The 144,179-nt window shown below is 45.9% G+C and overlaps 2 protein-coding genes, 1 long non-coding RNA gene and 1 gene segment (V, D, J or C); 2 read left to right on the top strand and 2 right to left on the bottom strand.

The window, feature by feature from the left end:
- Window positions 1-25,353: 25,353 nt before the first annotated feature.
- LOC120992154 (free fatty acid receptor 2-like) lies at window positions 25,354-91,277 on the top strand. Of its 2 annotated transcripts, XM_040420941.1 has the most exons (3): window positions 25,354-25,452; window positions 45,443-45,504; window positions 89,852-91,277. In XM_040420941.1, exon 3 carries the CDS (start codon window positions 89,868-89,870, stop codon window positions 90,837-90,839), a length of 972 nt encoding a protein of 323 aa, XP_040276875.1. In that variant the 5' UTR covers window positions 25,354-25,452; window positions 45,443-45,504; window positions 89,852-89,867; the 3' UTR covers window positions 90,840-91,277. The 2 variants fall into 2 exon arrangements, with proteins under 2 accessions (XP_040276875.1, XP_040276867.1); XM_040420933.1 differs by lacking the exons at window positions 25,354-25,452; window positions 45,443-45,504 and adding an exon at window positions 83,547-83,596.
- A 3,274-nt stretch (window positions 91,278-94,551) lies between these two features.
- LOC120986793 lies at window positions 94,552-95,380 on the bottom strand. The gene is made up of 3 exons (XR_005775794.1): window positions 94,937-95,380; window positions 94,712-94,798; window positions 94,552-94,586 (listed from the first exon to the last, which is right to left on the bottom strand). It is a non-coding gene; the product is annotated as an uncharacterized LOC120986793 (long non-coding RNA).
- Window positions 95,381-97,293: 1,913 nt separating this feature from the next.
- Window positions 97,294-98,942, bottom strand: LOC120994331. The segment is given in 3 exon segments: window positions 97,294-97,316; window positions 97,431-97,766; window positions 98,882-98,942. Coding segments are annotated over 3 exon segments (420 nt in total).
- Window positions 98,943-111,170: 12,228 nt separating this feature from the next.
- USF2 (upstream transcription factor 2, c-fos interacting) lies at window positions 111,171-128,841 on the top strand. 3 transcript variants are annotated; one of them, XM_040420914.1, is made up of 10 exons: window positions 111,171-111,654; window positions 119,630-119,676; window positions 120,989-121,104; window positions 121,276-121,395; window positions 122,840-122,993; window positions 123,283-123,370; window positions 124,573-124,631; window positions 125,142-125,236; window positions 125,971-126,117; window positions 126,864-128,841. In XM_040420914.1, the coding sequence occupies exons 1-10, from the start codon at window positions 111,611-111,613 to the stop codon at window positions 126,951-126,953; spliced, it is 960 nt and encodes a 319-aa protein (XP_040276848.1). In that variant the 5' UTR covers window positions 111,171-111,610; the 3' UTR covers window positions 126,954-128,841. The 3 variants fall into 3 exon arrangements, with proteins under 3 accessions (XP_040276848.1, XP_040276857.1, XP_040276839.1); XM_040420923.1 differs by having other exon boundaries at window positions 111,172-111,654; window positions 125,986-126,117; XM_040420905.1 differs by having other exon boundaries at window positions 111,178-111,654; window positions 125,142-125,251; window positions 125,986-126,117.
- Window positions 128,842-144,179: the final 15,338 nt, after the last annotated feature.

The raw sequence follows: 144,179 nt of genomic DNA, 5'->3' as shown, positions 1-144,179 counted from the left end.
AACTACCAGCGAACGCAGCAACACAGCTCCAGAAGGTCAGAATAGATGTCCAGGCAGGAAGCTCTATCTCTGGCAACCAGAGAAGTGTGAGAGGGGAATATAAGGAGGTCTGGGAGTGCTGGACAAGGAACAGCTGAGGAGAAGGAGCTACGGATCCCTGAGTGAGCCAAAAGGGTTTGCAAAGCAAACTCAGAAAGCTACCATAAGGAAAACAGCCCTATCTTAAATAGAGCGTGCAGCCAACCGCTGCGACTTCCTGACCCCGGGTATAAGGGAGTCAGGCGTGGTCCTCGACACCCTCGTGACACTGTGTACATACATTACTTATCCTGTACTGATCCTGAGTTACATCCTGTATTATACTCCAGAGCTGCACTCACTATTCTGCTGGTGGAGTTACTGTGTACATACATTACATTACTTATCCATTACTGATCCTGAGTTACATCCTGTATTATACTCCAGAGCTGCACTCACTATTCTGCTGGTACAGTCACTGTGTACATACATTACATTACTTATCCATTACTGATCCTGAGTTACATCCTGTATTATACTCCAGAGCTGCACTCACTATTCTGCTGGTACAGTCACTGTGTACATACATTACTTATCCTGTACTGATCCTGAGTTACATCCTGTATTATACTCCAGAGCTGCACTCAGTATTCTGCTGGTACAGTCACTGTGTACATTACATTACATTACTTATCCATTACTGATCCTGAGTTACATCCTGTATTATACTCCAGAGCTGCACTCACTATTCTGCTGGTACAGTCACTGTGTACATTACATTACTTATCCTGTACTGATCCTGAGTTACATCCTGTATTATACTCCAGAGCTGCACTCACTATTCTGCTGGTGCAGTCACTGTGTACATACATTACATTACTTATCCATTACTGATCCTGAGTTACATCCTGTATTATACTCCAGAGCTGCACTCACTATTCTGCTGGTGGAGTCACTGTGTACATACATTACATTACTTATCCATTACTGATCCTGAGTTACATCCTGTATTATACTCCAGAGCTGCACTCACTATTCTGCTGGTGCAGTCACTGTGTACATACATTACTTATCCATTACTGATCCTGAGTTACATCCTGTATTATACTCCAGAGCTGCACTCACTATTCTGCTGGTGCAGTCACTGTGCACATACAGTAACATGAAAAACAAGATGTGGAAAAATGCTGTACCCCAAAGTAGAATAAAAGAAAGCTGCAGCCTGCCCAATACAAAAGTCATCAGACATCTCTGTAGTCAGAATATATATAGATGGAAAGAATTTTTTTTTAGAATATATATTTTCAAAAGTATACGTAATACCAGCTACATACATGTGGTATCGCTGTAATTGTAACATCTCAAAAAAGCAAAGTTAATATTTTTCCAGCTTCCTGTCGGGGGGTAATAATTAAATTAAGAATTATTAATTATGGTCATAAAAATAATTAACCATAAAAAAAAAATTATGAAATTTGTCATAAATTCTCAAAATCATGACCTGGTGAATTGTAGACAACCTCATTGATACAATTCACATCTGAGTCCGACTATTTCCTCAGATAAATAGGTTCTTTTTGACGTGAGATGATGTTAATGATAAAATGTAGTTCTGCATTATACAATAATACACAGGTATTATACAAATATGCAGATTTATTGGTTACAAGTTAATAAACATATATCAGTAAATAAACACAATGATACATGCAAATGAATATATATAGCGTTAATATAAAGCATTACAAGCTTAACAATACATGTGAGTGGAAATAACTGGTCACATTATAACCAAGCTATTATTAGGTTAGGATATCAAAGTAGGAACATAAGTTATATACATTACTTCTGTTCAGAGAAAACCTCATGATGTCAGGATGGGCATGTCTAATCCTAGACATCAATATAGAATGCTAAATACATTCCACCCCCCCTTCCCCCCCTAACCAACTACACATCACATGACTTCAAGATGGGCAAATCCATTCAAGGATATAACTTAGAAGAGACAACTGTATCCTTCCGCCCCATCCTGGACTATTTTCACATATATAACTTTGGTAAGACTATTAAGATAAATAACAGGGATCTAGGATCTTAAATGGAAAGGACTTGAAATAAGTCTTTCCTGTGGGAATCCATCACTTAGCTTGGCGAAGAATGTTCTATATATATATATATATATATAAAAGCAATCTTTTAATGCTTTGCTAGATTATGAGTCTAGATTCTTCTGCAGGTAGAATGAAGCCTCACAATATCCTAAGAATACATCTCAATATGGAGATGATCAATTAATTAATTTATTTATTTATTTGCCAATCTAGATGGTATAATTTCACCCACACTATCAAATTAGTCTTAATAAAATAAAATATCATTTTCTGTGTCTCTTACCAAGTCCTAGTAGGAATCTCACTTCTGCTCCTAGGAAAGCTGGGTGGTCCATCATAGCGCATCTCACCATGGCTTTCATCTTGATAGACCCCTCTAGAGAGCTCACCTTCTCTTCTCTCTTTTCTCTTTTCCTCTCTCTGTGTATGGTTTATGATCACAAACCTATCAGTTAGACACACCTTCCTAGTTTGGAACTTTCCAATCATTGTCGGATGGGCGTGACCATTGATAAAAATGTGACATCATAACCTTACCCAGAATGTACTTTTGCTACTGTTGTATTGTCACCTACTGATACCTAGGTGCTGTATAAGCTATTTGCATCATAGTATAAAGGGTTAACTTATGTAAGTTTGAATAAAATTTATTTTATACATTTGACCTTAGAAGCTTTAATTCAAAGCTATAGGGATTAATTCTGACACTTGTAGCAATTAGAGACAGACCTCTAGGCGTCTCTCTGAATGTTTCTCACACTGTTGATTTATGGACCATGATGACACCAAAGATGTGATTAATTGTTACAAAACACACATCTTTACAGACACTCTTTTAGAGACGAATATTCTCCTAATGAGAAATATATATAATATACTGGATACATGTCTTCATAACATATAACAATATAATATAAAGTAATATATATACAGTACAGACCAAAAGTTTGGACACACCTTCTCATTCAAAGAGTTTTCATTATTTTTATGACTATGAAAATTGTAGATTCACACTGAAGGCATCAAAACTATGAATTACCACATGTGCAATTATATACATAACAAACAAGTGTGAAACAACTGAAAATATGTCATATTCTAGGTTCTTCAAAGTAGCCATCTTTTGTTTTGATTACTGCTTTGCACACTCTTGGCATTCTCTTGATGAGCTTCAAGAGGTAGTCCCCTGAAATGGTCTTCACTTCACAGGTGTGCCCTGTCAGGTTTAATAAGTGGGATTTCTTGCCTTATAAATGGGGTTAGGACCATCAGTTGCGTTGAGGAGAAGTCAGGTGGATACACAGCTGATAGTCCTACTGAATAGACTGTTAGAATTTGTATTATGGCAAGAAAAAAGCAGCTAAGTAAAGAAAAACGAGTGGCCATCATTACTTTAAGAAATGAAGGTCAGTCAGTCAGCCGAAAAATTGGGAAAACTTTGAAAGTAAGGGCTATTTGACCATGAAGGAGAGTGATGGGGTGCTGCGCCAGATGACCTGGCCTCCACAGTCACCGGACGTGAACCCAATCGAGATGGTTTGGGGTGAGCTGGACCGCAGAGTGAAGGCAAAAGGGCCAACAAAGGCTAAGCATCTCTGGGAACTCCTTCAAGACTGTTGGAAGAGCATTTCAGGGAACTACCTCTTGAAGCTCATCAAGAGAATGCCAAGAGTGTGCAAAGCAGTAATCAAAGCAAAAGGTGGCTACTTTGAAGAACCTAGAATATGACATATTTTCAGTTGTTTCACACTTGTTTGTTATGTATATAATTCCACATGTGTTAATTCATAGTTTTGATGCCTTCATAGTCATGAAAATAAAGAAAACTCTTTGAATGAGAAGGTGTGTCCAAACTTTTGGTCTGTACTGTATGTCCTACTGATTGTCTTATGCTAAGGACTAACTAAGGCTCATTAAATGAATACATGAATATTATATATTTTGCTTCATTAATAAATGCCTAATTGTATAGGTAATTATCACCAGCTGCATAGAGCTTATCTTTATCTCCCGTCATAAATTTTAAAGTAGACAAGGAGGCCTCTTCTCTGACTGGTACATTCATGAGAAGAATAACACTGAAGTGTAGAAACCTTTTTACACAGAAACCTTTGTGCGACCTTACTTTGGCCTACTCAAGACATACAAAATTATAAATATAGTCGAGCATGGCTCTTAAAGGCAATGAACATTCATCTTGACTAGAATAATTGGATATCAATGCATATACCTATGAAAAGGCACAACATTCCCACCACATTGCATGCAATACTTCATGGCACCAATACGACAACAAGCCCTGATGTGAACAAAAAATATTTAAAAAGTTATGACTCTTAGAAGACAGGAAGAAAAAAACTAAAACATGTCTGCCGAGGGAAGGGGTTAACAGCTTAGCAGTGCTAATGGGGAGCAGCTGCTTCATACATGGGTGGACTGCACAGAGGATGGAGAAAGGGGGGTCACCCAGAAACCAGCCAGACACTGAACCAGCAGGGAATACACACAACACGAGGACATTCACCTTCCTCTCTCCATGCTGACTGCATGTAAAGTTCCAGACTATCAGGTACACAGCGCAGAGATGACCAGGGTCTCTGACTAGTGACATCACTGCACCCACATGTGTGATGTCATTTGCAGACCCTACAACAGCTGAGCACCACTTTAGACCACAAGTAAGAAAAAATACCCCATTCAATACCACAGACCACCAGGGCTGTAAGTATTACCACTTCACAAACCAAGACCCCCAGTGATCTAGCTATTACCACTTCACCAACCTAGACCCCCAGGGATATAGCTATTAACCACTTCACCAACCTAGACCCCCAGGGATATAGCTATAAACCACTTCACAAACCAAGACCCCCAGTGATCTAGCTATTAACCACTTCACCAACCTAGACCCCCAGGGATCTAGCTATTAACCACTTCACCAACCTAGACCCCCAGGGATATAGCTATTAACCACTTCACCAACCTAGACCCCCAGTGATCTAGCTAATACCACTTCACAAACCAAGACCCCCAGTGATCTAGCTATTAACCACTTCACCAACCTAGACCCCCCAGTAATATAGCTATTACCACTTCACAAACCAATACCCCCAGGGATATAGCTATTAACCACTTCACCAACATAGACCCCCAGGGATATAGCTATTAACCACTTCACCAACATAGACCCCCAGAGATATAGCTATTAACCACTTCACCAACATAGACCCCCAGTGATATAGCTATTAACCACTTCACCAACATAGACCCCCCAGAGATATAGCTATTAACCACTTCACCAACCTAGACCCCCAGGGATATAGCTATTACCACTTCACCAACCTAGACCCCCAGTGATATAGCTATTAACCACTTCACAAACCAAGACCCCCAGTGATATAGCTATTAACCACTTCACCAACCTAGACCCCCAGTGATATAGCTATTAACCACTTCACCAACCTAGACCCCCAGAGATATAGCTATTAACCACTTCACCAACCTAGACCCCCAGGGATATAGCTATTAACCACTTCACCAACCTAGACCCCCAGTGATATAGCTATTAACCACTTCACCAACCTAGACCCCCAGGTATATAGCTATTAACCACTTCACCAACCTAGACCCCCCAGTAATATAGCTATTAACCACTTCACCAACCTAGACCCCCAGGGATATAGCTATTAACCAATTCACCAACCTAGACCCCCAGAGATATAGCTATTAACCACTTCACCAACCTAGACCCCCAGGGATATAGCTATTACCACTTCACCAACCTAGACCCCCAGGGATATAGCTATTAACCACTTCACCAACCTAGACCCCCAGGGATATAGCTATTACCACTTCACCAACCTAGACCGCCAGTGATATAGCTATTAACCACTTCACCAACCTAGACCCCCAGGGATATAGCTATTACCACTTCACCAACCTAGACCCCCAGTGATATAGCTATTACCACTTCACGAACCTAGACCCCCCCAGTAATATAGCTATTAACCACTTCACCAACCTAGACCCCCAGGGATATAGCTATTACCACTTCACCAACCTAGACCCCCAGGGATATAGCTATTAACCACTTCACCAACCTAGACCCCCAGTGATATAGCTATTAACTACTTCACCAACCTAGACCCCCAGGGATATAGCTATTACCACTTCACCAACCTAGACCCCCAGGGATATAGCTATTAACCACTTCACCAACCTAGACCCCCAGGGATATAGCTATTACCACTTCACCAACCTAGACCCCCAGGGATATAGCTATTAACCACTTCACCAACCTAGACCCCCAGGGATATAGCTATTACCACTTCACCAACCTAGACCGCCAGTGATATAGCTATTAACCACTTCACCAACCTAGACCCCCAGGGATATAGCTATTACCACTTCACCAACCTAGACCCCCAGTGATATAGCTATAACCACTTCACGAACCTAGACTCCCCCAGTAATATAGCTATTAACCACTTCACCAACCTAGACCCCCAGGGATATAGCTATTACCACTTCACCAACCTAGACCCCCAGGGATATAGCTATTAACCACTTCACCAACCTAGACCCCCAGGGATATAGCTATTACCACTTCACCAACCTAGACCGCCAGTGATATAGCTATTAACCACTTCACCAACCTAGACCCCCAGGGATATAGCTATTACCACTTCACCAACCTAGACCCCCAGTGATATATCTATTACCACTTCACGAACCTAGACCCCCCCAGTAATATAGCTATTAACCACTTCACCAACCTAGACCCCCAGGGATATAGCTATTACCACTTCACCAACCTAGACCCCCAGGGATATAGCTATTAACCACTTCACCAACCTAGACCCCCAGGGATATAGCTATTACCACTTCACCAACCTAGACCCCCAGTGATATAGCTATTACCACTTCACGAACCTAGACCCCCAGGGATATAGCTATTACCACTTCACGAACCTAGACCCCCCAGTAATATAGCTATTAACCACTTCACCAACCTAGACCCCCAGAGATATAGCTATTAACCACTTCACCAACCTTTACAATCAGGGATGTATCTAGAGATGAGCGAATCGAATCCCACGAAGTGGAATTTGATCTGAATTTCAGGATAAATCTGATTCGCCTAGAAGCCAAATTTCCTTGTGTTTTGTGTCAGCGAATCGATTTAACCTGAAATAGTATAAAAAACAAAAACATTCATGGCAGCTCCCCGTCATTGCACCCGCTACTTACAAAACAATGAGACTAAGCAATTCGTCACGAAACAATTTTTTGGTGAAATTCGTCGAATCAGCCGAGTTGAACTTTCAAGAAATTCGCTCATCTCCAGATGTAACCATTAATCCTCTCACCGTACCACACTACTAGTAGTGATAAAATTAACCCATTCCCTACCATAGACCACCAGAGAAGTCAACTTTAACCACTTCACAACTCTAGACTACCAAAGATGTAACCATTAACCCCCGCAACACATTACACCACAAGAAAAAATTAAATTAACCAATTCCATACCATAAAGCAGCCGAGAAGTAGCCATTAAGCACATAGTATATCTCTAGCAATAATAAAATTAACCCATTTTGTAATGTAGACCAACAGGAATGCAGCCATTAACCACTTCACAACCCTAGACTACCAGGGAAATTTGCATTTACCCATTACTGCTCTTGACCACCAGGAATGGAGCCATTAATCCTTTCATTACATTACAACTCCTTAGACCACAACACATTTTAAATTGAAGCCCTAAATGACACTAGACCACCAGAATTATTATCATTAACCTCTACACTGCCACAGGCCACCAGAACCATTCGATATGAATCTTTAACGACCTTTAGTATAAGATATGAAGCTCAGCAGTAGGCTGTATCAAAGTAGGCAGTATGGCCACCCTGATGAATTGTGGACCTACCCCGAGCTCATGGAGGAGAGCATCATTTTGCACATGGGTAGTAGATTCAGCACATGTGTGGCTCCTACATTAATCCTGATGGGATCCTAAAGAATCCCTAATGGAGAATTACAACAGGAATTGTTATTGTTTCCAGCTAGAGTTCCACTTCAACAAATTTGGGATGTCAGGGGGTCAGAGCTTACAGAACAGACGATTGGCTCTTGAGAGGTGTCTGTGGCTCCCCGGTCTAGAATGATGGAAGGAACATATTAAGGATATTACTGGTCTTACATGGGGCAACAAGCTTGATGGCTACAAAGTCTATCAGTGAGGGCATAGTACAACAGTGAAGATAGGTGTAGTAGTTATTGGTCTTCACCCACCTCTTCTGAGCATCGACACTCCCAGCATGTCCAGATTGTTATTGTAGGGCATCAGTGAACATTACATGGAGGCAGGGCCGTTTGAAGGAATTTGGGGGCCCCAAGCAAAATAGACATGGAGGCCCCCCCCCCCCCCCCTCCACACCTTACGCACGCAAAGCCTACAGGAACCACAGTATAGCCATACAGTTTAAGTTCACCCACACTTTATATAAAATAAAAAAGGAGGTTTACAGTGCAAATACTGCTGTTGCATTTAATGTGCATGAAATTTGAACAGTGCCATCCACAGATCTCCCCCCTAAACAGTGAAATCCACAGATCTCCCCCCCTAAACAGTGCCATCCACAGATCTCCCCCTAAACAGTGCCATCCACAGATCTCCCCCCTTTAGTGCCATCCACAGATCCCCCTCCCCTAAACAGTGCCATGATGGCACTGTTTAGGGGAGGGGGGGGGGTCTGTGGATGGCACTGTTTAGGGGGGAGATCTGTGGATGGCACTGTTTAGGGGGGAGATCTGTGTGGATGGCACTGTTTAGGGGAGGGGGGATCTGTGGATGGCACTGTAGGGGGATCTGTGGATGGCACTGCCATCCACAGATCCCCCTAAACAGTGCCATCCACAGATCCCCCCTAAACAGTGCCATCCACAGATCCCCCTAAACAGTGCCATCCACAGATCCCCCCCTCCCCTAAACAGTGCCATCCACAGATCCCCCTCCCCTAAACAGTGCCATGATGGCACTGTTTAGGGGAGGGGGGGGGGTCTGTGGATGGCACTGTTTAGGGGGAGATCTGTGGATGGCACTGTTTAGGGGGAGATCTGTGGATGGCACTGTTTAGGGGAGGGGGGATCTGTGGATGGCACTGTAGGGGGATCTGTGGATGGCACTGCCATCCACAGATCCCCCCTAAACAGTGCCATCCACAGATCCCCCCTCCCCTAAACAGTGCCATGATCATCATGATGGCACTGTTTAGGGGAGGGGGGATCTGTGGATGGCACTGTAGGGGGATCTGTGGATGGCGCTGTTTAGGGGGGAGATCTGTGTGGATGGCACTGTTTAGGGGAGGGGGGATCTGTGGATGGCACTGTAGGGGGATCTGTGGATGGCACTGCCATCCACAGATCCCCCTACAGTGCCATCCACAGATCCCCCTCCCCGACGCTCACAGCACAGTATATTAATAAACGAATCAGTAACTACTTTAATCATTGCTCAAGTCATTACTGAGCTCTTTACTAGGATTGTTTGGATATCTCTGACTCTTACTTTGTCTTAGCTCCGGTAACAACAGCAGGCAGTGCAGGCGGCGCTCACTCACTGACGTCACGCGCCTGCGCCGCCTAGTGGGAGGAGCAGGCGCGTGACGTCAGTGACAGTGAGTGAGCGCCGCCCCCAGCACTGCCTGCTATTACCGGAGTCCGACTCCGGAGCTAAGACAAAGTAAGAGATATCCGAAATAATCCAAGTAAACAGCTCACTCAGCAATGCCAATGAGCAATGATTAAAGTTAAAGTAGTCGGGGCCCTGTATATTCTAACCCCCAGGCAAGCGTCCCTGTCACCATGGGAACGCTTGGGGGTTAGAATATACCATCGGATTTGAGTTTTTTACGATCTCACTGAGCTCGAAAAACTCAGATCCGATGGTATATTCTAACCAGGCAAGCGTCCCCGTCACCATGGGAACGCCTGGAGGTTAGAATATTTTATACCATTGGATCTTCTGAGTTACTCTGCTTGGCCAGCTCGGGGCCCCAACCAGCTCGGGGCCCCAAGCAATTGTTTGTTTTGCCTGTCTGTTAGCGACGGGCCTGCATGGAGGGGGATATAGTAGGACAAAACTACAACTTCCAATATTTCTAGGATGTTATGGGTTATCCCAGGACACGACTCATCTCTCCTCCAGGCAAAGCATAGAAGCTTCTCCCTGGGTTGTTCACCACATTTTTCTCTCCACTTAGCCGAGCTCCGTGTTCCTGCCCTGATCACATTATGATGACATCATCACAGATCCATGTAATATGATGATCACAGGTCGGCACTGCTGTTTGAAGTCGCGGTGCACGAGTCTATGGGATGGCGTCCCAATGTAAAATTAGTAGAAAGTGCCGGTCGTTTCTACTAATCATCACAGATCCTTCACCTGCTAAGCTCTGTAGTCCTGCCCTGATCACATGATGACATCATCACAGATCCTTCACCTGCTAAGCTCTGTAGTCCTGCCCTGATCACATGATGACATCATCACAGATCCTTCACCTGCTAAGCTCTGTAGTCCTGCCCTGATCACATGATGACATCATCACAGATCCTTCACCTGCTAAGCTCTGTAGTCCTGCCCTGATCACATGATGACATCATCACAGATCCTTCACCTGCTAAGCTCTGTAGTCCTGCCCTGATCACATGATGACATCATCACAGATCCTTCACCTGCTAAGCTCTGTAGTCCTGCCCTGATCACATGATGACATCATCACAGATCCTTCACCTGCTAAGCTCTGTAGTCCTGCCCTGATCACATGATGACATCATCACAGGTCCTTCACCTGCTAAGCTCTGTAGTCCTGCCCTGATCACATGATGACATCATCACAGATCTTTCACCTGCTAAGCTCTGTAGTCCTGCCCTGATCACATTATGATGACATCATCACAGGTCCTTCACCTGCTAAGCTCTGTAGTCCTGCCCTGATCACATGATGACATCATCAGACATCTCCACTGTGCCTGCGCCGATGACGTCATAGTGCTCCGAGGAACAGGCGCAGTGGAGATGTCTGTGCAGAAAGCGGTCAGACATTCACTGCGCATGCGCCGAATACAGACGCGGACGGCGCATGCGCGAGAATCCGTCCGCTGGCTCACAGGGAGGATCGCATTCCGGAGGAGATGGGCGGGCTGGAGGGACGCGCCGGGCGGCGGCATTTTGTGAAGATAGACCGAGCCTCTAGGTGCTAATGACACCCCCATAGCACCTAGAGGCTCATTAGCATATCTATATAAGTTCGTTTTTTAGCGAAACGGCTGCACAAAAAGCTATTATATTAGGATTGTTTGGTAGAGCAGACACTAGCGGATCGCTAGTGTCTGAAAGCTAATTATGTGAAAACGAAGTGGTAGAAACCCTTTAATCTTTCCTGGTAAGTTTTATCCTGCAATCCATGTACCAGTTTAGTAGCTCTTCTCTGAACTCTCTCCAAAGTATCAATATCCTTCTGGAGGTATGGTCTCCAGTACTGAGCACAATACTCCAGATGAGGTCTCACTAGTGCTCTGTAGAGCGGCATGAGCGCCCCCCTCTGTCTACTGGTAATGCCTCTCCCTATACACCCAAGCATTCTGCTAGCATCTCCTCTACTCATTATCAGATAGCGTCTACCTTCTCTCCCATTATCACAGATAGCTGACATCTCTAGGACACTGGTGTGCTCTACACATTATCAGACATCTGACTATTTCCTCAATATAGGCAGATGTAGCAGAGCTGAATTTATTACACTCTTTTTTTTTTAAGTCTTGTGATAAATCAAATTGTGAAGACATCATGAGTTGGGCCAAATGGCAAACTCGGCTCTGCTGCATCTGATCACCTCAGGTCTGGGCGCATTGTGCTTCCATCACTACACTGTGTTCCCTGCCATCCTCCTCGCCCTCCTGCCAGGGGGTCAGTGCTCCCATTGGGTTCACAACTCAGTTTGTCAGCAGCTGGCATATCACTGGCAGAGGACTGGAGGGACTTTGTATTTTGTTTTTGTTCTTTTGCCTTGAGACATGAATTCTGGCACTGGTCGTGAGGGGCACTCAGGCTGGCACCATAGTAGGAGATCTGACATGGTTAATGGCTGAACTATTGTTGGCACTGTCTGTAGAGAAACATTTAACTGGCACTGCTTAAAGAGTTCTGGCTGGCACTGTTCACTAGGGCAGCTCTGACTGGCATAATGTATGGGGGCACTCTGGTTGGTAATGTTCATAAGGGGAGCTCTGACTGACACTGATTATAAGGGAATCTTTGTCTGATGCAGATTATTAGGGGAGCTCTGACTAAGTCCCCCTGCACATGAACGTGTGCTTCCCGTTGCCGTATTGTGGACCGCATTTGCGGATCCGCAATACACGGGTGCCGTTCCGTGGGCATTCCGCATCACGGATGCGGACTCATTCACTTGAATGGGTCCGCAAATCCGGAGATGCGGAATGGTGCGGACCAGAAGCACAGAACGGAACCCTACGGAAGCACTACGGAGTTTCATCCCGTACTTCTATTCCGCAAAAAGATAGAACATGTCCTATCTTTTTGCGGAACGGCGGGATCGCGGACCCATTCAAGCAAATGGGTCCGCGATCCGCTGCGGCTGCCCCACGGACTGTGTTCGTGCATTGCGGGCCGCAGCATGACCACGGGGTGCACACGTTCGTGTGCAGGGGGCCTAACACTGATTATAAGAGGAGCTATGGCTTACACTGATTATAGGGAGAGCTCTGACTGGCACTGAATATAAGGGGAGCTCTGGCTGACACTGATTATAAGGGGAGCTCTGACTAGCACTGATTATAAGGGGGGCTCTGGTTGACACTGATTATAAGGGGAGCTCTGACTTGCACTGATTATAAAGGGAGCTCTGACTAAGGCCCCCTGCACATGAACGTGTGCTTCCCGTTGCCGTATTGTGGACCGCATTTGCGGATCCGCAATACACGGGTGCCGTTCCGTGGGCATTCCGCATCACGGATGCGGACTCATTCACTTGAATGGGTCCGCAAATCCGGAGATGCGGAATGGTGCGGACCAGAAGCACAGAACGGAACCCTACGGAAGCACTACGGAGTTTCATCCCGTACTTCTATTCCGCAAAAAGATAGAACATGTCCTATCTTTTTGCGGAACGGCGGGATCGCGGACCCATTCAAGCAAATGGGTCCGCGATCCGCTGCGGCTGCCCCACGGACTGTGTTCGTGCATTGCGGGCCGCAGCATGACCACGGGGTGCACACGTTCGTGTGCAGGGGGCCTAACACTGATTATAAGAGGAGCTATGGCTTACACTGATTATAGGGAGAGCTCTGACTGGCACTGAATATAAGGGGAGCTCTGGCTGACACTGATTATAAGGGGAGCTCTGACTAGCACTGATTATAAGGGGGGCTCTGGTTGACACTGATTATCAGGGGAGCTGTGACTTGCACTGATTATAAGGGGAGCTCTGACTGACACTGATTATAAGGGGAGCTCTGACTGTTACTGATTATAAGGGGGGCTCTGGTTGACACTGATTATAAGGGGAGCTGTGACTAGCACTGATTATAAGGGGGGCTCTGGTTGACACTGATTATAAGGGGAGCTGTGACTTGCACTGATTATAAGGGGAGCTCTGTCTGACACTGATTATAAGGGGAGCTCTGACTGACACTGATTATAAGGGGAGCTCTGGTTGACACTGATTATAAGGGGAGCTGTGACTTGCACTGATTATAAAGGGAGCTCTGACTGTTACTGAATATTAGGGGAGCTCTGACTAAGTCCCCCTGCACATGAACGTGTGCTTCCCGTTGCCGTATTGTGGACCGCAATTGCGGATCCGCAATACACGGGTGCCGTTCCGTGGGCATTCCGCATCACGGATGCGGACCCATTCACTTGAATGGGTCCGCAAATCCGGAGATGCGGAATGGTGCGGACCAGAAGCACAGAACGGAACCCTACGGAAGCACTACGGAGTTTCATCCCGTACTTCTATTCCGCAAAAAGATCGAACATGTCCTATCTTTTTGCGGAACGGCGGGATCGCGGACCCATTCAAGCAAATGGGTCCGCGATCTGCTGCGGCTGCCCCACGGACTGTGTTCGTGCATTGCGGGCCGCAGCATGACCACGGGGTGCACACGTTCGTGTGCAGGGGGCCTAACACTGATTATAAGAGGAGCTGTGGCTTACACTGATTATAGGGAGAGCTCTGACTGGCACTGAATATAAGGGGAGCTCTGACTAGCACTGATTATAAGGGGGGCTCTGGTTGACACTGATTATAAGGGGAGCTGTGACTTGCACTGATTATAAGGGGAGCTCTGTCTGACACTGATTATAAGGGGAGCTCTGACTGACACTGATTATAAGGGGAGCTCTGTATGACACTGATTATAAGGGGAGCTCTTACTGACACTGATTATAAGGTGAGCTCTGTCTGACACTGATTATAAGGGGAGCTCTGTCTGACACTGATTATAAGGGGAGCTCTTACTGACACTGATTATAAGGTGAGCTCTGTCTGACACTGATTATAAGGTGAGCTCTGCCTGACACTGATTATAAGGGGAGCTCTGTCTGACACTGATTATAAGGGGAGCTCTGACTGACACTGATTATAAGGGGAGCTCTGACTGACACTGATTATAAGGTGAGCTCTGTCTGACACTGATTATAAGGTGAGATCTGTCTGACACTGATTATAAGGGGAGCTCTGTCTGGCACTGATTATAAAGGGAGCTTTGACTAACACTGATTATAAGGTGAGCTCTGACTAACACTGATTATAAGGTGAGCTCTGTCTGACACTGATTATAAGGGGAGCTCTGACTGACACTGATTATAAGGGGCGGTCTGTCTGACACTGATCATAAGGGGAGCTCTGTCTGGCACTGATTATAAGGTGAGCTGTGACTTACACTGATTATAAGGGGAGCTGTGACTGACACTGATTATAAGGGGAGCTCTGACTAGCACTGATTATAATGGGAGCTCTGACTACCATTGATTATAAGAAGAGCTCTGACTGGCACTGATTATAAGGGGAGCTCTGCCTGACACTGATTATAAGGGGAGCTGTGTTTTACACTGATTATAAGGGGAGCTGTGACTGGCACTGATTATAAGGGGAACACTGACTGCCACAGATTTTAAGGGGAGCTCTGACTGGCACTAATTATAAGGGGAGCTCTGACTGGCACTGATTATAAGGGGAGCTCTGACTGTTACTGATTATAAGGGGAGCTGTGACTGACACTGATTATAAGGGGAGCTCTGACTGGCGCTGATTATAAGGGGAACACTGACTGCCACTGATTTTAAGGGGAGCTCTGACTGTTACTGATTATAAGGGGAGCTCTGACTGGCACTGATTATAAGGGGAGCTCTGACTGGCACTGATTATAAGGGGAGCTCTGACTGTTACTGATTATAAGGGGAGCTCTGACTGGCACTGGTTATAAGGGGAGCTCTGACTGGCACTGATTATAAGGGGGCTCTGACTGTCACTGATCATAAGGGGAGCTCTGACTGGCACTGATTATAAGGGGAGCTCTGACTGGCACTGATTATAAGGGGAGCTCTGACTGGCACTGATTATAAGGGGAGCTCTGACTGTTACTGATTATAAGGGGAGCTGTGACTGACACTGATTATAAGGGGAGCTCTGACTGGCACTGATTATAAGGGGAACACTGACTGCCACTGATTTTAAGGGAAGCTCTGACTGTTACTGATTATAAGGGGAGCTCTGACTGGCACTGATTATAAGGGGAGCTCTGACTGGCACTGATTATAAGGGGAGCTCTGACTGTTACTGATTATAAGGGGAGCTCTGACTGGCACTGGTTATAAGGGGAGCTCTGACTGGCACTGATTATAAGGGGGCTCTGACTGTCACTGATCATAAGGGGAGCTCTGACTGGCACTGATTATAAGGGGAGCTCTGACTGGCACTGATTATAAGGGGAGCTCTGACTGGCACTGATTATAAGGGGAGCTCTGACTGTTACTGATTATAAGGGGAGCTGTGACTGACACTGATTATAAGGGGAGCTCTGACTGGCACTGATTATAAGGGGAACACTGACTGCCACTGATTTTAAGGGAAGCTCTGACTGTTACTGATTATAAGGGGAGCTCTGACTGGCACTGATTATAAGGGGAGCTCTGACTGGCACTGATTATAAGGGGAGCTCTGACTGTTACTGATTATAAGGGGAGCTCTGACTGGCACTGGTTATAAGGGGAGCTCTGACTGGCACTGATTATAAGGGGGCTCTGACTGTCACTGATCATAAGGGGAGCTCTGACTGGCACTGATTATAAGGGGGCTCTGACTGTCACTGATCATAAGGGGAGCTCTGACTGGCACTGATTATAAGGGGAGCTCTGACTGGCACTGATTATAAGGGGAGCTGTGACTGGCACTGATTATAAGGGGTACACTGACTGCCACTGATTTTAAGGGGAGCTCTGACTGGCACTAATTATAAGGGGAGCTCTGACTGGCACTGATTATAAGGGGAGCTCTGACTGTTACTGATTATAAGGGGAGCTCTGACTGTTACTGATTATAAGGGGAGCTCTGACTGACACTGATTATAAGGGGAGCTCTCTCTGGCACTGATTATAAGGGGAGCTCTGACTGGCACTGATTATAAGGGGAGCTCTGACTGGCACTGATTATAAGGGGAGCTCTGACTGGCACTGATTATAAGGGGAGCTCTGACTGGCACTGATTATAAGGGGAGCTCTGACTGGCACTGATTATAAGGGGAGCTCTGACTGGCACTGATTATAAGGGGAGCTCTGACTGGCACTGATTATAAGGGGAGCTCTGACTGACACTGATTATAAGGGAAGCTCTGACTGTTACTGATTATAAGGGGAGCTCTGACTGGCACTGATTATAAGGGGAGCTCTGACTGTTACTGATTATAAGGGGAGCTCTGACTGACACTGATTATATGGTGAGCTCTGACTGACACTGATTATAAGGGCAGCTCTGTCTGGCACTTATTATAAAGGGAGCTCTGACTAACACTGATTATAAGGGGAGCTGTGACTGGCACTGATTATAAGGGGAGCTCTGGCTGACACTGATTATAAGGGGAGCTGTGACTGGCACTGATTATAAGGGGAGCTCTGACTGACACTGATTATAAGGGGAGCTCTCTCTGGCACTGATTATAAGGGGAGCTCTGACTGGCACTGATTATAAGGGGAGCTCTGACTGGCACTGATTATAAGGGGAGCTCTGACTGGCACTGATTATAAGGGGAGCTCTGACTGGCACTGATTATAAGGGGAGCTCTGACTGGCACTGATTATAAGGGGAGCTCTGACTGGCACTGATTATAAGGGGAGCTCTGACTGGCACTGATTATAAGGGGAGCTCTGACTGACACTGATTATAAGGGAAGCTCTGACTGTTACTGATTATAAGGGGAGCTCTGACTGGCACTGATTATAAGGGGAGCTCTGACTGTTACTGATTATAAGGGGAGCTCTGACTGACACTGATTATATGGTGAGCTCTGACTGACACTGATTATAAGGGCAGCTATGTCTGGCACTTATTATAAAGGGAGCTCTGACTAACACTGATTATAAGGGGAGCTGTGACTGGCACTGATTATAAGGGGAGCTCTGGCTGACACTGATTATAAGGGGAGCTGTGACTGGCACTGATTATAAGGGGAGCTCTGACTGACACTGATTATAAGGGGCGGTCTATCTGACACTGATCATAAGGGGAGCTCTGTCTGGCACTGATTATAAGGGGAGCTCTTCCTGACACTGATTATAAGGTGAGCTGTGACTTACACTGATTATAAGGGGAGCTGTGACTGACACTGATTATAAGGGGAGCTCTGACTAGCACTGATTATAATGGGAGCTCTGACTACCATTGATTATAAGAAGAGCTCTGACTGGCACTGATTATAAGGGGAGCTCTGCCTGACACTGATTATAAGGGGAGCTGTGTTTTACACTGATTATAAGGGGAGCTGTGACTGGCACTGATTATAAGGGGAACATTGACTGCCACTGATTTTAAGGGGAGCTCTGACTGGCACTAATTATAAAGGGAGCTCTGACTGGCACTGATTATAAGGGGAGCTCTGACTGTTACTGATTATAAGGGGAGCTGTGACTGACACTGATTATAAGGGGAGCTGTGACTGACACTGATTATAAGGGGAGCTCTGACTGACACTGATTATAAGGGGAGCTCTGTCTGACACTGATTATAAGGGGAGCTCTGTCTGACACTGATTATAAGGGGAGCTCTGTCTGACACTGATTATAAGGGGAGCTCTTACTGACACTGATTATAAGGTGAGCTCTGTCTGACACTGATTATAAGGTGAGCTCTGTCTGACACTGATTATAAGGGGAGCTCTTACTGACACTGATTATAAGGTGAGCTCTGTCTGACACTGATTATAAGGTGAGCTCTGCCTGACACTGATTATAAGGGGAGCTCTGTCTGACACTGATTATAAGGGGAGCTCTGACTGACACTGATTATAAGGGGAGCTCTGACTGACACTGATTATAAGGTGAGCTCTGTCTGACACTGATTATAAGGTGAGCTCTGTCTGACACTGATTATAAGGGGAGCTCTGTCTGGCACTGATAATAAAGGGAGCTCTTACTAACACTGATTATAAGGTGAGCTCTGACTAACACTGATTATAAGGTGAGCTCTGTCTGACACTGATTATAAGGGGAGCTCTGACTGACACTGATTATAAGGGGCGGTCTGTCTGACACTGATCATAAGGGGAGCTCTGTCTGGCACTGATTATAAGGTGAGCTGTGACTTACACTGATTATAAGGGGAGCTGTGACTGACACTGATTATAAGGGGAGCTCTGACTAGCACTGATTATAATGGGAGCTCTGACTACCATTGATTATAAGAAGAGCTCTGACTGGAACTGATTATAAGGGGAGCTCTGCCTGACACTGATTATAAGGGGAGCTGTGTTTTACACTGATTATAAGTGGAGCTGTGACTGGCACTGATTATAAGGGGAACACTGACTGCCAAAGATTTTAAGGGGAGCTCTGACTGGCACTAATTATAAGGGGAGCTCTGACTGGCACTGATTATAAGGGGAGCTCTGACTGTTACTGATTATAAGGGGAGCTGTGACTGACACTGATTATAAGGGGAGCTCTGACTGGCACTGATTATAAGGGGAACACTGACTGCCACTGATTTTAAGGGGAGCTCTGACTGTTACTGATTATAAGGGGAGCTCTGACTGGCACTGATTATAAGGGGAGCTCTGACTGGCACTGATTATAAGGGGAGCTCTGACTGTTACTGATTATAAGGGGAGCTCTGACTGGCACTGGTTATAAGGGGAGCTCTGACTGGCACTGATTATAAGGGGGCTCTGACTGTCACTGATCATAAGGGGAGCTCTGACTGGCACTGATTATAAGGGGAGCTCTGACTGGCACTGATTATAAGGGGAGCTCTGACTGGCACTGATTATAAGGGGAGCTCTGACTGTTACTGATTATAAGGGGAGCTGTGACTGACACTGATTATAAGGGGAGCTCTGACTGGCACTGATTATAAGGGGAACACTGACTGCCACTGATTTTAAGGGAAGCTCTGACTGTTACTGATTATAAGGGGAGCTCTGACTGGCACTGATTATAAGGGGAGCTCTGACTGGCACTGATTATAAGGGGAGCTCTGACTGTTACTGATTATAAGGGGAGCTCTGACTGGCACTGGTTATAAGGGGAGCTCTGACTGGCACTGATTATAAGGGGGCTCTGACTGGCACTGATCATAAGGGGAGCTCTGACTGGCACTGATTATAAGGGGGCTCTGACTGTCACTGATCATAAGGGGAGCTCTGACTGGCACTGATTATAAGGGGAGCTCTGACTGGCACTGATTATAAGGGGAGCTGTGACTGGCACTGATTATAAGGGGTACACTGACTGCCACTGATTTTAAGGGGAGCTCTGACTAGCACTAATTATAAGGGGTGCTCTGACTGGCACTGATTATAAGGGGAGCTCTGACTGTTACTGATTATAAGGGGAGCTCTGACTGTTACTGATTATAAGGGGAGCTCTGACTGACACTGATTATAAGGGGAGCTCTGACTGACACTGATTATAAGGGGAGCTCTCTCTGGCACTGATTATAAGGGGAGCTCTGACTGGCACTGATTATAAGGGGAACTCTGACTGGCACTGATTATAAGGGGAGCTCTGACTGGCACTGATTATAAGGGGAGCTCTGACTGGCACTGATTATAAGGGGAGCTCTGACTGGCACTGATTATAAGGGGAGCTCTGACTGGCACTGATTATAAGGGGAGCTCTGACTGGCACTGATTATAAGGGGAGCTCTGACTGACACTGATTATAAGGGAAGCTCTGACTGTTACTGATTATAAGGGGAGCTCTGACTGGCACTGATTATAAGGGGAGCTCTGACTGTTACTGATTATAAGGGGAGCTCTGACTGACACTGATTATATGGTGAGCTCTGACTGACACTGATTATAAGGGCAGCTCTGTCTGGCACTTATTATAAAGGGAGCTCTGACTAACACTGATTATAAGGGGAGCTGTGACTGGCACTGATTATAAGGGGAGCTCTGGCTGACACTGATTATAAGGGGAGCTGTGACTGGCACTGATTATAAGGGGAGCTCTGACTGACACTGATTATAAGGGGCGGTCTGTCTGACACTGATCATAAGGGGAGCTCTGTCTGGCACTGATTATAAGGGGAGCTCTTCCTGACACTGATTATAAGGTGAGCTGTGACTTACACTGATTATAAGGGGAGCTGTGACTGACACTGATTATAAGGGGAGCTCTGACTAGCACTGATTATAATGGGAGCTCTGACTACCATTGATTATAAGAAGAGCTCTGACTGGCACTGATTATAAGGGGAGCTCTGCCTGACACTGATTATAAGGGGAGCTGTGTTTTACACTGATTATAAGGGGAGCTGTGACTGGCACTGATTATAAGGGGAACACTGACTGCCACTGATTTTAAGGGGAGCTCTGACTGGCACTAATTATAAAGGGAGCTCTGACTGGCACTGATTATAAGGGGAGCTCTGACTGTTACTGATTATAAGGGGAGCTGTGACTGACACTGATTATAAGGGGAGCTGTGACTGACACTGATTATAAGGGGAGCTCTGACTGACATTGATTATAAGGGGAGCTCTGTCTGACACTGATTATAAGGGGAGCTCTGTCTGACACTGATTATAAGGGGAGCTCTGTCTGACACTGATTATAAGGGGAGCTCTTACTGACACTGATTATAAGGTGAGCTCTGTCTGACACTGATTATAAGGTGAGCTCTGTCTGACACTGATTATAAGGGGAGCTCTTACTGACACTGATTATAAGGTGAGCTCTGTCTGACACTGATTATAAGGTGAGCTCTGGCTGACACTGATTATAAGGGGAGCTCTGTCTGACACTGATTATAAGGGGAGCTCTGACTGACACTGATTATAAGGGGAGCTCTGACTGACACTGATTATAAGGTGAGCTCTGTCTGACACTGATTATAAGGTGAGCTCTGTCTGACACTGATTATAAGGGGAGCTCTGTCTGGCACTGATTATAAAGGGAGCTCTGACTGACACTGATTATAAGGTGAGCTCTGTCTGACACTGATTATAAGGGGAGCTCTGACTGACACTGATTATAAGGGGCGGTCTGTCTGACACTGATCATAAGGGGAGCTCTGTCTGGCACTGATTATAAGGTGAGCTGTGACTTACACTGATTATAAGGGGAGCTGTGACTGACACTGATTATAAGGGGAGCTCTGACTAGCACTGATTATAATGGGAGCTCTGTCTACCATTGATTATAAGGAGAGCTCTGACTGGCACTGATTATAAGGGGAGCTCTGCCTGACACTGATTATAAGGGGAGCTGTGTTTTACACTGATTATAAGGGGAGCTGTGACTGGCACTGATTATAAGGGGAACACTGACTGCCACAGATTTTAAGGGGAGCTCTGACTGGCACTAATTATAAGGGGAGCTCTGACTGGCACTGATTATAAGGGGAGCTCTGACTGTTACTGATTATAAGGGGAGCTGTGACTGACACTGATTATAAGGGGAGCTCTGACTGGCACTGATTATAAGGGGAACACTGACTGCCACAGATTTTAAGGGGAGCTCTGACTGTTACTGATTATAAGGGGAGCTCTGACTGGCACTGATTATAAGGGGAGCTCTGACTGGCACTGATTATAAGGGGAGCTCTGACTGGCACTGGTTATAAGGGGAGCTCTGACTGGCACTGATTATAAGGGGGCTCTGACTGTCACTGATCATAAGGGGAGCTCTGACTGGCACTGATTATAAGGGGAGCTCTGACTGGCACTGATTATAAGGGGAGCTCTGACTGGCACTGATTATAAGGGGAGCTCTGACTTGCACTGATTATAAGGGGAGCTGTGTTTTACACTGATTATAAGGGGAGCTGTGACTGGCACTTATTATAAGGGGTACACTGACTGCCACTGATTTTAAGGGGAGCTCTGACTGGCACTAATTATAAGGGGAGCTCTGACTGGCACTGATTATAAGGGGAGCTCTGACTGTTACTGATTATAAGGGGAGCTCTGACTGTTACTGATTATAAGGGGAGCTCTGACTGACACTGATTATAAGGGGAGCTCTGTCTGGCACTGATTATAAGGGGAGCTCTGACTGGCACTGATTATAAGGGGAGCTCTGACTGGCACTGATTATAAGGGGAGCTCTGACTGGCACTGATTATAAGGGGAGCTCTGACTGGCACTGATTATAAGGGGAGCTCTGACTGGCACTGATTATAAGGGGAGCTCTGACTGGCACTGATTATAAGGGGAGCTCTGACTGACACTGATTATAAGGGGAGCTCTGACTGTTACTGATTATAAGGGGAGCTCTGACTGGAACTGATTATAAGGGGAGCTCTGACTGTTACTGATTATAAGGGGAGCTCTGACTGACACTGATTATAAGGTGAGCTCTGACTGACACTGATTATAAGGGGAGCTCTGTCTGGCACTTATTATAAAGGGAGCTCTGACTAACACTGATTATAAGGTGAGCTCTGTCTGACACTGATTATAAGGGGAGCTCTGGCTGACACTGATTATAAGGGGAGCTGTGACTGGCACTGATTATAAGGGGAGCTCTGACTGACACTGATTATAAGGGGCGGTCTGTCTGACACTGATCATAAGGGGAGCTCTGTCTGGCACTGATTATAAGGGGAGCTCTTCCTGACACTGATTATAAGGGGAGCTCTGACTAGCACTGATTATAATGGGAGCTCTGACTACCATTGATTATAAGAAGAGCTCTGACTGGCACTGATTATAAGGGGAGCTCTGCCTGACACTGATTATAAGGGGAGCTGTGTTTTACACTGATTATAAGGGGAGCTGTGACTGGCACTGATTATAAGGGGAGCTCTGACTGGCACTGATTATAAGGGGAGCTCTGACTGGCACTGATTATAAGGGGAGCTCTGCCTGACACTGATTATAAGGGGAGCTCTGACTGGCACTGATTATAAGGGGAGCTCTGACTGGCACTGATTATAAGGGGAGCTCTGATTGGCACTGATTATAAGGGGAGCTCTGACTGTTACTGATTATAAGGGGAGCTCTGCTGGCACTGATTATAAGGGGAGCTCTGACTGGCACTGATTATAAGGGGAGCTCTGACTGTTACTGATTATAAGGGGAGCTCTGACTGGCACTGATTATAAGGGGAGCTCTGACTGGCACTGATTATAAGGGGAGCTCTGACTGTTACTGATTATAAGGGGAGCTCTGACTGGCACTGATTATAAGGGGATCTCTGACTGGCACTAATTATAAGGGGAGCTCTGACTGGCACTGATTATAAGGGGAGCTCTGACTGGCACTGATTATAAGGGGAGCTCTGACTCCCATTATGTCCCTGGTGGGTCTCCTCTTATTCGATGTAACAGGCAGGGATCATACGTGATCTTTGCTTCCAGAGTGTGGCCCTGACTGATCCTCCGGACGCGTCGTGTGTGATTACCGCCGGGATTATCATCTGTAATTTCACTAAATGATTTGGGATTTTATTTGTTTGATAGATGAGATTGAATGGAGGACATTGGCGGCGGTCCAGTCGCCCGGCGCTATCAGGCGAGATAAGACGGTGTCTCTCCAGATGCTGAATGGGAGACATGACCTGAATTCAGGTCTTCACCGAACAGGAAGCCCCGATACAGAAGTACACCAGAATCAGGCTGCCATTTCCCCTTTAATAATTTGAGATGCACTTCCCCTTTAAATCCAAACTGAGCAAATAGCACTTGCACACGACTGTATGTGTTTTGCGGTCTGCAAATTGCGGATCCGCAAAAAAAAACGGATTACATCCGTATGCCATATGTTTTTTGTTTTTTTTGCGGATCCATTGTAACAATGCCGAAAACGGACAAGAATAGGACATGTTCTATTTTTTTTGTGGGGCTACGGAACGGACGTACTGATATGGACAGCACACGGTGAAATGAATGGGTCCGCATCCTATCCGCAAAAAAAAAAAAAACGGAACGGACACGGAAACAAACAACGTTCGCGTGCATGTAGCCTAAGTCTTATCCAATTTCTTTACTGTGTTTACCTTGGCTGACAACCACTGATTCCTGCCACTACATTGACAAGGACGGTTGTCACCCTATAGCCACCCACCTCCCTTCCTTGTTCTCGCTCCTCTACTGTTGGGTTTGTGTCAGTCTTCACTGCTAATTTAGCATTCCTATTCATGAACCAGGAGGATCAGGATGAACGGTGTTTGTGTGACTTAGCGGCCATAGTTTGATCTGTGTCTGGGAAAGCTGGGTGTGTCCTCCATGGCAGCTCTTCCTTAAGGGTAGATCTAGTTTTGCAGCCATGTGAAGCAGGTAGGAGGGAATAGCAGAGGAGGATAGGAGTTGTAGTTCAGCAGCGTCGGAGGAGGGAGCTCTCCAGGGATTGGTTCCTGAAGTCAGAATCTATTTTGCATTGGTCTCTAGACCCCCAGAGGCCCTGCCCCCATCTCAGAGTGCCAGAGACTCCGCTCCAGGGTGATGAGGATGATGAGGGTAGCTCCCTCTCCCCAGCACACCGCTTGCTGTACTGTCACACTGTATCCAGCAGAGAAGAGCCAGCATCTGCCCAGACAGAGGAGGGAACAGAGGGTCGCACAGCTCCTGCAAGTAAGTTACTGTTATACAGATGCAGCAGAGCTGAGTCTGTCACGGTTGGAAGGGAAATATTGTTTGGATGTAGCAGTGCTGAGTGAATAAGATGTAACCCACTTGTGTCTGCCAGGTGTATGGGACTGAACCTGTCAGGTGTAGCAGTGGTCAGTCTATTAGATGTAGCAGAGCTGAGTCCAAGGTACTAGGGTTGAGGATATCAGATGTAGCGGTGCTGAGTTTGTCAAGGTTGGCAGGGATAAATTGTATAGGTGTAGCAGTGCTGAGTCTATCAGATGTAGCCTACTTGTTCCTGCCAGGTGTATAGGGCTGAACCTGCCAGGTGTAGCTCAGTCTATTAGATGTAGCAGAGCTCAGTCTCCAATGAATTTGTTAGGTCTAGCAGTGCTGAGTCTTTCAGATGTAGCAGAGCTGAGACATTTTCCACTGCTCATGGTGATATTATGATGTGGTTTTACATAGGACTGCAGGTTATCCTCTTGCATTATCAAAATGCACAAACTACACAGACCCAATTAAACTGGTAAACAAACTCAGCCCCACTACATCTACCAATTTAGTATTGCTTACAGAACTAAGTTAATCACTTGCCTCAAAGTGTCATGACGTCACAATGTGCTATTAGTGTTTTTACACAGGACTGCCGGTAAATCTGAAATCAAAGCACTGGGACAGCAATGACAAATGACAAACTTGTTTGTGCTATATCACCAGTATATGTATACGTATAAATCTAGCAGAGCCGGGTTTGACATTTGGCTCAGTGTTCTGGGATATCACAGTTACTGCTTCTTTATTTAAACTAATATTCCGGCCAGCAGTGAGGTCACTGACTTGGCTCTGCTAGATATTTCTCATTATGTCTTCCCTTCCGCCTCCATCCCCCTGTTCCTTCTCCTCTCCCCAGTTTCTTTTCAGCACAGCCTTGTGCCCTATTGATGAATTTGGCACATTGTGCCTGAGGGGAGGGGGGCACAGGGGCGCCGCTCACACAGTGCACCAGTATTAATAATTACCCCCATCTAGTGAAGATTTTTCTATGTGCATTGGCATACCTACCACAGAACCACTGCCCATGGCAGGAGGGAGCCTGACACTGAACTACTTACCCTGCAATCTATGATTGAGTTCAGCACTAGTTGTAAAAATCCATATCTAGCAAGCTCCCCCTAGTGGTGGCTGCAGGCAGCCATAATTATAAGATCAGTCTGTTACACAGGGCTCCCCCTAGTGGTGGCTGCAGGCAGCCATAATTATAAGATCAGTCTGTTACACAGGGCTCCCCCTAGTGGTGGCTGCAGGCAGTCAGAATTATAACATCAGTCTGTTACACAGGGCTCCCCCTAGTGGTGGCTGCAGGCAGTCAGAATTATAACATCAGTCTGTTACACAGGGCTCCCCCCAGTAGTGGCTGCAGGCAGCCAGAATTATAAGATCAGTCTGTTACACAGGGCTCCCCCTAGTGGTGGCTGCAGGCAGCCAGAATTATAAGATCAGTCTGTTACACAGGGCTCCCCCTAGTGGTGGCTGCAGGCAGCCAGAATTATAAGATCAGTCTGTTACACAGGGCTCCCCCTCGTGGTGGCTGCAGGCAGCCAGAATTATAAGATCAGTCTGTTACACAGGGCTCCCCTTAGTAGTGGCTGCAGGCAGCCAGAATTATAAGATCAGTCTGTTACACAGGGCTCCCCCTAGTGGTGGCTGCAGGCAGCCAGAATTATAAGATCAGTCTGTTACACAGGGCTCCCCTTAGTGGTGGCTGCAGGCAGTCAGAATTATAACATCAGTCTGTTAGACAGGGCTCCCCCTAGTAGTGGCTGCAGGCAGCCAGAATTATAAGATCAGTCTGTTACACAGGGCTCCCCCTAGTGGTGGCTGCAGGCAGCCAGAATTATAAGATCAGTCTGTTACACAGGGCTCCCCCTCGTGGTTGCTGCAGGCAGCCAGAATTATAACATCAGTTTGTTACACAGGGCTCCCCCTAGTGGTAGCTGCAGGCAGCAAGGATTATAAGATCAGTCTGTTACACAGGGCTCCCCCTAGTGGTGGCTGCAGGCAGTCAGAATTATAACATCAGTCTGTTATACAGGGCTCCCCCTAGTGGTGGCTGCAGGCAGCCAGGATTATAAGATCAGTCTGTTACACAGGGCTCCCCCTCGTGGTGGCTGCAGGCAGTCAGAATTATAAGATCAGTCTCCTATACAGGGCTCCCCCTAGTGGTGGCTGCAGGCAGCCAGAATTATAAGATCAGTCTGTTACACAGGGCTCCCCCTAGTGGTGGCTGCAGGCAGCCAGAATTATAAGATCAGTTTGTTACACAGGGCTCCCCCTAGTGGTGGCTGCAGGCAGCCAGAATTATAAGATCAGTCTGTTACACAGGGCTCCCCCTAGTGGTGGCTGCAGGCAGCCAGAATTATAAGATCAGTCTGCTATACAGGGCTCCCCCTAGTGGTGGCTACAGGCAGCCAGAATTATAAGATCAGTCTGTTACACAGGGCTCCCCCTAGTGGTAGCTGCAGGCAGCCAGGATTATAAGATCAGTCTGTTACACAGGGCTCCCCCTAGTGGTGGCTGCAGGCAGCCAGAATTATAAGATCAGTCTGTTACACAGGGCTCCCCCTAGTGGTGGCTGCAGGCAGCCAGAATTATAAGATCAGTCTGTTACACAGGGCTCCCCCTAGTGGTGGCTGCAGGCAGCCAGGATTATAAGATCAGTCTGTTACACAGGGCTCCCCCTAGTGGTGGCTGCAGGCAGCCAGAATTATAAGATCAGTCTGGTACACAGGGCTCCCCCTAGTGGTGGCTGCAGGAAGTCAGTATTGTATCATCAGTCTGCAGGCAGTCAGAATTATAAGATCAGTCTGCTATACAGAGCTCCCCCTAGCGGCGGCTGTGGGCAACAAGAATTATAACATCAGTGTACTATACACAGCTCCCCCTAGCGGCGCCTGTGAGCAACAAGAATTATAAGATCAGTCTGTTACACAGAGCTCCCCCTAGTGGTGGCTGCAGGCAGTCCGTATTGTATCATCAGTCTGCTATACAGGGCTCCCCCTAGTGGTGGCTGTGGGCAACAAGAATTATAAGATCTGTCTGTTACACAGAGCTCCCCCTAATGGTGGCTGCAGGCAGTCAGTATTGTATCATCAGTCTGCTATACAGGGCTCCCCCTACTGGTGGCTGCAGGCAGCCAGAATTATAAGATCAGTCTGCTATTCAGGGCTCCCCCTAGTGATGGCTGCAGGCAGACAGAATTATAAGATCAGTCTGTTACACAGGGCTCCACCTAGCGGCGGCTGTGGGCAACAAGAATTATAACATCAGTGTACTATACACAGCTCCCCCTAGCGGCGCCTGTGAGCAACAAGAACTATAAGATCAGTCTGTTACACAGAACTCCCCCTAGTGGTGGCTGCAGGCATTCAGTATTGTATCATCAGTCTGTTACACAGGGCTCCCCCTAGTGGTGGCTGCAGGCAGTCAGTATTGTATCATCAGTCTGCTATACAGGGCTCCCCCTAGTGGTGGCTGTGAGCAACAAGAATTATAAGATCAGTCTGTTACACAGAGCTCCCCCTAGTGGTGGCTGCAGGCAGTCCGTATTGTATCATCATTCTGCTACACAAATGCCATCTGTGTACCTGCACTGATACATTGTAGCAAACTATAAGGAATGCCGAGGGATTGTGCTGCTGATGTATGCAACTCACACTGGATTGTCTAAACTGATACATTGTATAAAATCTCATCTGGGAGACGTTACATAGTAACATTGTTGGAAGGGTTAAATAAAGATATATCGGTGTGACCACCCCATTGAGCGTCTGGCTAACTTGTGCGGCCATTGGTGGATGGAGGTGGGAGTGGCTTGCAGCCCACCACAATATGGGGGTCACACCCCATGCCCACCAACCAAGGGATGGATGAGGATGTGAATTAAGGGAAGGAGAGAGGAGGCATTAGGCTGTGTATGCACAAGAAGGTTCTCATTCACTGACAGCAGGCAGAGATCTTAAAGAGACCTGTCATCAACATTTAACTCTTCAAACAGCAGTCACTGTTCAGACCTAGCTACTCAAATTTTGGGAGGGCAAAAATTTGGACAAGGACAAACTGGGTGTCATGACTGCAGCCTGGCAGAGAGGACGAAGCAGTGGCGCTGGATCGGACGCGATTTTACGTTTTTTATATTTATTTTACCTGCCTCTTTTCAGTTTGCCCCAAAAAATGTGAACTTAACCCCTTTAATTCCTTCCTATCTTGCTTTTAATTTGGGTCTGTCATCAGGAGGGTCTCTCCACCCGCTACCCGCATCCTAGGCTCAAGAATGACATGGCTGGTTGGAAATCCCTCGCCTGCGCACTGACAATATCCAGCGCATGCGCACAGTCTGGACCCTTCCTCCCCTCTTATGCAGGTGTCTGGATGATGAGGGTGAGAAGTGTTGTCAGGATTGGTGGGGGTCCCAGTCTCGGCACCCCCACCCATGAGCTATTCCATAGTGGGATACAGCAAGGTGCAGTACCAAGGACAGCCACTACAGAATGCATGGCGCTGTGGCGGGAGCCAGACCCCACCAATCTGATATGGATGCTGTCCTTTATAGAAAGGTCGTCCATATTAAAAATCCCAGACAACCCCTTTAAGTGAAGTTTCAGTCGCAGAATGGACGATATATAAAACTGCACAGATAACCCAGACAGGGAATAACAAAGTAATGGGGGTGGGGGGGTTGCACATCTAGGGTGGAGTTACCCTTTAAGTCCACATGGATCGCCTGATAATAGGAAGTGCTCTGTGTACAGGACGCTTCTCTCTGTTCTTTCTACACAGATGGCGACATCGATGCCAAGGGGAAGATTTACACTGCGCCAATAATTGCTTCTCCCTGAGAAGTTTGTGTGCAAATGGTGCGTGCCAAAAACAAGTCAGGTCACCGGAAATACTGGGTCCTCCGCCTGCCAGATGAGTGAGCAGAGCTGAGACCGTGCCAGCAGCAGGCCGGAGCCTCTCCAGTGCTTGTGGGTCAGACCAGTGGAGTCGCCGGCTCCTATAGCTTGTAGAGATCAGAATCCAGTAATCATGTCCTCCGAGGCCCGGAGAACATGAGAAAGCAGGAAATAAAAAGAGTCCTCTATCTGATCCTGGGAAAGCTGGGTACAAAAGGATTCACCAGTCAGGAGTCTAAGAAGTCTGGTCGACAACTTCTTGGGGTACAGGATAATGACACTAACACTTGGGGTACAGGATAATGACACTGACACTCGGGGTACAGGATAATGACGCTGACACTCGGGGGACAGGATAATGACACTGACACTTGGGGTACAGGATAATGACACTGACACTCGGGGTACAGGATAATGACACTGACACTCGGGGTACAGGATAATGACACTGACACTTGGGGTACAGGATAATGACACTGACACTTGGGGTACAGGATAATGACACTGACACTCGGGGTACAGGATAATGACACTGACACTCGGGGTACAGGATAATGACACTGACACTCGGGGTACAGGATAATGACACTGACACTCAGGGGACAGAATAATGACACAGACACTCGGGGGACAGGATAATGACACTGACTCTCGGGGGACAGAATAATGACACTGACACTTAGGGTACAGGATAATGACCTGACACTTGGGGTACAGGATAATTACACACTGACACTTGGGGTACAGGATAATGACACTGACACTCGGGGGACAGAATAATGACACAGACACTCGGGGGACAGGATAATGACACTGACTCTCGGGGGACAGAATAATGACACTGACACTTAGGGTACAGGATAATGACACTGACACTTGGGGTACAGGATAATTACACACTGACACTTGGGGTACAGGATAATGACACTGACACTCGGGGGACAGGATAATGACATTAACACTCGGGGTACAGGATAATGACACTGACACTCGGGGTACAGGGTAATGACACTGACACTCGGGGGACAGGATAATGACACTGACACTTGGGGTACGGGATAATGACACTGACACTTGGGGTACAGGATAATGACACTGACACTCGGGGTACAGGATAATGACACTGACACTTGGGGTACAGGATAATGACACTGACACTTGGGGTACAGGATAATGACACTGACACTTGGGGTAAGGGATAATGACACTGACACTTGGGGTACAGGATAATGACACTGACACTGGGGGTACAGGATAATGACACTGACACTTGGGGTACAGGATAATGACACTGACAGACACTGACACTTGGGGTACAGGATAATGACACTGACACTTGGGGTACAGGATAATGACACTGACACTTGGGGTACAGGATAATGACACTACACTTGGGGTACAGGATAATGACACTTGGGGTACAGGATAATGACACTGACACTCGGGGTACAGGATAATGACACTGACACTTGGGGTACAGGATAATGACACTGACACTTGGGGTACAGGATAATGACACTGACACTCGGGGTACAGGATAATGACACTGACACTTGGGGTATAGAATAATGACTGACACTTGGGGTACGGGATAATGACACTGACACTCGGGGTACAGGATAATGACACTGACACTTGGGTACAGGATAATGACACTGACACTTGGGGTACAGGATAATGACACTACACTTGGGGTACAGGATAATGACACTTGGGGTACAGGATAATGACACTGACACTCGGGGTACAGGATAATGACACTGACACTTGGGGTACAGGATAATGACACTGACACTTGGGGTACAGGATAATGACACTGACACTCGGGGGACAGGATAATGACACTGACACTCGGGGTACAGGATAATGACACTGACACTCGGGGGACAGGATAATGACACTAACACTTGGGGTACAGGATAATGACACTGACACTCGGGGGACAGGATAATGACACTGACACTTGGGGTACAGGATAATGACACTGACACTTGGGGTACAGGATAATTACACACTGACACTTGGGGTACAGGATAATGACACTGACACTCGGGGGAACAGGATAATCACACTAACACTTGGGGTACAGGATAATGACACTGACACTCGGGGGACAGGATAATGACACTGACACTCGGGGTACAGGATAATGACACTGACACTCGGGGTACAGGATAATGACACTGACACTTGGGGTAGGGGATAATGACACTGACACTTGGGGTACAGGATAATGACACTGACACTTGGGGTACAGGATAATGACACTGACACTCGGGGTACAGGATAATGACACTGATACTCGGGGTACAGGATAATGACACTGACACTCGGGGTACAGGGTAATGACACTGACACTCGGGGGACAGGATAATGACACTAACACTTGGGGTACAGGATAATGACACTGACACTTTGGGTACAGGATAATGACACTGACACTTGGGGTAGGGGATAATGACACTGACACTCGGGGTACAGGATAATGACACTGACAATTGGGGTACAGGATAATGACACTGACACTTGGGGTACGGGATAATGACACTGACACTTGGGGTACAGGATAATGACACTGACACTGGGGGTACAGGATAATGACACTGACACTTGGGGTACAGGATAATGACACTGACAGACACTGACACTTGGGGTACAGGATAATGACACTGACTCTCGGGGTACAGGATAATGACACTGACTCTCGGGGTACAGGATAATGACACTGACACTGGGGGTACGGGATAATGACACTGACACTTGGGGTACGGGATAATGACACTGACACTCGGGGTACAGGATAATGACACTGACACTGGGGGTACGGGATAATGACACTGACACTTGGGGTACAGGATAATGACACTACACTCGGGGTACAGGATAATGACACTGAAACTTGGGGTACAGGGTAATGACACTGACACTTGGGGTACAGGATAATGACGCTGACACTTGGGGTACAGGATAATGACGCTGACACTCGGGGTACAGGATAATGACACTGACACTTGGGGTACAGGATAATGACACTGACACTTGGGGTACAGGATAATGACACTGACTCTCGGGGTACAGAATAATGACACTGACACTTGGGGTACGGGATAATGACACTGACACTCGGGGTACAGGATAATGACACTGACACTTGGGCTACAGGATAATGACACTGACACTCGGGGTACAGGATGACATATGAAGCCCCCGCCTGCTCCAGTTGCTGTGTTGTTATCAGTGTATCCACTTGTTTTCTGATGAGGATGAGATCGCCCAATCAAGGAGCATTTTTAGGATCTCCAGGGTGCCCTCAGCTGTGTGCCAACAATGAAGCCCCCAGTGCACCTCCATAGTGGTGCCAGTATTACCGCTTGCCTTTAGTAGAAAAAGAACCCCAAAGTAATGTCAGTAGAGCAAAAAAAAAAACATCTTCCGTGCCCCAATAGTATTAATCACCCCTAAAGTGTTCAAAGAAGTAAAACATGTACATAGCGATTCCACCAGCAGAATAGTGAGTGCAGCTCTGGAGGATAATACAGGATGTAACTCAGGATCAGTGACTCCACCAGCAGAATAGTGAGTGCAGCTCTGGAGTATAATACAGGATGTAACTCAGGATCAGTGCAGGATAAGTAATGTAATGTATGTACATAGTGACTGCACCAGCAGAATAGTGAGTGCAGCTCTGGAGTATAATACAGGATGTAACTCAGGATCAGTACAGGATAAGTAATGTAATGTATGTACACAGTGACTGCACCAGCAGAATAGTGAGTGCAGCTCTGGAGTGTAATACAGGATGTAACTCGGGATCAGTACAGGATAAGTAATGTATGTACACAGTGACTGCACCAGCAGAATAGTGAGTGCAGTTTTGGAGTATATTACAGGATGTAACTCAGGATCAGTACAGGATAAGTAATGTCATGTACACAGCGACTGCACCAGCAGAATAGTGAGTGCAGCTCTGGAGTATAATACAGGATGTAACTCAGGATCAGTACAGGATAAGTAATGTAATGTACGTACACAGTGACTGCACCAGCAGAATAGTGAGTGCAGCTCTGGAGTGTAATACAGGATGTAACTCGGGATCAGTACAGGATAAGTAATGTATGTACACAGTGACTGCACCAGCAGAATAGTGAGTGCAGCTCTGGAGTATAATACAGGATGTAACTCAGGATCAGTACAGGATAAGTAATGTATGTACACAGTGACTGCACCAGCAGAATAGTGAGTACAGCTCTGGAGTATAATACAGGATGTAACTCAGGATCAGTACAGGATAAGTAATGTATGTACACAGTGACTGCACCAGCAGAATAGTGAGTGCAGCTCTGCAGTATAATACAGGATGTAACTCAGGATCAGTACAGGAGAAGTAATGTAATGTATGTACACAGTGACTGCACCAGCAGAATAGTGAGTGCAGCTCTGGAGTATAATACAGGATATAACTCAGGATCAGTACAGGAGAAGTAATGTCATGTATGTAAATTATATCTGAGTTGATGTGAAGTCGTCTCTTCTGGCTCCATCTATAATAACCATCATCCGTTATTTGATAATATTATTTAATATGACAGAAATTGTGACTGTAATACAGATGTGATCATTGTACCTCTTGGCGGTTACCTGCCCCGGAGCGCCTCATCTTTCCTCATATCCTGCCCTGTGACACTTTGCTGCAGGGCGTCATCTGCTCAGCGACATCCGATGGTCACTGATCTAATTATAACAATTACCTCTCGGCAGTGATGTCATTAATTAAGGTGCAGCAGAATTATCTGCGGCTCCTTCCACGAACCGTTGTGCATCAGGTCACACGCAGATCCTGTCACACTGAGCGCCACAAAGCAGGATCGGCGATTCAATTAACCTAATATGAATCATCGAGAGCGAAGATGAAATATTTTTCAAGGGCGCTCCCATTCATGTGCTCAAAGTTTATTCTACAAAGTGTCGTCCTGGCCATTTTCTGTGCCTTCTATGGAAATGAATGGAAGATCAATGGATTTACGTTTCTAGACGGCAGCGTGCGCGAGGGCCGTCGTATGGACGCTTCCATGTCTGCCTGTAACACAAGACGTTTGTGGCTACTGGGAGTAATGGTAGACGTGGAGAGGGATGTTATAGGGTTTGAAGGGTGTGTAGACTTTTGCAGTCAGTTATTTTATTGCTACAATGTATCTGAATGGGAGAGAATATAGCGAATTCTTAATTAGACTGCTCTAATCCGTAGACAAAGATGGTTGCAAAAGTTTACACACCCTCACCATTTAATCTCAGTGACACTGCCATCAAGGTTACGGACCTCGTACACAGTCCTCATGATGGATTACGATAATATTCACAAGCCATCCTCACTAATGATCCAGGCCACCACTAATTAGGAGAACTGTTGCTATGGAAACACTAATCATTGATTTTTAATCCTAACGAACCGCCACACGTCGAGTGTCCATAGAGATCACCTTCAAGTGTCCACGTCCTCTGATCCCATAACGAGTGATGGTGACGTCTTCACACTCATCATGTATTTAAAGGGACACTCCAGATCTGCTCTCCCCGAGGATGGGATCTGCCTCTCATTCACTCCCACAAAAATATTTGCATCGACATCCCCCCATTTCATAAATTTGAAGGGTCTGATCCCTGCTTTAATACATAAATATATAACCCTGTGGCTTCATGGGAGTGGGGCCTGACACAACTAGGACATAAAAGACACTATATGGGGCTCAACAAGGCTCCCGAGACCTATGGAGAGTGGGGGAACACCCAAAACTCCAGGGGGAACACCCAAAACTTCATGGGGAACACCCAAAACTCCATGTGGAGCACTCGTGGGGCAACACCCAAAACTCCAGGGGGAACACCCAAAACTCCAGGGGGAACACCCAAAACTTCATGGGGAACACCCAAAACTCCATGTGGAACACTCGTGGGGCAACAGCCAAAACTCCAGGGGGAACACCCAAAACTCCAGGGGGAACACCCAAAACTCCAGGGGGAAGACTCGTGGGGGAGCACCCAATACTCCAGGGGGAAGACCCAAAACTCCAGGGGGAACACCCAAAACTTCATAGGGAACACCCAAAACTTCATGGGGAACACCCAAAACTCCATGTGGAACACTCCAGGGGCAACACCCAAAACTCCAGGGGGAACACCCAAAACTTCATGGGGAACACCCAAAACTTCATGGGGAAAACCCAAAACTCCATGTGGAACACTCGTGGGGCAACACCCAAAACTCCAGGGGGAACACCCAAAACTTCATGGGGAACACCCAAAACTCCATGTGGAACACTCGTGGGGCAACACCCAAAACTCCAGGGGGAACACCCAAAACTCCAGGGGGAACACCTAAAACTTCATGGGGAACACCCAAAACTTCATGGGGAACACCCAAAACTTCATGGGTAACACCCAAAACTCCATGTGGAACACTCGTGGGGCAACACCCAAAACTCCAGGGGGAACACCCAAAACTCCAGGGGGAACACTCATGGGGGAGCACCCAAAATTTCCCACTGTACAGATAGATTTCAATGAATAACATTTTTAATGACATGCAATTATAAAAATATTCAGATCCAGGTGCTGGTTTAAAAAGTACAAAATATTTTTAATGGACAACCCCTTTAATGGAAGCCGGATTTACTAGTCGGTTCAATATAAGCTCCTTAGCTCCCACTAGTGGCAGCTTCAGGCAGCGATTTTTCATCACAGTAGGAAACGAGCGTTTATCAGACGTTAGTGACAGCGCTTATCTTGGTCCTACAGCGGTAAAGCTCAGTGTAATTATCGCTGCCTTCGGCCGGCTCGTTAATCATTACCGATACATCCACGGCCTGATCTTCCTGCTATCTATTAATAGGTAATGTGTCCCGCTCTCACCCGCTCCCGCCCCCTCCCCACTCTCGCCCTCTTCCCCGCTCTCACCACCTTCCTGCTCTCCCATCTACTTTTCCGATCAAATAATCACACTAAACTGGTTTCGCTAATGGGAGAAGGTGGAAAACACTGTCTTTAACGAATTACCGCCCCGAAATCCATCCCCCGTTAACCGTTTCCTTCCCAATGACCAATCGCTTGAAAGTCAGGTCTGAGGCAGCCAGAGCGTCACACAGGTGATACGAGCAATCTGATTGGCTGCTTATCGAGAGGCCACTCCCACCGGGCCATGTGCCTCCGCTTCAGGTAGTCAGAGATTTACACCTCAATGCACTTTACAGGTCTGTGATGTGTCTTCACCTGACAGTGGGGCATGTGGTGGGGAGGGGGGCGAGACAGTCTAGACGTGTAGAAAACAGACAGACAGAGACAGACAGATAGAGAGACAGACAGATAGACAGATAGATAATAGACTGTTATATTAGATATTGACGAAGCTTCTTGCACTGTATATATGAGATCTATCACTGGACGGAGCAGATGATGGGTGTCGGAGGACGGACGGGAAGTCTCCGCAGCTCTCACACCCAAACATAACACATCTACGTATTTTACGAGGAGAATGTGAAAATGAACCAACAAATTGTAACCATAAAATTCTGTGAGGAGGCCGCATATGGAGGGAAAAGTGCGCAATAAAACACTGAAGTGCTCCTTCAAGCATAATCATCCCTATTACACCAAGCACATTGCCTGGTAGGGTTGATCATGCTGATTAAAACGATACTTTAATTTATTTTTGCAGGTTGCAGTTTTCCCGGGGGGCAGGCGCAGCTCTTGGAGCACCTTTATAGCTTTGCACCTTGTGCTCATTACACTAGCCTTTGAATTCAGAGGGGGGAAAAAGCAGTCTGGTTTGAGAGCTTATACAAGCAGACAAACAACGCGAGTTTGTGAGCGTACGGGGGTTTGATATCAAGTGTGTGTTTGTATTAAGTGTGTGACTTTAGATTACGTGAGGGATTATCTGTGAGAGCTACATTATTTGGGTGCATTGCTGAGTGGCTGTGCCTGACTTTATTGTACTCTATACCAAGTCAGAGCAGTGTAGTCTAGTTTATACACTGTGACTTGCTTTTGCTGCCAGGTTTATTGCACAGCAGCTGAGAGTATACTGGGATTAATTGTATTTTTCTCTTCCTTCTCCAGGGTGTTGCACAGGTGAGTAATTAGGGTGTGGCTATCTAATTTGGAGAAGTTAAATAGCCAGTCTTGTGGGCAGCTCAGTCCTTTGAATCCAGAGGGGGAAAAAATCTGTCTGGTTTGAGAGCGGCACTTATACAAGCAGACAAACAACGCGAGTTTGTAAGCGTTCGCGTGTTTGATTTCCAGTGTGTGTTTGTATTCAGTGTGTGACTTTAGATTACGTGACTTAAGATTCAGGGACTTTAGGAGGGGACTACAGTAAGTTACATTCTTATCACTGCACTATATTGTATTTCTCTTTTCTTGCGTAATCCCCATTAAGGGCTCATGCACACGAACGTACTTTCCGTGTCTGTTCTTTTTTATTTTTCTGCAGACCGTATGCGGAACCATTGATTTCAATAGGTCCGGAAAAAAAAGGAAGGTACTCCGCGTGCATTCCGTTTCCGCATGTCCGTATTTCAGTTCTGCAAAAAAATAGAACATGTCCTAGGATAGTACTGTTCTATTAGGGGCCAGTTGTTCCGTTACGCAAAATACGGAATGCACACGGACGTCATCCGTATTTATTGCGGCTCCTTTTTTGCGGACCGCAAAATACATACGGTCGTGTGCATGAGCCCTAAGTATGTGTTCCATTATTGACAGCGCAGTCCAGTGCACATCTTGTCTGGGAAGAGTGCAGGGAGGCTAGCCCTAATCTGACACAAGGTTGGCAGATGAGGGGGATGTCAGTCCAGGGACGGCACTGCCGCAGCCGGACACTTCCTCTGCCAGTCAGGGGAATATCAGCTCCAGAAAGCAGGGGACCAGGAGAGCAGGCCAGACAGGTGCTGGTAGTGGGAGACTCAATTATTAGGGGTACAGATATGGCAATCTGTCACAAAGACCGGGATCGTGGAACAGTGTGCTGTCTTCCTGGCGCTAGAGTTCGACATATCGCGGATCGGGTTGACAGATTACTGGGAGGGGCTGGAGATGATCCAGCGGTCATGGTCCATGTCGGAACCAATGACAAAGTTAGAGGTAGGTGGAGCGTCCTTAAAAATGATTTCAGGGATTTAGGTCAAAAGCTTATGGCAAGGACCTCAAAGGTAGTGTTTTCGGAAATAATGCCTGTACCACGAGCCACACAAGAAGCGGGAGATTAACAAGTGGCTCTAGAACTGGTGTAGGAAGGAGGGGTTTGGGTTCCTGGACAACTGGGCCGACTTCTCTCGTCGGCTACCGGCTCTATCGTAGGGACGGGCTGCACCTCAATGGGGAAGGGGCAGCTGTGTTGGGGGAGAAGATGGCTAGAAGGTTGGAGGAGTGTTTAAACTAGGGACTGGGGGGGAGGGGGGATTACATTATAGGAGGGGAAGATAGTGCAGATAGAGACCGGGGGCAGGTAGTGGGACTGGGGGAGGAATGGAAGGAGGGACTAGAACAGTTCAGAAGGAAAGGTGTAGGGTAAAAAATATACATAAACCTCTCAAATGTATGTATACTAATGCCAGAAGCCTGACTAATAAACCGGGGAACTGGAATTAGTGATGTGTGAGGAGGACTATGACATAGTGGGAATAACTGAGACACGGCTGGATGATAGCTATGACAGTGGGAATAACTGAGACATGGCTGGAGGATAGCTATGACAGTGGGAATAACTGAGACATGGCTGGATGATAGCTATGGCAGTGGGAATAACTGAGACATGGCTGGATGATAGCTATGACAGTGGGAATAACTGAGACATGGCTGGATGATAGCTATGACAGTGGGAATAACTGAGGCATGGCTGGATGATAGCTATGACATAGAGGGAATAACGAGAGAATAACTGAGACATGGCTGGAGGATAGCTATGACAATGGGAATAACTGAGACATGGCTGGATGATAGCTATGACAGTGGGAATAACTGAGACATGGCTGGATGATGGCTATGACAGTGGGAATAACTGAGACATGGCTGGAGGATAGCTATGACAGTGGGAATAACTGAGACATGGCTGGATGATAGCTATGACATAGAGGGAATAACGAGAGAATAACTGAGACATGGCTGGAGGATAGCTATGACAATGGGAATAACTGAGACATGGCTGGATGATAGCTATGACAGTGGGAATAACTGAGACATGGCTGGATGATGGCTATGACAGTGGGAATAACTGAGACATGGCTGGAGAATAGCTATGACAGTGGGAATAACTGAGACATGGCTGGATGATAGCTATGACAGTGGGAATAACTGAGACATGGCTGGATGATAGCTATGACAGTGGGAATAACTGAGGCATAGCTGGATGATAGCTATGACAGTGGGAATAACTGAGACATGGCTGGATGATATCTATGACAGTGGGAATAACTGAGACATGGCTGGATGATAGCTATGACAGTGGGAATAACTGAGACATGGCTGGATGATAGCTATGACACTGGGAATAACTGAGACATGGCTGGAGGATAGCTATGACAGTGGGAATAACTGAGACATGGCTGGAGGATAGCTATGACAGTGGGAATAACTGAGACATGGCTGGATGATAGCTATGACTGGGCAGTTAATGTACAAGGTTACAGTCTGTTTAGAAAGGATCGTCAAAACCGGAGAGGGGTCTGCCTTTATGTAAAGTCCTGTCTAAAGCCCACACTCCGGGAATATATAAGTGAGGGACATGAACATGTGGAGTCCCTGTGGGTAGAGATACATGGAGGCAAAAACAATAATAAATTACTAATAGGAGTTTATTATAAACCACCTAATATACCAGAGTCCACAGAAAATCTACTACTAAACGAGATAGACCAGGCGGCAAATCATAATGAGGTGGTTATTATGGGGGACTTCAACTACCCAGATATAGACTGGGAAACTGAAACTTGTATATCTCATAAAGGAAACAGGTTCTTGGCAATAACCAAAGACAATTATCTCTCCCAACTGGTTCAGGACCCGACTAGAGGGACGGCCATACTGGACTTAGTATTAACCAATAGACCTGACAGAACAACAGACGTGCAGGTCGGGGGACACCTGGGAAATAGTGACCATAAAGTAATAACCTTCCAATTATCATTCAGAAGAGCGTTTCTACAGGGAGGAACAAAAATACCAAATGTAGCCAACTAAGAGAGGCCATAGGCCTAACTAACTGGGACAAAAATAAAAATGCAGCTACAAAATGGGATATTTTTAAAAACATCCTTAACTCTAATTGTGAGAGGTACATACCTTATGGGAATAAAAGGTTATGGAACAAGAAAAAAACAATGTGGATAAATAGAAATGTAAGAAAAGCAATAAATGACAAAAAGAAAGCATATAAATCACTAAAACAGGAGGGTAGCACGGAAGCACTGAAAAACTATAAGGAAAAAAATAGAACATGTAAAAACAAAATAAAAGCAGCCAAACTAGAGACCGAGAGATTAATTGCCAAAGAGAGTAAAACTAACCCTAAAATGTTCTTCAATTATATAAATGGTAAAAAGGATAAATCTGAAGGTGTCGGCCCTCTACAGTGTAATGAGGGGGGAGTCGCAGAGAGCGACGAGGAGAAAGCAAAGCTATTAAATATTTTTTTTCTCCACTGTATTCACTGAGGAAAATAAACTGTCAGATGACATGCAGAATGTAAAAGTAAATTCCCCATTAAAAGTGCCCTGTCTGACCCAGGAAGAAGTACAGCGACGTCTTAAAAAGATTAAAATAGACAAATCGCCAGGACCAGATGGCATACACCCCCGTATCCTAAGAGAATTAATTAATGTCATAACCAAACCCTTATTTCTGATATTTAAGGACCCTATACTGACAGGGAGTGTTCCACAGGATTGGCGCATAGCAAATGTGGTGGCAATATTCAAAAAGGGTCCAAAAACAGAGCCCAGAAACCAGGGGCGTCGTTAGGTCAAAACATTCGGGGCTGGAGCCCCGGATGGTTTGTCCAGTGCCCCGAATGCAGGACCGGTAAGGGGGCCCACAGCGCCGCTTCCTAGCTAATTTATTCACTTCACTTGCCTCTGTGTAATCTCGCACAGGCGCACTGGCAGAGGCATCGTCAAGCAAAGTGCGCATGCGCCATCTTCCAGCGCACCTTGTTCGACGATGCCTCTGCCAGTGCGCTTGTGTGAGATTACACAGAGGCAAGTGAAGTGAATAAATTAGCTAGGAGGCGGCGCTGGGCGGGGAGGGGATCTGTGAATGACATTCATGGGGATCTGTGGATGACATTTATGGGGATCTGTGGTGGATGACACTTATGGGGGATCTGTGGATGACAATTATGGGGGATCTGTGGATGACACTTATGGGGATATGTGGATGACATTTATGGGGGATCTGTGGATGACATTTATGGGGGATCTGTGGATGACCATTATGGGGGATCTGTGGATGACACTTATGGTGGATCTGTGGATGACATTTATGGGGGATCTGTGGATGACATTTATGGGGGATCTGTGGATGACACTTATGGGGATCTGTGGATGACACTGATGGGGATCTGTGGATGACACTGATGGGGATCTGTGGATGACACTGATGGGGATCTGTGGATGGCACTGTTATGGATGATCTGTGGGGTTGCCCAGACGGCTAGGCCCTTCACTGTAGCTATTAACCCCATTCAGCAGTCCCCCATTCACTGAAGGGGGGACTGTCACTGCTGAAAGGGGTTAATAACTACTGTGAAGGGGCCCCCCTGGTGGTGATGAGGGCGTGGCTTCATGGGTTGGGGGCATGGCTTCACGTGGGCTCGTGCCACAGATCTCTTCAGACTCTAGCAACGCCCCTGCCGGAAACTATAGGCCGGTAAGTTTAACATCTGTCGTGGGTAAACTGTTTGAAGGTTTTCTGAGAGATGCTATCTTGAGGTACCTCAATGAAAATAAGCAAATAACGCCATATCAGCATGGCTTCATGAGGGATCGGTCATGTCAAACTAATTTAATCAGTTTCTATGAGGAGGTAAGTTCTAGACTTGACAGCGGCGAATCAATGGATGTCGTATATCTGGACTTCTCCAAAGCATTTGACACTGTACCGCATAAAAGGTTAGTATATAAAATGAGAATGCTCGGACTGGGAGAAAACGTCTGTATGTGGGTTAGTAACTGGCTCAATGATAGAAAACAGAGGGTGGTTATTAACGGTACACACTCAGATTGGGTCACTGTCACTAGTGGGGTACCTCAGGGGTCAGTATTGGGCCCTATTCTCTTCAATATATTTATTAATGATCTTGTAGAAGGCTTGCATAGTAAAATATCAATTTTCGCAGATGACACTAAACTGTGTAAAGTAATTAACACTGAAGAGGACAGTATACTGTACATATATACTACAGAGGACAGTATACTGTATATATACTACAGAGGACAGTATACTGCATATATACTACAGAGGACAGTATACTGCATATATACTACAGAGGACAGTATACTGTATATATACACTACAGAGGACAGTATACTGTATATATACTACAGAGGACAGTATACTGTATATATACACTACATAGGAGAGTATACTGCATATATATGTACTACAGAGGACAGTATACTGTATATATATATATACTACAGAGGACAGTATACTGTGTATATACTACAGAGGACAGTATACTGTATATATACTACAGAGGACAGTATACTGTATATATACTACAGAGGACTGTATACTGTATATATACTACAGAGGACAGTATACTGTATATATACTACAGAGGACAGTATACTGTATATATATACTATAGAGGACAGTATACTGTATATATACTACAGAGGACAGTATACTGTATATATACTACAGAGGACAGTATACTGTATATATACTACAGAGGACAGTATACTGTATATACTACAGAGGACAGTATACTGCACATATACTACAGAGGACAGTACACTACTACAGAGGGATCTGGATAGATTGGAGGCTTGGGCAGATAAGTGGCAGATGAGGTTTAACACTGATAAATGTAAGGTTATGCACATGGGAAGGAATAATGCAAGTCACCCGTACATACTAAATGGTAAAACACTCGGTAACACTGACATGGAAAAGGACCTAGGCATTTTAGTGAACAGAAAACTAAGCTGCAAAAACCAGTGTCAGGCAGCTGCTGCCAAGGCCAATAAGATAATGGGCTGCATCAGAAGGGGCATAGATGACCGTGATGAGAACATATTCCTACCACTTTACAAATCACTAGTCAGACCGCACATGGAGGACTGTGTACAGTTCTGGGCTCCAGTGAACAAGGCAGACATAGCAGAGCTGGAGAGGGTCCAGAGGAGGGCAACTAAAGTAATAACTGGAATGAGGGAACTACAGTACCCTGAAAGATTATCAAAATTAGGGTTATTCACGTTAGAAAAAAGACGACTGAGGGGAGATCTAATTACTATGTATAAATATATTAGGGGTCAGTACAGAGATCTCTCCCATCATCTATTTATCCCCAGGACTGTGACTGTGACGAGGGGACATCCTCTGCGTCTGGAGGAAAGAAGGTTTGTACACAAACATAGAAGAGGATTCTTTACGGTAAGAGCAGTGAGACTATGGAGCTCTCTGCCCGAGGAGGTGGTGATGGTGAGTACAATAAAGGAATTCAGGAGGGGCCTGGATGTATTTCTGGAGTGTAATAATATTACAGGCTATGGCTACTAGAGAGGGGTCGTTGATCCAGGGAGTTATTCTGATTGCCTGATTGGAGTCGGGAAGGAATTTCTTTCCCCATAAGTGGGGAAAATTGGCTTCTACCTCACAGTTTTTTTTTTTGCCTTCCTCTGGATCAACTTGCAGGATAACAGGCCGAACTGGATGGACAAATGTCTTTTTTCGGCCTTATATACTATGTTACTATGTACTATGTAACTATGTTACTCCCCGCTCCCCATTGATTGACAGGGCCTGCTTGTGTCTCTCTTCAGAAATGGAGGTGCCAGTGGCTTCACATACAGTGGAGGAGCACAGCTGCTGCCAGGATGTAAAGGTAAGTACTCTCTCCTCCCGGCACAGTGCTCACCAACCTCTGCATTCCTGGAAGAAGACATTGACACCACTGACTCCATATAAAATATTGAGGCTGGACCAACAATGCCATGGGGACACAAGGAGACATAGATATCAGTCCAGTCAATCAAAAGAGAGTGTAATGAGAACTAGGGGCATAACTGTAGAGGTGCTCCAAGAGCTGCGCCAGCCCCTCTGTGCTCCAACTGCCTGATGTGAAAAAAGATAAAAATCCTCACATCTCAGAAACGCTGTAAAATTCAAAGATAAATAAATTGTTTTAATCAGCATGATCAACCCTAACCCGCTATGTGTACAGAGACATATTGCCCATTGCCTCAGCATGAGAAAGAGCGCACAAAACACACTCAAAACGCGTCAGATTTAAGACAGTATAACTGTCATGTATCTACCTGTAACTACCTCCTTTCTGCAATTTTGTGTGTCATCCAACTAGGGTTGTTTCGAGTATCGAAATTTCGATACCCAATTGATACTTTTGTAACTGCATCTATATACGATACCGGGATTTCCATTTTTTCCGATACTGGTCTAGTATCACAGAACTTGGAGCGAGCTGACAGCAGCACAGGGGAGAAGGAAGCAGTCTCTCCCTGCCCCCTATGCCGCCACTGCCAATGAGGAGATGGGAGGAGGAGGGGCGGGCGCACTGCGCCACCAATGAAAGTTAACTTCTAATACAAATACAGGATGCGGCAGAATCACATAGCCGGCACCCTGCCTCGATGACAGGGTGCTGCGACCAGCCGCAGTTAACCCCTCAGGTACTGTCAGAGGCAGAGTGCCGGCACCGGTGATTCTGCCGGCACCGCCTCCTGTATTAAAGGTTAACTATCATTGGTGGCGCAGTGCACCCTCCTCCCCAGTATTAAAAACATTGGTGGTGCAGTGAGCCCCCCCCAGTATTAAAAACATTGGTGGCACAGTGCGCCCCCCCTCCCCAGTATTAAAATCATTGGTGGCAGTGGCCACAGGGTCCCCTCCCTTCCTCCTCATTGGTGGCAGTGGCAGCTTCAGATCGGAGCCCCAGCAGTGTAATCCTGGGGCTCCGATCGGTTACCATGGCAGCCAGGACGCTACTGAAGCCCTGACTGCCATGGTAATCTCCCTGCTGCTGTGTGTACTATGCACAGGGCAGCAGGGAGAGTGTGAAGTCCTATGCACTGTAATAGAGATCTATTAGGGTGAAAACGACAAGGGATCGAAAGATCCCAAGTTCTAGCCCCTAAGGGGGAAATAGTTATTAAATAAACAGTAAAAAAAAAAAAAAAGTTAAAAACACCAAAATATTAAGTATAAATCACCCCCTTTCCCAATTTTACATATAAAATATATAAACAATAAATAAACATATCACATATCGCCACGTCCAACTCCAAACTATTAAAATTAAAAAATGTCCTATGCAGTGAACGCCAGAACAACAAAAATTAAATAAAAACCGCATTTTTTTGTCACCTTGTCCCCCCAAAAAATAGGATCGGAATGTTCGATTATGAGCCGGACGTTCAATATCATGCGGAATGCACGCGGCTTTTTTTGATGTTTTTTTTTCGCGTGGTATCGAATGGTATCAAGTATCGCAATACTTTTTTATGGTATTAAAACTGAACCAAAATGTTGGTATGGAAACAACCCTACATCTAACACCTTCTATGAGAGCTGTTCTGTTTATATACGCAGTATTAAAGTATTAATATTCCTATACATAGGATCATTATTATGGTAGTTATATTCTTGTACACATGAGGCAGTATTATAGTAGTTATATTCTTGTACATAGGATCATTATTATGGTAGTTATATTCTTGTACACATGAGGCAGTATTATAGTAGTTATATTCTTGTACATAGGAGGCAGTATTATAGTAGTTATATTCTTGTACATAGGAGGCAGTATTATAGTAGTTATATTCTTGTACATAGGAGCAGTATTATAGTAATTATATTCTTGTATATAGGAGCAGTATTATAGTAGTTATATTCTTGTACATAGGGGCAGTATTATAGTAGTTATATTCTTGTACATAGGAGCAGTATTATAGTAGTTATATTCTTGTACATAGGAGCAGTATTATAGTAGTTATATTCTTGTACATAGGAGCAGTATTATAGTAATTATATTCTTGTATATAGGAGCAGTATTATAGTAGTTATATTCTTGTATATAGGAGTAGTATTATAGTAGTTATATTCTTGTACATAGGAGCAGTATTATAGTAGTTATATTCTTGTACATAGGAGCAGTATTATAGTATTTTTATATTCTTGTACATAGGAGGCAGTATTATAGTAGTTATATTTTTGTACATAGGAGGCAGTATTATAGTAGTTATATTATTGTGTATAGGAGCAGTATTATAGTAGTTATATTCTTGTACATAGGAGCAGTATTATAGTAGTTATATTCTTGTACATAGGAGCAGTATTATAGTAGTTATATTCTTGTACATAGGAGGCAATTTTTATTAGTATAAACAAGCAAAAATACAATAATACATTTCAAAATAAGAATGAACAAACAATTATTAAACTGAAATCATACATATCATCAAAATAATAAATTTATAATAACTTTAACTTAAGAGTCCATTGCAAATAAATGGGAGAAAAGATGAATAAATAAACATAATTTCAGGATACATGAACCAAAAATTACTCCAAATATACATTCCTCCATAATTTTTCATTCTCGCCCTTTCTCCTAACTTCTATAGATCTGATCCACCTTAGCTCCGACAGGATGAGGTTTACGGCTTTCTCATGATTGAAGGGCTCACTGTGGATGGACACTCTTGTTCTTGTATGCCAGTGATAGTATTTAACGATAGTAATAATCAGATGCATGGTCCCCCGGTCAATGTCAGCTACCTGTGATGTCACACCATATACAATGTCTGGGTAGGTCAGAGACTGCAGTCTTGGGATTTTTAGCTTGCTGGTTATCTCCTGCCATATCTGTCGCCCTCCCCAGCACTCGGTTATAAAATGTTCCATAGTCTCCTCCTGCTGACAGCCCAAAGGACACATGCGATCTAGAACACTCAGGAACTTTAAATTGCCTCTGACAAAAAGCTTCCCATGGAATGACAGCCAGGCAATGTCAAACAACTTTGCAGGAAGCCTTGGTCCGTTGAGGAACCTAAGACTTTTCTGCAAGGTGGCTGTTGTGCAGTCTCTCAGTGCTGGCTGCAAGTTATAGAAGGCCCTACAGATCCTTATATAGAGATCCTTCCTGGTCTTAGTCTCCAGATACACCTTGTCTATTCCCCATTTCCTCACACACTTTAGACCATATTCCAGGTACTGGGGGAGGAAGCCACGAGTAAACCGCCCCCTCTTGAGACTGCCGCCTCGCACCCAAGACTCTGCAAAAGGCAATATCCAGTCCCTGACACTGTTCACCCACAGGGAGCTGCTGTTTGAGTCCAGGCAACCAAAATTAACTTTCAGAAACATGGAGTCAAAGAACACCCTTGGATTTAACATATCCAGCCCACCCTCTCTCCTCTGTAGGTAGGTGATCCCTCTTTTTATTGGGTTCAACCTGTTCCCCCACAAAAGTTGGAAGAACAGGCTAAAGAGCCTAGCCGAGAAAGGTTCTGGCAAAGGAAAGACAACAGAGACGTACAAGAAGACGGGGACCAGGTAAGTCTTCAACATAGTAACCCTTTCTCTATAGGTCAGCCTCCAGTTCTTCCATCGCTGAACCTTTGCATTTCCGGAATCCAACTTTTCTTCCCAATTTAGTTTGGCATTATCTTCCCTCCCAAATTTGACCCCAAGGATTTTAATATAGGTGGAGGCCTTTGCAAATTGTGGCAGATCAAAGTCTGGATCAGTACTTAAAGTCCAGAGAGCTTGACTCTTCTCAAGGTTGACTAGAGACCCTGAGGCCTCCGAGTAGCTTCTGATGGCTGCAGACAACATCTCCACCTCTCGAGGCTCAGATATCACCACAGTCACATCATCCGCATAGGCAACTACTTTCAAAGGCAAGCAGTGGGGGACCAGCACCCCCTGAAAATCACACTCCTGTAGTGACCTCAGGAACGGGTCCAAGGCAAACACATACAGCAGTGGACTCAAAGGGCAACCCTGTCTCACCCCTGCCTCTACTTCAAAAGTGTCCCCTTGCCAACCATTGATTAGAGGAAAGCTCTTCGCCTCACAATATAAAGTTTTCAGCCAATCTACAAATTGTCCTGGAATACCGTACTTTGACAAAGTGGCCCATAGATACTCGTGATCCACTCTGTCAAAAGCTTTAGCCTGGTCCAGACCTACAACATATCTCCCACACCTCAGAGCTTTACATCTCTCAAACATCTCCCTTATCGAGATGACTGCTCCAGAGATGTTCCGCCCTTTTACTGTGCCAAACTGACAGCCTGCCAACAGTGCCCGGGACAAACAGACTAACCTAGAGAACAGGATTTTTGCCAGAATCTTCCTGTCGACATTCAAGAGGGCAATCGGCCTCCAGTTCTTGATGTCACTAGGCTCCTTACCTTTAGACAGCAGAATTAGCGAGGACACCCTCATGGACGGAGGCATCAGGTGATTTTCTAGACAATTTTTGTACACGTCCACGAGGATTGGGGCCAAGTGGTCTCTGAACTTCTTATAGAATTCTGCTGTTATACCATCTGGACCTGGTGCCTTCTTCAGATGTAACTGATCAATGGCCACTTTAACTTCCTCCACCGTTAATTCTGCTGTCAAAGGAGAAAAGTCCACATCATTAGTATCAGGGCCTGGAGTTGCCTCCAAGAATTGAGTCATCTTCTCTTTATCCAAAACCTTCTTCTGAAATAAGTCAGCATAGTAAGATCTCACCACCCCCAGGATACCCTCCCGAGATTCCTGCAAAACACCCTGGGAGTCAGTGAGACCTGCCACCGATTTATTAGCCACACGTTCCCTGCAATTCTCAAAGGGATCAGGAGCCCCTAAGGTCCCATAATCCCGTTCCAGAACCAGGGAGGTGTACCTGCTGTACTGATACTGCCTTATCTCAGATTTCAGTCGGTCGATCTTTTGTTTTTCATCCCCACCCGCCGAATACAGTGACTCCAATTCTTTCCGCAGCCTGAGATACTGGCCATACTTACTCTTCCCTCTTTTAACTGACAGTCTCTGTAAGAGGGATCTGATCTCCACCTTGACATCCTCCCACCAGTCGGCCACGTTGTTATAAAAGTCCACTCTCTGTAGCTGAACCTGGAAAAGAGAGTGGACACAATCCTGGACATAGACATCATCCAGGAGGCTGGAATTAAGCCTCCATAGCCCTCTACCAATATCAGAGCGTCTAGTGGCTCCCAAGCAAAAAAACAAAGCCAGGTGGTCAGAGTAGGGGACGACCTTCTCACTTATCCCGCTAACAGTCTCTGTGGGGTTCACAAACGCCATGTCGATTCTACTGCTTCTGTCAGCACAAGAATATGTGAAGTTTGGCTTTCTGCCACCCCATGTGAAGACATCACTTAGGCCAGCCTGCGATATTATGTTACTTAAGACTCTGGAGTCTCTGACCACCGCTCTGCCCGAGGACCGGTCACCTGATGACAAAGTGACATTAAAGTCCCCTGCCATTACCCCAGGTATAGAGGTGAAAAGATACTGCTTCACATCATTAAACAGCTGGATTCTCTCAGCCACTGTCTGTGGGCCGTAGATGTTAATAAAGCGGAGCCGTCTACCATGGATGGTCACTTCCAGCACCAGGCACCTTCCCATAGCTACCTCCGTTAACCTGTGCACAGTCACGTCATTGGTGTTAAACAATATGGCCACCCCGGCATAAGGCTCCACAGCCAGCGACCAGCAAGAAGGACCAGACCGCCATTCACTCTCAGCCTCACGTAGATGCCCCAAGGTGTTCAAACGTGTCTCCTGCAGAAAGATGACATCTGCATCCAGGTATCTGAGGTGATCGTATACCGCGTGTCTGGTCCTTCTTACTTTGATGCTGTTCACATTGCTCGAAGCAACTTTTAGAAAAAACCCAGCCATCACAAGACAACAGAGAAAGAGCAGATAAGTGACTCCCATCATCATAGGTCAGGATCAGAGGCTTCCTGCCTACCACCGGTCTCCATATCTGACTCTACAGGGGCTTCTACAGGAGGGGGCTTCTTCTTTGTTGGGGGGTCCCCTGTGTCTGCCTCACACTCATTATCTATTCTCTGTTGCTCTTCCTCATAATCCCCATCAGACTCTGATAACGCCTCATATCTGTTTGATAGGACCATGACGCCTGCACCGGTACTGACTTTTTTCCTGGTGTTTTGGCCCAGGTTATGTTCCTCCTCAGACTTACGGGAAGACTTATCTTTTTTCCTCCTTTTGTTCCTCTTGGCCTCTTCATATACAGAAGGTGATACAGAGGCGGTTGCCTGAGACTGGTCCTGAGTGACCACCTCCATGGTGCCCTGTGTGTTCTCTGAAGGCTGAGGTTCGGGTGTTGTCTCACCTGACCCCTGTTGTACCTCGTGCCTCGTCAGTATGGTCCCTGACATCAAAGCCTCCTCCTCTATAGCGTCTGCGGCCTCCACTAACTCCTCATCTGGAAGCTCCCTGCATACGTTATGCCAGGCATCTGGGCAATCCTTATGTGAGTGGCCTATCTGTCCGCAGAGATTGCATCTAACGTTCTTACACGTGGCACTCAGATGGCCGAGCTCACCACACAGGTTGCACTTGACCACTGTGCACACATTTGCCACATGACCGACCTTGCCACACTTGAAGCACTTTCTAGGTTGCCCAGGATAGAAACAGACGCCCTTCTCTCTACCGATAAAAAAGGAGTTAGGGAGATGTAAGGTGATGTTATTGTGCTGGCGCAGCTTCACCAGCACCTTCCACCCTCCAGTCCAGACACCATCATCGTCCCTGTTCTTAGTGAGGTCGGACACGAGGTCACAGTGCCTCCGGAGCCACACCACAATGTCCTGGGGAGGGACAGATTCATTCCAGAAAATAACATTCACAATAGCAGTGTCTGGCTTGGAAATGGGAATGAAAATGAACTTATTCCAGCCTTCTGTGTCTCTAACCCTGGCAAAGTTTGCCCAGAACCTATCCAGACTAGACATAAGCTTAAAGCTGACATCATAGCCCTGCCTGTCTGGTAGATTTATCACCGCCAGGATGTCCTCTGGAGCAAACCCCATCTGGTGGCACAGGAGTTCCCTCACCACAAATCTCCTATCGGGGAGGTCTTCTTTGGTGCCTCGGTGTTTAAACCTTACCACGTTCCTCCTCTTAAACGCCTGGCCTGTATAGCCTGCACTGGAGGTGAAGGATGGAGCGCCGCGGCTCCAGGCATTTCTGGGAGGATCCTGACGGGGCTCACTACCCTGAGTATTGGGGCGAGTGTCTCCACTAGAGGGGCCTGACGGGGGGGCACTACCCTTAGTATTGGGGTGCGCGTCTGCACTAGAGGGGACAGTCTCATCCGATGTGGGTTGTGTTAAGGGGGGGAAATTACAGACATCATTCTGTACACCTTCCTGACCGCCATCCACCTCTATATCCCACACAGACTGTACAGTATCCCCAGCCCCCAACCCCTCAGGTACAATATCAATGTCCCCGGTCTGTGCCCCAGTAACAGAGCTCTCCTGCGTCTCCGCATCACCCTGACCCATGGATACATGTCCACTGTCCTGCCGTTGGGCTGGCTCTGCTGGGACTTGTGGTGCCACATATCCAGGATGTTGCTCAGGGACAGCTGAAGGTTCTTGCGGCTGCACTTGCCCACCTCCCTTCTGGAAAGAGAAACTTGCAGGCTTCAGTATTGGTTGTGTCACATGCCGGGGCTCATCTGGGGACACGGACCCTGATTGTGCTCTAGAGGAGCGGGATCCAGAGTCACTTTTCTGTCTCTGCTGTGAGAAGCGTTCCTGGTTCCCGTAGGACTCGGCCAGGGGCCCCATCCTCTCCAGGACACAGTCCATCTCCTTCACCACCTGTGCCAGCTCTATGCTCAGTGAGTGCAGCTTGGTATCGTACAATGTGTTACTATCGGGGTGCGCAGTTTTCAGGTTATATACACAGTCTATCTGCATCTGCAGCAGTTGTTTGTGGTGCTTTAACTCCCCCATTCTCCTTACCAGAGCCGGGATCTCCTCCGCCATCTGCAGCTCAGGTGCTCGCGTGGTCTCCTTCACCTGCTGTCCTGGTCGGGGCAGGGGTCCAGGCTGTTTGGATTCACTGGTCTCCTGCAGCTTTGCCTTTCCAGCTTTACTGCTAGTACTTGCAGTTGCATCTGCTGAGGCCTGTTCACACTTTGCAGTGTTTGTAGACATGGCATTCCTGGTTACCTGCAGAGGCATTGCTGCAGATCTGGTGCGGCCTTGGCAGGCCATGCTGGAAGCCACAACTTGCTGTTTCAGGTTTTCTTGCAATGTTTGTTTCTCCAGTGATGTCCGTCTCTGTCTGTGTGCAGGAGAGGGGAGCTGCTCACCTGCTGCACGGCCTGTGCTCATCACCTCTGCACCTTGCTGGCTGGACTTGGGATCCGCTTGCATCTTCACTGCACTCACTCTCTTCTCTTCTTCTTTCTTCAGAACAACAATATTTCCTTCATTCTGCTGCTGACTGGAAACTTTGGGATTAGTATCCACTTTAGAAATGGCTTGGGAGTTTCCTCCCAGTGTAGGCCTGGAAGCCTGGGCCTTGCTGAGGGAAGTTCCCCGCCCGGGCTGGCCACACCCTGGGCTCTGGACAGACATCCACAGGCTCAGGAGAGCTACTCACACACGTCCTCACAGCTAGGAGGCAGTATTATAGTAGTTATATTATTGTATATAGGAGCAGTATTATAGTAGTTATATTCTTGTACATAGGAGCAGTATTATAGTAGTTATATTCTTGTACATAGGAGCGGTATTATAGTAGTTATATTCTTGTACATAGGAGGCAGTATTATAGTAGTTATATTCTTGTACATAGGAGCAGTATTATAGTAGTTATATTCTTGTACATAGGAGGCAGTATTATAGTAGTTATATACTTGTACATAGGAGCAGTATTATAGTAATTATATTCTTGTATATAGGAGCAGTATTATAGTAGTTATATTCTTGTACATAGGGGCAGTATTATAGTAGTTATATTCTTGTACAAAGGAGCAGTATTATAGTAGTTATATTCTTGTACATAGGAGGCAGTATTATAGTAGTTATATTCTTGTACATAGGAGCAGTATTATAGTAGTTATAGTCTTGTACATAGGAGGCAGTATTATAGTAGTTATATTTTTGTATATAGGAGTAGTATTATAGTAGTTATATTCTTGTACATAGAAGGAAGTATTGTAGTAGTTATATTCTTGTACATAGGAGCAGTATTATAGTAGTTATATTCTTGTACATAGGAGCAGGATTATAGTGGTTATATTTTTGTACATAGGAGGCAGTATTATACTATTTTTATATTCTTGTACATAGGAGGCAGTATTATAGTAGTTATATTTTTGTACATAGGAGGCAGTATTATAGTAGTTATATTATTGTATATAGGAGCAGTATTATAGTAGTTATATTCTTGTACATAGGAGCAGTATTATAGTAGTTATATTCTTGTACATAGGAGCAGTATTATAGTAGTTATATTCCTGTACATAGGAGCAGTATTATAGTAGTTATATTCCTGTACATAGGAGCAGTATTATAGTAGTTATATTCTTGTACATAGGAGCGGTATTATAGTAGTTATATTCTTGTACATAGGAGTAGTATTATAGTAGTTATATTCTTGTACATAGGAGCAGTATTATAGTAGTTATATTCTTGTACATAGGAGCAGTATTATAGTAGTTATATTCTTGTACATAGGAGCAGTATTATAGTAGTTATATTCCTGTACATAGGAGCAGTTTTATAGTAGTTATATTCCTGTACATAGGAGCAGTATTATAGTAGTTATATTCTTGTACATAGGAGCAGTATTATAGTAGTTATATTCTTGTACATAGGAGGCAGTATTATAGTAGTTATATTCTTGTACATAGGAGCAGTATTATAGTAATTATATTCTTGTATATAGGAGCAGTATTATAGTAGTTATATTCTTGTACATAGGGGCAGTATTATAGTAGTTATATTCTTGTACATAGGAGCAGTATTACAGTAGTTATATTCTTGTACATAGGAGCAGTATTACAGTAGTTATATTCTTGTACATAGGAGCAGTATTATAGTAGTTATATTCTTGTACATAGGAGCAGTATTATAGTAGTTATATTCCTGTACATAGGAGGCAGTATTATAGTAGTTATATTCTTGTACATAGGAGAAGTATTATAGTAGTTATATTCTTGTACATAGGAGCAGTATTATAGTAGTTATATTCTTGTACATAGGAGCAGTATTATAGTAGTTATATTCTTGTATATAGGAGCAGTATTATAGTAGTTATATTCTTGTACATAGGAGCAGTATTATTGTAGTTATATTCTTGTACATAGGAGCAGTATTATAGTAGTTATATTCTTGTACATAGGAGGCAGTATTATAGTAGTTATATTCTTGTACATAGGAGCAGTATTATAGTAGTTATATTATTGTATATAGGAGCAGTATTATAGTAGTTATATTCTTGTACATAGGAGCAGTATTATTGTAGTTATATTCTTGTACATAGGAGCAGTATTATAGTAGTTATATTCTTGTACATAGGAGGCAGTATTATAGTAGTTATATTCTTGTACATAGGAGCAGTATTATAGTAGTTATATTCTTGTACATAGGAGCAGTATTATAGTAGTTATATTCTTGTACATAGGAGGCAGTATTATAGTAGTTATATTCTTGTACATAGGAGGCAGTATTATAGTAGTTATATTCTTGTACATAGGAGCAGTATTATAGTAGTTATATTCTTGTATATAGGAGCAGTATTATAGTAGTTATATTCTTGTACATAGGAGCAGTATTATAGTAGTTATATTCTTGTATATAGGAGCAGTATTATAGTAGTTATATTCTTGTACATAGGAGCAGTATTATAGTATTTATTTTCTTGTACATAGGAGCAGTATTATAGTATTTATATTCTTGTACATAGGAGCAGTATTATAGTAGTTATATTCTTGTACATAGGAGCAGTATTATAGTAGTTATATTCTTGTATATAGGAGCAGTATTATAGTAGTTATATTCTTGTACATAGGAGGCAGTATTATAGTAGTTATATTCTTGTACATAGGAGCAGTATTACAGTAGTTATATTCTTGTACATAGGAGACAGTATTATAGTAGTTATATTCTTGTACATAGGAGGCAGTATTATAGTAGTTATATTCTTGTACATAGGAGCAGTATTACAGTAGTTATATTCTTGTACATAGGAGCAGTATTATAGTAGTTATATTCTTGTACATAGGAGCAGTATTATAGTAGTTATATTCTTGTACATAGGAGGCAGTATTATAGTAGTTATATTTTTGTACATACAGAAATTGATATAATTTTTCCTTACAGCAGTTGGCCTTTCTTCCATGTTTCGCAAGTTAATATTTCTTCTGTAATAATTCTGCATTTGGTCACATTTCAGGTGCGCACGCTAGGAGTAAATTTCCATTTTTTAAGCCTTTGTTTTCTATCATCCTCAGATTGACATAGCCTTGCCTCTTTAAATTCATATGAGTTTTAGAGGACTGTGAAAACTTGGAATGCTGGCAAGCGTCCTCATTTCTTCCAACTGGCTTTGTAATTTCTCTTCATGTTTAAGTTCTCAGGCCCATTAAAATCCAGGGTTATAGAGATAAGATGTATTCAATGCATCTCTAATATTAAACCATTTGTCTCTGACAAAATATGCTACTAATGTGAACATGTACTCGAAGACCTAATATTGGATGAAATATTTGAATGATTATGGGAAATGCAAACAAAATTCAGCAAAACATGATAAGCGTCCAGTAATTATAATGTTCCGCCCTGGGAAATGTAATAAAGGGACATTCCATGTAAAACAGATGCATCATTATGCCTAGTGCAGGACCTAGGTGGCAAGGACGTTCCCGCAACAGGTGGCAGGTGATCGGTTACACTGGCGACACGTGGTTTGATCTGACAAGTTTTCAGTTTGGATCAAATGACGTCTGTGTTGTTTCTGGTGCTCGCCGCACCTTCTTTCCCCAGGTGCGGCTCTTAGGGTCATTTAACCTTCTCTATTTATAGTTGCTTCTCCCACAATGCTGTGCGGTTTATAGCTTCTGTTTGGACCTTTGGATAGATTGTGGTTGGATCTCGGCTGAGTACCTGGTGCTTCCATTGCTCCTTTGAAGTTAAGTCTTTCCTTTCCCTTTTGTATTTTGTTTGGGTTCTGTGTGTTGCATTTCCCTATTGTTTGTATTAGGTCTGAGGGAGACTCCTGTTCGTCCTTCCTTTTGGAAGAATAGATAGTCTCATCTCTGCCATTAGTACCAGGGTCCTATAGGGCTTAATAGGACTCTAGGTATTCCTGAATATGAACTCGCCTACCTTTGGGGTCTGTTCATACTGGTAGTCTAACAGGATTTTGGTTAGGATTTTCACTAGGAGGTTTCCATTTTCCTTCCCTAGTTCTCAGGCCTGATTCCCTGTTCCCCCCCTTCCCTCCTATGCTCGGTGTGGTGTTTCCCTCCCACACCTAAGCGTGACACAAGAGGGGTGGAGCATGACACAAATGTTCTGTTTCTTTTGTGTAATCTGTGTCATGCTCCACCCCCTCATGCCCTTTAATACCATATATTAGGTTTGCCTGGAGTATTCCTTTAAGAAACATTTCTAAATTCCAAAGTGCAATCTGAATGCTACTTGATATAGTTCAACCATTATTAGTGCTAGTTATCTGCACTAGACAATTTGCAAAAATTTTCAAGGGTCCTCATGACCAATACAAAGCTCTCATGGGGCTCGATTTTCTATCCTTTGGTCACCTGAAGAGCCCCCTCTTCCCTCTGTCAGTTCTTCCTGGCAGATTTTCTCCTTCCCACTCACGAAGAGCTATGATTGCGTCTTTATGCGTCTAGTTTGACACATTGATGCATTTTTGGATACATTGTTTAATGTCAGTGACCAGATGTGTATTTTCCATCAGGGATGTGTCAGTCAATCTGGAGCCTTCACCTTCATTTATAGCAAGGAAGGTTACAAGTAGTGTTGAGAGTATCAAACTTCCTGAAGTGGGATTTGATCCAAATTTCAGGGGAAAAAATCAATTCGCCACAAAGCCGATTTGCTTCATTTTAGCGAAACGATTTTCCCTGAATAGCGGCAAAAAAAAATAATCATACTTACTTCATCCGTTTGAGTGCGAAGAGCCAGCCACCGCGGTACAATGATGAGGGGCAGTGCAATCGTCGATCCCTGTCATTGCATCCGCTACTTACAAAGAAATTCGCTTCGTCACCAAGTAATTTATCACAAAGCAATTTTTTTTGTAAAATTCGGCGAAGTAAATTCAGCAAAGTAAATTCGCTTATCACTAGTTACAAGGTTTTGTATGCTGAACCATAGACAATGTTGGGGATTGTAGTTAAATGAAAGATGAAGCAGCTAACCAGGCTGACCATCAGTATGATCCATTCTACTGCCGCCTATGAAGATTGCAGTAGTATACTGTAAATGATGTCCCCTGTGGGATTGGGGGGGGGGGTCACATACTTTTGGCCATGTACTATCGGTTATGGCTTGGAAGACTTGATGGGTTGGACTCTTGAATATTTTCTCCTCTATATATAAATCATTAAAGGGGTCATGGACAATGGGGGCATATCGCTAGGATATGCCCTCATTGTCTTATAGGCGTGGGCACCTATTTGTAGAACAGGGCCCTGCGCATGCGCAGCCGCCCTCCATTCATTTTCTATGGGGCCAGCGAAAATAGCCGAGCGCTGGCTCAGCTATTTCTGTTGGCTCCATAGAAATTAATGGGAGAGGGGGCCGCGCATGCGCAGTACGCTCCCATTCACTTCTATGGGGAGCCGGCTTGGTGGTGGACGGACCGGAGTCCTCCAGCCACCACCTTGCGGGGCTCCGTTCTCGATATAGGTGGGGTCCCAGTGGTGGGAACCGCACCTATAAGACAATGGGGGCATATCCTAGCGATATGCCCCCATTGTCCATGATGAGACAACCCCTTTAAGGGCTTTAGCTCAGGACCTGGGGAGGGAATGTACAGATCTCAAGTGCCCACAGAAATATGTCATCGCGGTGGACGCTGAACGGTCTCATTTCCTTTCTGAGATGGGGTTTACAGAGAACATTTGTCAGTTTTGGATCCTGTGTTTCTTCTGCGTCATTTATCTCTTTCAGGATCCCATCATGTAAAGCAGAGTCCCCATGTTGCGTAGTATGCAGATGTAGCAGAGCCGAACTACCCATTGCGCTGCTGCTCACCTTGAAAATGCAATGCAATTGATCACACAAATGAAGGCAACCCTGAAAAAGCCTAATACTTCGCACAGCTGAGGGTCTGATACAATGCATCCTGTCTAGTGTTTATACAAATAGGGTAGATGTCATGGCATTAGTAATATGGGCCAATGTATCAGTGCAGGTAAAGTGTATCAGTCTGTACAGGGGCATTGCTTGACAGCAAGCAGAGATCTTGAAAATGATGATGGACTTTTGCATAGTATATTAGTTGAAGAACTTTTATTGTACAATGATTAAGCTTTCTTTGTATAAAAATGGAAACCCCCTTGAAGCAGACGGCTGAGTCTCACCCTGAATGTTATACTGGGCTGCAATGCTTGGCCGTTACTGCAGACGCCGACATATTACACCCCCATCATTCAGACAAGGGGCCCGAGTACAAAGAGCGGAGCAGTGTAGCGGAAAAGATGTGTCCGATGAGAGTAGATCTCTCAATGACTCTCCTGGGACGCCATCATCTTCACACACATCCATTGGGCGGTTCCAGTAAGCTCAGAAGTGACTGGGAAGCATGCGAATGTCGGCAGTGCTATCGTCTGGTGCCCACTTGTTCAGAACTTACTAAAATAGGGTAGAATACAGTGTAATCTAGTACATAGGATAGTATAGAGGTTGTCAGGGGTGTAACTAATAATCATGGGGCCCTACTGGACAGTGAGCACTTTCAGCTGTGAGTTGGGCTAATGCACAGATAAATATCACAGCACATGGATAATGCAGAGATGTGCAATGTAATTATTTACGTTGTACATTGCACTTATATAGCGCTACTATATTCCGCATCGCTTTACAGACATCAGCATCAAGCTGCTCCCAATGGAGCTCACAATCTAATGGGATAATAAACACAGTGATGTCACAGTACAGGATAATAACCACAGTGATGTCACAGTACAGGGATAATAAACACAGTGATGTCACAGTACAGGGATAATAAACACAGTGATGTCACAGTACAGAGATAATAAACACAGTGATGTCACAGTACAGGGATAATAAACACAGTGATGTCACAGTATAGAGATAATAAACACAGTGATGTCACAGTACAGGATAATAAACACAGTGATGTCACAGTACAGGGATAATACACACAGTGATGTCACAGTACAGAGATAATAAACACAGTGATGTCACAGTACAGGGATAATAAACACGGTGATGTCACAGCACAGAGATAATAAACACAGTGATGTCACAGTACAGGGATAATAAACACAGTGATGTCACAGTACAGGGATAATAAACACAGTGATGTCACAGTACAGGATAATAAACACAGTGATGTCACAGTACAGGATAATAAACACAGTGATGTCACAGTACAGGTATAATAAACACAGTGATGTCACAGTACAGGGATAATACACACAGTGATGTCACAGTACAGAGATAATAAACACAGTGATGTCACAGTACAGAGATAATAAACACAGTGACATCACAGTACAGGTATAATACACACAGTGATGTCACAGTACAGAGATAATAAACACAGTGATGTCACAGTACAGAGATAATAACCACAGTGACATCACAGTACAGAGATAATAAACACAGCGATGTCACAGTACAGGTATAATACACACAGTGATGTCACAGTACAGGGATAATAAACACAGTGACGTCACAATACAGAGATAATAAACACAGTGATGTCACAGTACAGAGATAATAAACACAGTGATGTCACAGTACATAGATAATAAACACAGTGATGTCACAGTACAGGGATAATAAACACAGTGATGTCACAGTACAGAGATAATAAACACAGTGATGTCACAGTATAGAGATAATAAACACAGTGATGTCACAGTACAGAGATAATAAACACAGTGATGTCACAGTACAGGGATAATAAACACAGTGATGTCACAGCACAGGGATAATAAACACAGTGATGTCACAGTACAGGGATAATAAACACAGTGATGTCACAGTACAGGATAATAAACATAGTGATGTCATAGTACAGGGATAATAAACACAGTGATGTCACAGTACAGGGATAATAAACATAGTGATGTCACAGTACAGGATAATAAACATAGTGATGTCATAGTACAGGGATAATAAACACAGTGATGTCACAGTACAGAGATAATAAACACAGTGATGTCACAGTACAGAGATAATAAACACAGTGATGTCATAGTACAGAGATAATAAACACAGTGATGTCACAGTACAGAGATAATAAACACAGTGATGTCACAGTACAGGGATAATAAACACAGTGATGTCACAGTACAGAGATAATAAACACAGTGATGTCACAGTAAAGAGATAATAAACACAGTGATGTCACAGTACAGAGATAATAAACACAGTGATGTCACAGCACAGAGATAATAAACACAGTGATGTCACAGCACAGAGATAATAAACACAGTGATGTCACAGTACAGAGATAATAAACACAGCGATGTCACAGTACAGGGATAATAAACACAGTGATGTCACAGTACAGGGATAATAAACACAGTGATGTCACAGTACAGGGATAATACACACAGTGATGTCACAGTACAGGGATAATAAACACAGCGATGTCACAGTACAGGGATAATAAACACAGTGATGTCACAGTACAGAGATAATACACACAGTGATGTCACAGTACAGAGATAATAAACACAGTGATGTCACAGTACAGAGATAGTAAACACAGTGATGTCACAGTACAGGATAATACACACAGTGATGTCACAGTACAGAGATAATAAACACAGTGATGTCACAGTACAGAGATAGTAAACACAGCGATGTCACAGTACAGAGATAGTAAACACAGTGATGTCACAGTACAGGATAATACACACAGTGATGTCACAGTACAGAGATAATACACACAGTGATGTCACAGTACAGAGATAATAAACACAGTGATGTCACAGTACAGAGATAGTAAACACAGTAATGTCACAGTACAGGATAATACACACAGTGATGTCACAGTACAGAGATAGTAAACACAGCGATGTCACAGTACAGGGATAATAAACACAGTGATGTCACAGTACAGAGATAATAAACACAGTGATGTCACAGTACAGGGATAATACACACAGTGATGTCACAGTACAGAGATAATAAACATAGTGATGTCACAGTACAGAGATAATAAACACAGTGATGTCACAGTACAGGGATAATAAACATAGTGATGTCACAGTACAGAGATAATAAACACAGTGATGTCACAGTACAGGGATAATACACACAGTGATGTCACAGTACAGGGATAATAAACATGGTGATGTCACAGTACAGAGATAATACACACAGTGATGTCACAGTACAGGGATAATAAACATAGTGATGTCACAGTACAGAGATAATAAACACAGTGATGTCACAGTACAGGGATAATAAACACAGTGATGTCACAGTACAGGGATAATAAACACAGTGATGTCACAGTACAGAGATAATACACACAGTGATGTCACAGTACAGGGATAATAAACACAGTGATGTCACAGTACAGGGATAATACACACAGTGATGTCACAGTACAGAGATAATAAACACAGTGATGTCACAGTACAGGGATAATAAACATAGTGATGTCACAGTACAGAGATAATAAACACAGTGATGTCACAGTACAGAGATAATACACACAGTGATGTCACAGTACAGGGATAATAAACACAGTGATGTCACAGTACAGGGATAATAAACACAGTGATGTCACAGTACAGGGATAATAAACACAGTGATGTCACAGTACAGGGATAATAAACACAGTGATGTCACAGTACAGGGATAATAAACACAGTGACGTCACAGTACAGAGATAATAAACACAGCGATGTCATAGTACAGAGATAATACACACAGTGATGTCACAGTACAGAGATAATAAACACAGTGATGTCACAGTACAGAGATAATACACACAGTGATGTCACAGTACAGGGATAATAAACACAGTGATGTCACAGTACAGGGATAATAAACACAGTGATGTCACAGTACAGAGATAATAAACACAGCGATGTCACAGTACAGGGATAATAAACACAGTGATGTCACAGTACAGGGATAATAAACACAGTGATGTCACAGTACAGGGATAATAAACACAGTGATGTCACAGTAGAGGGATAATAAACACAGCGATGTCACAGTACAGGATAATACACACAGTGATGTCACAGCACAGGGATAATGTACATAGTAATATTACGGCACAAGGATAATGCACAACAGGGGTAACCATGGGAATTGATAGTAAAATTTAGAATGGGGACACCGATTTCACTACTAACTGATGGGCCCCCTTAGTTGTTGGGCCCCAAGGCAACTGCTATTTCTGCTGCCTTGGTAGTTATGCCTATGGCAGAGGCGCACATAGAAATCATTATGGCCCCATAACAAGAAGTAGTAGCATAGTAATGTCAGTAGTATAGTACAGTATTATTTATTATAATAGTGTAAGTTATAGTATAGCATTGTTGTTTAGTGATAGTATTCCATAGTATTGTATTATTGCGTAGTATAGTAATATTGATAGTATAGTTGTTACATTCAGTGGGTAGGGAACCGCTGTGTCAACTAATCGGATTAATTTTGGGATAAACCTAGGGCGTTATCCTGGCAGTCCCCTGGTATTCACTCTCTAACCCGTCTACAGGGATCTGGTCTTTGCTGCAGAGGAACGATCAGGCTGCTACCACTTGGATTTGTCCCGGTGTGGTTGACAGCTGACCCATAAGTGTCACAGACACCTGTTTATGGCACTGAGGGGACGGGCTAAACACATAGTCAGTAACAGCTGAGCTCACAGCAAGCAGAGTTGGTATGAAAATGTGAAATAGGTCTGAGGTCGAGGCAGGAAGCACAGGGTCACAATGGTTATCAGGCACAGGTCAGGGCCGGAAGTGGAGGGACAATAAGGGAAAACAGGCACAGGTCAGTACAAAGGCTGATAAAAGAAAAGCACACTTTGGCAGGATACTTAGCAAGCTAAAAAAAACTTATTTCTCAGGCAATTGGGGGAAGGTGCCTTAAACCTGCCCATCACCAGCTGGTCAACATTGGGACTCAAACTCTAGTTCTTTCATTGCTAGGGAAGCACATGTCCTACAGGTGCAGGAGAGGCAGACTAGGAGGCAGTTCCGGGCCCTCCTGGAGGAAGGCAGCGGGTGGTGGGTCCAGCCTGTTCTGCCTCCTGCCGCAGGTCGTGGCCCGCTTGTTAGTATTATTGTGTATTAAAGTAATGTTAGTATTGTGTAGTATAATTAAAGTACTATATCACTGTGTTATCTGTGGTGTTACATAGGACTGCAGGTGACATTTACTACATTATCTGTACCCAGAGAGTTATCACTGTGTTATCAGTTACATATAGGGTGGCCACTGGCTTCACCCTAGAAAGCCGGACTGACCCAAACCACACCCACAACGCCCCAAACCACCCCCACAATGATCAAAACCACGCCTCCAAATGGCATGAAGCCACGCCCCGTATCCGTGAAGCCACGCCCCCACAATCGGCTGGAAAAACACGGGGGAGGAGTGGGAAGAACTTTGTGATTGGAAGGTGAGCGGGGCAGCCCGGGGGGCTTCTCTCCCCCTCAGTCAGCCACAGGGAGTCATTTCTGCGGCTCTAGTGACTGACTAGGGGTGAGAGAAGCCTCGGTCAGTTGCTGCAGCTTATGCTCAGACAGCACAGTGCTGCTGTCTGAGACGTGAGCCACTGAAAAGGAGGACATCCCTGCGACCGTCCAGGCACTGCGCCGGAGGGAGGACAGGGAGCCTGAAAACCGGACTGTCCGGCCTAAAACCGGACGTCTGGCCACCCTAGTTACATAGGACTGCAGGTGACATCTACTACATTATCTGTACTCTGACAGTTATTACTGTGTTATCTGTGGTGTTACATAGGACTGTAGGTGACATCTACTACATTATCTGTACTCGGAGTTATCACTGTATAATCTGTGCTGTTACATAGGACTGCAGGTAACCGTTACTGATGTTATCTAGCATGTCCTTGATGCAGTTCTAGACATAATCTAGAACCATCCATTGGGAGGGGGGAAGCTGTAGATGCACAGCCTAAAAGAAACAATGTTGCAGTTTACTGTCTGACAAAGCTAAAACAGACGGTCAGAAGTTCACTGTGTGTGGATTTTCCCTCCAAAACTGTATAGTCCTTTATAAAAGGGACAAAGGAAAAATACCAGCTTCTCAGTGTACAAACTGTAAAGTCCCAAGGTCTTAGTATTAGCAACTGAACAGGATATATTGCAATAAACATATACAATGCAGTTCAACAATATAAAACAGTATCAAGCAAAAATTAGAAAGGATATTCAGTGTCTTAAAATCCTTGAAGAGCTTTATTTGGTAAAATCAGAACATTGGATGCACAGATTAATCCATAAAGGCTTACGCGTTTCAAAAATTTGTTTCGGCATGCTTGATGCAAGCGTTTCCATGAGGTGAGTGGGAACATTTCTCCAAGTGGTGAAGACGGCTGCACGAAGGCCATCTACTGTCTGGAACTGTTGTCCATTTTTGTAAACTTCCCTTGCCATCCATCCCCAAAGGTTCTCAATTGTATTTAGATCAGGGGAACACGCAGGATGGGCCAAAAGAGTGATGTTATTCTCCTGGAAGAAGTCCCTTCTCCTGCGGGCATTGTGTACTGTATCGTTGTCCTGTTCAAAAACCCAGTCGTTACCACACAGACGAGGGCCCTCAGTCATGAGGAATGCTCTCTGCAACATCTGGACATAGCCAGTGGCTGTTTGACGCCACTGCACTTCCTGAAGCTCCATTGTTCCACTGAAGGAAAAAGCCCCCCAGACCATTATGGCGCCCCCTCCACTGTGGTGCGTAGAAAACATCTCAGGTGGGATCTGATTGTCATGCCAGTAACGTTGGAAACCATCAGGACCATCAAGGTTAAAAAACATTTCATCAGAGAATAAAACTTTCTTCCACCTATGAATGTCCCATGTTTGGTGATCTCTTGCAAAGTCCAAACGAGCAGTTCTGTGGCGTTCAAGGAGACAAGGTCTTTGAAGACGTTTTTTGTTTTTGAAGCCCTTCAGTCTCAGATGCCGTCTGATGGTTATGGGGCTGCAGTCAGCACCAGTAAGGCCCTTAATTTGGGTGGAGATTCGTCCAGTGTCTTGACGGACAGCAAATTGGATCCTCCGCCTCAGTGCTGATGAAATTTTTTTGGGTCTTCCACTTGACTTTTTTGTTCCATAACCCTAAGGATCATTTAAGAAATTCCAAATGACTGTCTTACTGCGTCCCACCTCAGCAGCGATGGCGCGCTGTGAGAGACCCGGCTTATGCAGTTCAACGTTCAAAAAGGGAGAGTTTTTTTGCCTTTGCCATCACAATGTGTGACTACCTGACAGAAAATTACAATGAATCCACATCTTTGCACAGATTTGGCCTTTTAACCTCTTCAGGACACAGGGCGTACCAGTACGCCCTGATGTCCTGGTACTTAACCCCTTAAGGACTCAGCCCTATTTCACCTTAAGGACTTGGCCATTTTTTGCAAATCTGACCAGTGTCACTTTAAGTGCTGATAACTTTAAAATGCTTTGACTTACCCAGGCCGTTCTGAGATAGTTTTTTCGTCACATATTGTACTTCATGACACTGCTAAAATTGGGTCAAAAAAGTTAATTTTTTTACATAAAAAAATACCATATTTACCAAAAATTTTGAAAAGTTTGCAAATTTCAAAGTTTCAGTTTCTCTACTTCTGTAATACATAGTAATACCCCCAAAAATTGTGATGACTTTACATTCCCCATATGTCTACTTCATGTTTGTAGCATTTTGGGAATGATATTTTATTTTTTGGGGATGTTACAAGGCTTAGAAGTTTAGAAGCAAATCTTGAAATTTTTCAGAAATTTACAAAAACCCAATTTTTAGGGACCACTACAGGTCTGAAGTCACTTTGCGAGGCTTACATAATAGAAACCGCCCAAAAATGACCCCATTCTATAAACTACACCCCTCAAGGTATTCAAAACTGATTTTACAAACTTCGTTAACCCTTTAGGTGTTGCACAAGAGTTATTGGCAAATGGGGATGAAATTTGAGAATTTCATTTTTTTGCCTAATTTTTCATTTTAACCCATTTTTTCACTAACAAAGCAAGGGTTAACAGCCAAACAAGAATGAATATTTATTGCCCTGACTCTGCCGTTTACAGAAACACCCCATATGTGGCCATAAACTACTGTACGGGCACACAGTAGGGCGTAGAGGGAAAGGTGCGCCGTATGGTTTTTGGAAGCCAGATTTTGCTGGACTGGTTTTTTGACACCATGTCCCATTTGAAGCCCCCCTGATGAACCCCTAGAGTAGAAACTCCATAAAAGTGACCCCATCTAAGAAACTACACCCCTCAAGGTATTTAAAACTGATTTTACAAACTTTGTTAACCCTTTAGGTGTTGCACAAGATTTAATGGAAAATAGAGATACAATTTCAAAATTTCACTTTTTTGGCAGATTTTCCATTTTAATATTTTTTTTCCAATTACAAAGCAAGGGTTAACAGCCAAACAAAACTCATTATTTATGGCCCTGATTCTGTAGTTTACAGAAACACCCCATATGTGGTCGTAAACCGCTGTACGGGCACACGGCAGGGCGCAGAAGGAAAGGAATGCCATACGGTTTTTGGAAGCCAGATTTTGCTGGACTGGTTCATTTACACCATGTCCCATTTGAAGCCCCCCTGATGCACCCCCAGAATAGAAACTCCAAAAAAGTGACCCCATTTTAGAAACTACAGGATAGGGTGGCAGTTTTATTGGTACTAGTTTAGGGTACATATGATTTTTGGTTGCTCTATATTACACTTTTTTGTGCGGCAAGGTAACAAGAAATAGATTTTTTGGCACGTTTTTTTTTTTGTTATTTACAACATTCATCTGACAGGTTAGATCTTGTGGTAATTTTATAGAGCAGGTTGTCACGGATGCAGCGATACCTAATATATATACAATTTTTTTTATTTATGTAAGTTTTACACAATGATTTCATTTTTAAAACAAAAAAATGTTTTAGTGTCTTAATAGTCTAAGAGCCATAGTTTTTTCAGTTTTTGGGCGATTATCTTAAGTAGGGTCTCATTTTTTGTGGGATGAAATGACGGTTTGATTGGCACTATTTTGGGGTGCATATAACTTTTTGATCGCTTGCTATTACACTTTTTGTGACGTAAGATGACAAAAAATGGCTTTTATTTTTTTACGGTGGTCATCTGAGGGGTTAGGGCATGTGATATTTTTATAGAGCCGGTCGATACGGACGCAGCGATACCTAATATGTATACTTTTTTTTATTTATTTAAGTTTTACACAATGATTTCATTTTTGAAACAAAAAAAATCATGTTTTAGTGTTTCCATAGTCTGAGAGCCATAGTTTTTTCAGTTTTTGGGCGATTATCTTGGGTAGGGTATGATTTTTGCGGGATGAGATGACGGTTTGATTGGTACTATTTTGGCGTACATGCAAATTTTTTGATCACTTTTATTACCTTTTTTGGGAAGTAAGGTGGGCAAAATTTCAATTTCCTAATAGTTTTAATATTTTTTTTTTTATGGCGTTCACCGTGCAGGGAAAGTAACATGACAGTTTTATAGATCAGGTCGTTACGGACGCGGCGATACCAAACATGTGTAGGGAATTTTATTTTTTTCATTTTTAATCAGTGATAAATGTGTTTTTTGATTTTTACTTTTTTTTCACTTTTTTTCACTTTTTTTTTGACCCAGACCCACTTGGTTCTTGAAGATCCAGTGGGTCTGATGTCTGTATAATACAGTACAGTACACTATATAGGGTACTGTACTGTATTTTACTTACACTTTGTCTGAACAGATCTCTGCCTTTAGCACAGATCTGTTCAGCACCATGGACAGCAGGATGCCTGAGACTGCGTCCTGTTGCCATGGGAACCTTCCCCGTCTGCTCAGTACTGGTCAAAACTTCGCAGACGGGAAAGGGTAAGGACGGGGCTGTCGGGGGGCTGTCTGGGGGCTCTCTCCCTCTCCATCGGGGGGCTGCAAAGGCACTGCAGCCCCCCGATGGGAGAGGGAAGGAGCTCCCTCTTACTGTTAACTTTTTCCATACAGCGGTCCGTACGGACCGCTGTATGGAAAGGGTTAAACGGCTGACATCGCATCGCCGTTTATACCAGGGTGTCAGCAATGTGCTGACACCCTGGTATACCCACTCTACACCAACGAATTTTCAAGGGGAGGCGGGCGGGGGATCGCGATCCCGCCTCCCGCACCGGCAGCCTCCCGCACCGCCCCCACCGCCCACAACCCCCCACCCCCTGCATCACCCGCCGGCAAAAAATCATGCAGGGTTGCAGGGGGGATGTAAAATCTATGTTTAAGGGACACTAAAGTTTCTGATCCCGATCAGAAACTGCAAAAAGCGCAGCAAACCGCAGGTCTGAATTGACCTGCGGTTTGCGGCGATTGCCGATAGGGGGGGGTCACATGACCCCCCTGGCGTTGTGACAGGATGCCGGCTAAATGATTTCAGCCGCCATCCCGTTCCCATTAACCCCCGCGGCGCCGGAATCTGCATTTAAAGTTAGGACGTACCGGTACGCCCTGCGTCCTTAAGGGGTTATGGACACAGGGCGTACGGGTACGTCCTGTGTATTTCCGGCGGGCGGTGATCGGAACCCGGTGCCTGCTCAAGTCATTGAGCAGGCACCTCAGCAAAATGTTATGGGGGGTCCCGTGACCCCCTCGTGTCGGCGATCGCCGCAAACCGCAGGTATTTCAGACATGCGGTTTGCGGCTTTACCTGCGGTTTGCGACGGGGATCGGCGGTGCCATCTGGTCCCCATACGGCTGTAGGGGGGACCCGATAGCATGGAAGGCAGCGCGATGCCTAAGGAAGGCATCTGCGCTGCCTTCCGGTGACGAGCCTGTGAGATCAAGCCTCCTGGATCTCACAGGCCGGAAGCTGTATGAGTAATACACACTGTATTACTCATACAGACAATGCATTCCAATACAGAAGTATTGGAATGCATTGTAAAGGATTAGACCCCCAAAAGTTCAAGTCCCAAAGTGGTACAAAAAATAAAGTGAAAAAAAAGTTGAAAAAATAAAGTTTTCCCACCCAAAAATTAAAAGTTTCAAGTAAAAATAAACAAAAACGTCATTTTCCCAAAATAAAGTTGAAAAAAATTGGTAATAAATAGGGGGGGAAAAAAAGTATACATATTAGGTATCGCCGCGTCCGTATCGACCGGCTCTATAAACATATCACATGACCTAACCCCTCAGATGAACACCGTAAAAAAAACAAAAAAAAAACTGTGCTAAATAAACCATTTTTTGTCACCTTACATCACAAAAAGTACAACAGCAAGCGATCAAAAAGGCGTTTGCCCACCAAAATAGTATGAATCTAACCGTCGCATCATCCCACAAAAAATGAGCCCCTACCTGAGACAATCGCCCAAAAACTTAAAAAACTATGGCTCAGAATATGGAGACACTCAAACATAATTTTTTTTGTTTTAAAAAAGCTGTTATTGTGTAAAACTTACATAAATAAAGAAAAGTATACATATTAGGTATCGCCGCGTCCGTATCGACCGGCTCTATAAAAATATCACATGGCCTAAACCCTCTGATGAACACCGTAAAAAATAAAAACTGTGTTAAATAAACAATTTTTTGTCACCTTACATCACAAAAAGTGTAATAGCAAGCGATAAAAAAGTCATATGCACCCCAAAATAGTGCCAAGCAAACCGTCACCTCATCCCGCAAAAAATGAGACCCTACCTAAGATAATCGTACAAAAACTGAAAAAACTATGGCTCTCAGACTATGGAGACACTAAAACGTTTTTTTTTGTTTCAAAAATAAAATCATTGTGTAAAACTTACATAAATAAAAAAATTGTATACATATTAGGTATCACCGCGTCCGTGACAACCTGGTCTATAAAAATATCATATGATCTAACCTGTCAGATGAATGTTGTAAATAACAAAAAATAAAAACGTGCCAAAACAGCTATTTCTTGTTACCTTGCCTCACAAAAAGTGTAATATAGAGCAACCAAAAATCATATGTACCCTAAACTAGTACCAACAATACTGCCACCCTATCCCGTAGTTTCTTAGATGGGGTCACTTTTTTGGAGTTTCTACTCTAGGGGTGCATCAGGGGGGCTTCAAATGGGACATGGTGGCAAAAAAAACAGTCCAGCAAAACCTGCCTTCCAAAAAACGTATGGCATTCCTTTCCTTCTGTGCCCTGCCGTGTGCCCGTACAGCGGTTTACGACCACATATCAGGTGTTTCTGTAAACTACAGAATCAGGGCCATAAATATTGAGTTTTGTTTGGCTGTTAACCCTTTCTTTGTTACTGGTAAAAATGGATTAAAATGGAAAATTTGCAAAAAAATTGAAATTCTGAAATTTCATCTCCATTTGCCAATAACTCTTGTGGAACACCTAAAGGGTTAACGCCATTTGTAAAATCTGTTTTGAATACCTTGAGGGGTGTAGTTTCTTAGATGGGGTCACTTTTATGGAGTTTCTACTCTAGGGGTTCATCAGGGGGGCTTCAAATGGGACATGGTGTAAAAAAAAACTGTCCAGCAAAACCTGCCTTCCAAAAACCGTATGGCATTCCTTTCCTTCTGCGCCCTGCCGTGTGCCCGTACAGCGGTTTACAACCACATATGGGATGTTTGTGTTTCAGTGTTGAAAAAGAACGCAGGAAGAATAGATGATGCTTCACTTAGGAGCCTATTCTATGAAGTAATGTCTATTGTTAACAGTCGTCCACTTACAGATGATAATATCAACGATCCAACAAGTTTGGGTCCTTTAACTCCCAACCATCTACTTCACCTTAAGTCTGATTACATACAGCCACCACCTGGCAAGTTCACCAAAGAAGATTTATATGCTAAAAGGAGATGGCGAAGAGTTCAATATCTATCAGATCAGTTTTGGAATAGATGGAGGAAAGAGTGCTTAACTAATCTTATGCTAAGAAGTACATGGCAAACACCCAGAAGAAATGTCCAAGTTGAAGTTCTAGAAGTTCAAAAGGGTGAAGATAGACTAGTGTTGTTACAAATAGGAGACTTGTTACTTGACAAAAAAGGAAAACGTCTCACTACTCCACTCAAGTTGGAACTTCCTATACAGAAGTTAGTTGTTCTACTTGAGAGAGATAAAAGTCACTTGGAAGTTGAAAACCTGATGAAAAATTCCTCAAATTCATGTTCAAGTCCTACCACTTAGAACATAGAATTATAGGTAATTTTAGTCGGAGTGTAGCTGGCCATCTAAGACCTGTCCTAGGTTGCTAATATAGCTTGTGTGTTTGTATAAATAAACCTGCTAATAACCTTAATACAGTTCCTATGTTTGTGTGTTTAAAGACAAAAGCAGAGTTATTTACAGTGACTTCATGTTTGGATGCCATAAAACCGTTATATATTGTGTTCACAGAAGCAGAAAAGATAATATGCCTTTAAGATTCATTATATAATGTAAGGTAAGCTCAATGACACAGCAGAAACAACAGAAGGCATAGAGTTAAACTGTTGTTGCTGGGCAGTCAGCCTCAGACACAGCAAGAGTTTTTACCAATCACAGCCAGCCTCACACACAGCCTGTGTGGGAAATTCCCCTAGCAGGAGGTATTTAAAGCAGTTATATAATGTTCCTACTATTAATATAGTGATTAGAACTGTATACTGAACCAGTTATATGTGTGTTTACTTACAGTTCCACCAATTGCAAACTACTACAAAGTTCACAATTCAAATTCCATATTGCTATCCAAATTGCATACAACCATACCAGATCATACTCAACCAATCTGCAAATAGTTACTGCTAAATGCTTACTGCAAATTGCGACCAAATTCATCAAGTAGAACTATTTGTTAAACCTCAGATATACCTCTCAGAGAGATCATAAAGTGCTTAAATAACTTAAAGTGAGAGTACAGATACTCAAGAGAGATATATATCCATTTTATGTTGAATGACAAGATTGAACAGTTGTACCACCATCTTATGCATACCGCCATTTTGTGATATCTTTTCAACACGTGTTATGTACATGGACTATCAGCTGTGGAGGCGGCAGTGTTATATATGAAGAAAAGTTGAAGTTAATAAAGAAGTTATTTCAAGCATTTGGTGTGCTCTTTAAACCTACTGTTTCCATAGAACGGCGCTAGAGGAATTACAGAGTAGTAGACAGTCTGGTTAGACTAAAAAGTCAAAGATATCAGAATTCTTCTAATGCCACAGCGCTAAAGGCACTTCATAGTGCTGCGCCTGCCACATTGGTGTCATGGCCATCATATTCTTCCTCCTCCACATCCTCCTCCATGGCAGTTTCTCCTTGTGTGTCCCCAACAGATATTGGGCAGACAGGAAAGATGTGTCAGCTGTTCTTCTTCTGCTGTCATTCCCTGCTGCGTCTGTTTTAAGATCTATATGAGGGGGATAACATTGTTTATGCCGGTGTTGTCCCAGCTCACAAAATCTTGGCCTCTTCGAAGGGCTTCAGCACTTGGTAGGCCTCTCGGATGAGCTGCCACTTCCTGCCCTCGAAGAAACACATGCTCCCTGCCATGACAAAATCATTCACAGCTTTCTGCTGATCGTACAGATGCTCGAGCTTGTGCAATGTTGAATTCCAGCGAGTTAAAATGTTGCGGATTAAGTGGTGTAGTGGCAGGCCTTTCTATTGCTGCAAGTCCAGGAAAGCATTCCTTCCTTGCCACATGTCTGAAATGTGAGGACAGTCTCCTCGACATTGCCAGCACCTTGCGCAAGCCAGTGGACTTTTATAAAAAAACATTGCATGACTAGGTTAATTGCGTGCACCATGCAGGGAGTATGTGTTCTTTCAGGGCGGCCAGGATGTTGCGCCCATTGTCGCTGACCTCCTTGCCCAGTTGTAGTCGTGGGGGGGAGGACAGCCAGGGGGATGTTTGCTGCCACCTGTGTGGCTACTCTCGCCCAGCATGGCATGGCAATGCTTGACCTGACACATGTGATAGGAAGAAGGTGGAGGGGACAGCCACACTTTGCCTTGCTCCTGTTGGTAACGATGAGTGTCCATAGAAGAGAAGGTGGAGAAGGCATATAAGTGCCTGGTGTGGGAGCCAAGACCAACACAATCATGGAGCATTCAAAAGGACCTGTCCTTGTTGCTGGGGTGCTGCTTTGCCGCTGCCGCAAAAAACATTGACCCAGTAGGTCGTGGAAGACATGTACTGTCCCTACCCATAAGAGCTGCTCCAGGTGTCCATGGTGGCATGAAACTTGCCGCACAGTGAGAATTGCAAGGAGCAACCCATGTTGTCCGCCACATTAGAGTACAAGGCAGTGTCACGCTCGTGTGTAGGAGGAAAACACCACACCGAGCATAGGAGGTGAAAGGGGATACCGGAATAAGGCCTGGAAACTAGGGAAGGAAGATGGACAACACCTCCTAGAGAAAACCCTAACTCTAGTCCTGACAGACTACCAGTATGAACAGGCCCCAAAGGTAGGCAAGTTCATACACCGGATACCTAGAATCCTATCTCACCTTAAAGGACCCTGGAACTAATGTCAGGACTGAGTCTACCTGTTCTTCCAAAGTGAAGGACGAACTGGAGTCTCCCTCAGGCCTAATGACAAACAACAGGGAAAGGCAAGACACACATATATCAAAACAAAATACAAAAGGGAACGGAAACCCTTATCTTCAATGAAGCTTTGGTAGCACCAGGAACTCAGCCGAGAACCAAACACAAGCTAACCGCAAGTCCAACAGAAGCTATAAACCGCACAGCATAGTGGGAGAAACAACAATAAATAGAGAAGGATAAATGACCACAATATCAATACCTGGGGATAGAAGGTGCGGCAAGCACCAGAAACAACACAGACGTCATTTGATCCAAAAGAAAAACATGTCAGATCAAACCACGTGCTGCCAGTCTCACAGATCTCCTGCCAGCTGTCGCAGTAACGTTCTTATGTCTCGATATGTCCGTGACAGGCAGGAATAGCTTTTTAGAGAAATAATGCCGGCTAAGAATCTTCCAGCGAGGCTGAGCGCACGACATTAGCTTACTAAAGGCAGTAGAGTTTACTCGTTGTGTCGGCAGCAGCTGCACGCCAGCAACTTCGCCAGGTGGGAAATAAACTTGCGCACTAGCGGATTGCTGGGTGTGTAGAGTTGTGTCCTGGCCACGCATTCCATTATCCCCTCCATGACTATCCTGGCATCGTATGTGTGCATATGTAAGGGAGGGTTCACATCACATTTTTGCCTTCCGTTTGATGTACAGTACAGACCAAAAGTTTGGACACACCTTCTCATTCAAAGAGTTTTCTTTATTTTCATGACTATGAAAACATCAAAACTATGAATTAACACCTGTGGAATTATATACATAACAAACAAGTGTGAAACAACTGAAAATATGTCATATTCTAGGTTCTTCAAAGTAGCCACCTTTTGCTTTGATTACTGCTTTGCACACTCTTGGCATTCTCTTGATGAGCTTCAAGAGGTAGGCGCATGGACGGTCACATCCAGGGTCCACATGGAGCTTCTAGGAGTCTGGGAGCGGGCCCTGTTTGTACTTGAAACGATTGGTGGAGCAGCAGTTACCGCTCACTGCTGCTCCACCAATCGGATAACACGGTGCAGCAGCGCAGAGGTAGGAGAATACCTCTCTCCCCTCCCCTCTCCTCTCCTCTTGCTTCATTGCGCAGCGTCACGACGCCCCTTCCCCAGGCAGGGAGAGACGGGAAATATATAAAATAAAATAAATGAAAAAAAATTAAATTATTTGAAATATGGCCCTGCTGGCCACACTCCTGCTACTGCTCCCGGTCCCCTACTGTGCTCGGGCCCCGAAGCTGTCGCTTCCCCGATAGCTACGCCACTGACTACTATGACTTACTACTACTTCTTGCTACTACTACTACTACTACTACTACTTACTACTTTTGACTGGATTGCTGCTGCTGCTACTAGCCACATTCTGGCCCTGGGTCTTTCATTTAGAACCGTAACCCGGACATTTTTGGGCCTAATGTACACAGTCACACAAAGTATGGAACGGTCTGTTTCCTGTAACATAAAGACAGGCACTGAAGGCACTGCTACTGATAATTGACTTTGGAAATGCAGTATCAGCGCCAACAGATTTGGGCCTAATGTCTTCAATGTGCATTCAAATATGCAAATACAGAAAAAAGCTTTCTCTAGTGTAAAACACAGGTTGTCAACCGACTATCAGATTATTCTCCCCCTTTCCTCCCACACCAACACTTGAACTGTCTGGAAATTACCTAACAGAGAATTTGGACTAGTATTTCCCATGCTTACACTCAGAGATTTAAAATGCTACCCTCTGGATTGTAAAATTGTAAAACACATGTTACACACTTGTATTTCAAAAATCTAAAAAAAAATAGATAGATAGATTTGGGTCTAGTATTTAACATTTGTATTCAGAGATTTCAAACTCTACCCACTGTATTGTAAGGCACACGTGTAGCTATAGCTATATTTCACAAAACAAAATAAAAAAACTTGATCTGCCTGGAGATGTACTGACACGGATTTCAGCCTAGTAGTTCACTCAGAGATTTAAAACGATACCCTCTGTATTATAAAACACACATTGCACACTTGTATCCTGTATTGCTATGTTTGGCAAAACAAAAAAACCTTTGACTTGTCTGGAGATGTCCTGACACAGATTTAGGACTAATATTTCACGTTTTCACTCAGTGATGTAAACAGCAACACAATGTATTGGTTTGTGATTTTCCCAAACCAAAAATAAAAAAGAACTGCATGGAGATGCCCTAGCACAGATTTCGAACCAGTATTTCAGGTGTTTTCACAGAGATTTCAAATGATATCTATCCTCTGAATGGAAAAAACACGTGTTGTATAGTTTTTAGCTTATTGTCCCCCCACACTAAATTGTATTTCTGTTAAAAATGGGGGAAAAAAGAAATGTCCTGGCAGTTAGCTGCTTTTGAGGTTTTCTGCAGCAGCTGAAGCTGTGTTATAAGGCCATAATTGCATCTAGAAGACACTATCTGTCTGTCATACTGGGAGCCAATCTTGCAAGTCCTCCCCCCACCTCCTCTCAGGGTCAGGTGAGCTTCCTTCTTCTTCCTCCCTAGTGCTTTTTCCCACCGACATGTGCAGTAAAATGGTGCGGTTTTCTGTTTTACTGGATTCGTCCCAAAACAGACCTGAAAAGTTTTGGATTCGGATTCTGGACAAAATTTTTAAAAGTTTGTTACAAATTAATTTGTTCATCTCTGTTATGTTGTATAGTATAGTACATTGTGTAGTGTAGTGGTAGTAGTAATACAGCATAGTAATATTGGGTAGTATAGTGATGGCAGTAGTTTAGTATAGTACAGGACAGGGTGCTCTCTCTCGTATTTTTGTCTCGTGTGGTGTGTAGAGCGTCCTGGAATTAATGGTGTTTTATAATAGGTAATAATACTATATTGCGGAGGTTAGCAGACACACTCTCCTGTGGTGATGATGGAGCGCTGCCTCCTCCGGGAGCTCTTATCCCGCCGTGATGTTCCTTTTAGAGCCATGACAGCAGAATAATTACCGCACTTAAATCAAATAATCTGAATCTCAGGATGAAGAGCCCATTTCACATAAAATATAATGTTTGCATTAGCCGATGCTTTATAACTCTGGTGACTATCATAACTATTCCTTCCATCACTTGTCTTGTATGAAGGATCCTTACATGACAATCACAGCCGTGCACTCCATTTATTATGGTGTCACCGCCGTGTCTGATGCTATATGAGCCCCATATAGACCCACAAACAGTGGGGAAGATAACTATTTGATACACTGGTGATTTTGCAAGTTTTCCCACCTACAAAGAATGGAGAGGTCTGTAATTTTTATTGTAGGTACACTTCAACTGTGAGAGACAGAGTCTAAGAAAAAATCTGAAAATCGCATTGCATGACTTTTAAATAATTAATTTGCATTTTATTGCATGAAATGAGTATTTGATACAATAGAAAAAGAGAACTTAATATTCGGTACAGAAGCCTTTGTTTGCAATCCCAGAGGTCAGACGTTTCCTGTGGTTCTTCATCGGGTTTGCACACACTGAAGCAGGGTTTTTGGCCCACTCCTCCACACAGATCTTCTCTAGATCTTTCAGGTTTCGGGGCTGTCGTTGGGCTACATTGTGTCTGAGCTCTCTCCAAAAATTTTCGATTGGGTTCAGGTCTGGAGAGTCCAGGACCTTGAAATTCTTCTTACGGAGCCACTCCTTAGTTGCCCTGGCTATGTGTTTGCTGGAAGACCCAGCCACGACCCATCTTCAATGCTGTTACTGAGGGAAGGAGGTTGTTAGCTTAAATCTCACGATACATGGCCCCATCCATCCTCCCTTCAATACGGTGCAATCGTCTGGTCCCCTTTGCTGAAAAGCACCCCCATAGTATGATGTTTCCACCCCCATGCTTCACGGTTGGGACGGTGTTCTTGGGGTTGTACTCATCCTTCTTCTTCCTCCAAACACAGCGAGTGGAGTTAATTCCAAAAAGTTCTATTTTGGTCTCATCTGACCACATGACCTTCTCCCATGCCTCCTCTGGATCATCCAGTCATTGGTGAACTTCAAACGGTCCTGGACATGTTCTGGTGTGAGCAGGGGGACCTTGCGTGCCCTGCAGGATTTTAATCCATGGCGGCATAGTGTGTTATCAACGGTAATCTTTGAGACCGTGGTCCCGGCTCTCTTCAGGTCATTGATCAGGTCCTCCCGTGTAGTTCTGGGCTGATTCCTGACCTTTCTCAGAATCATCCTTACCCCACGAGGCGAGATCTTAGCCCCAGACTATGGAAGAATGACAGTCGTCTTGTGTTTCTTCCATTTTCTAATAATTGCACCAACAGTTGTTGCCTATGCACCAATCTTATATGACATTAACTATAGACATCCCATATACCACAATGCCTCCTTTCTATGCATTCTCTTCATAAATGGTTGCTATAGTAACTTTAAAGGGGTGGAGCCTGAATAGTTACAAATTGCTACAAAGTGGAGACTTTCCTGAAACAGGAAATTCAGTGAAGACAAAGCCTTGGACTGTGCAGGAGTCGGCCTTTAAATGAGACGGCCCATAGATAAAAGGCTTCTCCATGACTTAAATGACTTGTCTGAGTTAACTAAAATTGTGGCATTAAATGCTATAAAAAATAAAATCATCCTATACTGACCTGCTTCTCCACCGCCGTTCTCAGTGCCGCAGCAGATATGTTCCTCCTCCCAGTGTTTGTACATAGTGGTATTGATTGGCTGCAGCGGTGACCCGCTGTTTCCCTCTACATCACCTCTGCAGCCTTATATACAAGTCCTGGGGGGGGGGAGCCCGGAGCTGCAGGCTGAAAATGACAAGGGAGACACATACGAGTATACGATGATTTTTTTACTTTATGGCATTTAGTGGCACATTTATAGTTACCTTGGACAACCCCTTTAAATAGTCCTGGTCTATACTATAGGCTATCAGTGTTTTATTAGTGGGGGTCATTTCTTACGTGGCAGAGCAGCTCCTTTGTACACATGGCCGGTGCTGCAGCTTGTTTCTTTCAGTCACATTCTATTGACTGGAATAAGCTGCAGGACCAGGCACAGGAATCCATAGCAATGAGGGAGCTCCCATAAAGAAAAGTGAGTTGATTTGTAGTGATGGACGAACATCGGCCGGGGCAGTTCGCACAAACGCGATCAAATATTCGCGAACCGCAAGTTCGCGGCGGGCCCCATTCACTTTAATGGCAGGCGAACCTGAAAAACCTTCAGCTCATATTTGCAGCCACCTAATACTTTATAGAAGTGCACAAATAGTCCCACAACATGGACAGTGACATACTGGAGGGGGATCAATGACAAAAATTCCAACAAAAAATATGTATCTTAATCAGGGGACATTTTTATGTGTCTTAAAGGGAAGATCTCTGAAATGTGCCCTGTTGGAGCCTAAGAAAATGTTATTTTAGGCCACGGGAGTACGGGCCTTAAAAATTAGGCATTCACCTGACAGAAAATAAATTCTGATTATGTGGCTCGAGGTACATGCAGTCAAGGGATACAAATTTTACTGTAGGCCACTGGACTACAGGCCCCAAACATTAGCCATTCACCGGACAGAAAAGATCAAGTGATTATGTGGCTGGAGGTAGATTACACGGTCAATGGATATCAATTTTACTGCAGACCAGTACAAATACAGGTCAAATACATATGTTTAAAAGAACTAAAAATATTAAATTAGATTAAAAACATGGCTAACAAAATCACCCCTCTTGAAAAAATACCTAATGATAATAGTTTGAATTCGATAACACGTGGTCGTCACTGGTGTTGAATTCCTCCGAGGCCCCAATAATTATCCATTCACCGTACAGAAAAGATCAAGTGATTATGTGGCTGCAGGTAGATTACATGGTTATTGGATATAAATTTTACCATGCGAGTGGACTACAGGCCCCAAAAATTCTGCATTCGCCGTACAGAAAAGAACAAGTAAGTATGTGGCTGGAGGTAAATTCCACGGTCATTGGATATCAATTTTACAGCATGCCAGTGGACTACAGGCCCTAAAAATTATGCATTCAGCAGAAAGAAAAGAACAAGTAAGTATGTGGCTGGAGGTAGATTACACGGTCATTCGATATCAATTTTACAGCAGGCCAGTGGACTACAGGCCCCAAAAATTATGCATTCAGCAGAAAGAAAAGAACAAGTATGTGGCTCGAGGTAGATAAACACGGTCATTGGATATCAATTTTACAGCAGGCCAGTGGACTACAGGCCCCAAAAATTATACATTCAGCAGAAAGAAAAGAACAAGTAAGTATGTGGCTGGAGGTAGATTACACGGTCATTGGATATCAATTTTACAGCAGGCCAGTGGACTACAGGCCCCAAAAATTAAGCATTCAGTGGACAGAAAAGAACAAGTAAGTATGTGGCTGGAGGTAGATTACACGGTCATTGGATATCAATTTTACTGCAGGCCAGTGTATTACAGGGCCTAAAAATTATGCATTCACCGTACAGAAAAGATCAAGTGATTATGTGGCTGGAGGTATATTAGACGGTCAATGGATATCAAATTTACTGAAGGCCAGTACAAATACAGGTCAAATACATATGTTTAAAAAAACTAAAAATATAAAATTGGATTAAAAACATGGCTAACCCCTCTTGAGAAAAAAACTAATGATAATTGTTAAAACACGTGGTCGTCACAGGTGTTGAATTCCTCCGAGGCCCTAGGCATTCAACGGACAGAAAAGTCCTTTTATGCCTCATTATTTACATAAGAGAGGAACCATTCTTTGTTCTTGGTGTTGTAGGATATGTTTGGGCTGACATGAGGAAATTAAATTAAATGTGGTCGTCACAGGTGTTGAACTCCTCTGAGATCCATGCCTCATTAATTTTTAGAAATGTGAGGTAGTCCACACTGTCGTGAGCTAGGCGAGTGCGCTTATCGGTCACGATCCCCCCTTTCGGACAGGACCCTCGTCGAGGGGCAAGCCAAGAGTTCCATGGCAAATTGTGCCAGCTCTGGCCACAGGTCAAGCCTGCACACCCAGTAGTCCAGGGGTTCCTCGCTTCTCAGAGCGTCCACATCGGCTGTTAACCCAATGTAGTCGGACACCTGTCGGTCTAGGCGTTCCCTGAGGCTGGATCCGGAGGACGGCTGTCGATGGGTTGGCTGCAAGAATGATCTCTTATAATCAAAGTGACCAACACATCTCCAAACCGCCCTCTTCTTGCATACGCTGTTGGATTGGTACTCGCAACTGTTTCTCTGTGAGTAAGAATGCAGCATTTCTCGCAGCAAGGCCTGGAAGTGCTGCAGTCTGACAGCCCTCTGTGAGGCTGGTAACATGTCCGCCATTTTGTGTTTGTACCGGGGGTCTAAGTACGTTGCCACCCAGTACTGGTCCTTGCCCTTTATGCCAGCCGTGGTTCGATCGATGCAGAGCACCACCGAGTACTCTGAACCCCCTCAAGCAGCTCATTGACTGGGATGCTGAGAGTTGGAGCCCCATGACCTAATATTAAAGGGATTTCTTCACTTCAGCAAATGACGTTGATCATGTAGAGAGAGTTAGTACAAGCCACTTACTAATGTATTGGGATTGTCTATATTTGTCTTCTTTGCTGGCTGGATTTGTTTTCCCTCACATTATACACTGCTTATTTCCATTGTTACAACCACCCTGCAATTCAGCAGGGTCTGATTTGAGGTCTTATTGGGGTCTTATTAACATTGGGGGTCTGATTGGGGCTGTGAGTTGAGGTCTGATTAACATTGGGGGTGTGACTGCTGGTCTGACCTGAGGTGTAATGAAAAATTATTTTTTTCTTATTGTCCCCCTCTAAAACCTAGGTGCGTCCTTTAGGTCTCCTTCCTTCCTGCAGAGCGGTGCCCACTTCCAGCCCTGAACCCAGCTGGCCAGAGGACTGGTCCTGAGCCGCTGGAGTCTTCAGAACTGTAAGTATTTACAGGAATTCACTGTAAGCTATATTATATATATTACTTGTTTTATGTGAGTAAGGGTGCTGGGTGGTTGGAGAAGGGGGTGCGGAGATGGAGAAGGGAGGGGTGGATGGAGGGGTTAGTAGTACAGTACTATCTGCACATTGTAAAAAAAAAAAGTAATCTGCAAAATACTATATATTTTTTTTCTCAGAAGTTGTGCTTTTTTAATTTTTAGAATAATACAGACATTTTATTTGATACTTTTGTGCTGATTCATTTTTTTTTTCTATATTAAGGGACCCTATAGTCACCAGAACCACAACAGCTAAACATAGTAGTTCTGGTGACTATTTACATTACTGCCAAGGAACACCTCTAGTGGCCACTCATCAGACAGCCACTCATCAGACGGACAGTCATCAGACAGCCACTCATCAGACAGCCACTCATCAGACGGACACTCATCAGACAGCCACTCATCAGACGGACACTCATCAGGCGGCCACTCATCAGACGGCTACTCATCAGACAGCCACTCATCAGACGGACACTCATCAGACGGACACTCATCAGACAGCCACTCATCAGACGGACACTCATCAGGCGGCCACTCATCAGACGGCTACTCATCAGATGCCCACTCATCAGACGGCCACTCATCAGACGCCCACTCATCAGATGGCCACTCATCAGACGGCTACTCATCAGATGCCCACTCATCAGACGGCCACTCATCAGACGCCCACTCATCAGATGGCCACTCATCAGACGGCCACTAGAGGCGCTTCCTAGTCCAGTGTTGCACAATGTGTAACACTGGCATTCATGCTAAACAATCCTCATAGAAATGCATTGATTCAAAGCATCTCTATGAAGCCGCGCATGCGCAGTAGCCTCCCAATGCTTCCCTATGGGAAAGCAGTGGGTTGGCTATGATATACTCACACACTGCACCTTCCTGTGACTTGCATATTGCTGTAGAGCTTGCGATACTCACACACTGCACTTTTCTATGCATTTTATTGCTGAGGTGATCTGTGATGTACTTGCACATTGCACATGACTGTGAGTTACATTGCTGTGGAGCTCTGCCATACACTGAGTCTGAGATACGCTTGTGTTATGGTGGAGGGTGTGATTTTTATATTTTTTTAAATAGTAAACATTTATTTTGAACATAGTGAAGAGAAATTCTGTACCAAGTGTAGGTGATGTGGGCGGCGCAATATGTGGGTGGGGCTGTGTGTGGGTGTGGCTTGAGGGTGGGCGGGGACACAGGAGCCCCATAATCTCCTATTGCTTGTGGGCCCCATGAGTTGCGCCAGATGAACACGACGACGGCACGGTGGAAGGTGGAGTGGAGGACAAATGGGAGGATAGAGGAGAAGAGGCAGGACGTGGAGTGCCGGGAGTGTGGCTTTGTGGGTTCTGATAGTGTTGCTCCCACTGGGCTCGGTGATGGGAGGCCAGGTGCCTTCTTAAGGCGGTCGTCCCTAGGTGAGTGTTGGGCTTACCGCGACTTATGTGTTGACAGATGGCATCACTATTATCAACAGCTGTCATGTTAAAAAAGCCCACACTGTGGAGCCATGTGCCAGCATCCTGGGAGCGCCAGATGTGACCGTGCATGGTGGATGGCTCGACTCAGATACATTTGCAGTCTGCTTTTTGCCTCCTGTGTCCTGCGAGTTCTGCCTGCTTCTACTCCTTCTCCTCCGTATCTGCTGCTCCGTCTCTCCCTCTGAACTCCCCTCCTTTTCCTCTCTTGTGGACACCCACGTGACGTCCATCGACACGTCATCATCGTCACCTTCACCACCACTGACATTAGAGATCTCGGAGTAGGCAGCAACAGCGGGGACCTCCCTCCTTGGGCTGATCTGGGTACTGTCGTCAGACCGCTGGGTGGCGGCCGTTGATACCGTTGAAGGTCTTGTAATGGATGGGAAAATAATTCCTCTGACTCGAGTGGAGGGGCTATGGCGGTGGTGTCTTTGGGGGTGGACACAGCAGAGAGTGACGAGTGTGCAGATCCAGAAGATGAGGATGAGCCACTCAACCAAGTCTGGTGCGTCCTTTGACATAATCGCACAACCTTCTCCAACTTCCCACTTAGGCTCCGGCCTGGTGCACCTGCCCGACCCCTACTACCCCTGCGGAATGGCTTGCCTCTTCCTCTGCCTGTCATTTTCAAAATGACCCTGTGCCAAAGTCCCTAGAGAAGAGCAGTATTTGTGGAAGCAGGTATATAGCACCCCTGCCTCAATCATTTTTTTTTTTTTTGGGGGGGGGGGGGCAGGTAAATCACACTCATTGCAATTAGTTGTTCCAATAGCGTTTGTCCCTCTATATAGCTGCGGTATCGCAGCAGAACCGCACACAACTGCTGCACAATACAAATGCACTATAATATACTTTCTATGTTAGAAAGTATATTATAAGTATATCACACCCCTCTGTGTATCACACCTATCGATAGCACACCTATACCAGTCCTTAAAAGGACTTTTGTGGCCCTATTAGCTAGCGATTTGTGTCCCTAACAGCCTGTCCTGCTCCACACAGCAACCTCTCCCTACACTGGCAAAAGACTGAATGGAAAATGGCGGCTAGATCAGGTATATTTATAAGGTAGGGGGTACGTCCATGGGCTGAAACGTCTCAATTGGCTGTCCTGTCCCACCTGATGGATGTGTCATGGGTCAAAGTTCTTCACAATGTAAAAGAATATGGCGCGGACATCTCCATATGTTCGGTGAACCGTGAACGAGCAATGTTCACCGCGAAACGACTGCCGGACGAACCGCAAGGCCATCTCTATTGATTTGTAGTCATACGGTCAGTGCAACTGTTATGTTGAACATGACACCTGTCAGAAGGCAGCATGTTATAGAGCAGGAGGAGCTGAGCAGATTGATATAATATATATATATAGTTTTATGTGAGAATATTCAGTAGAGCCTATATTGAGTGAAATTCCTTGACTTTCTTTCGGATGCCAAGGATACAGCAGCTCCCTCCTCCTGCTCCAGGTGTTCAGAGAATCCCGCTCCAAGATGGAAATAATTTAGAAAAGAAAAAGCAGATGGAGGGGCGCTCGTTTCCACTCTCCGGGTGAGCAGGAAATGACTCGTTGCATCAGTCTGTGCCAGCAAACCTAGGTGACGAACAGGTGATTGCCTGCTCACAATGTACACTCACCTAAAGAATTATTAGTGCCCCCATACTAATACGGTGTTGGACCCCCTTTTGCCTTCAGAACTGCCTTAATTCTACGTGGCATTGATTCCACAAGGTGCTGATAGCATTCTTTAGAAATGTTGATCCATATTGATAGGATAGCATCTTGCAGTTGATGGAGAGATTTGAGGGATGCACATCCAGGGCACGAAGCTCCCGTTCCACCACATCCCAAAGATGCTCTATTGGGTTGAGATCTGGTGACTGTGGGGCCATTTTAGTACAGTGAACTCATTGTCACGTTCAAGAAACCAATGTGAAATGATTCGAGCTTTGTGACATGGTGCATTATCCTGCTGGAAGTAGCCATCAGAGGATGGATACATGTTCTCCTTCTGTTTACGCCAAATTCGGACTCTACCATTTGAATGTCTCAACAGAAATCGAGACTCATCAGACCAGGCAACATTTTTCCAGTCTTCAACAGTCCAATTTTGGTGAGCTTGTGCAAATTGTAGCCTCTTTTTCCTATTTGTAGTGGAGATGAGTGGTACCCGGTGGGGTCTACTGCTGTTGTAGCCCATCCGCCTCAAGGTTGTGCGTGTTGTGGCTTCACAAATGCTTTTCTGCATACCTCGGTTGTAACGAGTGGTTATTTCAGTCAACGTTGCTCTTCTATCAGCTTGAATCAGTCGGCCCATTCTCCTCTGACCTCTAGCATCCACAAGGCATTTTTGCCCACAGGACTGCCGCATACTGGATGTTTTTCCCTTTTCACACCATTCTTTGTAAACCCTAGAAATGGTTGTGCGTGAAAATCCCAGTAACTGAGCAGATTGTGAAATACTCAGACCGGCCCGTCTGGCACCAACAACCATGCCACGCTCAAAATTGCTTAAATCACCTTTCTTTCCCATTCTGACATTCAGTTTGGAGTTCAGGAGATTGTCTTGACCAGGAGCTCCCCCCTAAATGCATTGAAGCAACTGCCATGTGATTGGTTGACTAGATAATCGCATTAATGAGAAATAGAACAGGTGTTCCTAATAATTCTTTAGGTGAGTGTAATGTGTGAATGTCACGTATATTATATAGTATTCCTATACCTGAGAGTGGAAACGAGCGCCCCTCAATCTGCTTTTTCTATTCTAAATTATTGACAGCTATGTTTTCATACATAGTCATAGAAGGAAGGCTGTCAATCACTGATTAGCCCCGCCCACTGAACTATAGAACAGTATAAATTTGCCTGAACAATTTCCCATAAAACTCACGGGGGTCATTTGTTAAGACCAGCGTTTTAGATGCCGGTCTTAATAACCCTGTGCACTGGCGGTGGATCCGTTGAAGTTGGGGGCGTGTACCTGCACAGACTCGCTCTACCCAATCAGTGCTGCCATTTTCAGACTGGGCAGGTACACACCCCCAACTGGTTACCGCCCCTCTGTACCCTTACTGCAGACTGCTAACAATCCATTCATACCAAATATCAGAAGATCGCTGCGAGGTTATAGAGCAGCGGCTCAGTGTCCTTTTATACTTATTCCTGTGTTAGTTGTCTGTGTATTAATTTCAATTTAAACTTTGTATATTAATTCCGATTGTAACTATATGGGCCGACAACTTGTGGTGCGTCATTTCCAGTGCGTTCCAGCGTGGAACGCACGCGGAAACCGGAGGTGACATCGCTAGAAGCCTTTTTGGCTTTTTTTTTCTTGTCTATTTAAATACCACCTTTTGTTATTGTATTTATATCTGCTCCTGATGAAGGGGACCCACTATTAGGCCCCGAAACGCGCTAAGCTTCCTCTTCTCCCCTACCCTGGCTTTGGAATAAAATAAAAAGTTCAGGATACACTGTTGAGTGTTTGCTGTCCTATTCTGACATCTCTACAGGCGACGGAGGTGTGGTGTGGGTGTCTTGAGCTTTATCCCACATTACCCTCCTGGGTGAAGTGAGTCATTAACATTTTGGCTTTGATTTTATAATAATATTTGATTTTATATGAATCTATTCTGATTGTAACACATAATTTTCTATATGTGTAAGTATTGCTACTCTATATCTCTATCCTTTGAGATACAAGGAAACAAGTCTATATAGATTACATTATACGGGTCTCTATGATCCACCCCATAGCCTCTATCTGATTATCTCCTAGGGAATTTGGCGCCTCCTCTTTTGGTCTTTTTCAGCATGTTTCACGCACCACTATCCTCATACGGCTCGAAAGCCCAGTTATTGGCTCGCTGGTTGACTACATCTTCTTAGTTTCCTCCTCCACTTGAGACGTTTCCCAGTGAACAGGATCCTGTTTAGGCGAAGGAAGGAAACCATAGCTATTTTGTGCTATGAACAATTACACATTGTGCGCCCCTTGTTTAACCACCTGGTAGGACATAAGGTTGGCCTGACCCTTGGCCAAGATCTTTCTGACCTCTTCCCCAAATAATGCCATGCCACCAACTATAGCCTCTCTCTACATCTTAAAGGGTTCGGCCCATGAACATTTATCACTTATCTACAGGATAAGTGATAAATGTATCACAGTCGCAGTCACCGGGACGCCCATCAGTCAAAAGAACAGGGGCATCCTCTGTGTGAATGGAGAAGAAGTGAACATGTGTGACCACCACTTCATTTAGTTCTAGGCTATCTCCATCAATCCCATTGAGGTGAAGAACATGGCACTCCATTCACATAGGGGCCAAGTAGACTCACGTTCTCATGATTGTTTGAGGTCCCAGCAGTCAGACCCCCCCTCCCCATGATCATACACTTATAGGCTATAAATGTTTGTGGGTTGACTCCATACACATTAGATAATTGTTGGCTGAACTTGCCAATTAAACGTAGGATTGTACAACAATCTAATGGTATGAGGGTTCCTGATTCTTCTCTGCAGCATGCATGTGTACGGGAGGGTATTGACGAATAGCTGTTGGCCGAATGTAAGGTGTGGCCAGCTTTGCAATAAACCATCCCGTCATGGGGACTCATTTGATTTTTTTTTTACCTTCCCTTGTAGAGCATTTCTGTTGCATTTAAACATTATTCATTTGACCTTCTCTCATTTTGCTTTCTAGAGATTATGAAGTCACTATGGCGCCAGCAGCGGAAGACAAATACATGCACTTGGCCATATACATTATAACGATTGTAACGGGCTTTCCTGCCAACCTCCTTGCCCTTCACGCACTGATCCGGAAGCTACGCATCAAAGCCACCCCCAATGCCATTCTGCTCCTCAACCTGACCATATCCGACTTATCCTTCTTGGCTTTTCTCCCTTTCAAAGTTACAGAGGTTGTGCAAGGCCAGTGGTCAATGCCCTCCTTCCTTTGCCCACTCAGTGGCCTCTTCTACTTCAGCACCATCTACTCTAGCACGTTGTTCCTCACCGCGGTCAGTGTGGAGCGGTACCTTGGTGTCGCCTTCCCCCTCAAGTACAAGCTCTACCGCAAGCCAAGCTATGCGGTGGTCATTAGTGTCTTCCTATGGATCTGCTCGTTTGCCCATTGTAGCATTGTCTACATCACGGAATACCACCAAGCTTCCAACGTGAGCAGTAATAAGCTTGTTTGCTATGATAACTTCACCGAGAAGCAGCTGGAGGTTCTGCTGCCATTCCGTCTAGAGCTGGGACTTCTCTTCTTCTGCCTTCCTTTTATTATAACCTGTTTCTGCTATGGAAGCTTCATCAGGATCCTCATATCTTCTCCACACATCCATAAGGACAAGAAGCAGAGAGCCATTGGTCTGGTCCTTACCACTCTCTGTGTTTTTGCCATATGTTTTGCCCCCTACAACATCTCACACTTGGTTGGATTTGTACAGAAGAAGAACTTAAGATGGAGGGAAAAGGCTTTGCTCTTAAGTACGTTCAATGCAAGTCTGGACCCTGTCATCTTCTACTTCTCCTCCACCGCCGTCCAACACTCGTGCAAGTGCTGCTTGGTGAAGCTAAAGATTTGCCATCCCAGTCCAGCTCTACATAGAATAATGGACAAGCAGAGCATCAAGCTGGGTCATCCACAGCTGTCGGACAGCCAGATATACAGTTCGAAGTACTGACCCTGGAATCCTATTTATTCTTGTGTTGTAGACCTGTTGGAGGTAATGTTGTAGTACGGGCATGATGTTTACATTGGGTTTCAATAGGGGTGTCCATACAGGTGGCAGCTGTTCATACTACCACTTCCACTTATTTGCACCTATCCATTGCAGATGTGGAAAGCAGAAAGACCACAGTCCCCCATGAGTTAACATCATGGTGACTATGATGGGAAACTGAGATGAGGTCAACCTGAGATGGATCCCATTGCAGCTACATGCGCTGCCTCATGACCTTGGATTTTGACACAACCCTCATTGATGGTGGCATCTTCTTTCACATCATTGGAGTAATTCAGACTTGCAAAAATTGTGTTCTGTAGTAGACCAAATTCTCAAGGTTATGCAATGATGTCTATGATTGGCTGACCACCATAACCTATGACCAAAGGTCTGACCTCCAATAGATGATGACATGTGTAATAAAGATGCTATTTGTTTCTGTACTTGTTGCATTGTTTTTAGTTAGACAGCCCCTTTCCCTTCTCCTGCAGCCCTCCCCCACCCTCAATCTAGAAGCAGGGAGCTGTATACTTCCGTTTCCCTCAAGATGGCTCCCAACTGTCCTGTCTTTCACAGGACTGGCAACAAAACTGGTCTCATAAGGGTCAGAGCTTATGCAAGTGTGCCCATTTCTGGGAGGCTTTATGGCTGAGGGGTTAAAATGTCCTGTAAATGGGGGTTCAAATGTTGGGAGTTATGCATCTATAATATATAAAAAGTGAGTAAGTTATCTCTCTTCTGGTATTGTTGGTGGTCTGGTCTTTCCTGACCTCTTCTGGTACTGTCAGTGATGTCATCCCGCCTCGCCTATCTATCTCCAACAGTACAGTAGACCTCTTCTGGTACTGTCAGTGATGTCATCCTGCCTATCAGGTCTCCAGCAATACAATTGGCCATGTCATCCCACCTATCCATCTCCAGCAGTACAGTAGACCTATTCTGGTACTGTTGATGACGTCATCCTGCCTATGTAGTCACCAGCAGTACAGTAGACCTCTTCTGGTACTCTTGGTTGTGTTATCCTGCCTATCTAGTCTCCAGCAGTAAAGTAGACCTCTTCTGATACTGTCGATTGTGTCATCCTGCCTATCTAATGTCCAGCAGTACACTAGACTTCTTCTGGTACTGTCAGTGATGTCATCCTGCCTCGCCTATCTATCTCCAACAGTACAGTAGACCTCTTCTAGTACTGTCAGTGATGTCATATTGAGGAGCCTCGTGGAGCAGAATGGTGCCCCAGGCGGTACAGTCGCTCCTCTGTACACTTTTATGTCTTTTTGATCTTTAGTTCTTCAGTACAGCAGATGAAGGAGACAATTATTAGATTACTGACCTAATCCAGAAACATTGGCTTCTTCTTCCGTCTCTTATGGTCTTTTAATGTGACCCCAGCAAGTAATGGAGGTAATTGTCATCGGTGTCGGACGCGGCTCCCAATTTGTAACACCAAGAACAGAGATGGAAAATTAGATTTTGCAGTTGCCATCACAATTCAGTTACCAGGGAGCAGCTGCTGGATTCACGAGGCTCACCGCAAAAATAGGGAACATTTCCACCTAAAATATAATGATCCCCATTTATCACATTTCCTAGAGTCTCCTGCTATTGCCACCCGTATAAATGTCCTGTGCAGCCAGGTATCAATGGGAAAGCTGAGGAAAAACTAAAATCACTGCTATTACTATTCCTACATTCACCCAGCTTTCCCAAAGTCCTGATCTACCTAGCTGTGACATAAAAAATAAAAAAAAATATAGGAAACCATATTATTTGCAATAATACGAGGGCTTACTGCATACATTTATACAGTGGAGTCAATAATAAATCAGTATGCATTATGCTCCGGAGCTCCCTCTAGTGGTGGCTGAAGGATTTCATTATTTACCTCAATGGTGTAAACAAAATATTGACACCTATAAAGACATAAAAGCAAAATTATCGGACCAGGATTTTGGGCCTGAGAAGGGCATTGTGTTCAAGGAGGAGATTCACAGATTTAAATTGAAGAGGGGGGGGGGGGGGGTGAGATGGGGATTCTTTTTAAATTGATCAGTATTGGCTATGACGACAGAACTACCCAAAGTTTCAGTTCCAAACACTTTTAATTGCATGCTCCAATATCCGAGATACTATTATATGGACAAAAGATACTAAGCGAATTATTGGCGGAGATCACATGGCGTCAACCAGCGCTGCGTATAATATTAGTGCCGGGGGCTGCGCGGTTCTGGTCCTGGGTGGAGATGTAAAAGACTGCAAAAGAAAGGCACCCGATAAAGATGCAGCCAAAAGCCAATAATTGGGTATTTGTTTCAGGGTCCATTCACACGTCCGCAAAATGGGTCCGCATCCGTTCCGCAATTTTGCGGAACGGGTGCAGACCCATTCATGTTCAATGGGGCCGGAATGTGCTGTCCGCATCCGCATTTGCCGATCCGCACTTCCGTTTCCGCCAAAAAATAGAACTTGTCTTATTCTTGTCCGCAATTGCAGACAAGATTAGTCATTTTCTATTATAGTGCCGGCGATGTGCGGTCCGCAATTTGCGGATCCGCAGAACACTTACGGACGTGTGAATGGACCCTTAAAGAGGATCTTTCATTGCAATAAAAAATCTAAACTAAGCATACAGACATGGAGAGCGGGGCCCAGGGTTCTCCCTGCACTTACTATTATCCCTGGGCGCCGCTCCGTTCTCCCGGTATAGGCTCCGGTATCTTCAGATTTTCGGCTGCCGGCGTCTCCTTCTTCCAGGCTGTAGCGCTGGCCAATCGCAGCGCTCAGCTCATAGCCTGATAGGGTTTTTTTCTCCCAGGCTATGAGCTGAGCGCTGCGATTGGCCAGCACTCCAGCCTGGGAGAAGGAGACGCCGGCAGCCGAAAATCTGAAGATACCGGAGCCTATACCGGGAGAACGGAGCGGCGCCCAGGGATAATAGTAAGTGCAGGGAGAACCCTGGGCGCCGCTCTCCATGTCTGTATGCTTAGTTTAGATTTTTTATTGTAATGAAAGGTCCTTTTTAATGCGCTCTCCTTTCCCCTCCCCCACACCCTACATACTATCCTACAAGGGCTCTTTTTTAAGGCCAATTTGGCCATCTTGGCCCCAAACATATCCGACCCATGTATTATATAATTTTCAGATCTTGCATATATATATATCTATCTACATGTTGACTGTTTCCATAACTACCATGGACTAAAATGGAGAAGTCCGTAGACACTAACCTAGTCGAAGCCCCCCCCTCCCCCCCCAGGAGGAATGGGGGTCAGGAGACTACATTTCCAATATCAACCATAATTAGAATAAAAATAAAGGAATACAAAGATGTCTTAGAAGGAGCTAGCCTTCTTACTGATGGTTTCCAAGTCACATTGGAATTTTTTTTCATACGAAAAAAAAAAATTTTTTGCTGACTATGGGATCAGCAACTTTCGGCACTCCAGCTGTTGTGAAACTACAATTCCCAGCATGCTCTATTCATTTCTTTAGGAGTTCTGAGAAGAACAGAACAGGTATGCACGCTGGGAGTTGTAGTTTCACAACAGCTGGAGTGCCGGAGGTTGCCTACCCCTGCGCTAGTTCACTTTACAAAACCGTCCATGGCCTTCTCTATAGATGGCCTGGTATTTCGGATTACGTGGGTGAATTTACTCACATCTTGGATCTTGCACTTTTCTCATTTAGTTTTGCGTCCCTTTTGTACTAGACATAAAAAAGTAGAAAACATAAGACTTTATCAAGAGAAAAATGTATAAAAAGAATCTAGATGATAGCCCTGAAATGGGTGGTCACCATTTATAATTCATAAACCACTAAACACATCTTACTTGTAAGAAGGATAACGATCGTTAGGCCAAGTATGAGAGCGATTTTAAGAATGTTCAGATATTCGACAAGTTGATAGCTGGAAATATCTAGAAAAATAAATGCATACAAAAAAAAAATTATGAAAAAGATACAAAGAAGATAAATGTAACCTAAAGGATGTACTGCCATCTACAGGCAAAACTCTGCAATTACATCCAACATCATCTGATGCCCGGCAGACTCACTGTGAGAGTAGTTGGCATATAATGGCGTAGTGAGGGATATATGCTGGACAACGCAGGATACCGTCAGCAGGTTGGTTTTCACTATTGCCGGTAAGACAAGGTGACGAGTAGCTTGAATGTCGCCATATTCTGACTCCCATATTTCTAAAGGTCCAGGATCAGGAAAGTCAATAATATCATTGCTGTGCCAGCTTACAGCAATGCCCGGTGGGTGGTAGCCGGATGTTCGACACGTCAAGGTCACGTCTTCCTGTGACTTGGTGGATACCTTCAGGTAAATCTCTGGTTGTGATGGATGAGCTGAGGGCAGAGAAAGACAAAGTTAAACAATAACCTAAAGATGGGAGTTGTAGTCCTAAAAGGTATGAATGAGGCATGGGACAGTCCGTGCCCACTGAAAATGTAGAGTCTTATCTGGTGCCCTACGTACATACAGCATTAGGATCAGATGCTCCGGGAATACAGATCAGAATTTCTGTCCACTGAAAGCATAGCCGGATCTGATGCAAACTGCATATATGCCATGATATCATGTACACCTAGGTGGGTACCTATGTACCCATATTTACTCCGCCGAGGTGGAATCTCATCATTCTAGCCCCCAGTGCGTCTTTTATTATTTTTACTCACTATTTCTATAACCAGCAATAATGCGGTGAATATGTGGTCATCTCTGGTGCCAAGTAATTTGGTTAAATCACAGCTGATGCCCAATAGATATACAATCTTGTGCCCACTTTCAAATGTGCAGTCTTATCTGGTGCCAAATGTATATGTGGAATGATATCCAATGCCCAGTATATATGTAGAATGATATCCGATGCCCATTGTATATGTAGAGTGATATCTGGTGCCCAGTGTATATGTAGAGTGATATCTGGTGCCCAGTGTATATGTAGAATCATATCCGGTGCCCAGTGTATATGTAGAGTGATATCCGGTGCCCAGTGTATCTGTAGGATGATATCCGGTGCCCAGTGTATATGTAGAATGATATCCGGTGCCCAGTGTATCTGTAGCATGATATCCAGTGCCCAGTGTATATGTAGGATGATATCCGGTGCCCAGTGTATATGTAGAATGATATCTGGTGCCCAGTGTATATGTAGGATGATATCCGGTGCCCAGTGTATCTGTAGGATGATATCCGGTGCCCAGTGTATATGTGGAATGATATCCGGTGCCCAGTGTATATGTAGGATGATATCCGGTGCCCAGTGTATCTGTAGGATGATATCCGGTAGCCAGTGTATATGTAGGATGATATCTGGTGCCCAGTGTATATGTAGGATGATATCCGGTGCCCAGTGTATATGTAGAATGATATCCGGTGGCCAGTGTATATGTAGAATGATATCCGGTGCCCAGTGTATATGTAGAGTGATATCTGGTGCCCAGTGTATATGTAGGATGATATCCGGTGCCCAGTGTATCTGTAGGATGATATCCGGTGCCCAGTGTATATGTAGGATGATATCCGGTGCCCAGTGTATATGTAGAATGATATCTGGTGCCCAGAGTATATGTAGGATGATATCCGGTGCCCAGTGTATATGTGGGATGATATCCGGTGCCCAGTGTATCTGTAGGATGATATCCGGTGCCCAGTGTATATGTAGAATGATATCCGGTGCCCAGTGTATCTGTAGCATGATATCCAGTGCCCAGTGTATATGTAGGATGATATTCGGTGCCCAGTGTATTTGTAAAATGATATTCGGTGCCCAGTGTATTTGTGGGATGATATCCGGTGCCCAGTGTATATGTAGAATGATATCCGGTGCCCAGTGTATATGTAGAATGATATTCGGTGCCCAGTGTATATGTGGGATGATATCCGGTGCCCAGTGTATATGTAGAATGATATCCGGTGCCCAGTGTATATGTAGAATGATATTCGGTGCCGAGTATATATGTAGAATGATATCTGGTGCCGAGTGTATATGTAGGATGATATCCGGTGCCCAGTGTATCTGTAGAATGATATTCGGTGCCCAGTGTATATGTGGGATGATATCCGGTGCCCAGTGTATATGTAGAATGATATCCGGTGCCCAGTGTATATGTAGAATGATATTCGGTGCCCAGTGTATATGTGGGATGATATCCGGTGCCCAGTGTATATGTAGAATGATATCCGGTGCCCAGTGTATATGTAGAATCACATCTGGCCACAATCATAGCAGGCCGCAGAAAAGCTAGCTCGGCCCAGGTACAGTCATATCTGGTGCCCAGTTTATATGCAGAGATTTCTATGGTGTAGAACATTCTGCTGGAATAAATCAAATACTGTATGTTATAAAGACTTTATTCTACAGGAAGATTTATATTGGGTTGTGGACACACTTTTTAATAACTCATTCTGTAGACTTGATGGCACCTAGACAAATAAGATTGTGTCCATTGGTGGACAACGGCAAGAGCATCAGTACATGCCCAGCACTTCTCAATCCCAATGATATGCTTCATTACTCAGTGAAGGGTGTTCACATACCGTACACAATGAGGCTGGTGCCGGGCCCCTGTTCCTCTGCCTCCTCCCACATGTGCACCTTGCAGAAGTAGATCCCAGCATCTTCCTGGGTGACGTTACTGATGAGCAATGATACATCTCCTTCACTCAGGAAAGTCTTAGGATCGGCAAGAGAGAAGCGGTTTCTCAGAGGAATGACATGGCTGGTGCTCATGTTCCCATCTAGTTGAGTTTTGTGCCACGACACGGCACCTTTACTATTGGATTCCCCAGAGAAAAAGCACCCCAGCTTGGCATGCTGCCCCTGAGTGACGACCAGAGACGGAGGGGATTGGAACACTTTTAGATCAAACAACCCTGGGGTGAAAAACTGTGGGTTAGTAATCTTGACCCACTGGCCGAAAACATAGATGTGATGAAAAGAACTTAAGTAGTCAATAACTTAAGTAGTCAATAACATACATAGTCAAGATCATACTGTACAATTAAAGAACGTAGTCAAAAACTTAGCCAAGAACATAATATAATATTAAGAATTTACATAGTCAAGAGCTTATGTGGTCAAAGACATACATAGTCAAGAACATACTTGGAAAAGGAGTTGTATAGTCAAAACCTTACATTGGAAGAGGATACAAAGTCAAGAACTTACATAGTCTAGAACATACATTGTGAAGAACTTACATAGTCAAGAACATGCATTGAGAAGAACTTACATAGTCTAGAACATACATTGTGAAGAACTTACAAAGTCAAAAGCGATACATTACGAAGATTATAGTCAAGAATTTATACAGACAAGAACTTACTTGGAAAAGAGCTTACAAAGTCAAGACCATACACTGGAAAGAACTTACATAGTCAAGCACATACATTGTGAAGAGCAAAGTCAAAAACTTAGTCATGAAAAAAATGTCTATGGAGATGCTGAGTGAAAATACCGATCCAGACCACTTACCTGCAATACTACTCATGTAATCGGCATATAACAGTCCTTATTCCAGCTCTCAGACTCTCTTTTTACCATATAGCAGGAAACCCCCATCTCCTTAAATTCTGCTCCTTTATTAGAAAATATTAACCCCTTCCTACACTACCTCGTAAAAGTGTTTAATACACAGTGATGTACTGGGTAGGAGCTGTACCCGCGCCATCACTTACAGGTGCCCACTGTATTACAGAACAGGCACCCGCTCTAATAGCTGGGACCAAAAATCACTCTGATCTAGGCTGCAGCTATCGATTATTTGAGTAATCAAGTATTCTACCGATTAATCCAATGATTAATTGAGTACTCTAATAAGAAAAAACTAATTAAAATGTTTTATATAAAAACTCATCAGCCCCCCAGTGCTATCAGTTGCCTCCCCCCCCAGTTCCCCCTCCAATTCAATTAGTTCCTCCAGCAGTGCCACCGCTCCCCCACCTAGCCATCAGTGCCCAGCCGCAGCGCCAGTTAACTAAATACTTACCTTTCTTGTAGGGGTGATGCCGACACTCCAGAGATCTTCCATCCTCTTCTTCACACAGCATCAGGTCATAGTGCGCGCTTATGTGCACTACGTCCTGACGATGTGTGCAGCAATGTGCGGGCAGGCGGGTGACCAAGGAGAGCAAGTAATAGCAAGCTATTCATTCACTCTCCGTGGTCACATGGCCCAAACAAATCATCGATGCATAGAATTTGCATCGAGGATTTTTTTATGTCAAGTTAATCGATTAATTCGACAAATGGTTTCAGCCCTACTCTGATCCCAGTTGTTTAACCTTTTAGATGCCAAAGTCAACATAAATCACCTTTTATTTTGCATACAAATGACTGCATTTACATAAAAAAAATATAAGAAAAAAAAGCTATATATAATTGGTATAGAAAAAATGACTGGGCACACCTAGGATATTTAGTAGCTGGTGTTTATTGTTACTCAAATGTAAAATATGGATCCAATAGGGGGATGTACAACATATAATTTAATGGTGTGTACTTAAATGGTTAAAACGTTACCTATAGATAAAACAATATTCAAGGCAGATATTCTGTGTATTCTGCGGCCGAGGTGCTGCTGAATTGGTTACCCAATAGTGGTGTTGTGATCCAACAGCCTCATCTCAGACGCATTATAAACAGAAATGCTGAATGGGTAAAATGTGGCAATAAATAGATAATATAACACAATGTTAATAAAACTTATTGGGTGATAAAGGAATTACAAAGTAAAAAATATTTTAAATTAAAGATAATATTGTACAGTAAATTGGCGGTAATCAGATGCAGTGATACTTTGCTCCGTCACTGACTCAGCGGCGTCCCGCTTTCAGTCAGAAAAGGAATCCAGCGATAGGTAATAGTTAGTGAAGGAACGCTCTTACCAAGGTTGGAGGGATCTCACAGGTCAGAGAAACCTCTGCCGTCTGTCGGAACTTTTACTCCCGATTTTCTTGTTGCGGTCAGGTGAAGAACCCGTAGTGAGTAGTATGGATCACCTGTTAGCAGTTGGATTTTCTGCACGAGGTCCCGCTTGTTGAAATCTGGATGAGATGTCCCAGCTTTTCGGGCAAAAGTTTCAGACCGGCTTTGTTTCGTAAGGCGGCTCAGAGTTGTTCCTTAATAAGTTCAATGCGGTGCACTCGCATAGAGTTGGGGGGTCAGACCAGACGCGTTTCGGGGCTAGAGTATCCCCTTCCTCAGTGGCTCTTATTACGGGTTCTTCATACTACTCACTACGGGTTCTTCACCTGACCGCAACAAGAAAATCGGGAGTAAAAGTTCCGACAGACGGCAGAGGTTTCTCTGACCTGTGAGATCCCTCCAACCTTGGTAAGAGCGTTCCTTCACTAACTATTACCTATCGCTGGATTCCTTTTCTGACTGAAAGCGGGACGCCGCTGAGTCAGTGACGGAGCAAAGTATCACTGCATCTGATTACCGCCAATTTACTGTACAATATTATCTTTTACTCCAAATTGGCTACCAATATTAGTGGGACTTGACTATATTCGGATTTCTTGAGGACAACTTTTTACATCATCCGGTGTTTATACATTTTTTACTTTGTAATTCCTTTATCACCCAATAAGTTTTATTAACATTGTGTTATATTATCTATTTATTGCCACATTTTACCCATTCAGCATTTCTGTTTATAATGCGTCTGAGATGAGGCTGTTGGATCACAACACCACTATTGGGTAACCAATTCAGCAGCACCTCGGCCGCAGAATACACAGAATATCTGCCTTGAATATTGTTTTATCTATAGGTAACGTTTTAACCATTTAAGTACACACCATTAAATTATATGTTGTACATCCCCCTATTGGATCCATATTTTACATTTGAGTAACAATAAACACCAGCTACTAAATATCTTTTCTATATTTCTGTCTTCCTTAGCAGCGGGGTGACGCTGCAAGACTGTGAGCACCCTGGTTGGCGGTTCAACCATCCTGTGCATCCAACTAATATATTACAATTATATATAATTGGTATCACCACGTCCATAACGACCCATACGATAAAAAGACCCAGCTCCATCAGCAGGAAAATTAATGTTATGGGCCTTTAAAGGTGGAGAAACTTATTTAAAAAATATTTGCAAAAAATTAACATAAAAAATTCACCCCCCCTAAAAAAATAATTATAATCCATATTACAACACATTAGATGTGACCCAAATGATGGCAATAAAAAGCACAAACTCATCCTTACTACCTGTAGACGATAGGATGGACTTACCACCCTGACATTGCCGTATTTACACCAGACTTGCAGAAACGTTTTAGGTAAAATTTGGCTAAATTGCTCAAAAATCGCTCAGAAATAAAGAACCTCTGCCATATAGACACTTCATTTGGTCTTGACACAGTCCTACTTTGGATCCATTCCCTAGAATTCAAGCCAACCAAAACCGGTTTGATCACTCGGCTTAGACCGGCAGCCAAGCTGCTCCGAACCCGCCTCCATTCACCAGATATCTCGATTTGAAGAGCTTTAGGCTGGGTTCACACTTGAGCGTTTTACAGCGCGTTCAAACGCGCTGTAAAACGCTCAACACATGAAAACCAATGCTTCCCTATGGCCCTGGTTCTCACGTGAGCGTTTTACAGCGCGTTTGAACGCGCTGAAAAACGCCCTACGCTCAAACAAGTTCTTGAGCTTCTTTGGGGCGTTTTGACGCGCGTTTGTGGCCATAGGACACTGCAGTCAATCACACAAACGCGCGTTTACTATTGCAAAAAACGTGCATAAAAACGTGCGACAAAAACGCGCGTTAAACGCGCATATCAAATACGCTCAGGTCTGAACCCAGCCTTATGGTTGGGAATCTGAAGGCAGACAAAGGTTCCTTAGTATTTGGGGTGATTGAATCACTTACAGTCAGTTTTAAGTTCTGACGTCTTCAGGACCGACCTCACCAAGCTCCTCCACCTCGGCTTGTACTTTGCTTTCCTCTTCTTAGCAAAACTTGATTCACGATCTGGCCCAACTTTAACTACATATTGTCCCTTTGTGTTTTTTCTTTAATCATTGTGTTCTATATCTATGTTATCCTTTGTTCCAGTTAACATGGTGGTTTATACAACATATGCCCATCTGAGCCCCCTGTAATCTTGACTCTGCCACAATGGAGAGGTTTTCCACTGTTTGTGTCAAAAACTTCCAGTAAAAAGAAATTTGACAAAATGAGAACATAGTCAAGAACATATGTAGTCAAGGTCAAACAATGCTAAGAACAGTCAAGAACAAACAGTCAATAACATAGTTAAGAACATACTCAAGAAAATACATTGTCAACATATATAGTCAAGAAAATATATGTAGTTAAGAACATGCATTTTAAAAAATTACATAGTTAAGAACATGTTTAGTCAAGAACATGTATAAAACATGTATAACAAAGAACATACATAGTACAGAACATAACATGGTCAAGAACCTGTATCATCAAGGAACTACTTAGTCAAGAACATAGATAATCTTAGATAATCAAGAACATGTACAGTTAAGAAAATATACAGTGAAGAGCATACATAGTCAAAACATATATAGTCAAGCAGATACGTGGTAAGTGCCCACAAATGTAAGGCAGAAACTTTTGGATCAGTCTTCTAGATCATGGTGACCTCTTTCAGGGGGTCTTATTCTCTTTCTCTATTTGCTTATGTTTTGCTTTGACCTGGGTTTTCTCATAATTCATCCCTTGGTTCTTCTGGTTGACCTTGGTTCGGTCAAGGGCTCAAATGTGTCCTGAGTTCAATGGCATTCTCCAGGATCTTCTTCAACACCAGCACTTTTACTCACTTTACTCCATACACTATGCACCACATTACCAGCTTATTGTCTGGCAGGTTGTGGTAGCAGAAACCGGCAGATTATTGGCACAACAATGTCAGGTCCTCGACACATCAGCATGTTGGCACCTGGTGAACAGTGTGAGAACAATCTCATCTAACAAGAGGTCATCTATCCAGATCCAGCCACCTGAGACCTTCAAATTGAAGAACCAGTTTAAGAGCATACCATTCCCATAATCTCAAATTTCTGATAATCCAGCCAGCCCTTAAACCAGAGCATTCTAGATTGTCGGAATTTAACGATTCATATTAAATTGTATTCACTTACCTCAACCCCACCCAGAGCCTGCACCACTTACCTGATGGAAGCAACTGTACCAAGAACAGGACCCTGATGAGGACCGGCGTCTGATCCATGATGCAAAGTCGTACACTATGTTCTCTGACTTCTCCAGCAACCAGACATATTTTAACCCCCGTCTTGAGGGGAGGGGGAGCTGGAAATGGGGTGGGCTACCATCGCTGAAGACTTCTACTGTGGTTAGCAACATGAACCTTAATTCTGCTGACACTGCCATCATCAGACCAAGACCCAATTTCCAGGACACCGCAGGAGCTTGCAGGCGAGCTGAAGATTTATGTCATGCTCTTACACAACTATTACTGACGCCTTGTGCATTTTTGCAGTCTGTGTAGAGAATTGCTTAAAGGGGTTGTCCAGGAATTACTAACAAGACCCGAAAAACTGCGCCACCCCTGTCCACAGGTTGTGTGCAATATTGCAGCTCAGCTACATTCACTTCAATGGAGCTGACCTTCAGTATCAGGCGCAAACCATAAGTAGGGGTGATATTGTTTCTGTAAAAAAATTGCCATAAAAAAAAATCCTGGACGAACCCTTTAAATGTTAACCCTGCCCCTTTATTGAGGCTCCTCCCCTCAACCAATCTGCAGCAGCCAACTGTTAATCTTGCAGGTGGTTGCGTGCGCCTTTTAATCACACTAATGGATATCTGTCATGTGCTGTGGACATTCTGCCTGCAAATCTGCAGAGGATCTGCGACATGTGAATGCACACCAAGGGTACACCGACGAGCAAAAGGGTAACAATGTTTAGAACTGTTGACTTTTAGGCTCTATATCTCACCATCCACTACAGCTTGGAACGTGAGACCCCCATCATTTTATAGACAATCATCTTGGCTATCTCATACAGTGTCTTGCAAAAGTATTCACCCCCTTGACTTTTTTCGTGTTTTGGTGCCTCACAAACTGGAATTAACATGGATTGTTTGAGGATTTGCATCAAGTAATTTACAGAACATGCCGACAACTTTGAAGATGTTTTTTTTTTTTATTGTGAAGCAAACAACAATTAAGGCCTCTTTCACACTTGCGTTGTCCGGATCCGGCGTGTACTCCACTTGCCGGAATTACACGCCGGATCCGGAAAAACGCAAGTGTACTGAAAGCATTTGAAGACGGATCCGTCTTCAAAATGCGTTCAGTGTTACTATGGCAGCCAGGACGCTATTAAAGTCCTGGCTGCCATAGTAGTAGTGGGGAGCGGTATACTTACAGTCCGTGCGGCTCCCCGGGCGCTCCAGAGTGACGTCAGAGCGCCCCATGCGCATGGATGACGTGTCCAATGCGATCACATGATCCATGCGCTTGGGGCGCCCTGACGTCACTCTGGAGCGCCCGGGGAGCCGCACGGACGGTAAGTATACTGCTCCCCCGCTCCCCGCTACACTTTACCATGGCTGCCAGGACTTTAGCGTCCTGGTAGCCATGGTAACCACTCTGAAAAAGCTAAATGTAGGCTCCGGCAATGCGCCGAAACGACGTTTAGCTTAAGGCCGGATCCGGATCAATGCCTTTCAATGGGCATTAATCCCGGATCCGGCCTTGCGGCAAGTGTTCCGGATTTTTGGCCGGAGCAAAAAGCGCAGCATTCTGCGGTATTTTCTCCGGCCAGAATACGTTCCGTACCGGAACTGAAGACATCCTGATGCATCCTGAACGGATTTCTCTCCATTCAGAATGCATTAGGATAAAACTGATCAGGATTCTTCCGGCATAGAGCCCCGACGACGGAACTCTATGCCGGAAGAAAAGAACGCAAGTGTGAAAGAGCCCTAAGACAAAATAACAGAAAAGGTCAATGTGCATAACTATTCACCCCCCTAAAGTCTATACTTTGTAGAGCCACCTTTTGCGGCAATCACAGCTCCAAGTCACTTTGGATAAGTCTCTATGAGCAGTTGCCACATCTTACCGCTGGGATTGTTGCCCATTCCTCCTTGCAGAACGGCTCCAGCTCCTTCAGGTTGGATGTTTGCGCTTGTGAACAGCAATCTTCAAGTCTGACCACAGATCTTCTATTGGATTGAGATCCGGGCTGTGACTCGGCCATTCCAACACATTTACATGTTTCCCCTTAAACCACTCAAGTGTCGCTTTAGCCGTGTGTTTGGGGTTATTGTCCTGCTGGATGGTGAACCTCCGTCCTCGCCTCAGATCACGCACAGAGGGGTGCAGGTTCTGCTGAAGAAAATCCCTGTATTTAGCACCATCCATCTTTCCCTACCCTCTGACCAGTTTCCCAGTCCCACCCCCCCAGTATGATGCTGCCACCACCATGTTTCACTGTGGGGATGGTGTTCTTTGGGTGATGTGATGTGTTGGGTTTGCGCCAGACATAGCGTTTTCTTTGATGGCCGAAAAGTTCAATTTTAGTCTCCTCAGACCAGAGCACCTTCCTCCATATATTTTGGGAGTCTCCCACAGGCCTTTTCGCAAACTCACAACGTGCCTTATTGTTTTTTGCTGAAAGTAATGGTTTTCTTCTGGCCACTCTGCCATAAAGCCCAACTGGACTGTACGGCTTATTGTCGTCCTATGTACAGATCCTCCAGTCTCTGCTGTGGAACTCTGCAGCTCCTCCAGGGTTACCTTAGGTCTCTGTGCTGCCTCTCGGATTAATGCCCTCCTTGCCCGGTCCTTGAGTTTTGGTGGACGGCCGTCTCTTGGCAGGTTTGCTGTTGTGCCATGTTCTTTCCATTTGGTTATGATAGATTTGATGGTGCTCCTGGGGATCATCAATGATTTGGATATTTTTTTATAACCTAACCCTGAGTTGTACTTCTCAACAACATTGTCCCTTACTTGTTTGGAGAGTTCCTTGGTCTTCATGGCAGTGTTTGGTTAGTGATGCCTCTTGCTTAGGTGTTGCAGCCTCTCGGGCCTTTCCAAAAAGGTGTGTATATGTAATGACAGATCATGTGACACTTAGATTGCACACAGGTGACATCATTTCACTAAGTATGTGACTTCTGAAGGTAATTGGTTGCATCAGAGCTTTTTATGGGCTTCCTAACACATACACACATGCCAATTTTCTGTTTTCTAATACTTATTTATATATTTTTCTGATTTTACTTCACCGACTTAGACTATTGTGTTCTGATCCATCACATAAAATTCAGATTAACAAAACATTGAACTTAAGGCTGTAATGTACCAAAATAAGAAAAAAGTCAAGGGGGTGAATACTTTTGCAAGGCACTGTACATACATTGGATGTGCAGCTATTTAGCATATGATTAGTTCTGCAGATTCTTCTCATGTAACTGCATTCTTACTGTTTTGCTCCTGGTGGTGGAACAATCTTCTTCTTCTTGTAGACTACAAATTACAACCTGTCCTCACATTCCCTAATAGCTCAGTGTGTTATTAGGTTGATTCCCAAGCGAAAGGTCACTGGTCAAATCCAGGAGCAGCCATGAAGAAGATTTTCAGAGAAAGGAGAAACAGCCTCATCCAGTTCATCATCGATGATGGTATCTCGGCTAAGAAAATTGCTAAACTGCATCATGTGAGTGCCATGACAGCTGGAGAAATACGAAATGAAGTCCATCCATTCCAAAGCCAAGAGGTGGACGTCCAGAAAAAATATCAGAGTCAACAAGCCGGCTCATCATAAGGTCTACCAGTTCTGGGGTGACAAACCAGGCAGTGGAGGCAGCTCGTATGCTTCATAGTAGTAAGATCACAGACGTCCATGAAAGCACCGTGCGAATCGCATGGAATGGTGGCCCGAGAAAGGGTGAAGAAGCCTCAACTTTAATATCGTCATAAAAAGCAACAGCTGAAGTTTGCAAAAAACTCCGGACAGTAGAAAATTGGAAACGGGTGATATGGAGAGATGAGACTGATGGGTGCAAATGGGTCTGGAGGAAACAAGGGAGAAGGGGGCCAACACATCGGGGAAATTATAGGTGGAGGAAGCCTGAAGATATGAGGTTGTATCAGAGCCAAAAGGTGTTGGATACTTGACCAAGATCGATGGTGGACTCAATGCTAAGCTATATGTGAGTATCCTACAAGACGAGTTACTTCCTACACTCGAGTACTATGGGTATGAAAAGGACGACATAGCGTTCGAGCAGGACAACGACCCGAAACATACCTGGAGATTGGTGAAGAAATGGTTCAATGACAATGAAGTAGAGGTGCTGGATCGGCCCCCAGAACTCAACCCCATCAAACTCTTGTGGGTAGAGTTGAAGAAAAAGCTATCTAGTTACCCAAGCGAATCTACCAATATGACCAACATTGGGAACGTGTAGAAGAGACCTGGGAAAAGATTTCGGTCGAGACATTCTTGAATCTGATGGAGGGCATGTCCAGAAGGGTTCAGGCCGTGCTGAAAGCCAAAGGTGGATTCACAAAGTACTAACAAAATAAGAAAAATGTCAGTAAGAGAATGCATGAGAAGAATCTGCAGAACTAATCATATGCTCAATAGTTGTCCAGAGTATGTGTATGAGGTAGCCGAGATGATGTCTATAGGATGATGGGAGTCTCACGTGTGAAGCTGTAGTGGATGGTAAGATGTGGAGCATGAAAGTCAGAAGTTCTAAACACCGTTACCCTTTTGTATATTCACACATAGCGGTTGTCTTTGCAGCAGTGTTTGAAACGGTCGGGATTTTTGGATTCAAGAAGCCGCAAAAATCTGTCTGTTTACACTCTAGAGCCACCACTAGGGGGAGCTCAGTACAAAGAGATTTTTACAGCTTCTATTTAAATCAATGGTAACTGTATACCTTCCTATGCACTGAGCTCCCCCTAGTGGTGGCTCCAGGCAGACAGAGTTATAATATACTGTGAGATGCGAAGCAGATTGATCAGTTGTGTAAATACATTGAGACATATAACATTCAACATGGGGCCAATCACATTTGGCCCCAGAGCTTCATTAATATTCATGGATCCTCCTTTACACGTGGAAGTGGCCAAAAGGTGGGTCCATGGTTGAATATATGATTATTAATGAGGTGGCGACCTATGAAATGGGACAGACCCCTCCTGATGTCTCAGAAGAGCATAAGAGGTCACATGACACCCCTTGCCGTTACCAAGGAGACAAGGGGCAGGGCTTATTGTCTGCTGCATGTCATGACATCAGCTGTCCTGACAGGATTCTTCTAGCTTCCATGGTGTCGGAAGGCGGGGGTTAATTTATTCTGGGCTCCTCACTTTTAGTTTGGCTTGAATATATGAATATTAATGAGGCGGCACCCTATGAACCAAGTGCCACTGTTTATGCCTCAGAAATCTGAGGGATCTACTTATCCAATTAACAGCGTAGTAACGGGTCACATGACCCAAACTCTTCCTGTTACCGAGGAGACAAGGGGCATGGCTTATTGCCCAGTTCATGGAGTGACTCTCCTGACAGGAGTCTTCTTGCTTCTATGGAGTCAATTTCTACAGGGCTCCTAATTGGTAGTTTGGCTTGAATATATGAATATTAATGAGGAGACACTGTATGGGCCAAGTCCCACCCCCTGACTCCACACAAACCTGAGGGATCTACTTAGCCAATTAGCAGCATATTAAGAAGTCACATGACCTAAACTCTTCCTGTTACCGAGGAGACAAGGGGCAGGGCTTATTGCCCAGTTCATGGAGTGACTCTCCTGACAGGAGTCTTCTTGTTTCTATGGAGTCAATTTCTACAGGGCTCCTAATTGGTAGTTTGGCTTGAATATATGAATATTAATGAGGAGACACTGTATGGGCCAAGTCCCACCCCCTGACTCCACACAAACCTGAAGGATCTACTTAGCCAATTAGCAGCATATTAAGAAGTCACATGACCTAAACTCTTCCTGTTACCGAGGAGACAAGGGGGCGGGGCTTACTTTCTAGCCAACTGGCACTTCAGTCCACGTCAGGACGCCCCACGGGCTCTGCTGACAGGAGTCTTCTGTTTCCTATGGAGTCAGGAGGCGGAGTTCCTTTCTTCTGGCCCCCTTATTGGTATTTTGGGGGGCCGTCTAACCGATGTGATAGTAACCAATGGTTCAGATGCTATATTGGTGGCCCGACCAATCAGGAGCCTGGACATCTGTGAGTATGCGGGAGGGGGCAGGGCCAAGACTGGCGGTAACCGTTACTGCGCCACAACGTCGGGGGTGGAGACATTAAATAACTGACAGTCAGAGGCTTATACCCCGATCCCTCATTAACCCCTCGTTATCACCTCTGATCCCTCATTAACCTCTCGTTATCTGCACTGATCCTTCATTAACCCCTCATTCCACCATTATCACCTTTGATCCCTCATTAACACCTCTGATCCCTCATTAACCCCTCGTTACCACCCTTATCCCTCATTAACCCCTTGTTATCACCCCCAATTCCTCATTAACCATTCATTATCACCCTTGATTTCTTATTAACCCTTCATTATCACCCTGATCCCTCATTAACCCCTCATTAACCTCTCGCTATCTGCGCTCATCCTTCATTAACCCCCCATTCTATCATTAACCCCTCATTATCACCTTTGATCCCTCATTAACACCTCTGATCCCTCATTAACCCCTTGATCCCTCATTAACCCCTTGTTACCACCCTGATCCCTCATTAACCTCTCGTTACCACCCTGATCCCTCATTATCACACCCCCCCCGTTTCATCATTAACCCCTTATCACCTCTCATCCTTCATTAACCCCTCGTTACCACCCCCCCATTCAAGTTGATTTAACATCCATGTGTATACGCGTGGGGATTCCAAGTAATTTAACCCATCAAATGCCGCGCTCAAAAGCCCCGTGACATCCCACTGGTCAGAGAGGAAGGAGCTCCCACGGATCCTCCCGATGCAATGGCGAGGTGTTCAGCAGGCCCCAGCCCGGCCATCTTATCACTCCTACAGACAGGGTTAATAGATGGCGCATTATGTCAGCGTTAAAAAAGAAATTAAATGACAATAAGAAAATTGTAAAAAAATAAACTGTAAAAAAGTTTTTTTTTAAATTAAGCAATGAAGGGAAAAAAAAATTATAGAATGCTTTATTAAATAAGAAATAAAATGCACGAACATCTGGTATTGCCGCGTCAGTAACGACCTGGATATTAAAAGTGACGCGTTAATTGTCCCGCGGGGTAAACACTGTAAAAACAAAACTGAAATAACAAAGACAAGGACGACGCTTCTGGTAAAAAAAACAAAAAAAAACAAAAGCAAAATGACTCGGCCGCAAAATCGAGCCCTGGATACGGAAAATGAAAAAAGATCTTTGGCGGCAAAAACGCAAGTGATTTAAACAACATCATAATAATTTTATTGCGCAAAAGTGAAAAAACAAACTGTAAACGTGGTATCACCGTGATTGGTGACCTGCAAAATAAAGGTAACGGCGCAAAAACAAACCACAAAAAAAAATTACAAATTTTAAAAATTGCTGTAGCCTCAATGGCCACTGTGTCCGGTGAGTTGTCACCCAGCTTTCCTAGACTCCTGAACAGCTCAGCACTCTGGATGGAGTCTATGGGAAGCTAAAATAAAAAATAAATTAAAAAAATTGGGGAGATATACATATCCGACTAGCACTAGGACCATGGACAGAGCAGCGCCTCCGCCTCCCAAGCCCGACAGCGCTTCCCCCATCACGTGGTAAATGCATGTCACATGACGCAGAGCTCACAGCCCCGCCCCTCTCCTAAGCTTGTGTGGGCGGAGCCAACATGTCTTTGTTCAAACTCATGCGCGATCCCGCGTCTTTTTGGCGCTTTTTCACGCGTTTATTTTTTTTTTTTATGACGCGAGTGAAGGATAAGCTCGCGTCTTACGTACGATGGTTAGTTTAGCAACCGACTATCAATAAACGCAGAAGACGTGCAGCTTTGCGTCTGTCACTGGCAGTGTGGGAAATGGTGTCCGTCCTGTAGAAAAAACACGAAAAATAAACAGAATCACTGTAAAAACAAACAAATCCCCCCCAAAAAATAAAAATCTAAATAAACATGCCCGACCACTACTGAAAATGACATAAAATTAACGTGAAACCAAGGTCCGCCCGCCCGCCTCTGTCCATGCGCCACAGACCGCGCTAAACTCACTAGAACTTTGCGGCTGCTGCTGTGTGTCGCCCCCGCCCGCCCCGATATTCCCCGCAGCGCTGAACTGTTACCAGAAGTGTGTGCTTTGCTTTGTGTTTGCCGGGCCCGCCCGCTCGTGGTTTAAGCTTGTTGTGTGTGGGGCCCGCCCGCTCGTCTTTCTGCCCTCCCGCTCTGGTGTGTGCGGCTGCAGCTGCTGACAGACCCGCCCGCTCCCGCCCGCCCGTCTGACGCTGCCGCAGCTCGGTGCCTGCTGCTGCTGCCCGGTGTGAGGTGCTTCGCGGCTTCTCCCCGCCTCCCTTCTCCTCACGTGTCCCGGCGGCGGTGCAGGAGAGGCAGGCAAGGGATCTTCTCACATGACCCGTGTGTTTGTCCCCGTGATCAGATCCGTCGGGCCTTCCTCCTCCTCCTCCTCCCCGGGCAGCCCCGGGCCCCGGCCCCGCACAGCCTGACCCGGGGGGGGCCCTCTCCCTGCCCGAGCCCCGACACATGGACATGCTGGATCAGAGCCTCGACTCCTCCGCCGCCGCCAGGTGAGAACTCGAGCCCCAGGCTGCGGCCTGCACCGCGGAGGCTGAGGGAGGCCTGGGCCTGAAACCTGCGGGCCCCGCGTATATAGGGCGAGCGGCCTCCGGGTGTCGGTGCGGGTGTCACCGCGGTGGTGTGTAATGTATAATGTACAATGTATCACTGGTGTATAATATATAATGTATAATACATCACCGGTGTATAATGTGTCACCGCGGTGTTCTGTAATGTATCACTGTGTAATGTATAATATATAATGTATCAGATATCACAGGTGTACAATATACAATGTATCACTGCAGTGTTCTAGAATGTATCACATATCACTGGTGTATAATGTATCGCTGTGTAATGTATAATATACAATGTATCACTGCAGTATTGTATCAGATATCACTGGTGTATAATGTATCACCGCGGTGTTCTATAATGTATCACTGGTGTATAATATACAGCCTGCCCCCGATGTGTGTTATATAATATATCCTATATATCACAGCTGCCCCGCAGATAGTGCCAGCCTCCGGGGTGATAATGGGATTATATAATAGATCACTGGTATATAACACACCGCCTGCCCCCAATGTGATGGTGTGTTATAGAATGGATACCACTGTTATATTGTAATATGTCCGTGGTGTGTTATTATAAGGTGAGGTGTTCATATATCGCCTGTGTATATCAGGGGCGTACTATAATATAAGCCGCTCTCACTGGTGTTATATACATAGACTGGGCGTATACCAGTGTGATATGTTTTTGGTCCGATCCACGTTTTTTGCGGGTTGGATGCGGACTGTGGAACATTCGTACAGCGCGCTGTGTACTGTCCGCGTCCGTTCTGTGGCCTCTTTAGAAATACAGACCACGTCCCATTGATGTCCGTATTGCAGACAAGGCTCAGACCCTTCTATAGACGGCCGGACGTTCCCACCAGCAGAACGCACGCGGCCGGTATCTATGTTCTGCCGTTTGTGGACCGCAAAAATGTCTACGGTCCAAGGGAATGAGCCTTAATATATAGCCTGGGCGGTGGGTACTCCGCATCCTCAGAGTATATACTGCTGACCCCTGTCATGGTACAGGCGGTGATAGCACTGTGTCCAGAGGGATGTGCGATATTACAGCTCATCACCACCGAGCGCCGCCACTTACCTGCTAATTTATATATAATCATTAACGTTATATCCTGCTCCGCGGGGGGAACGGCCATTCAAAGGAGGCTCTGGGACCCTGATAGGTGGGCCCCCCGGCCTGGATGCTGGGTGGGATGCGGCCCCCCCGGCCTGGATGCTGGGTGGGATGCGGCCCCCCCGGCCTGGATGCTGGGTGGGATGCGGCCCCCCCGGCCTGGATGCTGGGTGGGATGCGGCCCCCCCGGCCTGGATGCTGGGTGGGATGCGGCCCCCCCGGCCTGGATGCTGGGTGGGATGCGGCCCCCCCGGCCTGGATGCTGGGTGGGATGCGGCCCCCCCGGCCTGGATGCTGGGTGGGATGCGGCCCCCCCGGCCTGGATGCTGGGTGGGATGCGGCCCCCCCGGCCTGGATGCTGGGTGGGATGCGGCCCCCCCGGCCTGGATGCTGGGTGGGATGCGGCCCCCCCGGCCTGGATGCTGGGTGGGATGCGGCCCCCCCGGCCTGGATGCTGGGTGGGATGCGGCGCATGACCCCCCCCTATAAGCCACAGCGCTCTGCGTGGTCGTGTCCTCCACAGCCGATGTCACGTTGGCCTTATAGTGGTCGCGGCATAAAGACTGCTGAAACCCCCCATGCTGTGTCTTTCTGGAGACCGTGTGCCTTACTGACGGAGCTCCACGTCCCAACAGCGACTATTCCCTAATGGTAACATACCAGCATAAGCAATAATCAGTCAATCGTGCTTGCTGCTTTGGGATGGCTGGAACTTGTAGTTCCACCCCCACCCCCCCTTATGTTTCATCCAGCCCAGTCACAGAGCCGTGGACTCTACAGCCTGTGCACGTCAGAGGGTTTGTTTCAGTGTGGCGCTCTTTACACGCACGCACCATGACTTGTGCTGGCGGACTGATAAGCGGTGACGGCCGGGATTACAGCTCCTGTACGTACAAGCTGCTGAACGGCGCCATGAGGGACATGGCCATGACCGCTCAGACCTCCTGTGACAGGAAGAAGGGCTTGGGTGACAGCGGGGTTATTACTCCTAGGGGGCAGAGAGCCGTAAAGCTTTAGGGGACACTCGGGTAATGAGCACCAGTAACTGCAGGTCCTCGGGTCCCCCTTACGCTGTGTCTTTCTGTTTCTTGGAAAGCTGGGTGACTAAGGGCAGGTGACTGGCAGTGATTTTGAGTCTTTGCCTTTCTGGTTTCATCTGTTTCTGGCAAAGCTGGGTGCCGACCAACGGTCTCGATTTATGCCGCAGTTTGGGTTGTGAACGTGTTGACATGAAGAACCCTGGACATGTGCGGAGGAGTCATGTGACCGGATCACATGTTCGCCTGCGGTGACATCACTGCAAGCTGTCTGGCACTGAGCCGCATCATAAGTCACTTAACCCTCTCATAGACAGGAAGCATGCAACATTAAATTATGCCGCCGGTCACGTGACGTCGCCGCTGCTGGACGGTCGGAAAGGTTGATCCCGTACTCGCCGATGTAGCCGTCGTATGGCGTCTTGTAATAGCGTGACCGATCCGGGTGAGACTGCGTATTCTGCCACCATGCAGTGCTGGACTACGACGCGGGCGCCTGCAGCCACGTGCATGAGGCCTTAGTCCCCGTCCAATACACGTTTTTTTGCAGATCGCACGTGGACCCTTTCATTTTTGTGGGTCTGCAAAATAAATGCTCTCGGCACATGGATGTCAGACACGTGGCCGCCCTGCCGATTATAGAACGTGGGTACGGCGTAAGTGGTCACCCCCGCCGCCAGGCGTAGCTCGGCCGCCTCAGTCCTTTCCCTTTAATGGGATTATCCCATGGGAATGACTTATGGCCTATCCACAGGATACACATGTGGTCACCGGACGGGGGTCTGAGTGAAGCAGTGGTAATGCCGTGTGTCCCTTTCGGTGCAATGTCTGGCAGGGGCACACAGCATTATAATGCCATGAGGTCCTGTCACAGTTCAGGCCGGGAAATAACTCTGCCGCCCAAGGCGTGGACAGGCTCGTCTGAACCTAACCTAAGGGCGCTGGCGTTACCTGATGGACCTGGGCCGTGATGGGTCCACATCCAGTATGTAAAGGGTTTGTCCTGGGGCAGTACCTGACAGGTCCAGCGGTGACATCACATGGACAACGAGACCACTGCAGCCAATCACTGATCTCTTCAGTTCACCGCTGAGGCCATTGATTGTCACCGCTGCAGCCAGGTACGTGGTGGCAGAAGAACCAGAGCCGCGGCGCTGCAGCTGTTGGGTCAGTACTGCTCATACAAGCTGTTCCCCAGCGCAGTCCGGTTTCCCACTTAACCCTTTAATCCTCCAGCTTACAGAGAGGGGTCTGTGATGAGATCTGCTCATGTAGCATACATCCGCCACCATGTCGGGGGGTCGGCCTGGGTGAGGGCCCCTGATACGGTGGGGCCTGTAGCTCCACTTCTGCAATGTCCTGGCCGAGGTGTAAATTCTGGAAATCCTTGCTGCTTTCACTTTGTGGCACGGAGCGGAGTGACGCACATTAACCCTTAAGTGCCGGGAGAACGTGAAGTGACTCATGTGGCGGAGGGATTGGGATAATGTTGGGGAATTGCCATTTATGTTTTTTCTTTACCATCCAATGGCTTTGTCCCCCCACCCCCCCCCCCCCCCCACGGACTTCATTGGGATTTCTGGCTTAGGACGGGTTCTAGCTGCTTATATTACCCAGTGGTTTAGCAGAGCTTACTGGGCACAGCTACATTGATGTAGTGCGCTGCTCCACCCTGGAACCAACCTCTTAGTCTCGCACTTCATGCCGCGCAGTTCAGACTTCAAGGATATCTGCTGCACTAATTCTCACCGGCCGTGAAAGCGTTAATCTACTCCAACAATCCGATTAAAATGCAAGGAGGGCGCCGCTCGTTAATAAGAAGCCGTCAGCAGTGGAAGCCGAGAAGTGAGATGACTTCAAAGGCTCCTTGGGAATGTCGTCACCTGCACTTCTCGCTGTGACGTCCTCCGGTCACCCGGCCGAGTGCCATGTCTGCACAGTGCTGAGGGGGTACAGCTGGTGACGGTGCCATGTCTGCACAGCGCTGAGGGGGTACAGCTGGTGACGGTGCCATGTCTGCACAGCGCTGAGGGGGTACAGCTGGTGACTGTGCCATGTCTGCACAGCGCTGAGGGGGGTACAGCTGGTGACGGTGCCATGTCTGCACAGCGCTGAGGGGGTACAGCTGGTGACGGTGCCATGTCTGCACAGTGCTGAGACGGTACAGCTGGTGACGGTGCCATGTTTGCACAGCGCTGAGGGGTTACAGCTGGTGATGGTGCCATGTCTGCACAGCGCTGAGGGGGGTACAGCTGGTGATGGTGCCATGTCTGCACAGCGCTGAGGGGTTACAGCTGGTGATGGTGCCATGTCTGCACAGCGCTGAGGGGTTACAGCTGGTGATGGTGCCATGTCTGCACAGCGCTGAGGGGGTACAGCTGGTGACGGTGCCAGTCTGCAGACTACAGGCTGTCACTCCAGCACAACGTATAACTGGATGCTGCTGAGAAATGGCCCTTATAGTCACCCTCCCTGGGAGTAGTCGCTGGTAGTTCAGGGGCGGCCCTGCATGTTTTGGGATGGCAGTCAGATGGTATACCACGCGTGGATGCCATTGACGTCGTCCTGCACACAATGGGCCAGTGCCATCAGGAATTTCCCTACTGCCCCGTGAGGGAATTGCTTGGCAATTGCAGAAAGCAGCGTGGCGTCATGGCCGCTCTCCGGAGCACTGGGCACCGCACTGTAATACAGGACCCGCAGGAGCCATGCGGGCGCAGCTTCTGCTGCTAAGCTGATTATAACAGTTATGTCACACGTGTCACGGGTTCTGTAACGTGTGAGGAGGGAGCCGTACACACGCAGGATCGGCTAATGTGAGGGAGATGAGGATCGGGCAGTTGGATTTGAACACGTCCGATCCTTTTCTTCTTCGGAGATTAGCCCCTCCAGAGGGGCCCGACCATTTTGAGAACACGCATCCTCGGCTGAGCTTGCATGTGAATGGAGGGATTCCCTATAACCCTCATCAGATACGGTCTCGTTATTCACTCTTTGTACGGTGGAAGCTTCTGCAGCTTTCTGATCAATTCCTTCTCATTTTAATATCTCTGCTTACAGTCATTGAATGAGTTGAATGAGAACATTCTTTATACAGAGGCTGAAAGTCTTGCCACCTCCTACTCGCACAGCTGGTGAGCTCGTTACAGTGGGTCAGTCTAGGCCAGGGATCAGCAGCCTCCGGCGCGTCAGCTGTTCAGAAACTACAACTCCCAGAATGCTTCACTCGCTACTGTGGGAGTTAGACGAACAGCCGATTGTGTTTGCATGCTGGGAGTTGTAGTTTCACAGCAGCTGGAGTGCCGAAGATTGCTGATCGCTGGTCTAGGCAATCCTCTGTGAGCGAGCTGCTGTTTTGTCGCAGTGTGTCAGCCTGTTTATAGCTGGATCCAGTCTAGACAATGCACTGTGGAAATCTCTAAATGTACCAGTCTGAACGTTTACCTGTCAGGGAATGCAATTGTAGCAAACCCTCAGCTAAGAGCAGAACTGGCTGCCCTACATGTCTCCTGCCTCTGACTGTAAACTGTTCTCATTCACTGACTGCAAGAAAAGATCTTACAATTGGAGAGGAGTCAAGCCAGCAAGTCTTGGGTATTTGCAGGACCTTTTGCTGTACAGCATAAAAACTTTTTTCTACAGAAAACCCCTGTCTGCTGCGGGGCGTATGGCGGTATTATTCTACGGCTAGGTTGGCAGAGAGATGTGCGGCGTCTCCCCGGAGCTGAGTCATGAGACGTTTCACAACAAGATAGAGCGAAGACGTCTCTGAGCAACGCCCTCCGCACAGTAAGATGGGGCAGGAGCCGGGGGCAATGTGCAAGTCACAAGGCTAGCCCCTCAGAACCTACCCGGCAGCCAGCGCCCAGTACGTGCCCCCATTAAAGGCGCCCTCCGCCACTGCACACATGGCCCCGTGATCAGCACCGAGGGAGGCTTCATATACAGTTTTGGTTTTTTAGTTGCAGCAGTTTTTTTCAATGCAGATCTTCGAACCAAAGCCAGAAGTGGATCTTGCAAATATGAGAAGTCCAAATCCTTCCTGTATACGGTGGTTCTGGGCGACCATAGTGTGATGAAGCCATGTAACTCTGGAAATCTATTACAGGGGCTATCCTGTAACTAATATTGATGACCTATCCACCAGGTCATCGATCTCAGATCGGCGGGGGTCTGGCTTCTTCCTAGGCCACGGGACATCACCATACATCCCTCCCAGTTGCAGCCGAAGGCCTTCAGCACACCACCGTATGTATTTTTCGGTCCGCAAAAAAAATATTCGAAAAAATACGGATGACGTCCATGTGCATTCTGTATTTTGCGGAACGGAACAGCCGGCCCCTAACAGAACAGTCCTATCCTTATCCGTACTGCGGACAATAATAGGACATGTTCTATTTTTCTGCGGAACAGAAATACGGAAACGGAATGCACACGGAGTACCTTCCCTTTTTTTTTTTTTTTTTTTACCCATTGAAATAAATGGTTCCGTATACGGTCCGCAAAAAAAAAAAAAAAATGTCTGGACACGGAATGAAAATACATTTGTGTGCAAGAGGCCTAAGCCCTATTAAAGTGAATGAGACTGAGCTGCAATACCAAGCTCTGCCACTATACTAGGTATGGCGCTGTGCTTACCGGTGATCGTGGCGGCTCCCCCGCCGATGACCCGTCCCGAGGATGGGTCATCATTATCCATTCCTGGATCCCAGATTAAGAAAAAAAAATGAAGATTTTAAGGGGTTGTGCAAGAATGGGGTTTAGCGAACCTCACCCAACTGGAGGGCACTGGCTCTGCACACTTGAGGGGGTCCGCGATCCACAATGTTCAGTCTGCAGCGCAAAAAGAAAATATAGAACATATTCTATTTTTTATTTTTTTTAGGGTGCGGAGGCACAGACCGAAATCCCATGGAAGCGGGCGCAAGACGGGCGTGAGCCTTAAAGGAAAGATGACCTGGTTCCCCGACGCTACATTGATGTCAATATCTGGTTTGAGATCACCGCAGCCAATCGCTGCAATCACTGGATAAAAGGTCACATGACGCAAGGGGATCCGGTCTCCAGTGATTGGCTGCGGTGATGTCAAACTGGATGTGGAGGAGGAGCCTCACCGGCCGGGAGGAGCTGAGTCGGGGAAGCCGGTTGATCTTTCCTTTACGGGTCCGGCTCTGTGGGGGGGGGTTTACATTAGATGCTGTATCCACAGGTCATTGTATCTGTACTGCCCCGTCCTTTCAGATCCAAGTCTGACTTTGCCTTAAGTTGTTTGGTGTTTTTTTAAATTATTTTTTTTAATGTATTTTGACCAAAAAAAAACTATCCACACAAAAGCCCTACTGCGGTGCTGACCTCCCGCTCACTGAGCAGTTTGCTTATTGGGCTTTTCTTCGTGTTTTCCATGCGGGGACCGGACCACAGACGCATTGATGATGCCGAGCGTAGTTTATTTTTGATTTATTTTTAACCCTTTGTGGCCCATTTGCATTGCAGAGGGTGTCAAGTCGTGTGTGGCTTTCATTGTGCGTGGACGAGGTTTGTGTATCTGCCGCTCTTCTGCCCTCCATTCCATTGTGGAAATCCGCTCCATCTGCGCCGCGTGTGGCCGTAGTGTAAGGGCGGGGCCTTGTTTTGGCAGCGACCAAACGTCGGCGAGGCGGTTACATGTGAACTCGGCCCTACAGATGTTACAGCCACAGAATTGTCGTCTTCATCGCTTTCCGCTTTCTTACTCTTTTTCTCTTTTTTGCAGCCACAACAAAGGACAGGAAGCGGATGAAGTGGTCGAGCTTCATGACGGTGAGTCGTTGTTAGTGCCCGCTGGTAGTTACCCCCCCGGGGTACAGAAGCTGTGCCCACGTGGTCACTCTGGGGTAGGCCCGACCTCCAGCGCTATCAGAAAGCAGTCTGCTCCCAGACCATCGACCAGTGCAGATTGCATTGGGGGGCGCCACGTGTCGTCTCACCGCCAGCAGGGCGATCGTTGGGGCTGACCGGACTGATATATAACCGTTATTTTGCCCAATGTCGGATGTATTTTCTGAGGATTCTGCCATTCAAAAAATCCATAGAAATGAAACATTGACTTGTATTTCTGCAGCTCGTCCTGCAACATAGCGAGGCCCTAACGTGGAAACTAGACCACCAAGAAGAGAGCAGGGGGCCCCTAGCATTGGGTCGGGCGTGCTCGCTCTATTAAGATGGGGTGGTGTCGCCACGGATCTCCGGACCGGCAGGAGTCCTGATGGTCAAACCCACACCAAGCAGATGGACGTTTAATAATGGCTGGAATTGGCTCGGACCTTAGAGGGGGAGTCCAGTGGGGGTCCTACTGCTGGGACCCCCACCCATCACAGAACTCCTATAGAAATGGAGACCGATCACTTCAGGGGGTACAGGGCCCCTGTTCTTGTGATCGTGGGACCCCCACCCATCACAGAACTCCTATAGAAATGGAGACGATCACTTCAGGGGGTACAGGGCCCCTGTTCTTGTGATCGTGGGACCCCCACCGATCTTAAAGGGGATATTCCAACCAGAATACCCGTTAAAGGGGTTGTCCAGTAGTTTGTAAGTAATTGTTTTGTGTTTGGATATCTTTAGTAGGCTGAAAACCCTTCTTGCACTGATCCTGCTCACACAGCTGAGGATTTGTTACAGCGTGCCTGTGTAGGTAGTGCTGTAAAGATCCATCCAGAGATCGCAGCAAATCCGCACAAAAAGTGTGACGCAGTGTGTGTCATCAATAAGTGATGAGTGGGGGTCCGACACCCGCCCCCAGCTGTTTGAAGTGGCCGGTGATGTCACTTTCATCAGTCACATGGTCCACGTGCAGCTGTCCCGTTCAAGTGATGGGTCTGGGCTGCAATACCCAGCACAGCCACTATACGATGTGCGGCACTGCGAGGGCCTGGTCGTGGTGGGGCGGTGAGTCGGACCTCCACCAGTCAGATATTGATGGCCTGTCCTGAGGATATCAATATAGAAGTTCTGGAAATCCCCTCTAAATATCAAGGAACGTTAAGAAGTGGAGCGCTGTGTGAGCTGGACCGTGTCCTCCAGCCCTTTGCTGTGTGCAGAGACCTCATCAGTTTTCCTCTTCTCTTACCAGGAGATGAGACGAGCACCGACGAGCATACCGCGGTGGCCATTGCTGCCGTCCAGCAAGCAGCCTTTTCAGAGCACAACATTCAGTACCAGTTCCGCACAGAGAACAATGGAGGACAGGTACGTCGCCTGCTTCCCCGGAGTCCTATTGGGAACCCTTGTCACTTCAGGTAGACGGCGCCGTCTGAGTGATGGGTGACGCACGCTGCGCAGCCCTCCCTGAGGTGGTGTCAGAGGTAAATCCTGACCCTTCAAGTCTCCTCATACATCATGTTTTCTGTGTGTTTTCAGGTGACGTACAGGGTTGTCCAGGTGACAGACGGTCAGCTGGACGGACAGGGGGACGGAACCGGAGCAGTGAGCGTTGTGTCGACGGCGGCCTTTGCTGGCGCCCAACAAGCTGTGGCGCAGGTGAGAGATGGCAGCGTAAAGGTGATCTGTCTGGAATTTAACAAGAGTAAAAAGAACTCCTCCAGCAGAATAGTGAGTGCAGCTCTGGAGTATAATACAGGATGTAACTCAGGATCAGTACAGGATAAGTAATGTATGTACACAGTGACTGCACCAGCAGAATAGAGAGTGCAGCTCTGGAGTATAATACAGGATGTAACTCAGGATGAGTACAGGATAAGTAATGTATGTACACAGTGACTGCACCAGCAGAATAGTGAGTGCAGCTCTGTAGTATAATACAGGATGTAACTCAGGATCAGTACAGGATAAGTAATGTAATGTATGTATGTACACAGTGACTGCACCAGCAGAATAGTGAGTGCAGCTCTGTAGTATAATACAGGATGTAACTCAGGATCAGTACAGGATAAGTAATGTATGTACACAGTGACTGCACCAGCAGAATAGTGACGGCAGCTCTGGAGTATAATACAGGATGTAACTCAGGATCAGTACAGGATAAGTAATGTATGTACACAGTGACTGCACCAGCAGAATAGTGAGTGCAGCTCTGGAGTATAATACAGGATGTAACTCAGGATCAGTACAGGATAAGTAATGTATGTACACAGTGACTCCACCAGCAGAATAGTGAGTGCAGCTCTGGAGTATAGTACAGGATGTAACTCAGGATCAGTACAGGATAAGTAATGTAATGTATTTACACAGTGACTGCACCAGCAGAATAGTGAGTGCAGCTCTGGAGTATAATACAGGATGTAACTCAGGATGAGTACAGGATAAGTAATGTATGTACACAGTGACTGCACCAGCAGAATAGTGAGTGCCGCTCTGGAGTATAATACAGGATGTAACTCAGGATCAGTACAGGATAAGTAATGTATGTACACAGTGACTGCACCAGCAGAATAGAGAGTGCAGCTCTGGAGTATAATACAGGATGTAACTCAGGATCAGTACAGGATAAGTAATGTATGTGCACAGTGACTTCACCAGCAGAATAGTGAGTGCAGCTCTGGAGTATAATACAGGATGTCTCACATTGCACATTTGGAAACAGACGGAATATGGCTGCAAAGAGGAAGTGGAAACAGTCCGCTGGTCATGTTCGGCTCTTTTAGGATGTAAACAGCCGGGGTTTCTGCTGGTGCTGTGCAGCGGAAGCTTTTACATGAAGAAATGTTTCTCTGACACTTGAAAGTGAAGTAATGTCACTAGAGGATGCAGATCGGAGGTTACATATGAGGGGGGCACCCGGTATTCCCTAGCTTCTGACAGATGCCTCCGGCCATGTCTGCCACTGTAAACCCTTGGCACGTCTTGGTATTTTTAGGTTCAGGCTTCATGGATTGGCCTGTCCTCTGTGATAGCGGGGCAGCTCAGCACATGGCGGCGTTACTTGCTATATCTTGCAGTTTTCTGACTGGTTGTTTCGTTGCAGGCCGTCATCCAGAACCCCTTCAGTAATGGTGGAAGCCCTTCTACGGATGCGGTCAGTGGTGAGGCTCGCTTTGCCTACTTCCCCGCTTCAACTGTGGGCGAAACAACAGCTGTGTCCGTTCAGACCACTGACCCCGGGCTGGCTCAAGCAGGAGGTAAGTGCTGCCCATCAAGTCATCACTGCATGTATGCGGAGAGTACTCTATGGTACTCTTCCCACGTCTGCCGGGGTCATGTGATACGTACACGTGGGGATCTTCAAGCCCTTCACCGTGTGAGCATCACATGACCTGAACACACAGGTTCCTGTTCAGTGGCAACCAGCACAGATCCTGAAAACGGGCAGGATTTGAATTTGTATTACATAAGGGTAAAGCTCCTGCGGCGTGTCATGGGACTTGTCATAATTTTTTTAACCGTTGTGTATTCCTTTCCTGTCCACAGGGCAGTTCTATGTCATGATGACCCCTCAAGATGTGCTTCCAGCCGGGACGCAGAGGTCGATTGCTCCGCGCACTCACCCCTACTCTCCGTACGTATCTGCGCTGTGCTTGTTTTGTTTGTAGCCATTATTCAGTTTTAGGTTCTGTTCATATTGGTGTTGGCGGCTGCGTTGCAGATTTTGCCACATTTATTTCCACGCAGAACCCAGCGGGGGGCCCCCGCCATTATAAGTCACTGTGGTCCTTGGCTACTTGTCGTGTGACAGACCAGACTTTGCAATGTGATTTCAGTTATAAATTGAAACCCACAACACAGATGTGAACAGAGTCTTACTAAATACCTGCATACCCCATGAATTCACAGTTCCTCAGTTACTCTTCCTTGAAAATCGAAGGGTATGGGACACCTTTGTGAGCATTTTTCTTTATTATTGCATTGTACTCATTTTGAGCTAATTATTTTTTATTTTTTTTATCTTTATTCAAATGCTGAGCCCCTTTCTCTGTACAGCCTTGAGATTCTCTAGTGCCAGCCTCTGTGTCTACACTGAGCTGACGCTTGTCTCTGATCTCCTGAGAGCTCCTAAACACTCCTTATACTTCATTTCCTATCTTGCTGATAAGGATGTGGCCCTTAGACCGTTAGAAGATCGGAGATGAGGGCTCTACATGAGGCAAAGACTGAGACCTTGAGGCTGAACATTTTTTATAAAAGCTAATAAGAAAAATGATTTTTAGCCCAAAATAAGTAAAATGTCATCATAAAAAATTGCCTCTAAAGGTCTTCATAGGGGGTCATTTGTTATCCAGAAATACGCCTGTATTAGGTGTATTTCCGGTGCAGATTGCAGCGTTATTTTCTGCGCCCATTTTTAGGAGTAAAAAATGGTCTAAATGTAAGACAGCTGGCGCTGGATATGCAGAAGTCGTGTATGGCGGGCGCCTATGACGGATCCACCGCCAGATATAGGGGTTATTAAGACCGGTGTCTAAACGCCGACCCTCATAGTCTTTAAGAATAAAATGCCAACAGGGTGTTACTCCCGGGGTAGGGGGTGTCCCTGCAGTAGCAGCACTGATGGGGGTGAAAGGATACCTTCTTAGGTGGTAATTTCTAGGAGTACTAACAGAGGGGACGGCACAACAAGCGTTATAATAAAAAATAAAAAAAACGCTCCATAATTTACTAAAATAGACAGTCCAGGAAAGATGACGGGTCCACTTTAACCCTATGTATGAAAGTCCATGAGCCTCTTTAGTTTTTCATTGGAGCTTGTGCTTCTCTTTCTAGCAAAATGGATGGAAACAGAACCCCGCGGGATGAGCGGCGTCGGGCACAACACAATGAAGGTAAGGGGACGTCTCTGCGGATTCGCTGTTACCGTTAGTCATTATATTTGCACGTTGGGGCTGGGCGATACGGCCAACTAAAAATCTCAATTATTTTCTATTTGAGGACAATTATCTTCTCAATTATTGTTTTTTTTCTTTCTTTACCAAACTATACACTAACCTTTATGAGGGTGCGGCCACCCACTTAACACATGAGTTCCCGGAGACCCCCCCCCCCCCCTTCTTTTTGTCCCCCTGCAGGATGCACTCTCCAAAGTCTAGCGCCACCTACAGAGAAGGAGATCAATGACATCTGTACTTCACAGTCCCATGTGACCGGTGTTCATTCAGCAGCCAATGAAAACCGTGAAAAAGCTAATTGATGCGACTAGATTTAATAAAATAACAGCGCTGCGCTCTAAGTCAGAAATGGTCAAATTCCTCTGATTAACCGCCCTGCCCTATCGCACGTCTGATTTTCTTTTTCTCTTTTTCTCTCTTTTTTTTTCTCTCCTCTTCTTCCTGCAGTGGAGAGGAGAAGAAGAGACAAGATTAACAATTGGATCGTCCAGCTGTCAAAAATCATTCCAGACTGTAATACGGATAGCAGCAAGACCGGAGCAGTAAGGCTGAGCATGGTCCTGTTCTTACTTAGTCATCTACACACAATATGAAAATGCATGTGTTACACCCGCAGGGGCTCAGGGGGGGGGGGGCTGAGATATGAGGAGCGGTCTGGGGGTCCTTCTAGTGTAGAGCTGTTTGTGATATGGGGAACACGTCAAAAACAAACACAATGCAAACACAAAAACCTAAATATATAACCAAAATAATAATGCCATACTCGCTGTAGAATATATATATATATATATATATATATATATATATATATATATATATTAGAGCTAATGCTACGCGCATTATATAAATGTGAGATTCTTGACAAGTACATTTTGTACAAGATTATTTGTGCCCATCCACCACTGCAAGGTGATCTTTTAGACAGGAACCTATGGTAAATGCTACCTCTTCTGGTGCTATATGGCTTCCAATAAATTTCTCGTATGCTGAGCCCCCTTTGTATTTAACCGCTCCTCTAAACACGGATGCACAACCTGCGGCCCTCCAGCTGTTGCAAAACTACAACTCCCAGCATGCCTGGACAGCCTACAGCTATTAGGGCATACTGGTAGTTGCAGTTTTGCTACAGCTGGAGGGCCGCAGGTTGGGCATCCCTTCTCTAATATAAGACGCACATTCAGAAAGCAGCAAAGAGACGGAAGACACATGTTGTGATATCAATGGCTAAATGTGAGAATCTGGTTTTGCTGCTGGGTTTTAAGAAATCCCCCTTTTGGTTTCCGATATACAGCAGAGCAAAGGCGGAATCCTGTCCAAGGCCTGCGACTACATCCGCGAGCTGCGCCAGACCAATCAGCGCATGCAGGAGACCTTCAAGGAAGCCGAGCGGCTGCAGCTGGACAACGACATGCTGCGTCAGCAGGTCTGTGCAATATCGGTTGTCGCCATATTAACGTGGGGGGGGGGGGCATTCACATTTGATCATCGGCAGAGCCCTCCATTTTCAGCAGTTCCAGCATATGGGGGTCTCCCGACTCTGCTCTGACAGATGATGCTGGAGGAAAGGACTGGTCTAGTAGAATTTCAGCGCCTCGTGCTGTTAGCTGGAGATTTCTGTCTAGCAGCGACCATCCCCCTCCCATTAACACCACAAGCTTATTAGCAAACTGCCGATAATTTGTTCGTAAACTTCTAGCGGGAATAATAGAGGGAATGGCAGTATATAGTCGCAAGAATAGATGCTCCAGAATAGTTATTTCATGGGGAATGTAAGTAGTTGCTGAAACAGACGTATCGGTAGAGGGGGAAGAAAATCCCAGTGTGTCCTGAAAAACGTTGCAAAAATATTTTACTACCTTAGCAATTAAAGGGGTTGTCCCGGGTTTTGATATTTTAAAGGATCCTCCCCCACCGGTCAGCTGTCTGAAGAGACCACTGAACTCTGGTGAGCGGTGCGGCCTCCTCACAGCTTATCAAGCACAGCGCCCTACATTGTCCAGTGGCTGGACTTGGTATTGCAGCTCAGGTCTATTCAGCTGCACCCAGGCCACGTGGCCTCACCGGTGTAGGAAGATGCTGCGATGGCCTATCCTAGATGATGAAGTTGAGCCTTGCTGACTTTGCGTGGCTGATGCCTTGTGACCTTGTCGCCTCCTGTTCCTTTACCAGATTGAAGAGCAGAAGAACGAGAACACCCTCCTGCGGGCGCAGCTGCAGCAGCATGGCATCGAGATCGTGGAAGAGGCTCCGAGGCAGTAGATCCAGTACCACGCTGGTCAAAAAGATGCCACGGAAAAAGAAAAGAAAAAAAATGAACTTGTATATCAGCACCCCCCTCCTCCTCCTCCTTCGTTTTACCCCTTATGCCCTGCTCACCTACCGCCCATCCCCCGCATCTGCCCGGCCTCCCACTACCTTTCCAGTGACCGTGTCAAACATCTTTCTCCATCCCGGTGAAGAACATTGTCTCACAGCACGGGGGAAGGGAGGTGGTCCGGATCTTCCTTGCAGACAGGAGAACCCTCCCCCCCCTTCAACCAGGAACATGCCGACCTTGGAAAACTTCTCTCTCCGGCCTCTTCACTGCCAGAGACTTGCATGGGGTTGACGGGAGGGCTGCCCGCGCGGCAGAGGGTATAATACGTTTGCATTGCCCTCGTTTTTTTTTATTTTTATGATAAATATATAAATATGAACCTTAGACTTTTAGCAATGACGTTAGAAGAAATGACCCCCTCGTTCCTCCCCCCTCCCCCCAACCACCATTAAATATATTATTATTATTTTTTTTTTTATTATTACGCACCTGTGGTAATCCCCTGCAGTGTGTGAGTATGCAGAGCATCACCCCAGATACTACGGCTTCCAGGAGAATGGCGCCTCGTGCCCAGGGTACAGTCCGCCCATTCTTTGTCTATGATGTTACAAGATTTGCTTCATAATACACTTTGCTGTTTTTACTTTCTTTACGCCCTTCATGAACTGAGCGCTGCAGCAAGAAGGGGGCGGCCACTAGATGGCGACGGGGAGCTATGTAACAAGCAGGTCTTGCCGGTACGGTAAAGCATGATGATGGGGGGGCTGTGTTACATTTTGTCTCGTACTCCAGTCACATCCAAAGCTGCCTTCGAAATCGGCTCTGTGCTGACACAACCTGCCCATGCATGTCCCTTAGGATAAGAGGCCCTTCGTGATATATGGGGGGTGATGTGGGCAATCGAACAGCTGCGGAAGACCATGGGGAACACTTATAAGGGTTGTCCATGGTTTAAAGGTGTTGTCCAGTCTTGGAAAAACATAGCTGCTATCTTCCACAAACAGCACCACACCTGACCACAGGTTGTGTGTGGTATTGCGGCTCAGCCTGAGCTGTAATACCAGCCACAACCCTTGTACATTGTTTTTTTTTTAAAAGCAGCCACAGTTTTTTTTTCTAATCCTAGACGACCCCTTTAAGTGATGGCCTATAGGCAGCTGGTCTGTGTAGCTTTGTCTACAGAAGTTGGCGCCGAAGCTACATGCCACCAGCTACTACAGCCCTGCTATAATGATGGAGGGGGCGAGGTGCCATCACTTGTACCCCTTTAACAGTTCATTGATGGAGATGTTTAAAGGGGTACTCCCATTGTATAAAGTGATGGTATGTAACTCCTGTATGAAGGTGTAGCCGTTGTAGTTTAGTGCCGGGACTTGCAGTACATCCCCATTCACTAGAAAGGGGCCATGCTGCACTTTGGGAGGCTAGGATCGACCAGCAAGGAGGTCCAGGGCTAAACGGACGATGCTGCGCCTTTGTCCCAGAGATCGGTCCACCATGATCCTAAAGTAACTTCTATACCGGATCCTACATCCCCCCCCCCCCTCAGTGCGGCCCAGGGGATTGGGCAGGGGCTGCCGTGAGCTCTGGATGTGGGCGCAGTGCGGCCTGTCACTTCCACTTACTCTGAAGCAATAGATGACGTGTGCGCTGACACTATGCACTTTACCTCTTCGTGGCCAGCATGATTCGTGGCGTCTCGTCCGCCCCTAGGTTCACGGAGAGATCTGCTTGCTGCATCGCTCCCGGCGTCTGGACCTGTTCACATTCACCACCTTTGTTTTATCGTTTAGTCATGTGACCCTCGACGCTCAGATAACGCCATGTCTTAAAAAAAAAAAATATATAAGAATCCTTCTGTTATTGTTACTTTTACCTTTTTTGCTGTTTTATTTTTTAAACTCTTAATGTTTTTGACTTCCTTAAAATGAACTCGGCTCTAAAATATTAATAAAAGAAATCATCCGTAAACGTAAAATCCTCAAGTAGTCCTCCGCTGTTTATCTGTTTCTGGGAAAGCGGGGTGGAAACAAATATTGCCACCATCATGGCTCCCAAGGGATGGGGGGGTTGGGGTTATCCAGCTTTCTGTGGGCCCTGTGACACTCGGGAAATGACCAGAGCGGCCGCTCTCTCCATTTCTATGGGAGTCCCCGCCCTAGCACTGAATTCTGCTATCTCTCTGAATAGAGTGGCTGCTCCGGTCATTTCAGGGGGTCTTGTAATCAGTGCGGGGTTCAAGTGGTAGGACCCTCATCGATCTGCAGGGGTGAGCAACCTGCGGCGCTGCAGCTGTTGTGAAACTACAATCCCAGCATGCTCCATTTACTTCTATGAGAGTTCTAAGAAGAGCAGAGCAAGTATGCATGCTGGGTGTTGTAGTTTCACAATAGAGTGCCGCAGGTTGCCCAGCCCTGTGGGTAGGGGGATACGTTTTACCTACCGGAATACCCCTTTAAAGATATGTGCACACAGACGCTGCAGATTTTCCATCTGGCTTTGTGGGTGGAAGACCTGCCGCCTATTGTAGTAGCTACAAAATGGACCAGACTCTAACCAAGGGGTTTCGCCTTTGCATTGCTTGGGTCACGTGCCCACCGTGCGTGTTGTGTGCAGGTCCGCGACCATTGTACTACAGTAGATGAGATTTTTTCCCCACGCCTCCACAACGGCACTACCTGGAGGTTGGCCCGCCTTCTCAGGGACAGGAAACAATAGTGAGATCAGCCAATAAAGGGCCCCCTCCCTCTTACCTCTCCAGTTGTTTCCTGTCCCTCAGAAGGTCGGGATCGCGGATCAGCAGCTCGTGCGGCCTTTATGTGAGTATTCCCGGCTCTGCCAGAGGGCCGTTGCAGGAGGAGGGTTCGCGGGATGTTGCCCTTTTTCCATCCCTCCTTCCTCTCGGTGTAAATCCGGCGGACGCCGGTGACCCCGGGCTTTTACATCCAGTGTCCTGGACTCTGGGCAGCAGGGGGCGTTCCTGGGACCTGAGAACGCTTCCCCATGTGACTCCTCCGTGCGCCGTACAGATTGGGCAAAGTCACGTTGGCACGGCAGCACTCACGGCGGCGGGGCTATGACTTACCAGGAAGTAGAAATACAGAGCGGGCTGCCGGCGTTTCTAGCAGCCATCGAGCTCTGTCCTCCAGCAGCATGTCCCTGCAAACTGGATCCGAGGCCCCTGACAAGTCCACAGATGCTCTCAAGCCCGGTAAGCCTCCTCCCTATTATTATTGGAATTGCTTTAAGGGACACTCAGGTGTATTTTCTTGACTCCCTCAACACTTCTCTTTGGCGGTTTTAAAGTTTCTTCTCTCAAGTACTTACTATGTCACCTTAAATTGTGTCTCCTAGGGGAGAGACCTCTCAAAAAAGGAACCGCCCATCAAAAAGAAGTGTCCTATCTGCAAAAAAGCGCTTTCTAGTTCTCACAAGAAGTATTTGTCAAAAGTGCTGTGATAAGGTGGTTTCAGACAAATCCCCTTCATTAATTGAAAGTCTTAGAACCATTATTAAAGAAGAAGTGGGGGCTGCAGTAGAAGCAAAAATGTCTACTGTCCCGCCAAAACCCTCTACGTCAAGTGCTTCCATTATTGAGCAAGACTCGGACGTAGACGAAGGGGAAATCTCTGCCGACTCAGACTCATCTGTTTCTGAGGGCGTCTATAGGAAGCCTCTTTGTTCTATCGAAGAAACTGATTCATTACTAAAGATCATCCGTGCCACAATAAATTTAGAGGAACCTAAGGAACCGCTATCGGTGCAGGACCAGTTGTTTGCAGGCTTGGCGGACAAGAAAAAACGCGTCTTTCCAGTCCACAGCCGTATCAAGACCTTAATTCTTAATGAATGGAAAGATCCTGAAAAACGACAGGCGGCATCAAAGATATTTAAAAGAAAATATCCCTTTTTGGAAGAAGATTCAGCCACATGGGACAAGACCCCTAGGGTGGATGCACCAGTGGCAAGAATCTCAAAAAAGACAGCACTGCCCTTTGAGTATTTGGGTTTACTTAAAGACCCAATGGATAAAAAAGAGAGAGTGAGAGTCTGCTTAAAAGAACGTGGGAGTCCTCTACTGTGGTTCTAAGACCCGAATTTCGCTGACTTATACGGCCAGAACCTTATCATTGTGGCTAGGTCAATTGGAAGAACACATCGAGGCCGGCACCCCAAGAGAAGATATCCTAGCCTCTATCCCCATGTTGAAACAGGCCGCAAACTTTATGGCGGACGCTTCTGCGGACATAGTGAGATTGTCAGCCAGAACAGCTGCCCTGTCCAATGCGTCTCGTAGAGCAATCTGGATAAGAACTTGGTCGGGGGATAAGGCATCAAAAAACAAGCTATGTGCCTTACCTTGCGAGGGGGATAGAGTGTTTGGCACAGCACTTGATGATATTTTGGAGAAAGCATCAGAAAGGAAAAAAGGCTTTCCCACGGAATCGAAGTTCTTTCATCAGAGACTATCCTTTCGGCCCCAGAGACGTGGTAGACCTGATCAAAAGAAAAAAGAATCAGGGGCGTCGTGGCAGTCATCCAGAGGAAAAGGGAAGGGCTTCCTATTTAATCCCGAGAAATCTTCCCGGACCACTACTTCCCAATGACGCCAGAGGAGCAGTAGGGGGAAGGCACATGCATTTTTACTCAGCTTGGGTGAAAATTCAGGCCTCCCCTTGGGTACTGGGGGTTTTAAAAGAAGGCTACAGTCTGGAATTAATCTGCATTCCCCCAGACCGTTACATGGAGAACTCCAGACTCAGGGGGAAAAATCAGGAAGCAATGGACCCACAGATATTACTCCTGTTGGAGAAAAGAGCCATCATTCTGGTACCAGTCGGAGAACAGAAGAAAGGTTTCTATTCTCCCATATTTCTGGTGAAAAGACCAAACGGTACCTTCAGGGCGATAATAAAGCTAAAGACCCTAAACAGATATGTGGTTTACAAAAAATTCAAAATATAGACTATGAGATCTGTGGTCAATCTTCTACAAAAAAATTGCTATATGGTGACAGTAGACCTGGCGGATGCCTACTATCACATCTCAATCCAGAAGAGAGACCAGAAGTTTCTGAGAATAGCTGTTTGGTTCCAGGGTTCTCTCCATCATTATCAATTTCAAGTTCTCCCATTCGGCCTCAGTTCTGCCCCGAGATTGTTTACAAAAGTCATGACGGAAGTAGCAAAATTCCTTCATCTAGCAGGAATTTCCTTCATACCATACCTAGACGATTTTTTAATTACAGCCCCGTCAGAAAATCATCTTCTGTGCCACCTTCAAACAATTCTCTTTTCCCTAGCCGACCTGGGTTGGATAATAAATCACCAGAAGTCCTGTCTTCTCCCCTCACAAGAAAAAATCTTTCTGGGGGTTCTACTGGACTCACGACTTATGACCTCTTTTCTGCCAGAACAGAAACAAAAAATTTAATTTCCAGTATCAAGAATTTCCAAAGACAAAGGATAATCTCCTTCAGGGAAATAATGATAATATTGGGACTCTTGATGTCAACAATTTCATGTGTAAAATGGGCTCAGCACCACTTAAGGCCGCTCCAAGCCTTCCTTTTGGAAAATTGGGACAAAACCAGTTATCTCTGAACAAGAAAATAAAAATTCCATTGTATCTGTAGATGAACCTGACCTGGTGGACGAACCAGTCAAACTTGTCCCGAGGGGTGGAGTGGAGAGGAGACAGACGGACTTGTTAGTCATCCCCACCGATGCCAGTCAACAGGGCTGGGGGGCCCACATGAATGAAAAAATGACACAGGGATCCTGGAAGACACAGCTACAACAGGCTTCATCGAATATGAGGGAGCTAAGTGCAGTCTGGGAAGCCATAAAAAAGTTTTCTCCTTTTTATATCCATCTGAAAAACGTAAAAATCCTTTCAGACAATTCTACCACGGTAGCTTACTTAAACAAGCAAGGGGGAACAAGAAGCCGGCTCCCTGTCCCTAGTCACAAGGCGGACTTCCTAAGACGGGCTTGACTGCAGCCAGGGGAATGGAGCCTGAATCATCAGATCTTTGCTCAAATTTGTGCCAAATGGGGCACTCCAAAAATTGACCTATTTGCGACAAGGAAAAACAGACAAGTCGCGGGTTTCTTTTCCCTATCCTCTCTAGACCGACCCCTTGCAGTGGACGCCCTGTCATCACCCTGGCCTCAGGATCTTCTTTATGCGTTCCCACCTTTTTCTCTAATACCAAAGGTCATTTCCAAGCTCCTGGAAGAGAAGGCACACCCTTCTGGCCCAGGAGAACATGGTTTCCCACACTGAAAAACCTAGCGGGAGAAGAATACTGGATGCTGCCACCCCGACCAGATCTACTTCTCCAGGCACCAGTAAGGCATCCCAGAGTCAACCAGCTTCACTTGACAGTCTGGAAACTGAAAGAAGTATCTTAAGAAAAAAAGGGTTCTCAGAGTCAGTAATCTCCACACTGTTGCAGAGTAACGTCAAAAATCTATTTGAGAACCTGGGAATCTTTTTTACGTTTTGGGAATGACAGGTGGGATCCCTCCAGGGAGCCAGAGGTGACCCTAATCTTGGACTTCCTTCAAACAGGGCTTGATAAAGGTCTATCAGTAAGTACCATTCGAGTCCAGGTAGCAGCTTTAAGTGCTTTTCTAAATATCAAACTTTCAGATTTGAATGTAGTCAAAAGATTCCTTAAGGGGGCAAGTAGAATTCGCCCTAGGCTTAGATCTTCTGTCCCACCTTGGGATTTGAATCTGGTCCTATCCAGGCTAATGCATCCGCCCTTTGAACCCCTCGGAGAGATCTCCTTGAGAGCATTAACACTCAAAACAGTATTCCTATTAGCAATCACCACTGCAAGAAGAGTAGGAGAAATCCAGGCTTTCTCTATTTTGCCTCCATATCTTACGATTTTAGACGACAGGATTATATTAAAACATGCTCCTGAGTTCCTTCCTAAGGTAGTGTCCAGGTTTCACTGTCAACAGGAAATCACTCTTCCCTCCTTTTGTTCCCAGGCGACATCAGATAAGGAAAAATTGTTCCATAACTTGGATGTTAGAAGGTGCGTACTTCAGTACTTGAAAGCAACCGAAGTTTTGAGGAAGTCAAACCAGTTACTAGTACAATATCTGGGACTTCACAGAGGCGAAGCAGCCAGCAAAACCTCCATCTCCAGATGGATAAAGGCCTGCATTACGTTAGCCTACGAAACTGAGGGGATTGCTCCACCTCCTTCTCTGAAAGCTCATTCCACCAGAGCATTGTCGGCATCCTGGGCCGAAGGTGCCGCAGCTTCATTGGAAGATATCTGTCGAGCAGCGACATGGTCCAACCCTTGTACTTTCCTTAAGCATTACAAGCTGGACGTTTCCACCAATAGAGACTTGTCCTTTGGCCGCAAAGTCTTATCTGCGGTAGTCCCACCCTAGTGAGGTCTCCTATGTTATTCCTCCAGGTAGTGCCATTGTGGAGGCGTGGGGAAAAGACATAAATTGGATTTTCTTTTAGCCTCCACAACGGCACGGGATTCCCACCCAAATTTTTTTTTTTTTTAAATGTAGAAGTATGTGGATAGTTCTACATATATTTACTCTTTTTGAGATGATTTATGAGCAGTTTCTCTTTTCTTTATTTATAGCACGCTTTGAAGTTTTGAAGCGCCTCTATTTCGAGTGAGATTATCTCTGTTGTTTGTTATACCTTATTAAATTGCTCCTTGTTTTGAGTCCTCGGTTAATAACTGGAGAGGTAAGAGGGAGGGGGCCCTTTATTGGCTGATCTCGCTATTGTTTCCTGTCCCTGAGAAGGCGGGCCAACCTCCAGGTAGTGCCGTTGTGGAGGCTAAAGGAAAATCCAGTTACCGGTAAGAGTAATTTATGTCTTTCTGCATCTCAGCCGCACGGTGCAAGAATTGGCCGCTGGCGTGGGTTTTGCAATCTCGGCGCAGGTTTCACCCAGCGCAATGCAAACGCAGAAACTCTGCATAACCTACACGGCCGCGTGCATTCGCCCTAAGGCCTTACGTATTGCGCCCAAATGTTCAATGGGAAAAAGTTCACGGTCCCAGCAAAGCTCAGGGGGGATATCGAGCATCTCCTCTACACTTTGCAGAAACTTTCCTTGGGGATTTTGCCATCTTCTTGTTTGGAAGGATTTTCTTTGGACACATGGGTGAACACGTAGAAGAGCCGCACGGTTTTCTCTGCCTTTCTGCACCCAAACGGCACCAGACAAAAAAAACAATGCAATTGCGGTTTTGCCGCAGATCTCGTCCTTGGGGTGAAAACCGCAAACATACAGTAACTGACGGGCTGCAGATTTAAAGTCACACGACGGGTCAAGTCTGCGCGAGGATTGTCCGTTCTCGCGCACGTTGCTGGTACTGTGCTACGTTTTATCAAAACGCAGGATAGCCGCATGTTAAGGCTACTTTTACACTGGCGTTTTGAATTCGTTTGTGGGATCCGTTTCGGGGCACTCACAAACGGATCAGTTCAGCCCCAATGCATTCTGAATGGATAAGGATCCGTTCAGAATGCATCTGTTTGACTCCGTTGCGCCTCCATTCCGCTCTGGATGCGGCCCTGGCGAAGCGAAGCCAAACGGGTCCGTCCTGACTTACAATGTAAGTCAATGGGGACGGATCCTTTTTCACTGACACAATATGGCGCAGTTGAAAATGGTTCCGTCCCCCATTGACTTTCAATGTAAGTCAGGACGGATCCGTTTTCACTTAGACTTTTTTTTTTAAAGAATAATGCAAATGGATCCGCACTGAATGGATACAAGCGTTTGTATTATCGGTGCGGATCCGTCTGTGCAGATACCAGACGGATCCGCACCGAACACAGGTGTGAAAGTAGCCTAACCCGTAGGGCGAAATCTGCAGACAATGTCTGTCCGGGAAAAAACTGTTCCAGGAAGCAGCTTGTCTTTTTTTGCATCATGTGGTTTTACAAAATCTGTGTGCGGAAAAAATGTGCAACGTATAAACAATGGCGTGGATTCCTCCTTCAAAAAAATCAGCAATTGGAATTTTGTAGCAAAATGGCGCATCTTAGGCCCCGCCCCTTGGTGAGCGGAATACAGAAGATTTTTCTGAAACTAGATGCCCTCCCAAAAATGTTGGCACATTTTACGATGAGGTCTAGGAACAATCGGATTAGGCTACTTACATGGATCTGCAAAAACGCTTCCGTTACCATAATACAACCGTCATGAACGGTTGTATTATGTCTTCTATAGCCATGACGGATCCGTCATAACCTCCATTGAAAGTCAATTGGGGGACGGATCCGTTTTCTATAGTGTCAGTGTCTCTGCACCACATCTCGGACAGAAAAGCGCTGCTTGCAGCATTATTCTGTCCGCGATCGGGACGCAACCAAACGGCACGGAATACATTCTGGTACCCTCCGTTCAGTTTTGTCCCCATTGACTGATCTCAATAGCGGAAATGAAAACGCTAGTGTTAAAGTAGCCTAAGGCTAGGTCTACACGACGACACTTTGTCACACCAATGTCGCGCAACTATTTTTATAATTAAAGCCTATGGTGTCGCGCTGCGCCGTGACAGTCGCAGAAAAGTCCATCTCGAACCATAGACTATCATTATAAAATTTGTCGCGCGACATTGGTGCGACAAAATGTCATCGTGAGGACCATTGTCTCCCGGTGGGACGTAGAGAAGAGTCTCTCTGCAGGATCACACAGTGTCCACCAGGGGGAGCATTTCTCCATGTAAATTAATGACCAGCTCATAACACAAGTGGCGAGGCAGTGACCCCAGGGTCAGGGGGTCAGGGCCGCCGCGCCACCACCTTATCCCATTGCTGGATTCCATAACCCCCCCCTCCCCCTCCTCCTCGTGTCACTAAACAAATGATGTACAAACTCAAAACATTGACACATAAATAACTGGATGCCTACGGCGCACACTATCTGATTAAATTTGGCGCATCTTCTTGGCTGCCTTCATTAGCACCAATAGTTTGCGCCAAGATTTTAGTGCATGTCTCCTTCCTAGAGACTAAATAACAAATTTGGCGCACGTAAAGTAGGTTTCTGTTTGCTGACAGGAAGCAGAGCACGTGCAAATTAGAGGTAACCTTCCATTACATTCTATGCCGTTCATTATACAGATTTTTTAATAATTTTTTTTTAATATATCGTAAAGGAGCAGCAGCCGTGACGCCTGTGCACAAGGCCAGCAGTATGGACCGTGCATTTCCTGGAATCCGGCATCTGATAATCCAGAAAGTCTGACAGCTGTGGCACAATGCGGTATAGCGTTTAATGCCAGATTAGAGGAATTTTACGGCCCGTGTCCCACGTGCGGGATGTTACGTGTTCCTAGTGATGCACACAGGACGGTTACTGGTGGGGAGCAGAAATGGTTAACAGTCTGCAGCCGCCCGCCTGGCTGACGCCCTGCTCGTCTTCGGCGCCGATATCCTATTTGCAATGTGTGAACTTTACCTTTCTGCCCTCAATATGTGACACGACCGTGTTGCCCGCGCCAGTTATCTGAGACCAATGGTCTCCAGATGTTGTGAAACTACAACCCTCAGCATGTCCTGATACTCAGGGTATAGTTATCGTCTTATTGCATGGTGCTACGAGCATTGTACCTAATGTGCTGAACATATGGGGGCTAGGGCAGAACATGCTAGGAATGGGGAGCAGGCTGTGACAGCACATGGATGTGACCTCTACACTAGGAATGGGGAGCAGGCTGTGACAGCACATGGATGGTCACCTCTACACTAGGAATGGGGAGCAGGCTGTGAAAGCACATGGATGTGACCTCTACACTAGGAATGGGGAGCAGGCTGTGACAGCACATGTATGGTCACCTCTACACTAGGAATGGGGAGTAGGCTGAGACAGCACATGGATGGTCACCTCTACACTAGGAATAGGGAGCAGGCTGTGACAGCACATGGATGGTCAGCTCTACTCTAGGAATGGGGAGCAGGCTGTGACAGCACATGGATGGTCACCTCTACACTAGGAATGGGGAGCAGGCTGTGACAGCACATGGATGGTCAGCTCTACTCTAGGAATGGGGAGCAGGCTGTGACAGCACATGGATGTGACCTCTACACTAGGAATGGGGAGCAGGCTGTGACAGCACATGGATGGTCACCTCTACACTAGGAATGGGGAGCAGGCTGTGACAGCACATGGATGGTCACCTCTACACTAGGAATGGGGAGCAGGCTGTGACAGCACATGTATGGTCACCTCTACACTAGGAATGGGGAGTAGGCTGAGACAGAACATGGATGGTCACCTCTACACTAGGAATGGGGAGCAGGCTGTGAAAGCACATGGATGTGACCTCTACACTAGGAATGGGGAGCAGGCTGTGACAGCACATGTATGGTCACCTCTACACTAGGAATGGGGAGTAGGCTGAGACAGCACATGGATGGTCACCTCTACACTAGGAATGGGGAGCAGGCTGTGACAGCACATGGATGGTCACCTCTACACTAGGAATGGGGAGCAGGCTGTGAAAGCACATGGATGTGACCTCTACACTAGGAATGGGGAGCAGGCTGTGACAGCACATGTATGGTCACCTCTACACTAGGAATGGGGAGTAGGCTGAGACAGCACATGGATGGTCAGCTCTACTCTAGGAATGGGGAGTAGGCTGAGACAGCACATGGATGGTCACCTCTACACTAGGAATGGGGAGCAGGCTGAGACAGCACATGGATGGTCACCTCTACACTAGGAATAGGGAGCAGGCTGTGACAGCACATGGATGGTCAGCTCTACTCTAGGAATGGGGAGCAGGCTGTGACAGCACATGGATGGTCACCTCTACACTAGGAATGGGGAGCAGGCTGTGACAGCACATGGATGGTCAGCTCTACTCTAGGAATGGGGAGCAGGCTGTGACAGCACATGGATGTGACCTCTACACTAGGAATGGGGAGCAGGCTGTGACAGCACATGGATGGTCACCTCTACACTAGGAATGGGGAGCAGGCTGTGACAGCACATGGATGGTCACCTCTACACTAGGAATGGGGAGCAGGCTGTGACAGCACATGTATGGTCACCTCTACACTAGGAATGGGGAGTAGGCTGAGACAGCACATGGATGGTCACCTCTACACTAGGAATGGGGAGCAGGCTGTGAAAGCACATGGATGTGACCTCTACACTAGGAATGGGGAGCAGGCTGTGACAGCACATGTATGGTCACCTCTACACTAGGAATGGGGAGTAGGCTGAGACAGCACATGGATGGTCACCTCTACACTAGGAATGGGGAGCAGGCTGTGAAAGCACATGGATGTGACCTCTACACTAGGAATGGGGAGCAGGCTGTGACAGCACATGGATGGTCAGCTCTACTCTAGGAATGGGGAGCAGGCTGTGACAGCACATGGATGGTCACCTCTACACTAGGAATAGGGAGCAGGCTGTGACAGCACATGGATGGTCAGCTCTACTCTAGGAATGGGGAGCAGGCTGTGACAGCACATGGATGGTCACCTCTACACTAGGAATAGGGAGCAGGCTGTGACAGCACATGGATGGTCAGCTCTACTCTAGGAATGGGGAGCAGGCTGTGACAGCACATGGATGGTCACCTCTACACTAGGAATAGGGAGCAGGCTGTGACAGCACATGGATGGTCAGTTCTACTCTAGGAATGGGGAGCAGGCTGTGACAGCACATGGATGGTCACCTCTACTCTAGGAATGGGGAGCAGGCTGTGACAGCACATGGATGGTCAGCTCTACTCTAGGAATGGGGAGCAGGCTGTGACAGCACATGGATGGTCACCTCTACGCTAAGAATGGGGAGCATGCTGTGACAACACATGGATGTGACCTCTACACTAGGAATGGGGAGCAGGCTCTGACAGCACATGGATGGTCACCTCTACACTAGGAATGGGGAGCAGGCTGTGACAGCACATGGATGGTGACCTCTACACTAGGAATGGGGAGCAGGCTGTGACAGCACATGGATGGTCACCTCTACACTAGGAATGGGGAGCAGGCTGTGACAGCACATGGAAGGTCAGCTCTACTCTAGGAATGGGGAGCAGGCTATGACAGCACATGGATGGTCACCTCTACACTAGGAATAGGGAGCAGGCTGTGACAGCACATGGATGGTCAGTTCTACTCTAGGAATGGAGAGCAGGCTGTGACAGCACATGGATGGTCACCTCTACTCTAGGAATGGGGAGCAGGCTGTGACAGCACATGGATGGTCAGCTCTACTCTAGGAATGGGGAGCAGGATGTGACAGCACATGGATGGTCACCTCTACGCTAAGAATGGGGAGCATGCTGTGACAACACATAGATGTGACCTCTACACTAGGAATGGGGAGCAGGCTGTGACAGCACATGTATGTGACCTCTACACTAGGAATGGGGAGCAGGCTGTGACAGCACATAGATGGTCAACTCTACACTAGGAATGGGGAGCAGGCTGTGACAGCACATGGATGGTGACCTCTACTCTAGGAATGGGGAGCAGGCTGTGACAGAACATAGATGTGACCTCTACACTAGGAATGAGGAGCAGGCTGTGACAGCACATGTATGTGACCTCTACACTAGGAATGGGGAGCAGGCTGTGACAGAACAAGGATGTGACCTCTACACGAGGAATGGGGAGCAGGATGTGACAGCACATGGATGGTCACCTCTACACTAGGAATGAGGAGCAGGCTGTGACAGCACATGGATGGTCACCTCTACACTAGGAATGGGGAGCAGGCTGTGACAGCACATGAATGGTCACCTCTACACTAGGAATGGGGAGCAGGCTGTGACAGCAGATGGATGGTCACCTCTACAATAGGAATGGGGAGCAGGCTGTGACAGAACATGGATGTGACCTCTACACGAGGAATGGGGAGCAGGCTGTGACAGCACATGTATGTGACCTCTACACTAGGAATGGGGAGCAGGCTGTGACAGCACATGGATAGTGACCTCTACACTAGGAATGGGGAGCAGGCTGTGACAGCACATGTATGTGACCTCTACACTAGGAATGGGGAGCAGGCTGTGACAGCACATGGATAGTGACCTCTACGCTAAGAATTTGGGGCATGCTGTGACAGCACATGGATGGTGACCTCTACACTAGGAATGGGGAGCAGGCTGTGACAGCACATGTATGTGACCTCTACACTAGGAATGGGGAGCAGGCTGTGACAGCACATGGATGGTGACCTCTACTCTAGGAATGGGGAGCAGGCTGTGAAAGCACATGGATGGTGACCTCTACACTAGGAATGGGGAGCAGGCTGTGACAGAACATGGATGTGACCTCTACACTAGGAATGGGGAGCATGCTGTGACAGCACATGGATGGTCACCTCTACACTAGGAATGAGGAGCAGGCTGTGACAGCACATGGATGGTGACCTCTACACTAGGAATGGGGAGCAGGCTGTGACAGCACATGGATGGTCACCTCTACACTAGGAATGGGGAGCAGGCTGTGACAGCACATGTATGGTCACCTCTACACTAGAAATTGGGAGCAGGCTGTGACAGCACAGGGATGGTCACCTCTACACTAGGAATGGGGAGCAGGCTGTGACAGCACAAAGATGGTCACCTCTACACTAGGAATGGGGAGCAGGCTGTGACAGCACATGGATGGTGACCTCTACTCTAGGAATGGGGAGCAGGCTGTGACAGATCATTGATGTGACCTCTACACTAGGAATGGGGAGCAGGCTGTGACAGCACATATATGGTCACCTCTACACTAGGAATGGGGAGCAGGCTGTTACAGAACATGGATGTGACCTCTACACGAGGAATGGGGAGCAGGCTGTGACAGCACATGGATGGTCACCTATACTCTAGGAATGGGGAGCAGGCTGTGACAGCACATGAATGGTCACCTTTACACTAGGAATGAGGAGCATGCTGTGACAGCACATGTATGCTCACCTCTACACTAGGAATGGGGAGCAGGCTGTGACAGCACATGGATGGTCACCTCTACACTAGGAATGGGGAGCAGGCTGTGACAGCACATGGATGGTCACCTCTACACTAGGAATGGAGAGCAGGCTGTGACAGCACATGGATGGTGACCTCTACTCTAGGAATGGGGAGCAGGCTGTGACAGAACATGGATGTGACCTCTACACTAGGAATGAGGAGCAGGCTGTGACAGCACATGTATTGTCACCTATACACTAGAAATGGGGAGCAGGCTGTGACAGCACAGGGATGGTCACCTCTACACTAGGAATGGGGAGCAGGCTGTGACAGCACATGGATGGTCACCTCTACTCTAGGAATGGGGAGCAGGCTGTGACAGCACATGAATGGTCACCTCTACACTAGGAATGGGGAGCAGGCTGTGACAGCACATGGATGGTCACCTCTACTCTAGCAATGGGGAGCAGGCTGTGACAGCACATGGATGGTCACCTCTACGCTAAGAATGGGTAGCATGCTGTGACAGCACATGGATGGTCACCTCTACACTAGGAATGGGGAGCAGGCTCTAACAGCACATGGATGGTCACCTCTACTCTAGGAATGGGGAGCAGGCTGTGACAGCACATGGATGGTCAGCTCTACTCTAGGAATGGGGAGCAGGCTGTGACAGCACATGGATGGTCACCTCTACGCTAAGAATGGGGAGCAGTCTGTGACAGCACATGAAAGGTCAACTCTACACTAGGAATGGGGAGCAGGCTGTGACAGCACATGGATGGTCACCTCTACACTAGGAATGGGGAGCAGCCTCTAACAGCACATGGATAGTCACCTCTACTCTAGGAATGGGGAGCAGGCTGTGACAGCACATGGATGGTCAGCTCTACTCTAGGAATGGGGAGCAGGCTGTGACAGCACATGGATGGTAACCTCTACACTAGGAATGGGGAGCAGGCTGTGACAGCACATGGATGGTCAGCTCTACTCTAGGAATGGGGAGCAGGCTGTGACAGCACATGGATGGTCAGCTCTACTCTAGGAATGGGGAGCAGGCTGTGACAGCACATGGATGGTCAGATCTACTCTAGGAATGGGGAGCAGGCTGTGACAACACATGAATGGTCACCTCTAAACTAGGAATGGGGTGCAGGCTCTAACAGCACATGGATGGTCACCTCTACTCTAGGAATGGGGAGCAGGCTGTGACAGCACATGGATGATCAGCTCTACTCTAGGAATGGGGAGTAGGCTGTGACAGCACATGGATGGTCACCTCTACGCTAAGAATGGAGAGCATGCTGTGACAGCACATGGATGTGACCTCTACACTAGGAATGGGGAGCAGGCTGTGACAGCACATGTTTGTGACCTCTACACTAGGAATGGGGAGCAGGCAGTGACAGCACATGGATGGTCACCTCTACACTAGGAATGGGGAGCAGGCTGTGACAGCACATGGATGGTCACCTCTACACTAGGAATGGGGAGCAGGCTGTGACAGCACATAGATGGTGACCTCTACTCTAGGAATGGGGAGCAGGCTGTGACAGAACATGGATGTGACCTCTACACTAGGAATGAGGAGCAGGCTGTGACAGCACATGTATGGTCACCTCTACACTAGGAATGGGGAGCAGCTTGCAACAGAACATGGATGTGACCTCTACACTCGGAATGGGGAGCAGGCTGTGACAGCACATGGATGGTGACCTCTACACTAGGAATGGGGAGCAGGCTGTGACAGCAAATGAATGGTCACCTCTACACTAGGAATGGGGAGCAGGCTGTGACAGCACATGTATGGTCACCTCTACACTAGGAATGGGTAGCAGGCTGTGACAGCAGATGGATGGTCACCTCTACAATAGGAATGGGGAGCAGGCTGTGACAGCACATGGATGTAACCTCTACTCTAGGAATGGGGAGCAGGCTGTGACAGCACATGTATGTGACCTCTACACTAGGAATGGGGAGCAGGCTGTGACAGCACATGGATGGTGACCTCTACACTAGGAATGGGGAGCAGGCTGTGACAGCACATGGATGGTCACCTCTACACTAGGAATGGGAAGCAGGCTGTGACAGCACATGTATGGTCACCTCTACACTAGGAATGGGGAGCAGGCTGTGACAGCACAGGGATGGTCACCTCTACACTAGGAATGGGGAGCAGGCTGTGACATCACATGGATGGCCACCTCTACTCTTGGAATGGGGAGCAGGC

Source organism: Bufo bufo, chromosome 1 (genome assembly GCF_905171765.1).
Source record: "Bufo bufo chromosome 1, aBufBuf1.1, whole genome shotgun sequence".
Classification (NCBI taxonomy): Eukaryota; Metazoa; Chordata; class Amphibia; order Anura; family Bufonidae; genus Bufo; species Bufo bufo.
Note: the sequence above shows the minus strand (reverse complement) of the source record. Positions and strands in the feature narration are given on the sequence as shown.

Excerpts from the sequence above, each read along its gene's own strand:
- LOC120992154 (XM_040420941.1), top strand. The coding sequence starts at position 89,868 with ATGGCGCCAGCAGCGGAAGACAAATACATGCACTTGGCCATATACATT.
- USF2 (XM_040420914.1), top strand. The coding sequence starts at position 111,611 with ATGGACATGCTGGATCAGAGCCTCGACTCCTCCGCCGCCGCCAG. Across the intron at positions 119,677-120,988 it reads AGTGGTCGAGCTTCATGACG|GAGATGAGACGAGCACCGAC; the intron begins GTGAGTCGTTGT and ends TTCTCTTACCAG. Across the intron at positions 124,632-125,141 it reads TCGGGCACAACACAATGAAG|TGGAGAGGAGAAGAAGAGAC; the intron begins GTAAGGGGACGT and ends TTCTTCCTGCAG.